Source organism: Ovis canadensis, chromosome X, assembly GCF_042477335.2.
Source record: "Ovis canadensis isolate MfBH-ARS-UI-01 breed Bighorn chromosome X, ARS-UI_OviCan_v2, whole genome shotgun sequence".
Lineage (NCBI taxonomy): Eukaryota > Metazoa > Chordata > Mammalia > Artiodactyla > Bovidae > Ovis > Ovis canadensis.
In genome coordinates, this window is record NC_091727.1 from 49,609,471 (window position 1) to 49,753,649 (window position 144,179).

At 38.1% G+C, this 144,179-nt stretch overlaps 1 protein-coding gene and 1 long non-coding RNA gene across 9 annotated transcripts; one reads left to right on the plus strand and one right to left on the minus strand.

Moving 5' to 3' along the window:
* Positions 1-7,660: 7,660 nt before the first annotated feature.
* VSIG4 (V-set and immunoglobulin domain containing 4) lies at positions 7,661-82,124 on the minus strand. 6 transcript variants are annotated; one of them, XM_070291555.1, is made up of 8 exons: positions 81,851-82,124; positions 76,890-77,246; positions 67,870-67,932; positions 54,566-54,628; positions 53,866-53,943; positions 45,398-45,502; positions 42,641-42,662; positions 7,661-9,782 (listed from the first exon to the last, which is right to left on the minus strand). In XM_070291555.1, the coding sequence occupies exons 1-8, from the start codon at positions 82,044-82,046 to the stop codon at positions 9,752-9,754; spliced, it is 915 nt and encodes a 304-aa protein (XP_070147656.1). In that variant the 5' UTR covers positions 82,047-82,124; the 3' UTR covers positions 7,661-9,751. The 6 variants fall into 6 exon arrangements, with proteins under 6 accessions (XP_070147656.1, XP_070147655.1, XP_070147658.1 ...); XM_070291554.1 differs by lacking the exon at positions 7,661-9,782 and adding an exon at positions 22,479-22,766; XM_070291557.1 differs by lacking the exon at positions 7,661-9,782 and adding an exon at positions 39,854-41,424.
* Positions 34,095-40,369, plus strand: LOC138930994 (uncharacterized). Of its 3 annotated transcripts, XR_011446317.1 has the most exons (5): positions 34,095-34,261; positions 35,213-35,273; positions 35,906-36,039; positions 37,127-37,207; positions 38,736-40,369. It is a non-coding gene; the product is annotated as an uncharacterized lncRNA (long non-coding RNA). The 3 variants fall into 3 exon arrangements; XR_011446318.1 differs by lacking the exon at positions 35,213-35,273 and having other exon boundaries at positions 34,182-34,261; XR_011446316.1 differs by lacking the exons at positions 34,095-34,261; positions 35,213-35,273 and having other exon boundaries at positions 35,586-36,039.
* Positions 82,125-144,179: the final 62,055 nt, after the last annotated feature.

Consider the following 144,179-nt stretch of genomic DNA (forward strand, 5'->3'; position numbering starts at 1 on the left):
TCTTTGGCCCATTTTTTGATTGGGTCGTTTATTTTTCTTGATTTGAGCTGCATAAGTTGCTTGTATATTTTTGAAATTAGTTGTTTGTCAGTTGTTTCATTTGCTATTATTTTCTCCCATTCAGAAAGCTGTCTTTTCACCTTGCTTATATTTTCCTTTGTTGTGCAGAAGCTTTTAATTTTAATTAGATCCCATTTGTTTATTTTTGCTTTTATTTCCAGAATTCTGGGAGGTGGATCATAGAATTCTCTGTACTTTTAAAGTTTTCTATTCTGAGCATATTTTACTTTTATAATAACAAAGAAAAAGTGTTTTACAAAAAAGAAGGTTTGTATATGTATGTTTCCTTGGGAGTGGGGAAAAAGAGCACCAATGGGAGATAAGATAAATGGTACTTTCAGCTAGGAGGACAAGGACCTAGAAGAGAAGGAATGCAGTCAAGGTTAGGATAGCCTATTGAAAGCTGGGTTTCACTATTTAGAAGAATTGGTGCTCCTTTGGTTTTCACAAGGCAATTAGAACCTGAAGTGTCTGTATTGGAAGCAAATGTTCTATGTTAATATGTTCTATAATGGTGGGAGTTGGAGGAGAGGGGTCATGTGCAGAGCAGTAGCAGTGGGAAGTACAGTGAAGGAATCTCAAGTACAAATTCAACTTTACAGCAGGAATTTGGTTTTAGTCCTTCCACTCCCACTCCTCATCCCATGGCCCTGTAATAGGCCTGACACAGAATAAACTGCTCAGTATTTCAATGTTTTTTGACTGGACTTTTGAGTGGCAGAGATCAAGACCTTTCTACCTAAAGATTTCCATCTAGGCTTTTTTTTTACATCACTGACTTCTTTTGTTTTAAGGGAGCCTACATCTTTATAAAGGCAAATTCAGTGGCTATCATACTTTATTTTTTTAGCTTATTTTTTATTATGTAAATATTATATATTTATTATAGACAAATAAAAAATACAGGTAAGCAAATCCACAGAAGATGTAAAATAAAACTACCTAAATTTCCACCACCACCACCACCACCACCACCACCTAAAGATAACCGTGTAAACATCCTTCCAGACATTTTTCTCTGTGTATATTTACCCTTATTATTCAATTATGTGTTTTGTAACCATGTCTTTCACTTAGCAATTTAACACAAACAACTTTTCAGGTTATTCTTTTTATTTTTGGATCTTTTAAATAATTGTTTTTAGCTACTCACATGATATTTTAATGTATTTTTCTTTTAAAAATTTAAGTATATAAAATTTACAGGTAAGATTAAAATCTTCTTTAATCAGCAGTCCCATCTTATCTTAGTCTTGGTCCCCTCCCCCACCCCTCAGAAATAACCACTATTATCATAGTATGTATATGTTCTTACAGGTGGTTCTCTAAAGATTTATATGTAAGGCATTATTTTGGTGATATACATAGTGTTTATTATCTACATAAATTGTGACATACTGTATATATTAGTCTGTTATATATTAGTCTATTATATATATAATAAAATATATTATATTTACTTTCTTCACTCAAAATCATGACTTGAATATCTAAACACATCTCATTTCATTAAGCTGATGTGTGGTATCATGTAGTGGAGATGCACCATTATTTATTTAACTACGTCACTCATCGGTGTAAGTTTAAGTTGTTTTCAATCTTTCATTGTTACAAACAGCACTGAAATAAATATGCTTGTCAAGACTTCTTGTGCACGTGTGTACAAATGTTCATTTAGGATAGATATGAGGAGAGTAATTAGTATGTCATGGGATGCATAGCCCTCAGCTTCAATAATTAACACATGGCCAAACTTGTTTCATTTTTACTCCACTTCCCCATATATATTAGATTATTTTAAAGTGAATTATATAATTTGGATGCCTATTTTAACGTTTAGTATATGCTGAAAAATTCCCTCCAAAATGACTGAACCAATTTAGATTCTCATCAGCAGTGCTTGAGATTATTTTCAACAACTTTGCCAAACTTGAAATTATCAAACTTTAAGTTTTTGTGATTAGAAGTAGTATTTTATTATTGTTTTAATTTGTATTTCCCTGATTAGTAGTAAAATTGCCCAATTTCATATGAAATATATTTTCATATATTTGTTGGTGTATTTAATGTTGTCCTAGAGGACTCTGAATTATCATCATTTCTTAATTTTTTTTTCTTTTTTAAAAATTACTTATTTTTAATTGGTTGATGATTGCTTAACAGTATTGGTTTGATTTCTGTCATACATCAGCATGAATTAACCATCCGTGTACACTCTTTTTTTTAAAAAAATTCTGGTTCAGTTTTGGAAAATTGTACTTTTCTAAGAATTTGTCCATTTCTTCCACGTTGTCCATTTTATTGGCATACAACTGCTGATAGTAGTCTCTTATGATCCTTTGTATTTCTGTGTTGTCTGTTGTGATCTCTCCATTTTCATTTCTAATTTTATTGATTTGATTTTTCTCTCTTTGCTTCTTGATGAGTCTGGCTAATGGTTTGTCAATTTTATTTATCCTTTCAAAGAACCAGCTTTTGGCTTTGTTGATTTTTGCTATGGTCTCTTTTGTTTCTTTTGCATTTATTTCTGCCCTAATTTTTAAGATTTCTTTCCTTCTACTAACTCTGGGGTTCTCCAACTCTTCCTTTTCTAGTTGATTTAGTTGTAGAGTTAGGTTATTTATTTGACTTTTTTCTTGTTTCTTGAGGTATGCCTGTATTGCTATGAACTTTCCTCTTAGCACTGCTTTTATAGTGTCCCACAGGTTTTGGGTTGTTGTGTTTTCATTTTCATTAGTTTCTATGCATATTTTGATTTCTTTTTTGATTTCTTCTGTGATTTGTTGGTTATTCAGAAGTGTGTTGTTCAACCTCCATATGTTGGAATTTTTAATAGTTTTTCTCCTGTAATTGAGATCTAATCTTCTTAGAAAAGTACAATTTTCCAAAACTGAACCAGGAAGAAATAGAAAATCTTAACAGACCCATCACAAGCACGGAAATTGATACTGTAATCAGAAATCTTCCAGCAAACAAAAGCCCAGGTCCAGATGGCTTCACAGCTGAATTCTACCAAAAATTTCGAGAAGAGCTAACACCTATCCTCCTCAAACTCTTCCAGAAAATTGCAGAGGAAGGTAAACTTCCAAACTCATTCTATGAGGCCACCATCACCCTAATACCAAAACCTGATAAAGATGTCACAAAAAAAGAAAACTACAGGCCAATATCTCTGATGAACATAGATGCAAAAATCCTCAACAAAATTCTAGCAATCAGAATCCAACAACACATTAAAAAGATCATACATCATGACCAAGTGGGCTTTATCCCAGGGATGCAAGGATTCTTCAATATCCGCAAATCAATGAATGTAATTCACCACATTAACAAATTGAAAAATAAAAGCCATATGATTATCTCAATAGATGCAGAGAAGGCCTTTGACAAAATTCAACATCCATTTATGATAAAAACTCTCCAGAAAGCAGGAATAGAAGGAACATATCTCAACATAATAAAAGCTATTTATGACAAACCCACAGCAAACATTATCCTCAATGGTGAAAAATTGAAAGCATTTCCCCTAAAGTCAGGAACAAGACAAGGGTGTCCACTTTCACCGCTACTATTCAACATAGTTCTGGAAGTTTTGGCCACAGCAATCAGAGCAGAAAAAGAAATAAAAGGAATCCAAATTGGAAAAGAAGAAGTAAAACTCTCACTGTTTGCAGATGACATGATCCTCTACACGGAAAACCCTAAAGACTCCACCAGAAAATTACTAGAGCTCATCAATGAATATAGTAAAGTTGAAGGATATAAAATCAACACACAGAAATCCCTTGCATTCCTATACACGAATAATGAGAAAGTAGAAAAAGAAATTAAGGAAACAATTCCATTCACCATTGCAACGAAAAGAATAAAATACTTAGGAATATATCTACCTAAAGAAACTAAAGACCTATATATAGAAAACTATAAAACACTGATGAAAGAAATCAAAGAGGACACTAATAGATGGAGAAATATACCATGTTCATGGATTGGAAGAATCAATATAGTGAAAATGAGTAAACTACCCAAAGCAATTTACAAATTCAATGCAATCCCTATCAAGCTACCAGCCACATTTTTCACAGAACTAGAACAAATAATTTCAAGCTTTGTATGGAAATACAAAAAACCTCGAATAGCCAAAGCAATCTTGAGAAAGAAGAATGGAACTGGAGGAATCAACTTGCCTGACTTCAGGCTCTACTACAAAGCCACAGTCATCAAGACAGTATGGTACTGGCACAAAGACAGACATATAGATCAATGGAACAAAATAGAAAGCCCAGAGATAAATCCACACACATATGGACACCTTATCTTTGACAAAGGAGGCAAGAATATACAATGGAGTAAAGACAATCACTTTAACAAGTGGTGCTGGGAAAACTGGTCAACCACTTGTAAAAGAATGAAACTAGATCACTTTCTAACACCTCACACAAAAATAAACTCAAAATGGATTAAAGATCTAAATGTAAGATCAGAAACTATAAAACTCCTAGAGGAGAACATAGGCAAAACACTCTCAGACATAAATCACAGCAGGATCCTCTATGATCCACCTCCCAGAATGCTGGAAATAAAAGCAAAAATAAACAAATGGGATCTAATTAAAATTAAAAGCTTCTGCACAACAAAGGAAAATATAAGCAAGGTGAAAAGACAGCCATCTGAATGGGAGAAAATAATAGCAAATGAAGCAACTGACAAACAACTAATCTCAAAAATATACAAGCAACTTATGCAGCTCAACTCCAGAAAAATAAACGACCCAATCAAAAAATGGGCCAAAGAACTAAATAGACATTTCTCCAAAGAAGACATACGGATGGCTAACAAACACATGAAAAGATGCTCAACATCACTCATTATTAGAGAAATGCAAATCAAAACCACAATGAGGTACCACTTCACACCAGTCAGAATGGCTGCGATCCAAAAATCTGCAAGCAATAAATGCTGGAGAGGGTGTGGAGAAAAGGGAACCCTCCTACACTGTTGGTGGGAATGCAAACTAGTACAGCCACTATGGAGAACAGTGTGGAGATTCCTTAAAAAATTGCAAATAGAACTACCTTATGACCCAGCAATCCCACTTCTGGGCATACACACCGAGGAAACCAGAATTGAAAGAGACACATGTACCCCAATGTTCATTGCAGCACTGTTTATAATAGCCAGGACATGGAAACAACCTAGATGTCCATCAGCAGATGAATGGATAAGAAAGCTGTGGTACATATACACAATGGAGTATTACTCAGCCGTTAAAAAGAATTCATTTGAATCAGTTCTGATGAGATGGATGAAACTGGAGCTGATTATACAGAGTGAAGTAAGCCAGAAAGAAAAACACCAATACAGTATACTAACACATATATATGGAATTTAGGAAGATGGCAATGACGACCCTGTATGCAAGACAGGGAAAGAGACACAGATGTGTATAACGGACTTTTGGACTCAGAGGGAGAGGGAGAGGGTGGGATGATTTGTGAGAATGACATTCTAACATGTATACTATCATGTGAATTGAATCGCCAGTCTATGTCTGACGCAGGATACAGCATGCTTGGGGCTGGTGCATGGGGATGACCCAGAAAGATGTTCTGGGGAGGGAGGTGGGAGGGGGGTTCATGTTTGGGAATGCATGTAAGAATTAAAGATTTTAAAATTTAAAAAATAAAAAACTAAAAATTAAAAAAAAAAAAAAAGCAGCACACATACTAAAGCCCTGCTAATCTACTCTGTTTTGAAGATGTCCTCTGTAACATTTTTTTTAATAAAGAAATGCACCTGTTCAAAAAAAAATAAAATAAAATAAAATAAAATAAAAAAAAAATAAAAAAATTCTGTTCCACTGCAGTGATTTCTCCCATTTTGTCTTCCAGCTTGTTCTTCATTTATTTAGCTATCATTCCTTTTAGGATATTTTTTAATTTTAGTTATTGTATTCTTCAACTCTCTTTGTTTGTTCTTTATGTCTTCTAGCTCTTTGTTAAACATTTATTGTACCTTCTCAGTCTGTGTCTCCATCTTTTTCCAATATCTTGAATCATCTTTACTATAATTACTCTGAATTCTTTTTCAGGTAGATTGCCTATCTCTACTTCACTTAGATATTCTTTTGGGGTTTTATCTTATTCCTTCATCTGTAACATATTCCTCTGCTGTCTCATTTTGTCTAACTTTCTGAGTTTTCAGTCCCAAGCTTCAGGATAATAGTTCGTCTTGCATCTGGTGTCTTCACTCCAGTGGATGAGACTGGTCTAAAGAGGCTTGTGCAGGCTTCCTCGTTGGGAGGGACTGGTGCCTTCCCATTGGTGAGTGGAGCTGGGTCTTGTCGTTCTGGTGGGCAGAGCCATGTCAAGTGGTGTTTGGAGACAGCTGTGGGCTCAGGAAAACTTTAAGCAGCCTGTCTGACGATGAGTGGGGCTATATCCCTGAACTTTTGATTGTTTGGCCTGAGATATCCCAGCACTGAAGCTTAATGTCTAGTGTTAGTTGCTCATTCACGCCTGACTCTTTGTGACCCCAGGGACTGTAGCCTGCCAGGCTTCTCTGTCCATGGGATTCTTCAGGCAAGAATACTGGAGTGGGTTGCCATTTCCTTCTCCAGTGGATCTCCCTGACCCAGAGATTGAACCAGGTCTCCTGCATTGTAAGCAGATTCTTTACCATATGAGCCACAAGGGAAGCCCTCAGCACTGGAACCTATAGGCTACTGGGTGGGACCAGGTGTAGGAATCAAAATGGCAGCCTCCAGGATAGCTCATGGAAGCAAGTACTCTGCAGTATCTCTGCCACCAATGTCGTGGTCCCTTCAGTAAGCCACAGCTACCCCATACTCCCTAGGAAATCCTCCAAGTTCACCATGTAGGTCTGGCCAAGGATTTATGAAGTCACTACTTTTCCCCTGGGTTTCAGTACACATGAGACATTGCGTGCACTCTCCAAGAGTGGAGTTTCTACTTGCCCAGTCCTGTTGAGTTCCTGCTACCAAGCTTCACTGACCTTCAAAGCCAAATGCTCTGGAAGCTCTTCCTTTTGATTTCAGACTCCCAGGTTGGGGAGCCTAATGTGGGGCTTAGAACTAATTCCTGTGTGAGAACTTCTGCAATAAAGTTCTTTTCCAGGTTGTGGGTCACCCACTCGGTGGGTATAGGATGTGATTGTTTCACAAATGCACCTCTCCTACCATCTCATTGTGGCTTCTTCTTTGTCTTTGAAAGTAGAATATCATTTTTGGTAGGTTCAAATATTTTTTGCTGAAGGTTGTTCTGCAGGTAGTTTTGATTTTGATGTTTTTGTGAGAGAAGGTCAGCTCAGGTTTTTCTACTCCACCATCTTGTCCTCAGAAGTGGTGTCCCAACCTAATCTCTCTTACCCAGGACAGCACCACCCTGTTGATCATGGGTCTTCATGGGGTGCAGTCAAGACTGATCTTGATACCAAGGTCACAGCCTTGGAGAGGCACCCATCCCCAGGTCCAAGCCATAGCAGCCCCAGCAGATCTTCTATATATTTAACAAACACTTTTTTCCCCTTTCTGTGAAATATCTATTCAAACCCTTTGTTGATATTTCGGCTTGGATTTTTCTTTCTTTTTCTTTTTTAAATCACATTTAAGGTTTATATATAAAATACCACTGAATAAATAGCTAATGTGTAAACATTTTGAATGTTAAGAGGCAAGTGAAATTTTCTTAGCATCTGTTTATTCTTTTTTTCAACTATTTCAGCTATTTTTTTGAGAGCCTGTTATCTTCCAGTCTCTAGAATATGTCATGTTGAACAAAAGAGGTCATGGGAGCCTGGTCTGCTATAGTCTGTGGAGTTGCAAAGAGTTGAACAAGACTTAGTGACTGAACAGCAACAACAAAAGAGATAATTCCTGCCCTCGTGAAAATTATGATTAGTTAAATGGGATAGATAAAAATCAATTAAATGACCATACATGCACGCATGGTAAGTTGCTTCAGCTGTGTCCAACTTTTTGCAACCCCATGGACAATAGCCTGCCAGGTTCCTCTGTCGATGTGCTTATGTGCTTAGTTGCTCAGTCATGTCTGACTCTTTGAGATCCCATGGACTGTAGCTCACCAGGCTCCTGTGTCCATGGGGATTCTCCAGGCAATAATACTGGAGTGGGTTGCCATTCCCTTCTCCAGGGGATCTTCCCAACCCAGGGATCAAACCCAGGTCTCCTGCATTGCAGGCTGATTCTTTACCATCTGAGCCACCAGGGAAGCTCTGGCTATATATATGGTTGTTGTTCCCTAAGTCATTGTCTGACTGTTTGCAACCCCATGAACTGCAGCATGTCAGGCTTCCCTGTCCTTCACCATCTCCCAGAGTTTGCTCAAATTCATGTCCATCGAGTCAGTGATGCCATCCATCTGTCGTCCCCTTCTCCTCCTGCTTTCAATGTTTCCAAACATCAGGGTCTTTCCTAATGAGTCAGCTCTTAGCATCAGGTGGCCAAAGTATTGGAGCTTCAGCTTCAGCATCTATCCTTTCAGTGAATATTCAGGGTTGATTTCCTTTAGGATTGACTGGTTTGATTTCTTTGCTTTCCAAGGGACTCTCAAAAGTCTTCTCCACCACAATTCAAAAGCATCAGTTCTTTGGCACTCAGCCTTCTTTATGGTCCAACTCTCACGTCCATACATGACTACTGGAAAAACCATAGCTTGACTATATGGACCATTGTAGAAATAGTGACAAATAATTATAAGTGCTCTGAAAGAAAAGCACCTTGATTAAAAGGATTGAGGAATCGAAGCTGGTGGGCCACTGGATAGGCTGCAATAGAGAAATGATGAGTAGTAGTGCTCCCATTCAAGCAGCCAGGACAAATTGGAAAGGATCTCTCATCCCTTAGAGGCTATTTCTCATTACCTTTATGATCACAATCTGCTTGAAAAGTATTGCTTTTCTAAATAAAGTCAACTTTAAAAGCACTGCTGCTGCTGCTAAGTTGTTTCAGTCATGTCCGACTCTGTGCGACCCCATAGATGGCAGCATACCAGGTTCCACCATCCCTGGAATTCTCCAGGCAAGAACACTGGAGTGGGTTGCCATTTCCTTCTCCAACGCATGAAAGTGAAAAGTGAAAGTAAAGTTGCTCAGTCGTGTCCGACTCTTTGCGACCCCATGGACTGCAGTCCACCAGGCTCCTCTGTTCATGGGATTCTCCAGGCAAAAGTACTGGAGTGGGTTGCCATTGCCTTCTCCGATAAAAGCACTGACTGAATAGATAATCTAGCACTTAATTATTAATCTTTGGTTAAAAAATGAGGCAAAGACTATCCTCTGTATCCCCAGGACAAGTCCACTACCAGAATCCTTCTAGGAAAACCAACAGAAATAAATGATGGGTAGATCAAGTATTTTCTAAAGAAACTAGGGAAACTAGGAATTCCTACTTGTGGGAATCCAGTAGGACTGTGCACTCCATTATAGCATTATCAACATGAGCAAAATCAATAACAGTAGCAACATCAAAACTCAGAGCAATAGCAAGAATATCCAGATCCATGAAAACAAGTGCAACAATATCAACAAGAACAACATTAATCACATCGACAGGCAGTGTAAGGACAGAGAATGACAAGAGCACCTCAGACATTTTTGTACTTACTCTTTCAAGAAAACAGTAAGATCATGCTCAAGGATGCTTGCCTCTTCTCTATGCTCTGCAGTAAGAAACCACCTTCAACCTCAAGAAACACGGAATGGAGGATTAAGTGTGTCACCAGAGTGTGATCCATCAAACTCCATGATCCATTGGAGGGACACGGTTATATGAGCAAGTCCAAGAAGTTTGGAAAAGTAGTCAATTTTATCTGGCCTATGTGCCCACATTTCCACCCTTTCCATGGTTTACTGAGAAACCCATCTAGGCTTGGGACCTAGGAAAGTCTTCCTAACACACAAAACAGTTTGTGTCATGGTAGGTGTCAGCAGACTAGTTTCTATTTATGAAGTTTTATAACAAAATAGAATGATCTTTAGTTGAATTGGCTCATGCCTTTAAGACCCAAAAGCTTACGAAGCTGATGAATATAAGACTTCAAATTCTCCAGGACTTATGGCTCTCTGGCTGATGAAAGTTTTATGATATGGCTTGAAGTTAGTCTGTGATCAGGGCTTGGCTATAGTAAGCCTGGAGGTTAGGGATGCTCCAGGGGAATGTTTAAACCCATAGCTACTTCAGGGAAATACTGGGGCCTCAACTGTCTCAGTTAAGGGAAAATATTCAGTGGTCTGAACAGTGTTAAGTAGAACAAGACTGTCACCTCCCTTGTTCTGGACACTGTATTTTTGTAAATACGGCCAACGACAGGTTTAGTTTTTGGCCACCACATTTCACAATTGATGTATATTGAGCTCACTGTCCACTGAAATCTCAAAGCTGTATTACACATGCTGTTTCTAAACCACATCTCCTCAGTGGCCCTTCATGGATAGTGCCAGTAGCACATCAACACATTCATTTGTTTTTATCTCCTCGTTCTCTAGCCTCTAGGGAGACAATTCCCCTCAACCTCCTCTCTGTTGTCACAACACAACAGAAACTTCAGCCAAATTACACATAATTGAATAGGTTATGGTTTTCTATATACCAAATTCCATTCCTGCTGCATCTTCCTCATCACTGGACTTGGAACACAACCTGTTCTCTTGATTGAGACTTGGGACACGTTCAGTTTACTTTCATGCCAGTAGTATGTGTCCAAATTATTTTTTAGGCTCAATTCTTTCTGCAAAAGGCTAAGCTCATATGTTTCTTGCTGATTATATTTGGCTCATTTTCCAAATAGAATCAAGTTTGGTCTAATCTGGCCTCTATATGAACAAGTAGAGGATGTGAAGTTGGAAGGAGGATGTGATCCTTGTGAGATGTGGCACAGCTTCAGGATGACTATCCAAACTTCAACTACTCCAGATTTAAAAATAATCAGCTCTTACATATCATTTCATTTAGTCATTATAAGAGTCCAGGAAGATACATGTTGCCACCTGTTTATTGATGAGAAAGCCAAGGTTTAGAGAGATTAAAGGTTGTGTTTAAGAGTTACATAACTAGTTATGAGCAGAGCTGAACACAGAAACTCTCTTAACTAAAAATGCAGGGATCTTCTGCCTTTCCATTTGGCTTTACGTATAAGTTGATGGGATCTCCAATCTATGCTACTCTTGCCATGACTATCCTGTATCTGACTATTTCTGGGGACCTCACAGATGGGGACAAAATACACCAGTGACGAAATCACTTGGTACCTTGACCAGACTTGAAGAAGAAAATATGGGAAACTGGATTCATTGCTTGGGTGCTGCTGCCTATGAGATGACCTGGTCATAGTGGTTAAAAGAGGAAGTGGCAGACTACTAAGCAGACTACTAAGAAGGACTTCCTTTTCCAGAGACTCATAATGTCATAACAAAGGCATCAGTGGACAGTGGACACACAAAAAAATAAAATAAAATAATCTCTGCAGATTAGTTTTCTAGGGTTGCTATAATAACACAGACTGGGTGACTAAAAAAAAAGTGTTTTCTTACAATTCAGAAAGCTAGAACTTTAGGATGTCAGCAGATTTGTTTTTCCCTGGGGCCTCTCTCTTGGCTTGGAAGTGGCTACCTTCTCACTGTGTCCTCACATGGTCTTTACTCCACATGTACACATTCCTGGTGTCTCTTTTAGTGTCTAAATGTCCTCTTCTTATAAGGACACCAGTCAGATTGGATTAGGGACCATCCTAATGATCAAATTTTAAGTTAATTGCCTCATTAAAGGCCTCATATGCAAATACAATTATCACATTCTGAGGTGCTGTGAGTTCAACATATGAATTTTTGGAGGACGCAACTCAGCCTTTGACATTATACTCTGTTTCTCAGAGCTTGGACTGAATCTAGTTATCCTTTTAGTTTTCAATAAATAGAGAACAGCTGCATAAAGTGACACATAAATAGGATATTCTTGAGAAGAAGGATGTGTGGTGAGAGGAGTCAAGATATTGATTGTCATTTAGTATCTGTATCTATTCTCCCAGGTTCCAACTATTTCACCCCAGGCCAAGAATTTCAAGGTTTCTTGGCAACCCCTCATTGTTCTCTTGCTGGCAGAATCTTATTTTTCTTGCTGAACTCTTTTCCCTTTTTTGGCTAATATTTGATCCTTTGAGAAAGTTTGGGCTCTTGGTTTTCTGGAAACAAGTATACAAAATTAAAATTTGGTCTATATTTATAGACCTTTTATCCAAAAATGGACATTTTAGTGATAATTATAAATGTGGTAGACATATATATCAGATTTTCCAGCATAGTTTAAGATCTAAAACTCTAGTCATTGTTTTCATAATTACATGTTCATTTGTTAAACTGTTTGAATCTGCATTCAGAAAATATACTTCAAAGACTTGCTAAATAAATTTTTGTATTCCCTTCAATAAGTTTCCATTATTTGGGGAAAAGATTCTAAACTCAGCATAACATGCTAAGTACCCAGTGATGTGGACCTGCACATCTATTGAGTTTCATCTCCTGCCATTACTCAACATAAATTCTGTGATAAAACCACACAGAATTTTAATCACTCCAAATTATCTGTTTTATATATATGTCTGCACATGTATTTTAGGATACTTTTCCAGAATGCCTATGATGCTCTTCTTTCTACCACCATCTATAAACTTCCTGCAATCATCTTATTTATCTTTCAAGTCTCATTTAAATTCTTCTCTGTGAAGCTGCTTCTGCCTTCTTCAGAAAGTTGATCACTCATGTTTTGCCATTGTAGTTTATACATACTAAATTACTTATTATATTGTATATACTATAGTATAGCTCATACATATTATATTACATGTAAAAACTTAGCTATATATCATAGTGATGAGCACTTTGGTCTATTTGAGTCAGTTTGTTTATTTGGTTATCTTTCTCACTAGACAAGTACCTGACTCAGAGTAAGTACTCATGTGTTTGTTAAATTAGTGAATAAAAAAATATGAAAAGGACATTGCCAAGGATGTAGGTCTCTGCTTTCCCACCTCCGAAATGATCAATATAATTTTTGTGATTAAGATAATTATATGGGAGTGAGGTAGAACTAGGAATAGCTAAACTTAGGCTTTTAACCTGTTTACCAGTTATGGGATCTGCTCTGATCTAAGCTGAATTACCAGTGTTGGGCCCTAAGAAGACCAATCCAGGTTGTCAAATTAACCTAAACTCCAAAAGGTATAAATAGCTGAGGAGAAAGCAGGATGGCCTGACAGATATGTTCCCTGGCAGACCAGGTGTTATGCTGAGGGGTTCAGAAAACCTGATTCCTCCTACCTCCATCTTCTGAGGTCCCCAAGTCAGGGTCCCTAAGACTCTGAGAAACCAGAATATTGCCACAGTAGTGGGGAAATACTAGCATGGAAATTGCCACACATAGGCTTTGGGGAGGTAGTATAAGGGTTAGGGTGGAGGAAGAATGGTACAGAGGGACTGATGCAAAAGCCAACTGCCATTCTTGAGCAATTGAGGAGGTATGGGTTAGAAGTCCAGACTGTTGTTTCTGGGACTTCCCTTTCACAATGACTCTGCAATGAGTAACCGCTGGGGTGGAGAGGCAGTTACAGAGGCCACCTCAGGCAAAGCCTGGACTAGGGGTGGTGACTGATAAGCCACCCACTTTTGAGTTCCCACCCCATCCTACTTTCCTCCTTCACATCTATTATTACATCAGATCTGACAACAGTCCTGAAATGTAGGCAAGGCAAAGATTATGACCTTTGTTTTACATTTGAGGATATTGCCATTGGTGTTTATTTATACTATATTACTTACTATATTATACATACTCTAATATAGCTTATACATATTGAATTAATGAGGACCAGAGAAGTGGTCCATTAGGTAGCCTCTTTCCCTATTAAACTGCTAAACTACACTCACCTAATGGTTCCTCCATCCAAGAGCTTGAGCTCTGCTCTTGTTGGAGCCTTCTGTCTATCCAGCATAATAGCTCTTTGGAATTTCCGGCCTTCAAAGTCTCCAATTCACCATAACCATAACAATAACCACAGTAATATCAATTTCTCTCATCTTGACTTATGTTGTGTCAGGGACAACAGCCATTTATTCACCAAGTATTATTTGATATCTCCTACCATATGCCAGAAAACACCCTTTTCCAACAACACAAGAGATGGCTCTATACGTCACCAGATGGTCAATAGCAAAATCAGACTGATTATATTCTTTGCAGACAAAGATGGAGAAGTTCTATATGGTCAGCAAAAACAAGACCAGGAGCTGGCTGTGGCTCAGATCATGAACTCCTTATTGCCAAATTCAGACTTAAATTGAAGAAAGTAGAGAAAATCACTAGACCATTTAGGTATGACCAAAATCAAATCCTTTACAATTATACAATGAAAATGACAAATACATCCAAGGGATTAAATATGATAGAGTGCCTGAAGAACTATGGACAGAGATTTGTAACATTGTGCAGGAAAAAGTGATCAAAACCATCCCCAAGAAGAAGAAATGCAAAAAAGCAAAATGGTTGTCTGAGAAAGCCTTACAAATAGCTGAGGAAAGAAGTGAAGTGAAAAACAAAGGCGAAAAGGAAAGATATATCCATCTGAATGCAAATTTTCAAAGAATAGCAAGCAGAGATAAGGAAGCCCTCCTAAGTGATCAATGCAAAGAAATAGAGGAAAACATTAGAATGAGAAAGACTAGAGATCTCTTCAAGAAAATTAGAGATACTAAGGGACTAATTCATGCCATAATGGGCACAATGAAGGGCAGAAATTATATGGACCTAACATAAGCAGAAAATTATAAGAAAGAGTGGCAAGAATAAACAGAAAAACTATACAAAAAAGAGCTTAAATACCCAGATAACCATGATGGTGTGATCACATACCAAGAGCCAGACATCCTGAAGGGTGAAGTCAAGTGGGCCTTAGGAAGCATCACTATGAACAAAGATACTGGATGTGATGGAACTCCAGTTGAGCTATTTCAAATCCTAAAAGATGAGGCTGTTAAAGTGCATCACTTAATATGCCAGGAAATTTGGAAAACTCAGCAGTGGCCACAAGACTGGAAAAAGTCAGTTTTCTTTCCAATCCCAAAGAAAGGCAATGCCAAAGAATGTTCAAACTACCACACAGTTGCCCTCATTTCACATACTAGCAAGATAATGCTTAAAATCCTCCAAATTAGGCTTCAAAAGTATGTGAACCAAGAAATTCCAGATATTCAAGCTGGACTCAGAAAAGGCAGAGGAACTAGAGATCAAATTGCCAACATATACTGGATCATAGAAAAAGCAAGATAATTCCAGAAAAACATCTACTTCTTCACTGACTACATTAAAGCCTTTGACTGTGTGGATCACAACAAACTGTTGGAAATTCTTCAAGAGATGGGAATACCAGACCACCTTACCTGACTCCTGAGAAAAATGTATGCAGGTCAAGAAGTAACAGTTAGAACCGGACGTGGAACAATGGCCTGGTTCCAAATTGGGAAAGGAGTACATCAAGGTTCTATATTGTCACCCTGCTTATTTAACTTATTATATGCAGAGTACATTATAGGAAATACTGGGAAGGATAAAGCACAAGCTGGAGTCAAGACTGCTGGGAGAAATTTCAATAACCTCAGGTATGCAGATTACACCATCCTTATGGCAGAAAGTGAAGAGGAACTAAAGAGCTTCTTCATTAAAGTGAAAGAAGGGAGTGAAAAAGCTGTCTTAAAGTTCAACATTCAAAAAACTAAGATAGTGGCTTCCAGTCTCATCACTTCATGGCAAATAGATGGGGAAACTATGGAAATAGTGACAAACTTTATTTTCTTGCACTCCAAAATCACTGAAGAAGGTGACTGAAGTCATGAAATTAAAAGATGCTTGCTCCTTTTAGAAAAGCTATGACCAACCTAGCCAGGATATTAAAAAGCAGAGACATAACTTATGTGACAAGGTCCATCTAGTCAAAGCTATGATTTTTACAGTAGTCAAGTATGGATGTGAGAGTTGGACCATAAAGAAAGCTGAACGCCAAAGAATTGATGCTTTTGAACTGTGGTGTTGGAGAAGACTCTTGAGAGTCCCTTGGACTGCAAGGAGATGCAACCAGTCCATCCTAAAGGAAATCAGTCCTGAATATTCATTGGAAAGATTGGTGCTGAAGCTGAAGCTCCAGTACTTTGGCCACCTGATGTGAAGAATGGACTCATTTGAAAAGATCCTGATGCTGGGAAAGATTGAAGGTGGGAGAAGGAAACGACAGAGGATGAGATGGTTGGATGGCATTATTGATGAGAAGAACATGAGTTTGAGCAAGCTTTGGGAGTTGGTGATAGACAGGGAAGCCTGACGTTCTTCAGTCTATGGAGTCACAAAGTGTTGGGCACAACTCAGCAACTGAGCTACTGACCATATGCCAGGACTTTTCTGGTCAGTAAAGAATCTGCCTGCAATGCGAGAGACCTGGGTTTGATCCCTATGTTGGGAAGATCCTCTGCAGAAGGGCATGGCAAACCATTCCAGTATTGTTGCCTGGAGAACCCTCACAGAAAAAGGAGCCTGGTAACATGCAGTCTATGTGGTCACAAAGAGTCGGACACAACTGTGTGACTAAGCACACACACCATAAGCCAGGTACTAAGCACTAGTTTATATATTAGTGAATACAACACTGTTTCCTTTTTATCGCAGAGCTTATAGTCACAAAATTCAGTATCCAAAACCAGGGAGATGATCAACAGTAAGCATGTAAATTGACCAAATATTAAATTATTCCAAATGAGTCACCTAGAGCCAGACATGCTGGAGTGTGAAGTCAAGGGGACCTTAGGAAGCATCACTATGAACAAAGCTAGTGGGAGTGATTGAAATCCAGCTGAACTATTTCAAATGCTAAAGATGATGCTGTTAAAGTGCTGCATTCAATATGCCAGCAAATTTGGAAAACACAACAGTGGCCACAGGACGGGAAATGTCAATTTTCATTTTAATTTCAAAGAAGGGCAATGCCAAATAATGTTCAAACTACCGCACAATTTCACTCATTTCACATGCTAACAAAATAATGTTTAAAATACTCCAAACTAGGCTTCAACACTGTGTGAACCAAGAACTGCCAGATGCACCAGCTGGACTTAAAAAAGACGGGGAAACCAGAGATCAAATTTCCAACATCCGTTGGATCATAGAAAAGGCAAGAGAATTCCAGAAAAAAAAAAAAAAAACATCTATTTCTGCTTCATTGACTATGCTAAAACCTTTGACTGTGTGGATCACAACAAACTGTTGAAAATTCTTCAAAAGATGGGAATTACAGACTACCTCACCTGCCTCCTGTGAAACCTATATGCAAGTCAAGAAGCAACAGTTAGAGCTGGATATGAAACACTGGACTGGTTCCAAATTTGGAAAGGGATACGTCAAGTCTTTATATTGTTACCCTGCTTATTAAACTTATATGCAGAGTACACTATGCAAAGTGTTGGGCTGGATGAAGCACAGGCTGGAGTCAACATTGCTGGAAGAAATATCAATAACCTCAGATATGAAGATGACCCTACCCTTATGGTAGAAAGTGAAGGGGAACTAAAAAGCCTTTTGATGAAGATGAAAGAGGAGAGTGAAAAAGGTCGCTTAAGACTCAACATTCAAAAAATGGATATCATGGCTTCCAGTCCCATCACCTCCTGGAAAATAGATGGGAAACAATGGAAACAGTGAAAGACTTTATTTTTGTGGCTCCAAAATCATTTCAGATGGTGATTGCAGTCAGGAAATTAAAAGACACTTGCTTCTTGGAAGAAAAGCTATGACAAACCTAGACAGTGTATTGAAAAGCAAAGAAATTACTTTGCCTAAAAAGGTCCGTATGGTCAAAACTATGGTTTTTCCAATAGTCATGTATGGATGTGTGAGCTGGACCATAAATAAAGTTGAGCACTGAAGAATTGGTGTCTTCAAACTGTGGTGCTGGAGAAGAGTCTTGAGAGTCTCTTGGATGGCAAGAGATCAAACTAATCAATCCTAAAGTCAATCAACTCTGAATATTCATTGGAAGAACTGATGCTGGAGCTGAAGTTCCAATATTTTCCCCACCTCATGTGAAGAGCCCACTCACTGCAAAAGACCCTGATGTTGGGAAAAATTAAAGGCATGAGAAGATGGGGATGACAGAAGATGATATGGTTGGATGGCATCACCCATTCAATGGACATGAATTTGAGCAAACTCAGGGAGATGGTGGTGGACAGAAAAGCCTGGCAGGCTGCAGTCCATGAGGTTGCAAAGAGTTGGACATGACTGATAAACTGAGTAGCAACAGCAACAGCAACAACTGTGAAGGAAGGGTTTCCAAATGGCTCTAGTGTAAAGAATCCTCCTGTCAATGCAGGAGAGACAGGAGATGCCAGTTTGATCCCTGAGTGGGGAAGATCTCCTGGAGAAGGGCATGGTAAAGCACTCCAGTATTCCTGCCTGGAGAATCAAATGGACAGCGGAACCAGGCAGGCTACAGTTCATAGTGTCAGAAAAAAATCAGACAGAAGTGAAGCAATTTAGCATGCATGCAGACACTATGAAGGAAAGCAGTAGGATTTTTAAGGTGTGAAAGCAAAAGTGTAAGGACAGCTACTTTAGCTTGGATTGGAAGGGAAGACATTCCACGAAGAGGATATTTGAAGTTAAGACCTTAGAGCCAAAGGTGTATATAGTCCATCTGACTAGGGTTAATCGCCATCTGGAGGCAAAATAATATGCAGGAATGGCACTGGATGCAACCCAAGGAATCCCTTTTAAATGGCACAGAAAGGAACTGGCATTTGCTAAGTGTCTACTATGCGTCAGACAGGAGCTAATCTCTTTTCCATATGCTTTTTTAAAAAATTTGTTCAGTCTCAGTATTCTCATCTGTATAAAAAGGAAGTGAAGATATTTGTCCTCTAAGGGCTCTTAAAGATTGGAGATATTAACTAGTCCATGATCTCATCTTTTTGTTAGAAAGTGAAGCCTGTGGATATGGACCAGTTTGCCTCAGCTTGTCCGATATATAAGTACATCATTCTTCAACTCTAGGTCTGATCAACTTGGGCTGAGACAGTCTTATATGAACTAAAATCTAAAAGGGCACTTCAGACTCTTGACACTGCCCAGGAAGAATATGTGCATGGGGGAACTCCAACTTGGATGCAGAGGGAGGAGTTCATCTGTGCTCCCATTTACAGTATGGTTTTACCTTTGGATGACAGCAAGGCTTTTTGTAGTGTCAGATATTTCCAGGAAGAGCAGAAACTGAAGTTCAGTGTTTTGTGTAGATAAAACTTATCCTGGTTGTGGCAGATATATTGGAAGAAGGTTAAATATTAAGTCCAAAATCTTTATGCTTTCGTGAAAAGAGATCTGATGAAAATTTCAAATCTATTTTCATCTTTTCTATAGCTCTCTTTTCTTCTTTCTCCTCCTCTGCTTTTGCCTCCTTCTCCTCCTCCCCCTCATCCTTCTTCTTCTCCTTCTTCTCTCCTTCCCCTCCCCCTTTTCTTCTGTCTGGAAGTCAAATATCCAATTATAACCTCAGGCTCCATTTTACATTAGCACTGGTCCTAATATTTATCCCAACTCCCAGGTTGAGGGAGAGGATAGAAGAAGATAAAGGAGAAGAGCGAAGAAAAAATGAAAAAAAAAAAGAAGGATGAGAAGATGGAAGATAAATGAGTAGAAACAAAAAAAAATTATGTAGAGGAGAGGAGTGCAGGGGAAAGAAGGAGAGGATAACTTCTTCTCTTTGACTAGTATGCCCACCAATCCTGTCTCACCATGAAAGTAACTTCAGTGAAGCCTAGGGCTTTCCCCATGAAATAGTATTTCATCTTGATAACAATGGGCTTCCCTGGTGGTAAAGAATCTGCCTGCAATACAGGAGACTTGCAGTAGACATAGGTTCATTCCCTGGGTCGGGAAGATCCCCTGAAGAAGGAAATGGCAATGCACTCCAATATTCTTGCCTGGAAAATCCCATGAATAGAGGAGACTTCCAGGCTACAGTCCATGGGTCCATGGGTTGCAAAAGAGTGAGACATGACTGAGTGACTGAGCAACAAACTTGATAACAATGCAACACTTTGGTTACAAACTTCTCAAATCAATAACTTCAACAGAAATAAAGTACATCTGAAAATTATTTCTTCCAGAGTCCCTTGAACTCACTCCAATTTCTATCATAGGAGAGGGTGTATCACTTTGTGCATAGGAATACGGGCAAAGTGAGATCCTATTCATCTTTCCCTCTGCCCAAAGGGAAGATCTCTGCTCCTCTGAGATTTTGCCCAGTAAAATCAGCATGTAATAGATCACAGTAAAGTCAGCATGTAATAGATTTCACAGAAAAGTCTTTAAGGGAAGAGAGACCCTCACTAATCCATGTAGGAAAGAACAGTGCCTAACAGAAATCAGAAACCTAACTAAGGTGGAATCTTAAGAGGTCAGAAAAGTGAAAGTCGCTCAGTCGTGTCCTACACTTTGTGACCCCATGGACCCCTTTCAGTCCATGGAATTCTACAGACCAGAATGCTAGAGTGGGTAGCCTTTCCTTTCTCCATGGGATCTTCCCAACCCAGGGATCAAACCCAGGTCTCCTGCATTGCAGGTGGATTCTTTATCAGCTGAACTACAAGGGAAGCCCCAAAACTGCTGGAATGGGTAGCCTATCCCTTCTCTAACAGATCTTCCCAACTCAGGAATTGAACAGGGGTCTCTTGCATTGCAAATGGATTCTGTACAAACTGAGCTATCAGGGAAGCCCTAAGAGGTCTGATGGAATATTAAAAGGAGGATCAGGGTTACTCATTTCTTTTCTCTGTCCCTTAGACATTACTATGGATAAAATGACCACTTTCAGCTCTTGGTTCTTGTCCCCCCGCCCCCCCCCCCACCCCGCCAATGTTCATACAGAATCTCCAATTACCTCTCTGGGTTATTTCTACAGATGAGTTAATCTTGTTGATGAGGGGGAAAACCCACTATTTGGGGATTATATTTTCTCTAGAATTAAAAATATAGCAAACAAGCAAACACAACCCCCTTGTTAATACATCCATTCTCTGTGAGTTTGGCTTGCATGAGGTGGTTATAGACTATAGTCAGGTCAACTCCAGATGTTTTCTCGAAAATGGTATTTAGAGGTCAGGCAAAATGGAACCTTGTGCCCCAAGATGAGAGATCTCTGCTTGAGAAGTGTATGTGGCTGTTCTCTTGCTCTGTACATCCGCAGCTTGACCACTGCCTGCTTTACCTACACCCTACTCATATGATTGGCCTTCCTATATACTTGCCCCAGGTCCAAACTAGTGATTATTCTTATCAAAGGGACAGTGAGGGATGTGCCCCTGTTATAGTTTCCGTGGTAAATGATGAGCGAACCTGACATAAATGCCCCCTATAACTGACAGTCTCTCCCCCCCATTAGGAGTGAGCCTGAGACTCTGACCTGCCTACTTTCCACTCCATGTGGTGGGGTGCTGCTCCAGCACCTTACTTCAGACATGTAAGATCCTTCATCTATTAAACCATTGATGTCTCTGTCGTTGACTCTGGGCTCTTTCTTTGGTCTTGAAACCGAACAAGCACAGAGGCTTGTAGACCTGTGGGGTGTAATCTAACAGGAAGAAAGACCTTATCCTTGGAGAGCATTTTTACCTCATTCTATAATGTCAAGAAACCAATTTATTTGTTTTGCAGATAAGGAAAATGGAGCCCAGAGAGGGTAAAAATCTTGCCCAAGTGGGTCAAATACACAGCCAGGATCTAGGCTTAGGTCATAACCTTGTTCTACCTAGGCTCTTGTCCTATAACAGTCTATGTCTGCATTCTGTACCCTATATGCCCATTCTGTACATTCTCTCTCTTACCCTGTAAATAAGAATCAGGAGTTCTGTGAAATCTCAGAAAAGTAATCATTGAATCAATTGAACCTAGTTACTTTTCTATTAAGTGGCCAAGAGAGAGAAGTCTATTTATAGATTTTCTCCTTTTATCTTTATATGATAGATCTTTTCCTTCTCCTCTCCAATAGGGTTTCCCTTTCTTTTGGATTTTAACTTCCTTATCTTCCTTACTTAAGGTGACAGAAATGTAACCCTGATTGAAACTTTGTTCATTTCATTTCAAATATGTCCATAGAAAGAAAGTAGAGATTTGCAAGAAAACCCAATTGCTGTACAATCTTATCTTCACCTTCAGCCAGAATCTGATTCTAGGTCTTTCATTAAGAGCCTACTGTGTGCTAGGTGTGGAGCCTAAGAAAAGAGATAACACTGCTATCTGAAGAGATTTTTGACTGGGGTAGGATTGGAGTTGGCAACTGAACATGTGTGGAAAGGATCTTTCAATAGGTATTTTAATCAGATTTAACAAGAATTTACAGAAGGTCTGCTTCATGCAGACTTACCCTAAGGTTCTGGGAATCTCAAAGCAAATAAATCAAGGTCCCTGCCTGACTTCATCCTAGGTATGTTAATAGATAACTTAAATGAAATGTGATCAGGCAATAATTGCAAGATCAAACCAGTCAATCCTAAAGGAAAACAACCATTAATATTCTTTGGAAGGACTGATGCTGAGGTTGAAGCTCCAATACCATGGCCACAAGATGCAAAGAGATGACTCACTGGAAAAAACAAAAACAAAAACAAAATCAAAAACAAAAACAAAAAACTGATGCTGGGAAAGTTTGAAGGCAAAAGGAGAAGAGGCAGCAGGCAAACTCTGGGAGATAATGAAGGACAGGAGAGTCTGGTGTAATGCAGTTCATGGGGTTGCAAAGAGTCAGACATGACTTAGTGACTGAACAGCAATATGTAGTATAGGACACTTTGTCTATGGAGCTAAGAGTGGTTTCCTAAAGATGATAATTGAGCTGAGCCTGAAGAACAAACACAAAGCCACCTTTCAGGATATATGTGAGGGGGCCAGGAAACTTTCCAGGTCTATAGAGAAACATATAGAAAGGTCAGAGATGTACTACTAGAGTATAGGGGATGTGATGTTGTAGTTGGAATACAGGATAGGTGGATAAGGATGAAGACATAGGTTATGGACACGGTGTGAAGGTTCCTGGCTAAGTGGTTGAGTAATTTTCAACTTTTAGCTTTAGGCAATGGAGAGCCACTGATCCTTTTAAGCACTAGAGTAAAAGACCATCCTGACAATAAATTCCAAACTTTAAGGAGAAACACATCATTGACTGAAAATAAGCATCATATTTATATGTATATTTTCATTTTCATCTTAATCATTAAGAATAAGATTATCCTCCCCCTTAAACAGGCACTATGGGAGCTAACCTCATTACCAGGTAACATTTCCTAAATAGTAACTTATTTTGTGCCTCTAACTGAGGATATAGAAATTATCCAAGAGACTCTTGTCAGTGAGGGAACTCCAGGCTATAATAGGAGAAAGGCAGGGGCATGAAATGTCATGATTAAAAAAGTGCTCTAATGAGTATTAATAAAAATTTACAATTGTAGTCAAAGATGACTGATCTGTCTATCTTGGATTCCCTTTCATAGGGATATGGATTCCCTTCAGGATTATTAAAAGGTTTGAGGTATAGGGTCAGGGATATGAGGACTTTAACATTCAAAGTGATATGTTCAATATTCAATTGAATCTATTAATGTGGAAGTGGGGGAAAAATAGAGTGAGCAAGCTGTAGACACAAGCACATACACACAGAGAAAGATACACCATTCAAGGAAACACTTAACATGTAATAAGGAGCAGGAAAAACAAGGAATTCACAAAGAAAACCAAAAAGAGTGGTCAGGAAGATAAACAAATCAGAGAAAAGTAGGCATGCCAATTCAACTACTCATTGAATACTACTCTGGATTGGGTGCTGTGTTAGGCAGTAGGGAAACAAATGAAGAGGACAGTTCCTGACATAAGTTATGATCTTCTGGCAAAAAGTTGATTTTTATATCTCATCTGAACCGTGCTTGTGTGACTTTGATGACAGAATTCATTTCAAAGAGGTAGGTTAACTTATAAACCACAGGAATTTGAGAAGAAAGGAATGGCTGACAGCATCATCAATTGCAGAGACATTGAAGGAAATGGGAGCTAGTAGGGAGGGTTTTGGCTTTGTCGAGAAAGAATTCATGGTAATTTGGTGACACCAGATAACAGGGTCAGTGCAGAGATGGGGATAGAAAAGAAAAAGCTAGGTTATGGTAAATTAGGAAGATAAACAATGAGACAATTTTTTAAAACTACTTAAAAAAACACTTTGTGTAAAGTGAAGAATGATGAGGTGAGCATTTTTTAAAAGTTGACCGTGATCAACATATAAAACACCAAATAGAATGACATCTGAGAAGAGGCCATTGGGTTGGTAAGCTTTGTGTAAGCAGAGCCAGCGGAGTAATGGAAGCAGGTGAAGTGAGTGTGGCCTTAACCTGAGTTCAGAAACCACTTTGTTTGGCTTACGAGTAAAAGTGGGAGGTTCAAAAGGGCATAAGAATTTGGAGGCTTGCAACACAGGGACAAATATTTGGAGGAGAAGTAGGATAAGAGGAGAGGAAGTTGACTTAAACCACAATAGGCATGGTTCAAATGAGATGAGAGGATCAACTTCCTGCCAGTAGAGCATAGCTCACGGCAAGAGAAGTGAGAGAAACTCTATATTTCCAATCCCCTCCCCAAATTTATAAATAATACTCCCTATACTTTGCAATAAAAATTGTTACTAGCCATCCTGGAGGCAGTGGAAGTTACAGAAGTTACTAAAATGACTCTTCCAAGTGGCATTTGGTATAGAAGAAAGTAAGAGAATTGGTTTGATCTTCAAGTATTCAGCTGCTAATGAATGACTTGACATGAATCATTTTGAGCACTCTGAACTTCATTTTTCTTGTTTGTGGAAAAGGAAGAACAACTCCTACCTCCTAGAATGACTGTGAAGGTGACATGAGAGGATGTGCATAAAGCATCCAGCACAGCGCCTCAGATGTAATAGCCATTAGCCAACTGTTAGCTCCCTTCCCCCACTTCCTTTGTTTCCCTAGTCCTATCAACACAATGCTGGAGTCTCCAGATCCTGCTCCCCCTTTCTTCTCCCTGTTTATACTTAATAGATAATGAAAATGTGAGAAAACTTGTGGATGCTGGGAATCCATGCCACAATGTACAAGAGCTGAGGATGTCTTGGATAAAGTCAAACTATCCAGAGGAGCCCACAGAGTATCCCTCAACCCACCTCTTTACCAAGCACTGAGACAAACGAGGCAGCTTTCCAAGATGTCCAATAGTATCAGTGGGTCAGAGAAGTGGACCTAATTAGTAGTTAGAGACTCTCAGGCTTCTAAATATGTCTTCGCCTATCAGACAGATGGCAGTTGCTTTATACTACTAAAAGTAACAGAAGATGCCCCTACAAGTCTCAGGGAGACTCAGATTCAGACTCAGGCTCAGCCTCAAAGGGTCCTAGAGTAAAGTCCCAAAACAGGTCCAGAGAAATCCCCAGCCACATGAAAAATGTCATCCTTCACATTCATAGTATCATTTTACAGTTTAGAAAACTTATTTCATGTTAGGTTAGGATTTATGTGTTTATGTTTGTGTTTAATATAAATATTGTTTATAATAAAATTGTAAATTATATAATAAATATATAAAGAATACAATATAAACACAAAATAATTAATTTTAATGTATATGTGTATATTAAATAAGAACTTCCCAGGGGGCTCAGTGGTAAAAGAATCCTCCTGTCAATGCAGGAGACACAAGAGATGCCAATTTGATCCCTGGATCAGGAAGATCCCCTAGAGGAGGAAATGGCAATCCATTCCAGTATTCTTGCCTGAAGAATCTCATGGACAGAGGAGTCTGGCAGGCTACAGTCCACAGGGTTGCAAAGAGTCAGATATGATTGAACAGCTAAACACATACACACATATATATTAAATAAACAAAACCCAGAGAACTTTACTTAGTCTGGGTCATCCTCGAGATCTCAGTTTTAGACAGTTTGGAAGGAAGACTTACCTAAACTCATGCAAAATTAGATTTACTATTATTTTCTCTTATAAGGCTCTATATTTATCTTACATAAATCTTAATTTTTTACTGTGAGATTGTTTGGTGAGTGCCTTTTCTCTCACTAGAGCAAGAAATCTGGGAATGTAGTGTCCTGGTCAATTGTATTATCTTTGGTATCTCTATCACTCAGACCATTTCAAAAATTCATAAATGAGAAAAGAGGGTTCTTGAAGACCATCTGTGCTTAGTTGCTCAGTCATGCCAGACGTTTTGCGACCCTGTGGACTGTGGACTGTAGCCCGTCAGGCTCTTCTGTTCATGGGAATTCTCCAAGCAAGAATACTGGAGTGGGTTGTCATGCCCTCCTCCAGGGGATCGTCCCAACCCAGGGATCAAACCCAGGTCTCCAGCATGGCAGGCAGATTCCTAACTGACTGAGCCATCAGGGAAGACCTGAAGATAATCTATAAATTATAAACAAAGCAAAGAATGGAATTCCCCAAGTTCATACTATAAGCCATGGCATAGTTGAGCATGGAACTCAGCTCTCCTGCCACTGTGTCCTGGGCTTTCTTCAGTGAATCTTTAATCTTGATTAATTAAGATCCCAGGTCATTAGGAACCAGGGTCAAGGGATGGTCAAGGCATTCAGTATCTACATGTCATCTCATTTTCAGGCCTGTACAACAAGATTAATTATTTTTCATTAACAAATATTTATTGAACTTTTACTATAAGCAAGGCACTAGAGTTATAGCTGTGAATAAGCTAAAATCACTGCCTTCCTGGAGTTTGGTAGAAGACACATACAATGAAAAAAATATAAAATGTTAGAAGCAAGGTCAAAAGACAAATGCTAAACTATTGACATTTGCAATTCTTACTACTTACAAAAGGAGAAATCTATCTAATATATAAATAACTCTCAATCACAGGAAAAATAAATCAGCAACTTTATAGAAAAGTGGATATTACAGAGATGATTCTTGACCTCATGATACTTGTAATGTAGTGGGAGAACCCCCTTTTCTCAAAGGCTAGGGAGAGTGGCTGGACAACATGGTTTTAAGAGACCAAAGGAGATGGTGAGCTTTGAGTAGTTCTTCTTATGCTTTCTTAGGTGCACCGCTAATACAAGTCTAAATCCCAGCTCTGTCACTCACTAAATATGTGACTCTTAGGGAAATTGCTTAATTTTTTTGAGCTTCTGTGTCCTCATTTTGTGAACAGAGAATAATTCTAATTCTGCAAGTTTATTGAGAGGAATGATAAAATAGATGTGAGAGTATGAAGTATATAATAAGCACTCAATAATACTTTTTTTCCCTTCCGTTTCCCACATCTCATTCTGCCTAGAACTGAGAATAAAGGAGCAGTGCCTTTTCTTCCACGAATATTTAGCTTCCTTTCCTTCTTACCTTGTAATGTCTGGCCTTGAAGGAATTCTCAGCTATGTCATTCTGCTGAGTCCCATGAAGTACCTATTTATTAGTTCCATTTTGAGATAGGGAAATGCATAGTCAGAAACATTAGTAACTTACCTACAGCTGTAAAGTGGCAAACTTCAGTTCAAATTCAGGTCTTTGAACTTCAAATTCAATGCTTTTGTCACTATAGTACAAGGCTTTAGGTGACAATCTTCAATGCCTGCCACCAATCGAGTGCCCACTTTTAGCATCTTTGTTATTTGTCACTTAATCTAACTGTAACACTATTAGCAAGAGACATTTGACCATCTACATTATAACACCTTCTTAGGGGTTAGAAAAGTTCAGGATATTAATTAGAGATTCTGAACTACCTATTATACTAATTGCTGACACTCCTTAGATAAGCCTGTGGAAACTAACATGCCGATACAAGACAGGAACATTAATGAAAAGAGTTCATGGTGATTATTAGCTGTGGTGTAAGCACAAAGGTTTGGCCAAAATTCTTTTTTTGTCCCCATAAATGCACCATTCTTGCCATTTGTTTAGTCAGAGGAAACACTAGGAAGATGAAAATGGGATGAACATGGTTTGCACGCCAAGTCAGTGATACCAGGAGCAACCATCCCAGTCTGAATTTAGAGACTACATATTTTAAAACACCAATACAATATACTAACACATATATATATGGAATTTAGAAAGATGGCAATGATGACCCTGTATGCAAGACAGCAAAAAAGACACAGATGTGTATAGCGGACTTTTGGACTCAGAGGGAGAGGGAGAGGGTGAGATGATTTGGGAGAATGGCATTGAAACATGTATAATATCATACAAGAATCTAATTGCCAGTCTATGTCCGATGCAGGATACAGCATGCTTGGGGCTGGTACACGGGGATGACCCAGAGAGATGTTATGGGGAGGGAGGTGGGAGGGGGTTTCATGTTTGGGAACGCATATACACCTGTGGTGGATTCATGTCAATGTATGGCAAAACCAATACAGAATTGTAAAGTAAAATAAAGTAAAAATAAAAATAAGAAAAGAAATGCAATTTTATTCCTTCCAAATATATGCAATGGGCTATGACAAGTTTTTCCTCCTTCCTTCACTGTCCACAACTGTTGTCTATGGGTTTTTACCTTTAGATGAACCATTGTAGGAGTATTTGACTAGTTTCTTCAGTTAGTTCTGTCATAAATGGAAGCTTCTAAAGAACTCTGACTGGTGGTAAGGTACCATCACAATAATGTAAAATAATTATTGACCAATTAAATAAATTTTAAAAAGAAGTGAAGAGTACAACCAACTTGCTTTTCTAAGTCTTAAACAACTCTCTAGAACTCCTATGTTATTTACTATTTTTTTGACTGCACTGCTTGACTTGTGGAGTCTTAGTTTCCTTTTCAGGCATCAAACCTTCACCCTAGTCAGGGAAAGCATGGAATCCTAACCACCAAACCACCAGGGAATTCCCATTCATACATTTAGTTTTTTCTTTCCAAGAAACTAAGCAAAGGTTAGCTCAGAAATTGTCATAAATTGGAAATTAATTGAGATTTTTCTAGATAAGACTACCCTTGTAGAGTGAGATGATAACTGACTTGAGTTTGCTGTTTGTTAACCAGAGTCACATTAAATATTTTTGTAGATTGCTTTAAAAATCTCACCTTTCATAAATTGTTGCATAGCCTTTGGGCAAATGACATGACCTCCTTGAACTTCAGCTCTTCATATGTCATACGAGGTTAATTTTAGTATCTTCCTCATAAGGTTGTTGTGAGGATATTGCATAAACTAATACATACAAAGGGCTTTAGACAGTGTCTGGCACTTAGTAAATTTTCTTGGTTAAGTACAAGGCCTTTGCCTTGTTTCTCCCAGAACACATTTGATGAGTTAGACAGGCTTTGGGGCTGCTCTTACTCTAGTATATCTATAGATATTTAAAGATATTCTTGGGCTATATTTACCTTGTTATATCAGTGGTCCCTCCATTCATACAAGCTCACCATGTTCTTTTTTACCTCTGCAATTTTACTTGTGTTCTTCTTTCTGCCTGGAATGTCCTTTTCTGACTATTGATCTTAATAATCTTTCAAGGCTCTTTTTAGGATTCATGTTGATGTATGGAAAAACCAATACAATATTGTAAAGTACTTAACCTATTAAAATAAATAAATTTATATTAAAAAATAATAAAATATAATATACTGGTAAGAAAAAATATAAATAAAATAAATGCTGCCTCTTCTGTGAAGTCTCCAAGCAGTTTGAATTAATTTTTTTTCCACACCCTTGCCTCCAGAGTTCCTTGTCTTGAAAGAGTACTGAACCACTGTTCCTTCTCTGGTTTCTCATGTCTCATTGGATAAGTTTCAAACTCTCAACAGTATACAAGGGCTTCTTCAGTTTGATATCCTCTTTACTTCTCTTACATTGCTTTGAGCTATTCTTTCCTTTTCTTACTCTATTTTAGACTACATCAGCCTCCTTATCTTCTTGGAATATGCCCCATATTTTCCCACCTTAGAGATTTTACATAAGCTGTTTCTTCTGTCTAGAATAGCTCTTCACAATTACTTGCTTGGCTCATTCCTTCTTATTCATCAGTCTCACTTCAAAAGTTATTTCCTCTGAGAGGTTTTCTTGACCTATCCAAGCCTTGTGGATTAGGTTCCCTGTGTCCTAATTTTCTGAGATTCCTCCTTTCGTGTCATATTTACTTGTAACTATTTGTTCAACAACTATTTTTCACCACACTGAAAGTGCCAAGAAGGGAGGCATCTTATGCGTCTTGTTCTCTGTATTCCAAGTGCCTCACATCATGCCTGATATTAAAAAAAAAAAATTGTTGAGTGAATGAATCTAGTCCAGCCTCATTTTAGATATGGCTCATAGAGGGAGAGGGTTTTACTCAAGGTCACATAAAGAGTCAGTGGCAGAGAAGACTGTAGTCTACATCTCCTGACTTTAGGTGTAGTGCTCTTTTCCTTATATTCACTCCACTATAGTACTTGTTCTTTGTATTAATCTGGGTTCTAGGATAGGCTGTAAATTCCTTGAGAGCAGGGACTACATCTTGTACTTTTGCTGTCCAATTGTGGTAGCTACTAGCTACATGTGGTGATTGAATATTGTCATGAACTGTAAGTTTAAAATGCACACAACATTTTAGAGTGTAGACTACCTCATTAAAACATGTTTTCATTGCTTACTGGTTTAGAAAACATCTTGGATGCATTGGGTTAAATAAAATATACTATCAAAATTGCTTTCATCTATTTAGTTTTTTTTAAATTTCTAATGTGGCTCTTAGAAACTTTGTGGCTTATGTTATATTTCTATCGGATGTATACTACTGCTTTGTTGTATATATATGTATTTTACCCTTGGTACCAACTATAGAGCTTCACAGCTGATAAGTACTTGGCACACACATGTTGAATAAGCTTGAGCTATAGTTGGTATATTAATTGCTGCCATGTTTCTTGTTACTCTCACTGGGTTTTGGGGAACCTCACAGTGAACCATCTGCCCTCAAGCTTATGAGTACATGAAGTTCTTCGATCTTGGCCTGAGGGTGCCCCATGCATTGCATCAGTCTTTGGGTTTCCTTTCTGAGGAAGCCCCAGTGCAATCATATACACAACAATCACCAAGGTTGAGGTGGAGTGTGTGGACACTGGCTTCTTGCACAGGAAGTGGCCTTAGCATTGCAATTGTCCCTGGGGCCTTTTCTTGGCAGCCTTCCTATAGTGGATGGGGGTGAATGAGCAAGAAGTTGAACTCAGTGTTGAGAGGGGCTTCTCATTTTTTTTATGAGGGTGAGGTAGGCTAAAGAATGTGGGGATCTTGTGCTCCTTCATTTGCTTATGCACTGATGCATTTACTTATTCAACTCACAGTTATAGAGCAACTATTTCATTCTTGGTCCTGTGAAGAAAGGAAGGGATCAGATACAGTCTCTATTTAGCAGTTTTTGGTCTGGCAAAGAGGCAGGCAAAGCCAGGAGCAATTAATTTTGTCAAGAGTGGGTGGTCACAGTAATCATCATTACTTTCTCTAAGCATCTTTAGAAATATAGGTAAAATCCTTCTTTTTCTAACAACCTTAGAACTGCCTTATGACCCAGCAATCCCACTGCTGGGCATACACACTGAGGAAACCAGAATTGAAGGAGACACGTGTACCCCAATGTTCATCGCAGCACTGTTTATAATAGCCAAGACATGGAAATAAACTAGATGTCCATCAGCAGATGAATGGATAAGAAAGCTGTGGTACATATACACAATGGAGTATTACTCAGCCATTAAAAAGAATACATTTGAATCCGTTCTAACGAGGTGGATAAACCTGGAGCCTATTATACAGAGTGAAGTAAGCCAGAAAGAAAAACACCAATACAGTATACTAACACATGTATATGGAATTTAGAAAGATGGTAATGATAACCCTCTATGCAGGACAGCAAAAGAGACACAGATGTATAGAGCAGACTTTTAGACTCTGTGGGAGAGAGAGAGGATGGGGTGATTTGGGAGAATGGCATTGAAACCTGTATACTATCAGGTAAGAAACGAATCGCCAGTTTATGTTCGATACAGGATACAAGATGCTTGGGGCTGGTGCACGGGGATGATCCAGAGGGGTGATATGGGGAGAGAGGTGGGAGGCGGGTTCAGGATTGGGAACTCATGTACACCCGTGGCTGATTCATGTCAATGTATGGAAAAACCAATACAGTATTGTAAAGAAAATAAAGTAAAAATAATTTTTTTTTTTTTAAAAAGAACCTTTCTAATCACCACTGCCTTCTTACTCCCTGCCCTGGAAGAATCATGGCTTTCTCACTCAGTTTTCTGATAGCACTTTGTACCTTCATCAAATCACTTGTCTCACACTATAGAAATATTTATTTCCTTGGATACATGCCTTCATCCTTTTCCTCTTTAGCTTGAGAATTCCTTGATATAATGTGGTGGTTGGTGCTTAAACAAGCTGTGCATGATTTTTCAAAGACATACAATTAATGAGTTTCAGAGTTGGATCTATAACCCAGGGGCTATAACACAGCATTTAAGACATAGGAATTCTGACTCAAAATTCAGTGCTTTTTATTTTTTCATTCCAGCACTGAGTGAATAAATGAATGCATCTACAGTGTGAGACTCCAGCACCGTCTGCCTGCTCCCCTTATCCACCTCTCTTCCCCTATATCTTGTCTCATAAGTACAGTCAAGCCAAAGAATATCCAAAATGAAAGAATTCTGTGTCTTTTGGTTGGACAACAGACCTAAAGGAAAAGTCCCTTTTGTTTATTCTGCAAATTTGGCCCTTCCCAACATACTTTGTGTTTTTGAGGTAAAAAGAGGCTCTGAGGAGCCCCATGATATTTACTGTAATTCACACCTTTTGCACAGTAGGAACGAGTTGTAGATCCTCCTGACTCTGAACACTCTTTTTTCATGGACCTACTTTGAAGCTCAAATTTGCCATCATGCAGAGTATGAAATTCCAGGCTGGATGAATCAAAAGCTGGAATCAAGACTGCTGGGAGAAATATCAACAACCTCAGACATGTAGATGATATCACTGTAATGGCAGAAAGTGAAGAGGACCCAAAGGACTTCTTGATGAGAGTGAAAGAGGAGAGTGAAAAAGTTGGCTTAAAACTCAACATTCAAAAAACTAACATTATGGCATACAGTCCTATCACTTCATGGCAAATATAAAGGATAAAAGTGGAAGCTGTGACAGATTTTATTTTCTTAGCCTCCAAAATTACTGTGGATGGTGACTACAACCAGGAAATTAAAAGACATTTGCTCCTTGGAAAGAAAGCTATGACAAACCTAGACAGCATTAAAAAGCAGACAGCTCTTTGCCAACAAAGGTCTGTGTAGTCAAAGCTCTGGTTTTCCCAGTAGTCATATATGGAAGTGAGAGTTGGACCATAAGGAAGGTTGAGTGCTGAAGAACTAATGTTTTCAAATTGTGGTGCTGGAGAAGACTCTCTAGAGTCCCTTGGGAATCAAGGAGATCAAACCAGTCAATCATAAAGAAAATCAACCCTGAATATTCATTGGAAAGGCTGATGCTGAAGCTTCAGCTCTAATACTTTGACCACCTGATGTGAAGAGCTGACTCATTGGAAAAGTCTCTGATGGGAAAGAATGAAGGCAAAAGAAGGGGGCAGTATAGGATGAAATGGTTAGATAGCATCACCGACTCAATGGACATGAATCTGAGCAAACTACAAGATAGTGAAGGGCAGGAAAGCCTGTCATGCTGCAGTCCATTGGAAAGAAAAGAGTCAAACATGAGTTAGCAACTCAATAACAGCAATTGCTGCTTTAACTGAAGATGTTGTTTCCAGAGGGTCTCTGTTAAAAATCTAGGACAGTACCTTAACTGATAAATGAGATAGAGAAAAAAAAAAAAAAAGAGTGAGTAGCTGAAATTACTCGATCTCTAGGATACAAGTAGAGAGGAAGGGTCCCTCCTTAGGATAGTGCTCAAGGGACAACCCTGACTCCACCCCAAGTTTTAGTAAGAAACAACAACAACAAAAAAAGGAACTAAATCTTTCTAGAAGATAGATCTGGGGAAACTAGTCTCAAGGACTAAGTCAATAAATTATTCTGGTAGAAGAAAGTTTTCTACAGAGCAGTGTAAATGTGAGTGAATCCCTATTCAAGCTATCCCCTAGAGCCTCTAGGCCCTGCATATGCAGAAAAGACCATAGTAAGAGAGGGGCAGCAATGGAAGAGTTATAAAGGAACCAGGGAATGTTTGAGTTGGAGAGGCCACCAAGATCATCTAGTTCAATCTCTTGGTTAAATGGGAAACTAAGATTAAGGGAGGGAACAGAGTTGACAGATCTGGGAGTAGGACACAAAACTCCTGGCTCCCAGGATGTTGTTGTTGTTTTTTTTTTTTTTCTCTTGAACCTGAATTTATACTACTGTATGTGGCTTGGATAGATTATTCACTGAGTCTTGAGTATTGCAAAGAGTCCTATTTCTGCTCTATAGACTAAGGACTGAGACTTGGGCACTGCAATCATTGAGAGTGATCATGCAAATATAGCCTGAAAGCATAGCAGGAATTGTCTCTATGACATGCCATCTGCCATGTCATCAGGTTTCATGATGTATTGTCCTGCATATTGGGAATTCAGTCTTCCTGGCTGTGGATGGGAACTGCCCAAGGATTGCAAACAAGAGGATCTAGGAAATCATTTGCTTTCTTCTCATGACTATCATGTTCCTCATGAATCCTGAAGGTCACAGTTGAATTTAAGGGTCTGACCTTAAATTTTCCTTCTCAAGGTCAATTACTTTCTTTGTAATCAACATGAGAGAGTAGAAAAAGCCTAATATTTGGAATCATAAAGACCTGAATGCAAATTCTGCCTTCTCAATTATTTCCCAGTTTTGTTTCTTTAAGCAAGGCACTTTACTTCTATGTGTCTCAGTTTCCTCACCTATAAATAGGAATAATGATAATACCATACTAAATGGTTGTTGATTAAATAACACATGCAAAACACATAATAAAAGCATCATGCAAAAACATATAATAAATGCTTTGTAAGTGTGAAGTTTCTTTTTTCATTCTGTCTTAAGTTCCCTAGATGCCAAAATGCAACCTGTGAGCAGAACTATGCTGGCAAGGCCAGCTTCAAAGGTATGTGATCTGTAAAGTTTCACAGGGCTTCATGTTTATAAAAGACCCCAAACTTAGCTTAATATTCTGCTGTCACCGTCTTGATTTTCTTTTCTTTTTCTTTTTTTTTTACAAGGAGCTCTTCATTTTGCACCTGCAAATTTACCCCTGTAAATTGTTTTGTGCCAATATAGTTCAAATGAATGTTTCAGGAACAGGAAAAATTTAGACAGGGTGAGAGAACACATGAATGTGGAGTTGACAGAAATAGATTCAAGTTCTATGTATGCCACTAATTTGCTTTTTTATATCAGGCATTTCCTTTTATCCTTCAGAGGATCAGTTTCTAAATTTTGACAATTTTCATTTGACAATGTCTTAGCTTTGACATTTCAGGACTCCTTCAATAATTTTGAGGAAACCTCTCTGGCCATAGGCAGAACCTAGGGCAGCCAGAGCTCTCTACTCCGACATTCTTAAGCTTGGGAAATTAGTACCTGGTGGAGTTCAGTGGCAGTGGGCAAGGACATAGCAGTGGGGGCTGTTGCTGCAGTAGGAGACCCTTTCACAACGGCACTGTTTTGTCATTTTGCACTCAGATTTCCGTTGGCTAACCTCAGCCTTATCTTCCTCATTTCTGTTTCCTCTTGAAGACACCAAAGGCCCTTCAAAACATAGGACCTTCCTGCTCAAAGCATAAAGTCCAGTTCCCTCTGACTTCTGCAGGATGGCTCATCACCAGGGAACCTATGCCTTCTACAAGATGAAGGCACCAATTCAGTAACAGGTATAGTATCCACTTGCCTTCTCTGTTTGGGTTCCCAAACTGGGACAGTGTCCATGGCTACTAAAGGTGGCTTGGATCTACTCATCTCATTCTCTTTGGACACTTGTCATGAATCCTGGATCAAGGGTGGGGAAAAGAAGGGTCCCATTGGTCCCCTTATGTCCTGAAATCTAAAATGGTAATAACAGACAGTTTAGAAGACAGTCAAATGGGAGTGGAAAGTTCTCTGTAACCAGAAGTCAGGATATTTAAATAGCAGTTTTGGTTTTGCTGTTTACCTATTATGTATCTTTGAACAAGTCCTTTCTCTATTCTAGGACACATATTTTTGGCCTCTTCTGCAAAAAAATAGGAGGGGGAGGATTAGATGAATTGTGTCCAGAGACTCTTTTAGTTTTTATATTTCTTATTTTGAAGGTTGTCAGCCCTCTGTTGAGAGGGGATGTAGAAGTGATGCTGAGTAAATATCTTTCAGTGAGGATGAGCAGGGGGTTTAACTATGCCTGAAAAAAAAAAAATTCATACTGCTCCCAGTGTGAGGAGGCCCAACTGGGTCAGTTGCAGGGCAAATCTTACTACTTGGTGTGTTAGACCTCCCAGGGTAGGCAGAGAACAGATGATATTTTATGTAGTGTAACAGACCAAGAGAAAAGTTTTCAGTGTCCCTCAATACCACTCCATATAGATATCCACCTCTTCTTTCTATGGGTTTGGCCAGCTTTTCTCAGCTAAACTTGCTTTCATTATACTCTACGAGAGAGGCATGGACTAGAACATCAAAAGTGGAAATAAAACCAATATAGTTTCAGCTCAACTGCTGACTCTTTCCATTAATACTGGGACAAAATGGTCTACAAGGCTCTTAAGTTTTATGTACTAAAAAAGAATCTTTAACCTCTTCATATCTCTCTTCCTTTTTGATGAAGTCAGAAAATGTGTTCAGAAGGCTGTGGGCATCTCCAGTTTATCCTTGTTGACTACTAGTCAATAAGGATGATAATCGAAGAAAGGCATCAGTACAGTTCTCTCTCTCCAGCCACCCTGAACTCAAACTCTATTAATCAGCTTCCTTGGCTGGTTTCTCCAGGGACTGAGCTAAGCTGTCCGTGAGCTCCCATACAAAAGGCTCTGGAAAGGTCATCAGACACTTTTACAACAATTTTTCCAGGTAAGTTTTCTTGTTACCATTTCCAGGGGAGATAACTGAAGATCAAAGGACAACTGAAACCTAAGGGAAAACTTTCCCAAAGCCAAGGTTGGCTAATTGGTGCCCACAGCAGCATTAGAATCAAAGTTTGTCTGATTCTTTCCACTATGGCATATTTGGTGATCATGATTGTTGCTTTGGCTGAAAAAGCCACACTTCTGGGTCGCTTGGAATGGATTGGGTAGGTAGAGAGGGAAATGATTGGATAGGTAGAGAGGTAGAAGGTGGAAAATACTGTTTAGAGCTTTAAGTTTGAAGTTACCTTCAGATATCAAATTGGAGGAACATGTCACCCCTTTGAGACTTCTTGGTGGTGCTAGTGGTAAAGAACCTGCCTGCCAATGCAGGAGACATGAAATGTGGGTTCGATCCATGGGGTGGCATGATCCCCTGGAGGAGGGTATGGCAACCCGCTCCACTATTCTTGCCTGGAGAATCCCATGGACAGAGGAGCCTGGTGGGTTACAGTCCACAAGGTTGCAAAGAGTCAGACTCAACTGAAGCAACATAGCACGCATGCACACACATCACCCCCTTACCAACATATATTCAATGGAAAGAGTTAAAGTTTATTTATTTATTTATTTACAAAAATACACTCTGCTGTTTCATTGACAGAGAAGTCCCTCTGCCTTTTCTTATCTGTGATAAGACCTTCTCGCCTCATGGGGCATTTTTATATTCCTTGGAATGTTTGCAATTTTTATGCCAGTATTTAATATAAACCAGTTACTTTCTCATAGATCAACTATCACACCTGGGGAGGGGAAGAATTTGACACAGACCACCCGGAACTTTTAACAACAGGATTTGGGCATTGCTAACGAATTCCCTCAGAAGTTCCAAGCATGCATGATCATGCTCCTGGTAGCTTCTTTATTTTTCATATGACTGCATTGAATGATCCCAGTACCTGACTGCCAAGTCCACTGCCAACAATACTTACACCCATTTTGTGGATGTGGAAAACTAGAGTTCAGAGAAATGGAATGATTTATCCAAGATTTCTCAACTACTTAATGGAAGAGCCAGAATTCATGCTCACACTTATCCTAAAAGCCTTTGTTCATAGCCATAACACTGTGAGAACATAACACACTGAGTAGCACACATAGCACACATAGCATAGAACACTGTGCGAAATGTGAGAACACTGAGAATACTGTGAGAACCATAGGAAGGTGAGACATGGACTTTAACTCTGGGACCTAGTCCTTTCCTGCACAGAGAACCTCACTGTAACTAAGGACCCCTAGAAATGCCATAGCTATAGGACTCAGGCCTGAGAAATCCTCAACTGGGCACTGGGACTTCATCTGCATTATCAACTGGGCCTACCACATATACCATAAAGATCCTTCTACTGGTTAAAAGCCTTATTGCCTATTTTGATCATTTTCCTTATTCTGGTGATTCACCTAGTCCCTACAGCCTCTGCAGTTTCCCTGGTGCTCAGGGTGTGACTCCTTTCTCTCTCTTTCCCTCCAAGGTCACATCTTCCAGGAAGATCTCGCCTCCCTACTGAAGCCCCTGGCCCAGCCTTCTGCAGTGCCATGCTCTGTGTATTTGACAAGCTGAGTTGGACACTCCATGTAGTAGTGTCAGTTTGTCAAATACCCCAAGTGCGGCATATGCCTAGCAGCTCCAGGCTGGGACACTTGAGATACAACAGAAGAGAGACAGTTGGATACAAGAACACTCAGCAAATACCAACTAAGTTCTCAGAAGTTATTTTTGGTGACTTTGAGGGAAATAAACCATTATATGTGAAGGTGTGGGGGAAAGATGAAGCAGCTCTGCTACACACAGTGGGAGCCCTAGGGGGACACAGTAGTCTTGAAAAGGCATTTGGGCACTTTCAAGGTATGTAAATGTTCTTTGATTCATACTTTCTTCCTTCACACTCCCTTCCCAGAGTCACCTAGCAAGGACATGAGGACTTAGGCACCCAATTTCTTGACACTTAATCTTGACTTCTAAACACTTTGACCTTACTTATCTCTCTCCTTTTCCTTATGCTCTTTCTCCTCTTGGGAATACCTTCTTTATTTCTCTCGTCTCATCCAGTTCTTTGCCATACTTCCTGAGCCAGCCAAAGTCCAGCATCTCCAAAGACTTTTGAAAGTTAACTTATATTCTTTCCTGCTTCGTTCTTCAACACACTCCTTGCCTGGGTGCTTGTATGTACCCATTTATTTCTTACTGCCCAATGATACCTTTTGAATTGTTAGTGAACTTCTAAGGGAGGTATTTTTTAATTCCCCACTAGATTGTGAACTCCTAGAGAACAGTACTCTTTCCGTGATTGCTCTCTCCCCATTCCATCCCTACCCCAACCTCAGCACAGTACTCTAGTTACACAAAATACTTTAAAAATGCTTATTGATTGAAATACTTTCCACTAGTCCCTTAGCTTTGGGGCTTTGGGTCAAATGCTACCCAGGAACTTTGTGAAAAAGCAATTAAATTTTGGTAACTACAATGCTATAGGGTGTGTGAGGTTATTGCGAACATGGAGGGTTTTATCCCTGAGAAATAGGGTCAAAAGTCAGAGGATCAGGGCAGAAAAGTAGACCCAGAGAGAAAGTAAGTTTTGTAATCACTTGGTAGCAAAAGGTTATATAGATACTTTATTGCAGGATTTTTCAGAGACTTTAATATTGAAATATTGCTTTGGAAGTCTCTAAGAAAGAGCTATGGAGTGAAACATTCCCCATGCCTATTTGATTATGGAATTTTTTTCTGTGGGCCATTTCCTGGGTCTTGTATTTCATGGAACAAAATTTGAGAAACTACCTTAGAGGAGCTTTATATGTTTCCTCTCTTCTGGAGATCTTGTCTTTTTCCCAACCAGCTAGTTGCCTAAGACAGATCCAATGTTATCACATCATCTTTATTTAGTCTATACTGTATATTTGGACTAGGTCTATACCTAAGGCTTTCTTACTGACTTATTTTATATGTAAAAATTTATCAGGTTTTGGACAGAGACGATCTCTGAAAGTTTCCTGCTGTAATATATATATGATCCGGGTCTGTAATTTTATCTTTTGTGTGACATTTAATCAAATTGGCATCCATGTTAACTGGGATCATTAAAATGATTTAGATGTTTGCTTTCAATTTTTTCTACTCTGGAACAATTTATGTAGCAACAACAAAAGGCATACAGGCCTGGGGGATGGAAGTGCTCTTTGATTCATTACTTTCATTCATGTAAAACAAAGGGCTCCTTGTTCACTTTTGTGTATAATTTTGACTTTTGTAATCTGTTTATGGGGGGCAGCTGTTAGTTAAATCTGAAATGACCTTGGGTTGCATTGTAATCAAAAGTGGTGCATGTCAGCTTCCATAGAGGGTTAAGAAGTCGATTTGACATGAATTACCTGAGAAAAGTTGAACTTGCCCAGAACAGGTCTTCACTGAGGAGAATGATTTAAAAAGTACATTGTGTGTGCACATATTCAGAAAGATAAACAAACACACACACACACATACACATGCTCAGGCACTTCCATCCCCAGGACCTAGTGTTTATTCCTGCTTGAGAAGAAAGACTTCCATGCTGTGATCTTCACCCCACATTATAAGAAGGGATCAGGAGATAAAGATGATCTATGAAAATTATAACTTTTCCAAAGATTTCAGAAATCTAGGAAGTAAAAATCCCTGAGGGTGATGCATCCATAGTTTGGAAAGGAGAGCTCTTTATCTGTGCACCCACAGTCCCTAAGACAAAAGAAAGACTCCTTTTTTTATGGTTTCCAGTTAACCTGGGAAGAGTCACCCAGGTGGAGCTGGCAGGATAATTAAGAGGAGAATAGAAGGCAGTTGGGAGAAGGCAATGGCACCCCACTCCAGTACTCTTGCCTGGAAAATCCCATGGATGGAGGAGCCTGGCAGGCTGCAGTCCATGGGGTCGCGAAGAGTCAGACATGAGTGAGCGACTTCCCTTTCACATTTCACTTTCATGCATTGGAGAAGGAAATGGCAACTCACTCCAGTGTTCTTGCCTGGAGAATCCCAGGGATGGGGGAGCCTGGTGTGCTGCCGTCTATGGGGTCGCAAAGAGTTGGACACGACGGAAGCGACTTAGCAGCAGCAGCAGCAGCAGCAGCAGCAGCAGAAGGCAGTTGAGTACTCTTTTACCAAAGATTTATTGTGTTTCAGTGAGCTCACTGCTGAAATGAAGTAAAGATAGCATGGGTGTGAGGGAAGAAAAACCAAAAAAGAAAAGGTTCTATGCATACTCCCAGGACCTCAACCATCTCAACTAATTTCACTTTAATCACTCTTGGTAGATACTTGAGAGAGGACCAAAATTACCAGTGTTGTTATTATGCTTAGATATTTATTGAGCATCAAAAGAATACCAGAGCACTAGGCTCTTAGGACAGGAGCAGATCTGAACCCTGCTCTGTTTCATGATAATCTTGATTCAAAGCTATCTGGCACTAGAGAAAGGGAAGTGACCTGAACCCAACTCATCCTCTGAGCTGGTGGAGCTGAGCCTCCCTCTGGCCGTTCAGTGGTAAGAGGCCAAAGTTGAATGGCATCTGGAGGTATAGTGACCAAGTCCTAGTGCTATGGGCACGTTCTTCTGATGTTTGGAGAAAAGCAATGGAAGCTGTAGGCAGGAATACTAGAAGGGTCTAGGGCATGACCCAGAAGCAGGCTTGCTTGAGGTACGTATGGAAACTTCTTAGGCAAAACCAGTTACTCTTAGCAACCCCATTGTTGGCAAGGAAGACATGTTGGACTAACCAGGAAGAAACAGCAGGGAAAGGGGCCATGTAGAATGGCCCAGTAAGACATTTTTAGCAGACATTCTTGCCCTTGGTCGCTAGAAGCTCATAGTCCAGGGGATCTGTATACAGCAGACGAGCATAGTCACTGTTGATCTGGGTGATGATCTGGTACTCCTGGCCCAGGCAAGGCTCATCAGAGTAGTCATTGCCCAGAGTCTGGGAATCTGGCTCTTCATTGGAGCAGCCACTTGTGAAGAGGGCCACCCTCATTGTTTCACCAGAGTCACTGGCCTCCCTGGCATGAAACCTGTGGTTCAAGAGCCCACCACCCATGAGAAGAAACTTGAATCTGGTACCTTGGTTTCCCACTTTTCTGCCCCAGTTATTGACAACTGACCATCAAGCATCTGCCACCCAAGGATTCTTGGAACAGAGGGATAGTGGACTTGGATTATTTTGTGTATTCACTGGGTTAGGACAGTACCATAGGTGGTGCTTCTGAGAGGGAAGAAAGTTGTGCCCTGACCTTGAAGGCCTCTGGGCTTAATATTGGGCCTGTACCAAACCCACTTGCCTCTATGCCAATAATCAACAAACTTGAGGACAAGGAACAGGTCAGAAGATAGATAATGAGAAGCTATCTTACCTGGCCACTTCATAGACATGATCTAGGAAAAAAAAAAAAAAAAAGAAGAAGAATCAGGTCAGAAGTCTCCATATGGAATGGGTAAGGGCCAAACGCAAGTTCTTGTGAAAAGAAAAGGGAAGAGGAGACAGAAAGGGGGATCTCAATATGTCTCAGCCTTCCAATCATTAGGAGCTGTTAGGAAGGTGGTTTGAAATACAGATTTACCTGTTTTTCAACAGATGCAGATTTATCCGGAAAAGGAAGAGGAAGCACATTGATCTGTCATCTTTGGCACAATCTGACTCTGGACATTGGGCTAGAGCTTGGTGTGATGAGGGGAGGGACACTGGGACTGGATCCACTCTCCACCCAGGAGTCTTGCCAACTATCCTTCAGGGAGTCCTTATGAAAAACTTGGCAGCCATTCAGAGCCCAGACAAAAGGGTCTGAATTATCAGTCTGATGCCTGAGACTAGCTTGAGTCATTCTCAAGTGCATTTCTCCCCATCTTGCATCCAGGGAAGATCTTGGAATAAGTCACCATTGCCCCCTAGTGTCTATGGAGGAGAAATATCTACATTCTGCTGCTGCTACTGCTGCTAAGTCGCTTCAGTCGTGTCCAACACTGTGCGACCCCATAGACGGCAGCCCACCAGGCTCCCCCGTCCCTAGGGTTCTCCAGGCAAGAACACTGGAGTGGGTTGCCATTTCCTTCTCCAATACGTGAAAAGTGAAAGTGAAGTCGTTCAGTCGTGACCGACTCTTCGCGACCCCATGGACTGCAGCCTGCCAGGCTCCTCCGTCCATGGGATTTTCCAGGCAAGAGTACTGGAGTGGGATGCCATTGCCTTCTCCATTCTACATAGGTTTAGAAGTTCTATAAGTAAGTAAGTGAAGTTGCTCAGTCGTGTCCGACTCTTTGCAACCCCATGGACTGTAGCCTACCAGGCTTCTCTGTCCATGAGATACTCCAGGCAAGAATCCTGAAGTGGGTTGCCATTTCCTTCTCCAGGGGATCTTCCCGACCCAGGGATCGAACCTGGGTCTCCTGAATTGCAGGCAGACACTTTAACTTCTGAGCCACCAGGGAAGCTCTATAGCCTGGTACAAAGATGAATGTCTCTTAGTACTGCCCTCTAGGTGCTTGTAATCTTTCAGAGATGCAACTGGGAATGTAAACATTAAACCACAACAAAGCAAAAACAGAATGCTGCAGGTTTTTGTTTTGTGATAAAGACTTACATTTCCATGTCTTACCTCCCTGATTGGCCCTGCAGCTTTCATACTGTATGATATTTTTCATTTTTACATGCCTAGTGCATGGTACATAGTAGGTACTCAGAAGCTACATGTTAAATTGAGAAGATGCCTGAGGCTGTCTCCCTTATAGAGAGATAGAATGCAGGAATTCTGGAAAGGCATTCCAGGGAGGAAAAAGTATAAAGACATGAGGTGTGTCACATATTTTCCTGTTTGACTCCAGTGACTGGGAATGACATTAGGTCCAAGAGAATGGTGGGGGTTGACAAGATAGGCCAGAGCCACATTATAGAGGGCCTTCAATGGTATGCTACATTTTGACCTCTGTCCTCTGAGTCATGGGGAACACTGGACTGTTTTTGAAAGAGAAATATTCTAATATGGTTACAGTTTGTACTCAGTCTTATTGAGACTATGATGAATGTTTTAGTTTTAGTACTCCTAGGATTTGTGGCAACTTAAGATATCTCCACTTCCAAGTTTAGCCTCATGGATCATAGCCATGGTAATTGGCCAAGACAAGAGTTTTTACTTCAAACCCAGGACAAGGAGAAACTCAAGGCTTCCTCCTCTTTTGGGGTTGGAGAGACCTGTGGTAGAAATCAGACTATTAGGGAGTAGGAGCTGCTTCAAAGGAAGAGACACATAAATGCTAGTAATGACTAGTGCAAAAGGAATTGAGGTGTAGTTAGGCTTACTTAGAAGTAAACATTAAGAGTCTCCTTTTCTTCTGTTGGCAAACAGATGTTAAATGACTCTGACAACTACACTGCAATCATGTCACTGCCTGGCTTAAATTTTTTAAGTGATTTTTAATGCAAGACTTAGACAAGAAATTCCAAATTCCTTAACCTGTCATTCAAGACTTTCTAGAATCAGGAATGAACTTATCTTTTCCTTAGTATTTCCCTATTGCTTGGCTACATGAATTTTCTCTATTGATGCCTCCTCTCACATTTATCTTTTACAATTTCACCCCTTTATTCATGTAATTTCTTGTATTTGTAGAATATTGTCCCCTTTCAATGGCTTTCATCCCCCAATGTATGGTCTAAGTCCTGCCTCCTCCTGAAAGCCCTTGATAATTATTCTACCCCTAACTGATTAGCCTATCCTTTGGATCCCTTTAGCACTGATTGTCTTCTCCAAGCTTTGAGTTCATAACCTTTATAGCTATGTATTGTTATTGATAAACTCCATGACTCTACCTTGATTACATTAATTAAACTGTAAATAACTTGAGGCAAGTAATTGTTACTTCTCCTTCTCTTGCATCCTCATTAAAAATCCATTATATAGATGCTGTGCCAGGTTGAGTAAAAAAATTTGTGAATTAAATTTCATATGTTGTACTTTTATTGCATGTCTGTCTCCATGAATTCCCTATCCTCACTTTCAGGATAGGCTGGGGACTCTTTGAAGTGCCTAACATAGTGCTCGATACAGAGTTTATGCTCAACTGTGCTGCTGAATGAACAAATAAGCAAAAGCCACCCATTCATATTCATCACTCACCCTGTTGGGATGTCTTCTGGCAGACCATGATATAAGTCATGGTGATAAACACTATACAGCACAAGGAGATGATGAGAATTATGGCGAAGATAGACAGGCCTTTACCTAGGAGGCAAAACAAGACCAAGTGGTATCTGGTTGAAAACAGTCCAGAAACAGAGACTCCAAGGATCAGTCCAGACTAGTTCACAGTTCTTTCTTTTCCATCTTCTCCTAACTTATTTAGCTAGCCAGAGAGACAAACAAAACCCTGGATCCATGAGAAAGACTTGAGAGAAGCTAGAGACTCAATGTATATGCAAGCTATTTCAGATCCACTCATTGATGGCTGATTGGCCTGGGCATTTGAACTAGTACTCCATGCTTTCCATGGGGCCAAGACAAGAGGTTTTTCACATTTTCTTAGGAGAAAGTGTTTCCTAGCTTCACAGAAATACTAGTGTATTGAGATTATGATCAATTACTTCTAGTCATAATGATTCTTTTATTCAAACACTCTGTCCAAGCATTCAGGTTTCTTAATCCTCAAAACATATTTCCACTGAATCTCCTGGGTTACCTATCTAAATCATGAAGGAAACCCCTGGATTAGGTTTCTGTTCCTGGATCTGTTATTGATTTGCTGCATGACTGTGGTAGGCAGAATAAAGGTCCTCCAAAGATGTTCATATTCATATCCCCAGTATGTTAGTTTACACTGTAGGGAAGAATTAAGATTGCAGATATATTTAAGGTTGTTAATTCATTGACTTTGAAGTGGGGAGATTATCTTGAAATATCTGAGTGGGCTCAATGGAATCTCAAGGGTCTCCCAAAAGTGGAAGAAGGAAACAGAAGAGGGAATGATAGTGAGATATTAGAAGATGCTACATTGCTAGTTTTGAAAATGGTGGAAGGTAACCAGAAGCCAAAGAAAGAAGGTAACCACTAGGAACTGAAAGGAAGACAAAGAAACTGATTGTCCACAGTCTCCAAAAATAACATAGCCCAATTACACCTTAATTTTAGCCCAGTGTGTCAGACTTCTGATGTCCAGAAGTATAGGATAATACATTTGTGTTATTTTAAGATGCTAAGTATGGGGTACTTTTTCAGGAGTCCTAGAAGGCTAAATACATAGAAGTCATAGAAGAATAAATACAGTGACTTTAATCAGATTTCTGACTAATATCTTAGTTTCCCCATAAGTTCAATGAAAAGATTGGATGATGTCTAATGCACTTGTAGCTATAATATTCTGAATCTAGGGAATGAGGTCAGGGGATATGGATGGAGAGGGAAAGGAATCTCAGTGTTCTTAGGATTTACTGCTGCAACTGACTTTGTTTTCTCTAGATCCCAAAATATTATATCTTAGAAAGCTGGTCCTTAAAGCTCTGATTGGAGTTGAGAGAACCCAAGGTATAAAATAATACAGATCAAGGGAAGGTTCCTCATTGGAGAAAGTCAAGTTGTAAAATAATTAATAGAGGATGTAGGGCATAAACTCCAAATCTTAGAGTATCCATTCCTCCAAAAGTTATTTTCTCATCTTCTCAAATCAACTGTCTTAAGAAGTATCTTCTTGCCCCCATTCTTCTATGGATATTGCCATAGGAGAGACATGGGACTATGGAAGTCTTCAAGCCAAAAGTGACAACACAAAATGGAACACAAAACAAGTTTAAGCTGTGACCTGAGACAACCAAGAAACTCTGCAACCAGGAGGGCAGAAGTACAGAGGCATTAAGAAGTCCACCATCAATGACACACAACCAGAGGATAAGACCAGGAGTGATAGTCATCAAACTTTTATGTACCTATCAATTGAAACAGATACCTACTGTAGACCTGGAGTCTTAGAGGTCTCCAGGCATCAATACTTTTGTTGCAGGACCATGGGGGTGGTCTAGAGAGTTCTGAGGGATGGGCCAAGGCAGCCAAGGTGATAATGGGAAACAGTGGTTAAGGGAAACATCTAGCATCAACTGGTATTGTTGATGAAATAAAATAATATAAAATAGAAGTATTTCATTGTTTTAATAATCAATGTAGTCAAACCACTGCATACCAGCTATTAGCTCCAGGTGAAAACCCAAAGAACTTATCTTTGGGGTTTGCATCTCTGAGACTTTGACTTAGGGATTCTTGAAACTTTGAAGGAATCAGAAATCAGCTACAAGCTGCTTGGTGACCTCTGAAGAATAACTCAAGTAATGAAGCCTTGCCACTACCCTTACCTGGTCCAATGCCTGTCTCCCTGGGAGAGCTGGCTGAAGTCATAGTCCCACTCCAATTCTTACACAGAACATTTAGGAAGTACATTATTATGCCAACAGAGAACTAAGAACATGGAGGGCGGTCCTAAGATGGTGGAGGAATAGGAAGGGAAGACCACTTTCACCCTCATAAATTCCTCAAAAGAACATTTCAACGCTGAGCAAACTCCACAAAACAACTTCTGAGTGCTGGCAGAGGACATCAGGCAACCAGAAAAGCAGATCATTGTCTTTGAAAACAGTGAACCTCTCTGGGAGTCCCTCAATGTGGAGAAACTTTTCATCTTTAACCTAGGTGTTTTATCATCAGTGCTGTATAGATGGAGAAATCTAGAGGCTACTGTAAAAATAAAACTGAAACCAGAAGCAGGAGGCTTAAGTTCAAAGCCTGAGAACATCAAAGAACTCCTGAATTCAGGGAACATTAAGCAATAGGAGCTCATCAAACGCCTCCATACCTACACTGAAACCAAGCTCCACCCAAGAGCCAACAAGTTCCAGAGCAAGACACACCATGCAAATTCTCCAGCAACACAGGAACACAGCCCTGAGCTTCAATATACAGGCAGCTCAAAGCTACTCCAAAACCTTTGACGTCTCATAACCCATTACTGGTCACTCCACTGTACTCCAGAGAGAAGAAACCCAGCTCCACCCACCAGAACTCCAACACAAGCCTCCCTAACCAGGAAACCTTGACAAGCCACTGATACAACCCCACCCAAAGTGAGGAAGCTCCATAATAAAGAGAACTCCACAAATTACCAGAATATTAAAAGACCACCCCAAACGCAGCAATATAACCAAGATGAAGAGACAGAGGAATACTCAGCAGGTTAAGGAACAGGAGAAATGCCCACCAAACCAAACAAAAGAGGAAGACATAGGGAATCTACCTGAGAAAGAATTTCGAATATTGATACTGAAAATGATCCAAAATATTGAAATCAAAATGGAATCACAGATACATAGCCTAGAGACAAGGATTGAGAAGATGCAAGAAAGGTTTAACAGGGACCTAGAAGAAATAAAAAAGAGTCAATACATAATGAATAATGCAATAAATGAGATCAGAAACACTCTGGACCCAACAAATAGTAGAATAATGGAGGCAGAAGATAGGATTAGTGAAATAGAAGACAGAATGGTAGAAATACATGAATCAGAGAGGAAAAAAGAAAAAAAAACGAATTAAAAGAAATGAGGACAATCTCAGGGACCTCCAGGACAATATGAAACACTCCAACATTCGGTTTATAGGAGTCCCAGAAGAAGAAGACAAAAAGAAAGACCATGAGAAAATCCTTGAGGAGATAATAGTTGAAAACTTCCCTAAAATGTAGAAGGAAATAATCACCCAAGTCCAAGAAACACAGAGAGTTCCAAATAGGATAAACCCAAGGCGAAACACCCCAAGACACATATTCATCAAATTAACAAAGATCAAACACAAAGAACAAATATTAAAAGCAGCAAGGGAAAAACAACAAATAACACACAAGGGGATTCCCATAAGGATAACAGCTGATCTTTCAATAGAAACTCTTCAGGCCAGGAAGGAATGGCAAGACATACTTAAAGTGATGAAAGACAATAATCTACAGCCCAGATTACTGTACCCAGCAAGGATCTCATTCAAATACGAAGGATAAATCAAAAGCTTTACAGACAAACAAAAGCTGAGAGAATTCAGCACCACCAAACCAGCTCTCCAACAAATTCTAAAAGATATTCTCTAGGCAGGAAACACAAAAAGGGTGTATTAACCCGAACCCAAAACAATAAAGTAAATGGTAATGGGATCATACTTATCAATAATTACCTTAAACATAAATGGGTTGAATGCCCCAACCAAAAGACAATGATTGGCCGAATGGATACAAAAACAAGACCCCTCTATATGCTGCTTACAAGAGACCCACCTCAAAACAAGGGACGCATACGGACTGAAAGTGAAGGGCTGGAAAAAGATATTCCACGCAAATAGAGACGAAAAGAAAGCAGGAGTGGCAATACTCATATCTGATAAAATAGACTTTAAAACGAAGGCTGTGAAAAGAGATAAAGAAGGCCACTACATAATGATCAAAGGATCAATCTAAAAAGAAGATATAACAATTATAAATATATATACACCCAATATAGGAGCACAGCAATATGTAAGACAAATGCTAACAAGTATGAAAGGGGAAATCAACAATAACACAATAATAGCAGGAGACTTTAATACCCCACTCACATGTATGGAGAGATCAACTAAACAGAAAATTAAGAAAGAAACGCAAGCTTTAAATGATACATTAGACCAGTTAGACCTAATTGATATCTATAAGACATTTCACCCCAAAACAATGAATTTCACCTTTTTCTCAAGTGCTCATGGAACCTTCTCCAGGATAGATCACATCCTGCACCATAAATCTAACCTTGATAAATTAAAAAAAAATTAAAATCATTTCAACCATCTTTTCTAACCATAATGCATTAAGATTAGATCTCAATTACAGAAGAAAAATTATTAAAAATTCCAACACATGGAGGCTGAACAACACACTTCTGAATAACCAACAAATCTGAGAAGAAATCAAAAAAGAAATCAAAATATGCATAGAAACAATGAAAATGAAAACACAACAACCCAAAACCTGTGGGACACTATAAAAGCAGTGCTAAGAGGAAAGTTCATAGCACTACAGGCATACCGCAAGAAACAAGAAAAAAGTCAAATAAATAACCTAACTCTACACCTAAAGCAACTAGAAAAGGAAGAATTGGAGAACCCCAGATTTAGTAGAAGGAAAGAAATCTTAAAAATTAGGGCAGAAATAAATGCAAAAGAAACAAAAGAGACCATAGCAAAAATCAACAAAGCCAAAAGCTGGTTCTTTGAAAGGATAAATAAAATTGACAAACCATTAGCCAGACTCATCAAGAAGCAAATAGAGAAAAATCAAATCAATAAAAGTAGAAATGAAAATGGAGAGATCACAACAGACAACACAGAAATACAAAGGATCATAAGAGACTACTATCAGCAATTATATGCCAATAAAATGGACAACGTGGAAGAAATGGACAAATTCTTAGAAAAGTACAATATTCCAAAACTGAACCAGGAAGAAATAGAAAATCTTAACAGACCCATCACAAGCACAGAAATTGAAACTGTAATCAGAAATCTTCCAGCAAACAAAAGCCCAGGTCCAGAAGGCTTCACAGCTGAATTCTACCAAAAATTTTGAGAAGAGCTAACACCCATCCTACTCAACCTCTTCCAGAAAATTGCAGAGGAAAGTAAACTTCCAAACTCATTCTATGAGGCCACCATCACCCTAATACAAAACCTGACAAAGATAATACAAAAAAAGAAAACTACAGGCCAATATCACTGATGAACATAGATGCAAAAATCCTCAATAAAATTGTAGCAATCAGAATCCAACAACACATTAAAAATATCATACACCATGACCAAGTGGGCTTTATCCCAGGGATGCAAGGATTCTTCAATATCCGCAAATCAATGAATGTAATTCACCACATTAACAAATTAAAAAATAAAAGCCATATGATTATCTCAATAGATGCAGAGAAGGCCTTTGACAAAATTCAACATCCATTTATGATAAAAACTCTCCAGAAAGCAGGAATAGAAGGAACATACCTCAACATAATAAAAGCTATATATGACAGACCCACAGCAAACTTTATCCTCAATGGTGAAAAATTGAAAGCATTTCCCCTAAAGTCAGGAACAAGACAAGGGTGCCCACTTTCACCGCTACTATTCAGCATAGTTCTGGAGGCTTTGGCCACAGCAATCAGAGCAGAAAAAGAAATAAAAGGAATCCAAATTGGAAAAGAAGAAGTAAAACTCTCACTGTTTGCAGATGACATGAACCTCTACATAGAAAACCCTAAAGACTCCACAAGAAAATTATCAGAGGTAATCAATAAATATAGTAAAATTGCAGGATATAAAATCAACACACAGAAATCCCTTGCATTCCTATACACTAATAATGAGAAAGTAGAAAAAGAAATTAAGGAAACAATTCCATTCACCATTGCAAGAAAAAGAATAAAATACTTAGGAATATATCTACCTAAAGAAGCTAAAGACCTATATATAGAAAACTATAAAACACTGGTGAAAGAAATCAAAGAGGACACTAATAGATGGAGAAATATACCTTGTTCATGGATCGGAAGAATCAATATAGTGAAAATGAGTATACTACCCAAGGCAATTTACAAATTCAATGCAATCCCTATCAAGCTACCAGCCATATTTTTCACAGAACTAGAACAAATAATTTCAAGATTTGTATGGAAATACAAAAAACCTCGAATAGCCAAAGCAATCTTGAGAGAGAAGAATGGAACAGGAGGAATCAACTTGCCTGACTTCAGGCTCTACTACAAAGCCACAGTCATCAAGACAGTATGGTACTGGCACAGACACAGACATATAGATCAATGGAACAAAATAGAAAGCCCAGAGATAAATCCACACACATATGGACACCTTATCTTTGACAAAGGAGGCAAGAATATACAATGGAGTAAAGACAATCTCTTTAACAAGTGGTGCTGGGAAAACTGGTCAACCACTTGTAAAAGAATGAAACTAGATCACTTTCTAACACTGCACATGAAAATAAACTCGAAATGGATTAAAGGTCTAAATGTAAGACCAGAAATTATAAAACTCCTAGAGGAGAACATAGGCAAAACACTCTCCGACATAAATCACAGCAGGATCCTCTGTGATCCACCTCCCAGAATTCTGGAAATAAGAGAAAAAATAAACAAATGGGATCTAATTAAAATCCAAAGCTTCTGCACAACAAAGGATACTACAAGCAAGGTGAAAAGACAGCCTTCTGAATGGGAGAAAATAAAAGCAAATGGAACAAGTGACAAACAACTAATCTCAAAAATATACAAGCAACTTTAGGCAACTCAAATCCAGAAAAATAAACGACCCAATCAAAAAATGGGCCATAGAACTAAATAGACATTTCTCCCAAGAAGACATATGGATGGCTAACAAACACATGAAAAGATGCTCAACATGACTCATTATTAGAGAAATGCAAATCAAGACCACAATGAGGTACCACTTCACACCAGTCAGAATGTCTGCAATCCAAAAATCCACAAGCAATAAATGCTGGAGCGGGTGTGGAGAAAAGGGAACCCTCTTACACTGTTGGTGGGAATGCAAACTAGTACAACCGCTATGGAAAACAGTGTGGCGATTCCTTAAAAAATTGCAAATAGAACTGCCATATGACCCAGCAATCCCCCTGCTGGGCATACACACTGAGGAAACCAGAATGGAAAGAGACACATGTACCCCAATGTTCATTGTAGCACTGTTTATAATAGCCATGACATGGAAACAACCTAGATGTCCATCAGCAGATGAATGGATAAGAAAGCTGTGGTACATATACACAAAGGAGTATTACTCAGCCGTTAAAAAGAATACATTTGAATCAGTTCTAATGAGGTGGATGAAACTGGAGCCGATTATACAGAGTGAAGCAAGCCAGAAAGAAAAACACCAATACAGTATACTAACACATATATATGGAATTTAGAAAGATGGCAATGATGACCCTGTATGCAAGACAGCAAAAAAGACACAGATGTGTATAGTGGGCTTTTGGACTCAGAGGGAGAGGGAGAGGGTGGGATGATTTGGGAGAATGGTATTGAAACATGTATACTGTCATGTAACAATCGAATCACCAGTCTATGTCCAATGCAGGATACAGCATGCTTGGGGCTGGTGCATGGGGATGACCCAGAGGGACGTTGTGGGGAGGGAGGTGGGAGGGGTTTCATGTTTGAGATTGCAGGTACACCTGTGGTGGATTCATGTCAATGTATGGCAAAACCAATATAGTATTGTAAACTAAAATAAAGTAAAAATAAAAAATTTAAAAAAAGAACTAAGAACACATATATCACTATCCTTAAACCCATTCTGACTTTGAACATCACCATATCTGTATCTTTCCCTCTCCTTTCTCCATTCTATCCATCTTATCTGTCTCTAGGACTTTTGATCATAGCCTGGTACATAGGAGGTAACAGTTTACAGAGTAGAATGACATAGAATAGTGTGTATAGTGGAAAGTTTTTGTTGCAAAGTTAAGAGCCAAAAAGGAAGAACAGAAGTGTTAACATTTCCCTTACCTGGTCCAGCACTTGTCTTTCCAATATCACCATCCACTTCAGTTATTCTGCCCCAGGATGTATTCACTGTGGATATTGCTATAAAAACAGGATTATTAGCGTCAGAAGCCTCTATTCCAGATAGGAACTTTCAAGATGGAAGGTGAAACTTTCAAGATGGAACTTTCAAGATTGCAGTTCTTCTATGGGTATCTGTGCTAAGATTTCCATTTTGGCCATGTCATTGACCACTATTATTGGGTTAGCCAAAAAGTTCATTTGAGTTTTTCCATAGTATCTTACAGAAAAACTTGATTGAACTTTTTGGCCAATTCAATACAATAATGTGATAGCTTTTTTTTTTTTTTTTTACTGTTGGTAGGAAGAAGGCCCATAGAGGAGAGAAAATATACCTGAAGTCCCATAGCAATTCAGACTAGGAGCAGAGCAGAAGTCAGTTTTCTTTTTCCAGTTTTCCTTTAGGATTATTCAAATTCTCTCCTTCTTTTTGCCTCAGACATTTTTACAGATATATATATATAGATGATTCACTTCTTCATGACCCTTAGGCCTTTTTATTTCCATGTCTTTATTACTATGTTCCTTTTGAAGAACCCAGTGACTTCTTATTACCTGTCTAATGGCATTGAGTCTCCTCCCTTGGCTTCCATGACACCATTTCAGACCTTCCCTATTCCCACAAAATCCCAGTAAAACTCACCTTCCAAGGGGGTTTGCATGGTTGGAAGTGACTTAGTCCTGGTCTCAAGTGGCTTTGAGGAATCTGCAAGGAAAAGGGAGTCCACTCAAGGGCCCTGGCACCCCTGAGTGAACAGTTGAATGTTTTAGGAAAAAATGGGAAATAAGTAATGGCCAGTCAGATACTTAATTAATCTGGATGGGGAACATATTTTGTTTTAACTAACTCTCGGTTGATATTTAGCTACTTATTGTCTTGAGAGGGTCTTAGAAGTATTACAAAGAAGGTGGTTGTGGTGAGTTAGTAAAGATAATAGAGTAATAACCTCCAAACACTTACTTCTTCACAAAAGCAGTAAAATGACTGACAAAAATTTTTCATAACTTTTTTTCTTTAAGATTTTGGAAAAATAGCCAAAGATTTGAATCAACCCAGGTAGCATTTATGGAAGAAAAACACTCCAATCTTGTTAAGCACAGCAAGTATTGTTGCATTTTAATTTACCCCAGCTCTATTACCCTGTCCCAAGCCAGTAGTAGCCTTGAAAATAAGCCTTGTTCAAGGTGCTAGACTGAAGAGAACAGATTTAACCCCCCCCCCCAAATTGTCATTATTTGACTTCTGTGGAAGTTCCCTGAAAGACCTGATTCAAAAGGCTTGTCTTCATTGATTATCCAGTGCTAAAACTCTTGCCAGGGAAGGGATGTATTTGTCAGACAGACGCCTGGAGCATTAGACAACAATTTAGATAAGCAAGAGACTTGCAAAGAAGCTTAAAAGAAAAAAAAATAACAACAACAACAAAGTAATTAAATGTTCAGAGACTTTGAAAATCTCTGACACATTCATGAAATCTGGAAAGCCAAGACATGCATAGGATTGTGTGCATGCTCAGGAAAGACATGAGAATGTCATATGTTCTTATCTCTGACTAGTCTTGAGGCTCTGCATTAGCAGGAAATGAAGGCTACAGCACAGTTATAAACTTCCTGGGTAAGCATTGAAAACAATTAAACAGGCAACAGAACCCTTGGAGTTTTATTGATTCCAAGTATTTAAAGAAATATCTGTCCAGTCAATAGTTGACCACTAAATTGATCAGAGACTTCAGTGGCAATCCATGACAAAGAATATAAGAGACTACATAGAATTGGCTCAGACAGTTATTGAACAAACAAATAGCAATTAGTACAGAAAGCAGCAACAAAAGCAAGCCCTGGAGAGAGACAGAGACTCATAATTCTAAATTTGTCACATTATATTATTTAAAAAGTCAAATTTCCAACAAAATATGAGACATACAAAGAAACTAGAAAGTATGGAGCTTCTGGTTAAAGATGGCAGAGTAGAGCACCATCTCCTTCTGAAAGAGAACCAAAATCGAAGCTAGTTGTTGAACAATCATCAACAGGAGGATGCTGGAACCTATCAAAAAAAGACACCCCACATCCAAAGACAAAGAAGCCATAGCAAAATGGGAGGAGGGGTACAATCACAATAAAATCAAATATCTTACCCATCGGGTGGGTGACCCACAATCTGGAAAGAAATTATACCAGAGAAGTTTTCCCACTGTTGTTAAGATTCTGAACCCCATGTCAGGCTCCCCAGCCTGGGGACCCAACAAACAGACTGGGAAAATGCAGGGAATCTGACCTTGAAGGCCAGCAGTATTTGATCATAAGACTTCCACAGGACTGGGAGAAACAGAGACTCCAGTCTTAGAGGGCATAAACAAAAGCTTGTGTGCACTAAGCCTCAGAGGAAGGGAGTAGTGACCCCACAGGAGACTGAATCAAAACTACTTGCTAGTGTTGGAGAGTCTCCTGTGGAGGTGTGGGTCTGCAGGGGATCACCACAGGAATGGGGGCACTTGCAACATCAGTCTGGGAAGGTCCTCCTTGGTGTAAATCCTCCTAGGTTGCCATTAGCCAGACTACTGAGCCTGTAGACCCGAGGGCTGGGTCACCTCTGGACAAAAAACTACCAGGAAGGGAGTGCAACCACACTCATCAGCAGATAATTGGATTAAAATTTTACTGAGCAAGGCTCTGCCCACCAGAGCAAGACCCAGTTTTTCCCACCACCAGTCCCTCCCATCAGGAGGCTTACACAAGCCTCTTATACTCCTCCATCAGAGGGCAAACAGAGAAGAGAGAAGATGCACAGTCTGATGGCTACCAAATTACAGAAAGTTAATCATCATGAAAAAAATAAAAAGTTATGTCTCAGATGAAGGAACAAGAGAAGACCCCAGAAAAACAGCTAAATGAAGTGGAGATAGGCAAACTTCCAGGAAAATAATTCAAAGTAATGATAGTGAAGATGATTCAGGATCTCAGAAAAAGAATGGAGGCAAAGATTGAGAAGATGCAAGAAATGTTTACCAAAGACCTATAAGAACTGAAGAACAAACAGGTGAATAATACACTAGAAGAAATCCATAGCAGACGAACTGAGGCAGAAGAACAGATAACTGACCTGGAGGACAGAAAGGTGAAAATCACTGCAGCAGAACAGAATATAGAGAAAAGAATGAAAAGAAATGAAGATAGATGGACCAAAAAAAAATAATAATAATAACTGCAATTGCAAGCCATAATGGGAACATGATTAGCCTAATAATATAAAACAATTACATACAACTCAGGGGGGAGGATCAAGCAGAGTGATAAGTGGAAGCACATATTTTCATCTACTCAGCTAGTCTATGTCTTTTGTTTGGTGCATTTAACTCATTTGCATTTAAGTGCAAAACTACAGTTTTTGTGTTTTGGGTTCATTTTCTTTTCTTTTCTTTTCTTTTTTTTGTGATGAGAAAAAAGTTTTTTATTGGTTCTGGAAATATTCGAACCCCAGTTATATCTCATCAATGCCCAGAGTCTTTTCATATGGGTTCATTTACTGTAGGTAGATCTTTTCCTTCTCTTGCTTCCTGCTTGGAGAAGTTCTTTTAGCATTTGTTGTAAAGCTGGTTTGGTGGTGCTGAATTCTCTTAACTTTTGCTTGTTTGGAAAGCTTTTGATTTCTCCATCAAATCTTAAGGAGAGAGTCTTGCCGAGTAGAGTATTCAGTTTTTCCCACCACCAGTCCCTCCCATCAGGAGGCTTAGACAACTGTAAATAATATGTATAATATATATATATATATATTTTAGAAAACTTATGAACTTCTGCCTAACTAAAAAAATTTTGTGACAGTTTGATTCCACTTATTTGATTTAGTATGAATAGAATGCTAGATTTATAATTTAAGAAAATAGATAATCAATAAGCAGCAAAGGTTTACTGTGTCGCAGAGGGAAATATAGTCAATATCTTATATTATCCTATAATGGAAAATAATCTCAAAGATAATATATGCATATATGTATAAGGGAATCACACAAAAATTTCTACATTTTGAAATTTAGTATTGTTTACCAGTTTTTCTAAATGTCCTATGGATATCTAATAGCAACATATGAGATAAAATTTTAAATGCATTTTGTAAGATATAAAATTATTGTAAATTTATATAAATAGAAATCAATTGTATTTAAATTATTGACTACATCATCAAGATGCTCCTTTTTTTTATTTTTTCTGCATTTGATAAAATATTCTCAGAGAAATGTTAATATGTCTCACTATGATTACATATTTTTTCTTTTCCCTTATATTTCTTCTGAGGTTTTTGCTTTATGTATTTTTGTTTTTTTGCTGTTAGGTATCTCATGGTTTATGATATCTATTTTTGTGAGTTGTACTTTTTATCTTTAAAAATATTCATCTTTGTTTAATTTAAAAATAAATAAATTTATTAAAATTTAAAAAAAAAGAAACTAGAAAATATAGTCCATAAACATGTTAAAAAAAAAAAAAGCAATGAATAGAAACTTTCTCTGAGGAAGTACAGATACTGGACTCATTAGAAAAAAATACTTTAAATCAACTAAATTTGTTATTTAAAAAAATGAAATAAAGGAAACTATGTCCAAAAAACTAAAATAATGAGGGAAATTCAAACCAAGTTGTTGTTCTGTAACTCAGTTGTGTCTGACTCTTTGTGACCCCATGGGCTGCAGCACACCAGATTTCCCTGTCCTTCACTATCTCCCAGGGTTTGCTCAAATTCATGTCCATTGAGTCAGTGATGCTATCTAACCATCTCATCTGCTGAAATGCTCTTCTTTTCTCTTCAAATTTTCCCCAGCATCAGGGTCTTTTCCAATGACTCTGCTCTTTGTATCAGATAGCCAAAGAACTGGAGCTTCAGCATCAGTCCTTCCAATGAATATTCCCATTACTTTTAGAATTTTCCACACTTTGTGGTGATGCACACAGTCAAAGGCTTTAGTATAGTCAATGAAGCAGAAGTAGATATTTTCATGGAATTCCTTTGCTTTCTCTGTGATCCAACAAATGTTGACAATTTGATCTCTGGTTACTCTGCCTTTTCTAAACCCAGCTTGTACATCTGGATATTATCAATTCAAGTACTGCTGAAGTCAAGCTTGAAGGATTTTGAGCATAACCTTACTAGCATGTGAAATGAGTGCAACTGTATGGTAGTTTGAACATTCTTTGGTATTGCCCTTCTTTGGGATTGGAATGAAAACTGGCCTTTCCTGTCCTGTGGCCACTGCTGAGTTTTCTATATTTGCTGACATATTAAGTGTGAACTTTTACAGAATCATCTTTTAGGATTTTAAACAACTCAGCTAGAATCCCATCATATTCATTAGCTGTGTCTGTTGTAGTCATGTTCTTAAGGAAACTTGACTTCACACTCCAGAATGTCTGGCTCTAGGTGTGTGAACACACCATCATAGTTATCAGGGTCATTAAGACCTCTTTTGCAGAGTTCTGCCACTTCTTAATTTTTTCTGCTTCTGTTAACTCCCTACCGTTTATGTCATCTATCATGCCAAAACTTGCATGAAAATTTCCCTTGATCTCTCTGATTTTCTTGAAGAAACCTCGTCTTTCCCATTCTATTGTCATCTTAAACTTCTTTGCATTGTTCATTTAAGAAGACCTTCTTATCTCTCCTTGCTATTCTCTGGAACTCTGCATTCAGTTGGGTATATCTTTCCCTTTCTCACATGCCTTTCAGTTCTCTTCTTCCCTCAGCTATTTGGAAAGCCTCCTCAGACAAACATTTTGCCTTCTTGCATTTCTTTTTCTTTGGGATAGTTTTGGTCATGTCCTCCTTTGCAATGTTACAAACTTCAAACCAAGTATAAAATGTCATTAAACAAAAATTATAAAACAGGAACAAACTAGAAATCCTGGAGGTGAAAGATACAATAACTGAAAAAATGCATGCATGCTAAGTTGCTTCAGTCATGTATGACTCTTTGCAATCTTATGGACTGTAACCTGTCAGGTTCCTCCCTCCATGAGATTTTCCAGGCAAGAATACTGGAGTGGGTAGGCATGCCCTCCTCCAAGGGCTCTTCCTAATTCAGGAATCAAACTGGCATCTCTTATGTTTCCTGCATTGACAGTTGGGTTCTTTACCACTTCTGACACCTGGGAAGGCCCAACTGAAAGAATAAAACCCACTAAAAAGAAGAATTCACTAAAACAGATTTAAACAGGCAGAAGACAGAATCAGTAAAACTGGTGACAATCGAAATTAGCGGATTAGAGAAACAGAAAGGAAAGTGAATGAAGAAAAATGACCAGCACCTCAGAGAACTGCAGGGCACTATCAAATGTACCAATATACACATAATGGAAGTTACAGAAGAGGATAGAAAAGCATAGACAAAATATTTTAAAATGCTATGTAATGTCAAAAAACTTTTGACATTTTTATTTTTTACTGACATTTTTATTTTTATTACTTTTTTATTCTTGTTCAGCTGTGTCTGACTCTTTGCAACTCCATTGACTGCAGCCCCATCTGACTCTTTGCAACCCCATTGACTGTAGCACACAAGGCTTCCCTGTCCTTCACTATCTCCCTGAGCTTGCTCAAACTCATATCCATTAAGTCCATGATGTCATCCAAACATCTCACCCTCTGTCATCCCTTTCTCCTGCTCTCAACCTTTCTCAGCATAACGGTCTTTTCCAATGAGTCTTTTTGGCCAAAGTATTGGGGCTTCAGCTTCAGCACCAGTCTTTCCAATGAATATTTGGGACGGATTTCCTTTGGGATTGGCTGGTTTGATCTCCTTGCTGTTTAAAGAATTCTCAAGAGCCTTTTACAACACAACCATTCAAAAGCATCAATTCTTTGGTGCTCAGTCTTCTTTATGGTCCAACTCTCACATTTGTACATGACTATTGGAAAAATGATAGCTTTGACTAAAAATACTTTTGTAGGCAAAGTAATCTCTCTGCTTTTTAATACTGTCTAGGTTTGTCAGAGCTTTCCTTCAAAGGAGAGAATGTCTTAATTTCATGACAGCAGTCACCATCCACAGTGATTTTGGAGCCCAAGAAAATAAAATCTGTCACTGTTTCCATTGCTTGCCCATCTATTTGCCATGAAGTAGTGGGACTGGATATCATGATTTTCATTTTTTTTAAATACTGAATTTTACCCTAGCTCTGTCACTTTCCTCTTTCATCTTCATCAAGAGGCTCTTTATTTCCTCTTTGGTTTCTGGCATTAGGGTGATATTGCCTGCATACTTGAGGTTGTTGATATTTCTCCTGGCAATCTTGATTCCAGTTTGTTATTCATCCAGCCCGGCATTTCACATGATGTACTCTGCATAGTAGTTAAATAAATACACATACAATGTGTTAAAATGCAGAGACATCACTATACTTACAAAGATGATACCACTGTAATGGCAGAAAGCAAAGAGAGACTAAAAAGCCTCTTGATGAAGGTTAAAGAGAAGAATAAAAAAGCTGGCTTAATACTCAACATTCAAAAAACAAAGATCATGGCATCTGGTCCCATGCTTCATGGCAATTAGAAGGGAAAAAAAAGAAGAAGCAGTTGCAGATTTTATTTTCTTGGTTTCCAAAATTACTGGTGATGGTGACTGCAGCCATGAAATTAGAAGACACTAGCTCCTTGGAAGGAAAGCTATGAAAAACCTAGAGAGCATATTAAAAAGTAGAGACACAAGTTTGCCGACAAAGTTCTGTACAGTCAAAACTATTGTTTTTCCCATAGTCATGTACAAATATGAAAGTTGAACTATAAAGAATGTTGAGTGCTGAAAAATCGATGCTTTCAAATTGTGGTATTGGAGAAGACTCTTGAGAGTCCCTAGGACTGCACGGTGATCAAACCAGTCAATCTTAAAGGAAATCGGCTCTGAATATTCATTGGAATGCCTGATGCTTAAACTGAAGCTCCAATACTTTGCCCGACCCATGTGAAAAGACGACTCATTGGAAAAGACTCTGACGCTGGGAAAGATTGAAGGCAAAAAGAGAAGAGAGAGGCTGAGGGTGAGATGGTTAGATAGCATCACCGACCAAATGGACATGAGTTTGAGAAAACTCCAGGTGATAGTGAAGAACCGGGGAGATTGGTATTATGCAGTTCATGGGGTCTCATCGCAAAGGTTCAGACATGACTTAGCAACTGAAAAACAACATAGCAGTATTATTTTCCATCTGTCCCCTAAAACAAAAGAAGCAAAAATAAACAAATGGGACCTAATTAATTCCTTTTGTACAGCAAAAAAAAAAATCAAACCATCAATGAAACAAAAGACTGCTTACTGAATGAGATAAAATATTTGTAACTAAGAATGATAAATGGTGAAAATGAGTATACTACCCAAAGCAATCTACAGATTCAATGCAATCCCTATCAAGCTACCAGCAGTATTTTTCACAGAACTAGAACAAATAATTTCAAGATTTGTATGGAAATACAAAAAACCTCGAATAGCCAAAGCAATCTTGAGAGAGAAGAATGGAACAGGAGGAATCAGCTTGCCTGACTTCAGGCTCTACTACAAAGCCACAGTCATCAAGACAGTATGGTACTGGCACAAACACAGACATATAGATCAATGGAACAAAATAGAAAGCCCAGAGATAAATCCACACACATATGGACACCTTATCTTTGATAAAGGAGGCAAGAATATACAATGGAGTAAAGACAATCTCTTTAACAAGTGGTGCTGGGAAAACTGGTCAACCACTTGTAAAAGAATGAAACTAGATCACTTTCTAACAACACACACAAAAATAAACCCAAAATGGATTAAAGATCTAAATGTAAGACCAGAAATTATAAAACTCCTAGAGGAGAACATAGGCAAAACACTCATCGACATAAATCACAGCAGGATCCTCTATGTTCCACCTCCCAGAATACTGGAAATAAAAGCAAAAATAAACAAATGGGATCTAATTAAAATTCAAAGCTTCTGCACAACAAGGGAAACTGTGAGCAAGGTGAAAAGACAGCCTTCTGAATGGGAGAAAATAATAGGAAATGAAGCAACTGACAAAAAACTAATCTCCAAAATACACAAGCAACTTATGAAGCTCAATTCCAGAAAAATAAACGATCCAATCAAAAAATGGGCCAAAGAACTAAATAGACATTTCTCCAAGAAGACATACAGATGGCTAACAAACACATGAAAAGATGCTCAACATCACTCATTATTAGAGAAATGCAAATCAAGACCATAATGAGGTATCACTTCACACCAGTCAGAATGGCTGTGATCCAAAAGTCTGCAAGCAATAAATGCTGGAGAGGGTGTGGAGAAAAGGGAACCCTCCTACACTGTTGGTGGGAATGCAAACTAGTACAGCCACTTTGGAGAACAGTGTGGAGATTCCTTAAAAAATTGCAAATAGAACTGCCTTATGACCCAGCAATCCCACTGCTGGGCATACACACCGAGGAAACCAGAATTGAAAGAGACACATGTACTCCAATGTTCATCGCAGCACTGTTTATAATAGCCAGGACATGGAAACAACCTAGATGTCCATCAGCAGATGAATGGATAAGAAAGCTGTGGTACATATACACAATGGAGTATTACTCAGCCATTAAAAAGAATACATTTGAATCAGTTCTAATGAGATGGATGAAACTGGAGCCGATTATACAGAGTGAAGTAAGCCAGAAAGAAAAACACCAATACAGTATACTAACACATTTATATGGAATTTAGAAAGATGGTAATGATGACCCTGTATGCAAGACAGCAAAAGAGACACAGATGTGTATAGCAGGCTTTTGAAATCTGAGGGAGAGGGAGAGGGTGGGATGATTTTGGAGAATGGCATTGAAACATGTATACTATCATGTAAGGAAAGAATCGCCAGTCTATGTTCGATGCAGGATGCAGGATGCTTGGGGCTGGTGCACAGGGATGATCCGGAGGGATGATGTGGGGTGGGAGGCGGGAGGGGGGTTCATGTTTGGGAGCTCATGTACACCCGTGGCGGGTTCATGTCAATGTATGCCAAAACCAATACAGTATTGTAAAGCAAAATAAAGTAAAAGTAAAAATTAAAAAAAAAAGATAAAGTGTTAATGCCCAACATATAGAGAGCTCATATAATTCAATATAACAACAACAAGAAAGTAACTTGATTGGAAAATGGTCAGTTCAGTTCAGTCGCTCAGTCATGTCCAACTCTGTGCAACCCCATATGCTACAGTAAGCCAGGGCTCCCTGTCCATCACCAATCCCTGGAGTTAACTCAAACTCATCTACTTTGTGTCAGTGATGCCATCCAACCATCTCATCTTCTGTCGTCCCCTTATCCTTCCACTTTCAATCTCTCCCAGCATCAGGGTCTTTTCAAATGAGTCAGTTCTTCAAATAAGGTGGCCAAAGGATTGGAGTTTCAGCTTCAGGATCAGTCCCTCCAATGAATATTCAGGACTGATTTCCTTTAGGAGGGACTGGTTGGAACTCCTTGAAGTCCAGGGATTCTCACGAATCTTCTTCAACACATTTCAAAAGCATCAATTATTTGGTGCTCAGCTTTCTTTGTAGTCAAATTTTCTTATCCATACATGTCTACTGGAAAAACCATACCTTTGACTAGATGGAACTTTGTTGGCAAAGTAATGTCTCTGCTTTTTAATATGCTGTCTAGGTTGGTCATAACTTTTCTTCCAAAGAGCAAGCATCTTTTAATTTCATGACTTCAGTCACCATCTGCAGTGATTTTGGAGCCCACAAAAGTAAAGTCTCTCACAGTTTCCACTGTTTCACAAACTGTTTGCCATGAAGTGATGGGACCAGACGCCATGATCTTTGTTTTCGAATGTTGAGCTTTAAGCCAACTTTTTCACTCTCCTCTTTCACTTTCATAGAGAGGGTCTTTAGTTCTTCTTCACTTTCTGCCATATGGGTGGTTCCATTTACATATCAGAGCTTATTGATATTCTGCAGGCAATCTTGACCCCAGCTTTGCTTCATCCAGCCCAGCATTTCTTATGATGTACTCTGCATATAAGTTAAATGAGCAGGGTGACAATATACAGCCTTGACGTACTCCTTTCCCGATTTGGAATCAGTCTGTCATTCCATGTCCAGTTCTAACTATTGCTTCCCGACCTGCATACAAATTTCTCAAGAGGCAGGACAAGAGGTCTTGTATTCCTATCTCTTTCAGAATTTTCCAGAGTTTGTTGTGATCCATACAGTCAAAGGCTTTGGCATAGTCAATAAAGCAGAAATAGATGTTTTTCTGGAACTCTCTTGCTTTTTTGATGATCCAGCAGATGTTCACAATTTGATCTCTGGTTTCTCTGACTTTTCTAAATCCACCTTGAACATCTGGAGCTTCATGGTTCATGTACTGTTAAAGCCTGGCTTGGAGAATTTTGAGCATTACTTTACTAGGATGTGAAATGAGTGCAATTGTGTGGTAGTTTGAGCATTCATTGGCATTGCCTTTCTTTGGGATTGGAATGAAAACTGACATTTTCCAGTCCTGTGGCCACTGCTGAGTTTTCCAAATTTGCTGGCATATTGAGTGGAAGCACTTTCACAGCATCATATTCCAGGATTTGGAACAGCTCAACTGTTTTTTTTCCATCAACTCCACTAGCTTTGTCCATAGTGATGCTTCTTAAGGCCCACTTGACTTCACATTCCAGGATGTCTGGCTGTAGGTGAGTGATCACATCATCATGATTATCTGGGATGTGAAGATCTTTTTTATATAGTTCTTCTGTGCATACTTGCCACTTCTTCTTAATATCTTCTGCTTCTGTTAGGTCCATACAATTTCTATCTTTTATTGTGCCCATCGTTGTATGAAATGTTCCCTTGAAATTTCTAATTTTCTTGAAAAGATCTCTAGTCTTTCCCATTCTATTCTTTTCCTCTATTTCTTTGCACTGAACTGATCACTGAGGAAGTCTTTCTTATCTTTCCCTGCTATTCTTTGCAACTCTGTATTCAAATGGGTATATGTTCCCTTTTCTCCTTTACCTTTAACTTCTCTTCTTTACATAGCTATTTGTAAGGCCTCCTCAGACAACCGTTTTGCCTTTTTGTATTTCTTTTCCTAGGGGTTGGTCTTGATCATTGCCTCCTGTACAATGTCATGAACCTCCGTCCATAGTTCTTCAGGCACTCCATCTAGTAGATCTAATCCATTGAATCTATTTGTCACTTCCGCTGAATACTCGTAAGGGATTTTATTTAGGTCATACTTGAATAGTCCAATGGCTTTTTCTACTTTCTTCAATATACGTCTGAATTTGCCAATAAAGAGCACATGGTCTTAGCCACAGTAAACTCCTGGTCTTGTTTTTGCTGGCTGTATAGAACTTCTCCATCTTTGGAAGCAAAGAATATAATCAATCTGATTTCGGTATTGACCATCTGGGGATGTCCATGTGTAGAGTCTTCTCTAGTGTTGTTTGAAGAGGGAGTTTGCTATGACCAGTGTGTTCTCTTGGTAAAACTCTATTAGCCTTTGCCTTGCTTCATTCTGTCCTCCAAGGCCAGATTTTCCTATTACTCCAGGTATGTCTTGATTTCCTACTGTTGCATTCCAGTCCCCTATAAAGAAAAGGACATCTTTTTTTGGGTATTAGTTCTAGAATGTCTTGTAAGTCTTCATAGATCCTTTCAACTTCAGCTTCTTCAGCATTACTGGTCAGAGCATAGACTTGGATTACTGTGACATTGAATGAATTGCGTTGGAAATGAAAAGAGATCATTCTGTCATTTTTGAGATTGCTTCCAAGTACTGCATTTCAGACTGTCATGGCTACTCCATTTCTTCTAAGGGATTCTTGCCTGCAGTAGTAGATATAATGGTCATCTGAGTTAAATTCACCCATTCCAGTCCATTTTAGTTCACTGATTCTAGGTGAAAAAACAGTCTTCAGAATGGGAGAAAATAATAGCAAACAGAGCAACGGACAAAGAATTAATCTTAAAACTATACAAGCAACTCCTGCAGCTCAATTCTAGAAAAATGAAAGACCCAAACAAAAAGTGGGTCTAAGAACTAAACAGATATTTCTCCAAAGAAGACATACAGATGGCTAACAAACACGTGAAAAGATGCTCATCACTCATTATCAGAGGAATGCAAATCAAAACCACAATGAGGTACTATTTCAGACCAGTCAGAATGGCTGCTATCTTTGGGTTCAAGTCTATAAGCAATAAATGCTGGAGAGGGTGTGGAGAAAAGGGAACCCTCTTACATTGTTGGTGGGAATGCAAACTAGTACAGCCACTTTGGAGAACAGTGTGGAGATTCCTTAAAAAACTGGAAATAGAACTGTCATATGACCCAGCAATCCCACTGCTGGGTATACACACTGAGGAAACCAGAATCGGAAGAGACACGTGTACCCCAATGTTCATCACAGCACTGTTTATAATAGCCAGGACATGGAAGCAACCTAGATGTCCATCAGCAGATGAATGGATAAGAAAACTGTGGTACATATACACAATAGAATATTACTCAGTCATTAAAGGGAATACATTTGAATCAGTTCTAATGAGGTGGATGAAACTGGAGCCGATTATACAGAGTGAAGTAAACCAGAAAGAAAAACACCAATACAGTATACTAACACATATATATGGAATTTAGAAAGATGGTAATCAGTTCAGTTCAGTTCAGTTCATTTCAGTCGGTCAGTCTATGTCCGACGCAGGATACAGGATGCTGGGGCTGGTACACGGGGATGACCCAGAGAGATGTTATGGAGAGGGAGATGGGAGGGGGGTTCATGTTTGAGAACGCATGTACACCCTTGGAGGATTCATGTCAATGTATGGCAAAACCAATACAGTATTGTAAAGTAAAATAAAGTAAAAATAAAAATTAAAAAAAAAAGTGAAAGGGAAGTCACTCAGTCGTGTCCGACTCTTTGCGATCCCATGGACTGCAGCCTACCAGCCTCCTCTGTCCATGGGATTTTCCAGGCAAGAGTACTGGAGTGGGGTGCCACCGCCTTCTCTGGAAATAAAACACAAATAAAGGTAATTAATCTAAGTAAATGTAGAAAGAGTATAAATGTATTTTTTTTTATTTGTAACCCCTTTATTCTATCTGATTTAAAAGACAAATACAGGAACAATAATTAAAAGCCTATGCTGATATTGTTATAATACATAAATATGTAATTTGTTACAATAACAGCATAAAGAGGGAGAATGGAATTATGTAGAAATGAAGCTGTAGATGCTATTAAAATTAAGTTGGCAAGAATTCAAACTAGATTGTAGTAAATTAAGAATTAATAATAATCCCCATGACAACCACCAAGAAAGTTACAAAATATATATGGGAGAAACAACAAAAGGAATTGCATAGTACACTATATTATATCTATTTAATACCCAAAACAGAAGTAATGAAGGAATAAAGGGATGAGAAAAGACAAGATATATAGCACATTGGCAAACAAAAACCCTATCTTATCAGCACTTACATTAAATGTAAACATTAAATTCTCAAATTTAAAGGCAGAGATTTGAACAATGGATAAGGAACATAATTCAACTACAAGCTATGCATATTTAGGATTCAAAATACACAAGTGATTTGTTATTTTAAAAAAATGCAAAAAAAATATGCCATGTAAACAGCAAACAAAATAGAGCCAGAGTAGCTATACTATTCAGTCAGTTCAATTCAGTTCAGTCGTGTCTGACTCTCTGCGACCCCATGAATCGCAGCACACCAGGCCTCCCTGTCCATCACCAACTCCTGGAGTTCACTCAGACTCACATCCATCAAGTCAGTGATGCCATCCAGCCATCTCATCCTCTGTCGTCCCCTTCTCCTCCTGCCCCCTATCCTTCCCAGCATCAGAGTCTTTTCCAATGAGTCAACTCTTCGCATGAGGTGGCCAAAGTACTGGAGTTTCAGCTTTAGCATCATTCTTTCCAAAGAAATCCCAGGGCTGATCTCCTTCACAATGGACCGGTTGGATCTCCTTGCAGTCCAAGGGACTCTCAATAGTCTTCTCCAACACCACAGTTCAAGGAGTAAGTGTCTTTTAATTTCATGGCTGCAGTCACCATCTGCAGTGATTTTGGAGCCCCCAAAAAATAAAGTCTGACACTGTTTCCACTGTCTCCCCATCTATTTCCCATGAAGTGATGGGACCAGATGCCGTGATCTTCGTTTTCTGAATGTTGAGCTTTAAGCCAACTTTTTCACTCTCTTCTTTCACTTTCATCGAGAGGCTTTTTAGTTCATCTTCACTTTCTGCCATAAGGGTGGTGTCATCTGCATATCTGAAGTTACTGATATTTCTCCCGACAATCCTGATTTCAGCTTGTGCTTCTTGCACTCACTGTGTCATTGATTGACTGATCCTTTAAGGATCAGTCAATCAATGACACCGCAATTATAAACATGTTTGCTCTTAACAACAAAGCCCCCAAACACATGAATCAAACAGTGAGTGCAATTTAAGGAGAAGTAGTTGGTTAAAAGTGACAGCTTGAGATTTGAATACTACATTTTCAGCTATGGATAGAATACCGAGCTAAAAGATCAGCAAGGACATCAAAGACTTGAAAAATACTGTTACCCAACAGACCCAAAGACATTTACAGGACACTCCACCATACAACAGCAGAATACACATCCTGTTTAAGTGCATATGGAACATTATCCAAAATAGACCATATATGTTAAGCCATAAAATAAGTCTCAATAAATTTGAAGCAATTATAATAATGTATCATAATACAATAAAATTAGAAAAGAGAGCAGAAGGAAATTAGGGAGATGTAAACATATGTGCAAGTTAAACACTTCTAAATAATCAATGGATTAAATAAGAAATCATTAGGAAATTAGAAAATACCTGCAAATTATTGAAGATAAAAACACAGCATATCAAAACTTATTGGACACAGTGAAAATAGTATTTTGGTACTATTTAGGTACTATAGCTAATAGTACTTAACCATAAATACCTACACCAAAAATTAAAAAAAAATTCTGATTAATAACTTAATTTTTCACCTTCAAAAGAAAATTAAAAATAGAAGAGAAAACTAAGCAGAAAATAAGCATATTGAAGAAATCAAATATTTAGTAGAGATAAATGAAATAGAAAATTGAAATAAAGAAAACCAACAAAACCAAAGTTTGATTGTTGAAAAAGATCAAAATAATTGGCAAGCCTTTAGCAAGACCAAACTGAAAGGAAAGAAAGAAAGAAGGCTCAAATTATTAAAATGTTTGATGAAAATGGGGACATATCTACTTTGTAGAAGTAAAAAGAATGACAAGAGAATACCATGAATAACTGTATGACAATAGATTAACTAAGATACAAACAGTAAATTCCTAGAAATTCACAATCTACTGAAACTGAATACAGAAGAAATAGGAAATCAAAAAAGCAGATTTTTAATGAGTGAAAAGATTGGATTGCTAATCAAACAACTTCATATAAAGTAAAGATTAAGCCCAGGTGTGGTTTCACTGGTGAATTCTACAAACCATTTTTTTAAAAATAATGCCAACTCTTCACTAATTCTTTCAAAGAATGGGTATGGTAGCACCTCCTAGCTCAGTATATGAGATCATTTTTATCATATCACATGGAATTGCATAATGACATAAAAACAAAAGAAAACTAAGAACAAATATTCCTTATGAATATAGATGCAAAATTCCATAACAAAATACTAGCAAACCAAATCTAGCAGGATATTAAAGGGATTCTGTACCATGATCAATTTATCCAGGAATGCAAGATTGCTTCAACATTTGAAAATGAGTCAAGATAATACACTCTCTTAATAAAATAAAGAAGAAAAGAAATACACAATCATTTCAATAGACACAGAACATGACACGATTCAATACCTTTTGATTATAAAAGCACTCAAAAAGCTATGAATAAGAAAATGTTCTCAACCCAAGCAACATTTACCAAAATAAAGGCATCTGTCATCATATTTAATGTTGAAATAAAGAATATTTTCTTGTAAGATCGCAACGAAGGCAATGATTCCCATTCTTGCCATGCTTTTTTCACCATTAAACTGTAGGTGCTAGCCAGAGAAATTGTGCCAGAATAACAAATGAAAGGCATCCAAATTGGAAAGAAAGGAATAAAATTATTTCTATTTTCAGATGACAAAATCATATAAAGAAAAACCTAAAGAATCCACAAAACAATGATTAGAGTGAATAAATGTTTAGCAAAATTGTAGGATATAAGATCAATATACAAATATCAGTTGTACTTCTGCACCCTAGCAATGAAAACCCCAAAAATAAAATTAAGGAAACAATTTTGAAAACAAAAAGGTACCCAAATTGGAAAGGAAGAAGTAAAATTCTTACTATTTGAAAAGAGACATGATACTGTATAAAGACAATCCTAAAGACCACCAAAAATCTTTTAAAATTAATAAATGTTTCAATGCCATTCTCCCAAATCATCCCACCATCTCCCTTCCCCACAGAGTCCAAGACTGTTCTATACATCTGTGTCTCTTTTGCTGTCTTGCATACAGGTTTATCATTACCATCTTTCTAAATTCCATATATATGCATTAGTATACTGTATTGGTGTACTTCACTCTGTATAACAGGCTCCAGTTTCACCCACCTCATTAGAACCGATTCAAATGTATTCTTTTTAATGGCTGAGTAATACTCCATTGTGTATATGTACCACTGCTTTCTTATCCATTCATCTGCTGATGGACATCTAGGTTGCTTCCATGTCCTGCTATGATGAACACTTGGGTACACGTGTGTCTTTGGTTTCCTCAGTGTGTATGCCCAGCAGTGGTGTAATATCATATATGAAACGAATCACCAGTCCAGATTTGATGCATGATACTGGATGCTTGGGGCTGGTGCACTGAGAAGACCCAGACGGATGGTACGGGGAGGGAGGAAGGAGGGGGGGTTCAGGATGGGGAACACGTGTATACCTGTGGCAGATTCATGTTGATGTATGGCAAAGCATATACAATATTGTAAAGTAATTAACCTCCAATTAAAATGAAAATATTTATATTAAAAAATAAATAAAAATAAAAACATAAAGTCAAAAAAGAAATAAATAAAATTAATAAATGAATTCAGTAAAATAATAAAATACAGAATCAATATACAGAAATTTGTGGCATTTCTATATAACTCTCAGAAAGATAAGTGAAAAAAAAGTCCAATTTATAATTGTATCAAAATTAAAATACTTGGCAATAAATTTAGCCAAGATGTTAAAAGACATGTACAAAGAAAACTGTAAGACACTGACAGAAGAAATTGAAAACACAACTAAATAAGAAGATATCCCATTTTTCTGGATTGGAAAAATTAATATTTTTAAAATATCTATACTACACAAAATAATCTACAGATTAAGTACTATCCTTGCCCAAATTCCAATGGTACATTTCAAAGAATTGAAACAAACAAGTCTAAAATTTATGTGGAACCCCCCAAAAATGCAGAATAACCTAAAACAAACTTGAGAAAGAAGAATAAACCTGGAGGCATCGTGTTCCCTGATTTCAAACTATACTTCAAAACTATAGTAATCAAAGCTGTATGATAATGGCACAAGAACAGACACACAGATCAATGAAACAAAATTGAGAGCCTAAAAATAAGCTCACACTTACATGGACATTTAATTCATGACAAAGGAGCAAAGATGTGAATAGAGAGGAGGAGCAAAGATGTGAAATTGGAGATTTGGAAGTAACTGATGACTCCAGTTTACAAAGTTATATTGGACTAAATAAGGTGGGACAGAATAAAAACTACTTGTTTTAGTAGATTGGTAGTGGCCACGAGTGAGAGATGGGGTGGCAGATGTAAAATTTTATTTAATGACACATATGTTGAAATGAAGGTGTTAGTCACTCAGTCGTGTCCAACTCTTTGTAACCCCGTGGATTATAGCCAGCCAGGCTCCTCTGTCCATGAGATTTTCCAGGCAAGAATACTGGAGTGGGTTGTCATGCCCTCTTTCAGGGGATCTTCCCAACCCAGGGATTGAACCCATGTCTCTCTGTCAGATTCTTCACCATCTGAGCCATTGTGGATGTTATTTACATATATATGTACATTAAGCTCACATAATACACATATACATCTATTATATATATATATGTGTGTGTGTGTATATATGTGTATATATATATATATATATATATATATATATATATATATATATATATATAAAGGTTTAGGTAGAGGATAATGGATGAAGCAGGGAGTTAGAGTACTTGAGGTTAAGAGCTGAGGTAAAGGATTTTTCTGTGGAGAAAAAGATATATCTTACTCTGAGCCAAGAGGGAATGAGCAAGGGAATGTTGAAGCAGAGAGGGTGCTTGAAAGAATTCACATTTGAGGGTGGGGATCTGGATCTTCTCAAGTAAGGAGAAGGTGACCTCATTTTCTGGGAGCAAGGTTAAAATATGAAATAAGGCAGAAATTGTTCTGAATAGCTGCTATAAGGAATGGGACATAGATGAGGAAATTGATTGACAAATAGCACAGGGACAAGCAGTAGATGACAGAGTATGAAACTAAAGTGAGGCCAATGCATCTCTGTACTTTTTCCAGAATTGGGGAACAACACAGAGTGTGAAGTATATGTAGGACAGAGATGAATCAGGTGACCAGGCTTAAGGAACCATGTTGAGGTGGAAGAGAAGGTAGGTAAGGAAGCCAAGAGAAAGTAACTTGGATCAGAGAGCAGGAAAGGATTTAATTTCTCTGGGCCTCAATTTCCTTATCCATCAGTAGAGGTCAGTTGTGAGCACTGCCTAACAGTTTTATTGCCTGTAAACATGGACTGGAAAAGGAATAGACAGGCTGATTGGTTGTGAGCAATGTCATGCCTAAATGGGCTAGAAACATAGAAAGATGAGAATGTTCAACTTGTCTTTTTATGAAGTACACATTTTTTTTTAACTTTCTGGCCATGTCTTTCTCTGCTTGACCAGACTGTCATCTCTCAAATAACTGGACCAGTGTCCAAAAATTTCTCTCAGGATGAGACTGCCTTTATTCCTTCCTAAACTAACAGACCAAAACTTACAGCACACACATTCTCACTACATCTAAACTTTGGCAAACAAATCCCTGCAGGCCAAAGCCAAATAGGAGTCTCAAACCAATATCAGCCACTTAATGGGAAGTAGATGGGGAAACAGTGGAAGCAGTGTCAGACTTTATCTTTTTGGGCTCCAAAATCACTGCAGATGGTGACTGCAGCCAGGAAATTAAAAGACGCTTACTCCTTGGAAGGAAAGTTATGACCAACCTAGATAGCATATTCAAAAGCAGAGACATTACTTTGCCAACAAAGTTCCATCTAGTCAAGGCTATGGTTTTTCCTGTGGTCATGTATGGATGTGAGAATTGGACTGTGAAGAAGGCTGAGAACCTAAGAATTGATGCTTTTGAACTGTGGTGTTGGAGAAGAATCTTGAGAGTTCCTTGGATTGCAAGGAGATCCAACCAGTCCATTCTAAAGGAGATCAGTCCTGGATGTTCATTGGAAGGACTGATGCTAAAGCTGAAACTCCAATATTTTGGCCACCTCATGTGAAGAGTTGACTCATTGGAAAAGACTCTAATGCTGGCGGGGATTGGGGGCAGGAGGAGAAGGGGACGATAGAGGATGAGATGGCTGGATGGCATCACCGACTCGATGAACATGAGTCTGAGTGAACTCCAGGAGTTGGTGATGGACAGGGAGGCCTGGCGTGTTGTGATTCATGGGGTCGCAAAGAGTCGGACACGACTGAGTGACTGAACTGAACTGAACTGAACCCAAATGGAAGGAGACAGTTTCTTACTTTTGTTACACACAGATATCCTCTGAGGATAATAATTTTCAGGAGGCTCTGAGGATAATCTCCTAAAGGAAGTTAGCCCTCAACTTGTTTTGGGAAATAAAAACCATCTTGGAATAAGTATCTTCCCTTCCAAGGAGATTTCTTGAAGGGCAACAAGATTCATTTGGCCATATCAGTGCTGGGCTGTTCATTTAAATTCCAGTCTACAATCTTTATGTACACAATTTGCAGTGTTTCCAAATAATTCTGTAATAAACATTCAGACCTTGATTAGACTTCAACCAGAATTTGCATTTGGCTTTAGGGAAAAAGAGGGGAGATTTAAAGAAACTGTGCAGAGATCTGGGCTTTATTTCATAAAGCAAAACTGAACAATCAAGCAACAAAATAAAAACAACAGCAGCAAACAAACAAACAAACAAAAAACAAAAACAAAGCACAACAAAAACAAACCAATAAAAAGTATCCCAAAAGGTGCCCAGAAACTGGTATAGGTTCAATCACGAGAGGCAATCAGACATAGTGGAAGAACATGAAATCTGAGTATAAATCCTGCCTTGAACTTCCAAGCAGTAAGCCCCTGGACAAGTAGATTTCCCTTTCTGACTTGTAGTTTCTTCTTCTGTAAAATAAGAGTAGTGATAGCTATCTCATGAGATAATTGTGGGATTCATTTAGAAAACATGTGCAAACTTCTTGTGCATTGTATATGGCAAATAAGGGTACTTAGTAACTATTACTTTTCCCTTTACCATTTTCATCTACTTAACCTACAACATGACAGGCAATGTCTCCAGTGTTATTGCACCAGTCTAGAATTTTTCTTTAGTAAATGAACAACCTTCCCTCCCCACTCTGCCCCAATCGATTTTCTCTGGGATAAGGGCATTATGTTGATATATCTCTGGAGCAAGGTAGTCCACTGAGATTCTCACCAAGAAAGAATGTTGCTCACCTTTGATCACAAATTTCACAGTGTGACTGCAGTGCTCAGAGCCTAACCAGCCCTTGACAGTACAGAATAGGAGGGGGGTTCATGTTTGGGAATGCATGTAAGAATTAAAGATTTTAAAATTTAAAAAATAAAAAACTAAAATTAAAAAAAAATAAAAAAAAAAAAAAAGAAATAGAAACCTGAGTATCTACCACTGCAGACTTCAAAAGTAAGATGCTGAAGATTCCTACTTTGATGGGTACTTGGTTGTTAGTCTATTCCTTGTATCAAACATAATTAATGGGGGGAGAACCCCAAGCCTGGCATTGAAGGCTAATCCTCATTCCTTTGGGTACTGTGAAGCCACAGCCACTGTCAGACATCACTGTGTGTTTAGAAACAGGTATTGAAAAGGGAAGACAAAAGAGGAGGCTCTGGGAAGTTGCAAGGATATGAGAACACAAGGCTGTCATCCATGTTGAGTCTAGGGTTATGAATATCTCTGCAAAGGGAACTATAAAGGGCTGCTGATGTGGGGAATAAAAGGGAATAAGACAACTTAAATGAAAAGAATTACCTTGGAAAAAGTTATCATTTTGTATTATTTGGGGATTTCTGCTATCTGTAGTTAAAAAAATAAACTGATTAAAACAAAGCCCAAACAACTTTTTTGTTTTGGGTTCATTTTTCATTTTGCTTTGTTTGCTTGTTTTTGTTCAGAGTTTTTGGTTTATCTGAGGTTTTGGATGACCAGGGGTCAGATTTTTGTAAAATTGTCAAGCTAGCTAAGCTTATCTTGACTAATCCATGCATACCCTTCCCCAGAGTTTCTCTGCGAATATTTATACATTCTCTGATAACCTGATCAGATATACTTATTTTTATGAGTTTTAAGAGAGTCCAAGGATACAATCAGGCTACGGGTGCTGGAATTTCTGGAACACTTGAAGGAGTAGAGATTTGAAGGCCAGAAAACCTTCCCAACATTTATTAAATTCTGCCACTAGAGTGATAACCCTGAAACTATCCTGTTCACTACTTCTGATTAGCACATATAGCTGAAGAGAGACTATGTAGAGGTAAACTAAGGTCTATGGGTTTCTCAGGACTTGCTAGGATTGCAGTCCTTTATTGGGTCTTTGCTTACCAGTACTTTCTTAACACCCATAGTAACTCACGTTTCTGGACTCGGAGTTCAACGATCTTATCTCTCACAACTTGGTTGCCATCAGGGGTCTGCCAAGTGACTTCACATGTGTAGTGGCTCCGGTCATCCATCTCCAGGGTATTCAGTTGGAGGGACACATCTCCTGGAACCTCATGATTTACATGCAGGCGGCCCCGGTACTTTGCTTGCTGAATATGGTCTCCGGAGGGGTCACGTAGAAAAATCATGACTGAGTCAGATCCACGTTCTACCAGCCACTTTACTAAGACTTGTGTATAGCCTTGCAGAGGACCATAGGTACAGGGAATATTTACATCCCCTTTCCAAGGCCCTGTCACACTCTCAGGCACTTCCAGGATGGGATGTCCTGAAGAGGGGGGAACAGAAGAAGGAAGAAGACACAGATGGTACACTCATCTGAGATCAAAGATGGCAGTGGCAGGCTGCAAGAGGGATCTGAGAAACACACCCTTAACTCATAGGTTCGGATTTCCCATGATCTTTTGTTCTCTGCCAGCTCTCTCATCAATCAGAACCAGTCCTTAGAAGGAAAGCCCTAAAGTTTTTTTTGTTTGTTTGTTTGTTTGTTTTTAGCACTTGTGAGTTTCAGGTTCTTTTCCTGTTACTTCCTTGCTTTGAAGTGACCATGTGTAAGTCCATTTACACCATGGTGGACCTATTTATTTCATATATTATATAGAAATTCTGAATGGAATGAACTCTAAGGATCCTACAAAGTCTAATATTCTGCAAATCCATGAAAAAAAAAAAAAACCCTTTCAACACTTTCCAAAAGAAGTATGGGAGCAAACACTGAGCAATCGGGTCTGAGCTATTTTACTGCATGTAATTATGTACTTGGAGAAATGCAGTGGCTTTAGGATTCAGAAAGAAAGGACTATCTACCCTGCTTATTCGTCACTGCTCCCTCAGAAAGGCTCCGTGATTGGGTCCTTGCAGTAAAATTATTTTCTGGAAGGGAAGAAAGAGGCAGGCAAAGGACAATTCTCAGGGTGGAAACTTGTATAAGATGCATTTCTGTTTAGCAAAATCATTAGTTATTGTTAAATGTTGAAAACATGCAATTTGTAAGCTTGATATTTTTTTCTGATTTCTATCCTTTCTTTATCTTCCTTTTGGTTTCTCTGAGTTCTCAGCAAAAGTACATTGGAAAATTTCATCTTGAGGAGGAATGGAGAGGAAAATATCTGGACGAGCAAAGGCTCTGAGTATAATCCTAGAGCTGCCTGGTAGGAATGGTGGTAGGGCCAAAGGGTGATTGTTTCTTGGCTTGCTGAGAAAGGAAACTAAGGGGGAAAAGTTGGGGGTGTTGAGAGAGATACCACCTTCCATTAACAATTTCCATCCATAAGCTTCTATCTTGAGGATTTTGTGTTTTACTTAACTGGAGTCAGGAGCGAAGGATTGTATTTAGATATGTCTTTATATCTCTCTTAGGAGAGGTAGTTTCAAAGTGTAGAAACTAAAAGTGTTAGTCGCTCAGTTATATCTGACTCTTTGCAACTCCATGGACTGTAGCCCACCATGCCCCTCTGTCCATAGAATTCTCCAAATAAGGATCCTGGAGTGGGTAGCCATTCTCTTTTCCAGGGGATGCTCCTGACCCAGGGATCAAACCCAAGTATCCTGCATTGTAGATAGATTCTTTACCAACTGAGCCACCAGGGAAACCCTTATCAAATAAAGATTTTTATATAGCCTAAAATTCCCAGGCTTTAATCAAACAGACAAAAGATAGAGTGGGGGAATGTGTTCTGGCTCCCAGAATGTATTGCCAAATACCGGGGCTTCTATCAATGGGAATGCTAAAGTCTAGCCTTTGGCCTGTGCCCTCAACAGAGACTCTAGTAAAACTCCTTTACAACCAGCTGGGACCTATCGAGTTATGGACAGGTCATAGGTCATCCCTTGGTTGTAGGAAAACTAGAGAGGACACTTTAGCAACAAGGCAGCTTGGCAGTCAATGTGAAATGTAGGTCAAATTAAGAAATACTAATCACTTTCCTGGAAAGTTGGGTAGGGGAAGATCTATTTCAGGAAATTCCCAACTCTTGGGGACACACTTTGCCCATTATGGATCCTTGCAAACCACCAAATGGTGAGGTACTTGGTACAACAGGGTTTGAAGTACCAGGCAGGATGGAATTTGGAGACTTCCAGTATGGCATAGCTAGAAGGGCTTATAGAATCCACTTAGTCACATTCCCTCATGGTACATATGGACAAGCTGAGGCTCAGTGAAAGAAAGATGCCTACTCAAAGTCATACAGAAAGTAGGGGCACAGCCAAGCCTGGAAGACTAGAATGAAGTCTTTCAGATGCCACACTGCCTCCTTACTTTTTAAACTGATTAATCTACCAACTACAACTGAAACAAGCACCTTCTTATCTGGATCTATTTGATATGGCTTAATAGTGCTATCCTAGGACTAGAAAATATCCTCTTGACAGCCTAAAAAGTGATTCTCTCATCTGCCAACTGCTTTCTGAGAAATCTTTCTCACAACTTCAGAGCTTAGCTATCCTCCCTCAGGAGATTGAATATTATTCAACTATTTCATCCCTTCAGAAGAAAGAAAAGGGCTGGGCATTGACTCAAAGGGTTTTGTTGGAAAGTGTTTCGACTTGAGAAAGAAGGGCTAGTACTGGGGCCCACACTAGTCCTGGGACCTGGACTTTAAAAAGTAAAGATAACTGTGGCTTGTGTGATGATCCTAAAGCAAGGAAAGGCCTGGTTTGGGTGGTTATGAGATCTATTATGGGCTCCACTTAAAATTTTCATCCTCATATTATCAAACAGGCAGTGAGATCTTCTGATGACCCTGAACATCTCTGTCTGGCCTCTCTCCCCCTATCATAATGCCCACACAATAGAGAATTAGCGTACATAATAGATATTTGAAAAATGTTGATAGTATTTATAAAATGCAAATATTAGGATTTATTTTTATTATTTCAACATATGTCTTAAATCGAGAGGCTTTTTAGAAGTGAAACCACAGTCCTCCAGAGTTGTCCACCTGGCAGGGTGTTTTGAGATCAGCCAAACTGATCTCTTCACTATATAGATGAGCTGGGGACACTGAGATTAAGGGAGAAGGAAGGTGCTATAGGCCAGTTTTTTCTCAGTCTCAGGTCTGTGGTGTAAGACTCTCCACACAAATGATAGACCTGCTTCTAGGTCTAAATGACCTCCACAGGCTATAGAGGGAACAATACACACACACACACACACACACACACACACACACACATGATTTGAATTTAACATTTACAAAATGGTCCTCTGAGCTCCAGTCCTTTCTCTTTAATTCCAAGCTCAAATCAACTGATTTGGAGAAAGTAGAGAGGTGCACTCTAAAATGTATTAGAGAGTGAAAACATTGTAGTTGTAGAAAGAACACTCATTTTTAGGGAGCATTAACTTTGTTGCTAATGCTCTGTGGCCTGGAACAAATTATTTTCCTTCTTGGGTGACTTAATTCAGTGTCTCTTCTAACTCTGAGGTTGTAGAATTTGATGGATGACAGAGCTCCAGGACAAGGTGACTTGATCTGAGTCAGTTATGGGAAGTTGAATTCTTTCTAACCACCTAAATAGCACCAAGTTAGCACCCATCTAGTCTATCCCTCTAAGGATATGGAATAAGCAGGGATGAATCAAGGATCTTTTTACCCTATAGCGAATTTCACTTAGCTATTGCTCAGGCTTAGTTTCCTAAAGGGAGAAGGAAATGGCAACCCACTGCAGTATTCTTGTCAAGAGAATCCTATGGACAGAGGAGCCTGGAGGGCTGCTGTCCATGGGATTGCAGAGTCAGGCACGACTGAAGTGACTTAGCACACATGCATGTATTGGAGAGGGAAATGACAACCCATTCCATTCTTGCCTGGAGAATACCAGGGACAGAGAAGTCTGGTGGGCTGCCATCTATGGGGTCACACAGAGTCAGACACGACTGAAGTGACTTAGCAGCAGCAGCAGCAGTTTCCTAAAAGGCTATTTCAGTTCTCAAGGATATAAATGAAGATACAGTAGGATTTCAGAAAATAATGCTGCTATGAGATAGTCAATCCTCTTTTGATATATAAGTTCAGCATTAAGTTGGACAAATTACCCCAGACAAACTGTGGCATGTCCACAGGGAAGTGAGTCATCCCAGGAAGTGATAAGAAACCAAGTCTTGTGAAGAACACTTGAAGAAGCTAAAGCTGTTCAACTTAGAGAAGAGATAAATCAAAGGAATATTGTTTCTGTCCACAGCATTCTAAAGACCTGTCAGAACATGGAGAAGATATATTCTTTGTGTCTCCAAGAAACAAGGCTGGGATCCTTTGAAAGAAGACACAAGGGAATTGATTTAGTTCAACACAAGGAAGAATTTTCCAACAGTTGATTGGATAGACTAGATGGTCTGGACAGATAGTGGATTCTCAGCCACTGCAAGTATGTGAACAAATATTCTGAGCACTTGTCCAGAACACTGAATGGTGGATCTAAGTTACTTCTAAGGTCCCATCTAGCTCCTAACAACATTACTTATTCAGAGCCTGTATATCTTAACAAAGATCCAAACCGGGGAGCATAGAGGTAAACATATAGTGGTAGAATTTTAGGTGAAGGGCAATAAGTGGGGAAGGGAATTAAACGATGTTGGGAACATTTTTTAATGTCCCTGAGATATAATAAATACTAGAAAATAATGTGTATGTTTTACAGGGGACGATCCTTTCCAGTTTCTACCCAAACTTATCTCCTGGCTTCCTCAATAACCTTCAACCAATCCCTCCCTTCTGCCCAAAGCTGACAGAATTTGGAGCATTGGCTGAGAACAGTGACCCATTTAGCAGGTGTAGGCTTTCCTCAGTAGGCATTCAATCCCACCTCTCCCCACTCCCCCATTTTTGCCTGTGCCAAAAGTGGCAGCCAGACCCCCTTTTACTACTTTACCATAGATGACCACCAGTAGGTGGCTCAGGAGCAGCAGGCCCAGTAAGAGCCCCATCACAGCCAGAGCCACTTCTGTCCTTTCTTCTTGCCCCCTGATATTAAAAAGATGAATTCCTGATGGCTTCCAGAGTCTGTGCTTGCTTACTTCCTTTTCTTCCTTATATCTCTCACATGGACTCCCAGTCGCATCTAACATTCCCCTTCCTTCCCTATTTCAGTACAAGTCACATGAGCTCCCCCTCCCTACCCTGCCTGGGGTTGGAGTTTTAACTGTGAGTGAAGCAATTCTTCCCGTTGCTAAAATATTGACTTGACTTTCCTTGCAGCCAATAGGAGTTTCTGGTCTTTGATTAAGCTGTGTTTATTGTGTTTCCTCAACAAGATGAGGTTGAGGAATAACGTTTGGGATGAGTGTGCTTCCTCCACTATGGGAGTATTTTCCTTCCTGGTGTGCCCAGGAAGAATAGATCAACTTTGCCGGCCTATGCAATATTCAGCAGTCGTACTGTTAACCCCTGTCTATTCAGTCTATGTAAAAAAACAAAGAGTTGGGAATGGGTGTCTATGGGCCTCAGAATGCAAGAGATTAAGTTTATGAAAGATATTTTTATATATTAGTGCTTAAATAATTTGTAAGCTCATGAATAATGCTGTTATGGGGGGATATACCCCCACATCTCCTATAGGGGAAACTTTCTCTGATACCTCTACCTCTTTGGTGGTAAGGGTAAAGTTTCTGTTACTGCTCACAAGGAATCTTTTATTTATTTCTTTAGTTGGAAAGTTAGGTCTGACATCCAGTGTACTTGGCAATTGATTTGACAGTGGTATGCTCTATCAGATTGACCTTTTAAATGGTTTTACATTGATACATACACCTGACCCATAAGAGTGATATTAGGCCTTATGAGAAGCTTAATTACTTCTCTTCACAGGTCTCAGGGTGACTTTAAGTCCACTAGATGTCTACCTCTAGGTTTGGCACTGCTAACAATTCACTAATCTTTGAAAATATAAACACTTCCAAGAGGGAAAATACACCCAACGAATTCACACTGAAGTGGGTCTCCAAAGAGAGACATTGTCTCCTCCACTCCTGTGTGTAACCACCCCTATTGCCTGTCAAGGAGTGATTACATACAGATGATTTGAGGCTTGACAAGGGCTGAGGAGACTCTAGCATTTCAGATTCTGCCATTATCACATGGGCTTCTGTTAAGCCCCTTTGGTTTCCAAATTCAGTCTCTCCTTGGCTGTCCCTTGCTTTTTGGTCACTTCATTTAGTCTACCTCACTGGAACTTTTAGTGATTATTTCCCATCAGGTCATCACTCAGGGAACGCTGAACTTTGGAAAACCCTGCTTTTGTATTTCCCAACCAACATCCTATTACCATCACCACCATCCACACACACACACACACACACACACACACACACACACACACACACACACACACCTCTTCACCTACACAATCTTTTCCTGATGAAGAGCTAGAACCCCATGCCCCCCTGGACTGGTGTCAATTTCTGTCTTGCCTGGTGATTGCATTATTGAACTGCCTCTTGCCTCTTGTTAGGATCTTCTAGATCTGACAATAAATAAATGTCCTTGAGAGCATGCACAGCATTTCTCTAGGGAAGACTTACAGCCCTGCAGTAGGCTCAGTAACTGCTGAGAAAGAAGAACATTGAAGGGAAAGTTAGAAATTCCATTGAAGGTGAAGTTAGAAATCGTAGAGACAGACCTGACTTTGCATCTTTCTGAGACTTTAGACAAGTTAAATATTTCTGTGCCTCAACTTCCCCAATTGTAACATGAGCATTGCTAAACTTGATATTCATATCTTTTCTGATCTTTAAAAATCAAACTATAATATACTTACAATAACAAGAATAACAATGACAGATACTATTTCTTAATCATTTGCTTTTCCAGGCACTGTACTAAGCACTTAGTGCAGATTATTTCATTTGGTATCTACAATCTCCTAGGTAGGTATTATGGTATTATTGTACTCTTGTGTATCTTTTGTCATTCTATTCTTCCTTATGCTATTATTCTTTTTTCTTTCTAGAACTTGTCACTACTTGGCAGATTGTATATTTACTGGTTTATTTGTTTGTTGTCTGTCCACTCTAGAATGTAAATACTATGAAGACATGTTTGATATGATATCCCCAGTGCCTAGAAAAGTGGCTAACATATGATAGATACTCAATAAAGATTTTTCATGAATGAATTCCACAAGTCACCATTTTAAAAATGAGACAGAAGCCCAGAATACTGAAATCAGTTACCTGTATAGAGCTACCTAGACAAGATTCAAACACATATCTGTATGTCTCCAAAAATGATATTGTTAACCACAGTGTGTACAAGTACCTTTGGTTTTACTGAGCTGGAAGGAAGCAGTGGTGCAAAAAAGAAATCCACACAGGTCCTGCTCAAGAACATGCATACATATAAACCCATAAACCCATAAATATCATATACAAACATAGATGCATATACATAAGGACAAATACATATATGCGTGTGTATATATGTGTGTGTGCTAAGCTGCTTCAGTTGTGACCAACTCTTTGTGGAACTATGGTCTGTAGCCCACCAAGCTCCTCTGTCCATGGGGATTCTCCAGACAAGAATACTGAAGTGGTTTTCCATGCCCTCGTTCAGGTGATCTTCTTCACCCAGGGATCAAACTGGCAACTCTTATGTTTCCTGCATTGGCAGATGGGTTCTTTACCACTAGTACCACATCAATTCACTTCAGTTCAGTCACTCAGTCATGTTCAACTCTTTGAGACCCCATGGATTGCAGCACACCAGGCCACCCTGTCTATCATCAACTCCTGGGGTTTACTCAAACTCATGCCCATGAGTTGGTGATGCCATCCAACCATCTCATCTTCTGTCATCCCCTTCTGCTTTCACCTTCAAACTTTCCCAGCATCAGGGTCTTCTCAAATGAGTCAGTTCCTCACATCAGGTGGCCAAAGTATTGGAGTTTTAGCTTCAGGATCAGTTCTTCCAAGGAATATTCAGGACTGATTTCCTTTAGGATGGACTGGTTGGATCTCCTTACAGTCCAAGGGACTCTCAAGAGTCTTCCCCAACACCACAGTTCAAAAGCATCATCTTCAGCACTCAGCTTTCTTTATAGGCCAACTCTCACATCCATACATCACTACTGAAAAAACCATAGCCTTTACCAGACGGACCTTTGTTGGCAAAGTAATGTCTCTGCTTTTGAACATGCTGTCTAGGTTGATCATAACTTTTCTTTCAAGGAGTAAGCATCTTTTAATTTCATGGCTGCAGTCACCATCTGCAGTGATTTTGGAGCCCAAGGAAATAAAGTCTGACACTGTTTCCACTGTTTCCCCATCTATTTGCCATGTAGAGATGGAACCAGATGACACGATCTTAGTTTTCTGAATTTTGAGTTTTAAGGCAAAATTTTCAGTCTCTTCTTTCACTTTCATCAAGAGGCTCTTTAGTTCTTTGCTTTCTGCCATAAGGGTTGTGTCATCTGCATATCTGAGGTTATTGATATTTCTCCTGGCAATCTTGATTGCAGCTTATGCTTCATCCAGCCCAGCTTTTCTCATGATGTACTCTGCATATAAGTTAAATAAGCAGGGTGACAGTATACAGCCATGACGTACTCCTTTCCTGATTTGAAACCAGTCTGTCGTTCCATGTCCAGTTCTAACTATTGCTTCTTGACATGCATACAGATTTCTCAAGAGGCAGGTCAGGTGGTCGGGCATTCCTATCTCTTTCAGAATTTTCCAGAGTTTGTTGTGGTCCACACAGTCAAAGGCTTTGGCATAGTCAATAAAGCAGAAATAGATGATTTTCTGGAACTCTCTTGCTTTTTCGATGATCCAGTGGATGTTGGCAATTTAATCTCTGGTTCCTCTGACTTTTCTAAATCCACCTTGAACATCTGGAGCTTCATGGTTCATGTACTGTTAAAGCCTGGCTTGGAGAATTTTGAGCATTACTTTACTAGCGTGTGAAATGAGTGCAATTGTGTGCTAGTTTGAGCATTCTTTGGCATTGACTTTCTTTGGGGTTGGACTTAAAACTGACCTTTTCAAGTCCTGTGGATACTGCTGAGCTTTCCAAATTTGCTGGCATATTTTTTTTTTTAATTTTTAGTTTTTTTATTTTTTAAATTTTAAAATCTTTAATTTTTACATGCATTCCCAAACATGAACCCCCCTCCCACCTCCCTCCCCATAACATCTTTCTGGGTCATCCCCATGCACCAGCCCCAAGCATGCTGCATCCTGCGTCAGACATAGACTGGCGATTCAATTCACATGATAGTATACATGTTAGAATGTCATTCTCCCAAATCATCCCACCCTCTCCCTCTCCCTCTGAGTCCAAAAGTCCGTTATACACATCTGTGTCTCTTTCCCTGTCTTGCATACAGGGTCGTCATTGCCATCTTCCTAAATTCCATATATATGTGCTAGCATATTGAGAGCAGCACTTTTATAGCATCATCTTTCAGGATTTGAAATAGCCCAACTGGAATTCCATCACCTCCATTAGCTTCATTCATAGTGATGCTTCCTAAGGCCCATTTGACTTTGCATTCCAGGATGTCTGGCTCTAGGTTGGTGATCACACCATCGTGATTTTCTGGGTCGTGAAAATAGTTTTTCTATAGTTCGTCTGTGTATTCTTGTCACCTTTTCTCAATATCTTCTGCTTCTGTTAGGTCCATGACATTTCTGTCTTTTATTGTGCCCATGTTTGCATGAAATATTCCCTTGATATATCTAATTTTCTTGAAGAGATCTCTGGTCTTTCCCAGTCTATTATTTTCCTCTATTTCATTGCATTGATCGCTGAGGAAGGCTTTTTTGTCTCTGCTATTCTTTGGAACTCTGCATTCAAATAGATATGTTTTTCCTTTTCTCCTTTGCCTTTTGCTTCTCTTCTATTCACAACTATTTGTAAGGCATCTGCAGACAACCACTTGACCTTTTTGCATTTCTTTTCCTTGGGGATGGTCTTGATCCCTGACTCCTGTACAATGTCATGAACCTCCACCCATAGTTCATCAGGCACTCTATCTATCAGATCTAATCCCTTAAATCTATTTGTCACTTCCACTGTATAATCATAAGGGATTTGATTTAGTACATACCTGAATGATCTAGTGGTTTTCCCTACTTTCTTCAATATAAGTCTGAATTTGGCAATAAGGAATTCATGATCTGAGCCACAGTCAGTTCCTGGTCTTCTTTTTGCTGACTGTATAGAACTTCCCCATCTTTGGCTGCAAATAAAATAATCAATCTGATTTTTATACTGAACATCTGGGGATGTCCATGTGTAGAATTGTCTCTTGTGTTGTGGGAAGAGGGTGTGACCAGTGCTTTCTCTTGGCAGAACTCTATTAGCCTTTGCCCTGCTTCATTCTGTCTTCCAAGGCCAAATTTGCCTATTACTTCAGGTATGTCTTGACTTCCTACTTTTGCATTCCAGTCCCTTATAATGAAAAGGACATTTTTCTTTTTTCTTTCTTTCTTTCTTTTTTTTTGGAGTTAGTTCTAGAAGGTCTTGTAGGTATTCATAGAACCATTCAACTTCAATTTCTTCAGCATTACTGGTGAGGGCATAGACTTGGATTACTGTCATGTTGAATGGTTTGCCTTGGAAATGAATAGAGATCATTCTGTCGTTTTTTAGATTTCACCCAAGTACTGCATTTCGGACTGTTTTGTTGACTATCATGGCTACTCCATTTCTTCTAAGGGATTCTTGCCTACAGTAGTAGATATAATGGTCATCTGAGTTAAATTCACCCATTCCAGTCCATTTTAGTTCGCTGATTCCTAAAATGTCAATGCTCACTCTTACCACCTCCTGTTTGACCACTTCCAATTTGCATTGATTCATGGAGCTAACATTCCAGCTTCCTATGCAATATTAGTCTTTACAGTATCAGACTTTACTTCCATCACCAGTCACATCCACAATTGGGTTTTGTTTCTCTTTGTATCTATCTGTTTCATTCTTTCTGGTGTTGTTTCTCCACTCTTCTCCCATAGCATATTGGGCACCTACCAATTCATCTTTCAGTGTCCTATCTTTTTGCCTTTTCCTACTGTGTAAGGGGTTTCTCAAGGCAATAATACTGAAGTGGTTTGCCATTCCCTTCTCCAGTGGACCACATTTTGTCAGAACTCCCCAGCATGACCCGTCCATCTTGGGTGGCCCTACACGGCATGACTCATACTTTCATTGAGTTAGACAAGGCTGTGGTCCATGTGATCAGATTGGTTAGTTACCTGTTATTGTGGCTTTCAATCTGTCTGCCCTTTGATGCAGAAGGGTAAGAGGCTTATGGAAGCTCCCTGATGGGAGAGACTGACTGAGAAGGAAATTGGCTTTTTTTTTTCTGATGGGTAGGGCCATATTCAGTAAATCTTTAATTCAATTTTCTATAGATGGGTGGGGCTGTGTTCCCTCCCTGTTATTTGACCTGCGCCAAACTATGGTGGAGGTAAATGAAGGTAATGGTGACCTCTTTCAAAAGGTCCCATGCATGCATTGCTACACTCAGTGCCCCCAGCCCTGCAGCAGGCCACCACTGACCTACACCTCTGCCAGAGACTCCTGGACATTCTTGGGCAAGTCTGGGTCAGTCTCTTGTGGGGTACTGGTGCACACAAGTTTCTGTTTGTGCCCTCCAAAAGTTTGTTTCCCAGTCCTGTGTAAGTTCTGGTGGCTCTATGATGGGGTTAATGGCAACCTCCTCCAAGAAGGCTTATGCCTCACCCAGGCCTGCTACACTCAGATCCCCTGCCCCTGCAGGAGTCTGCTGCTGACCCGTAGAGTCTCTGTGGGCTCTCTGGGTCTTGGTGCACACAAGGTTTGTTTGAGTTCTCTGAGTGTTTCTGACAGGCATGGGATTTGATTCTAAATATGATTTTGCCCCTCCTACTGTCTTGCTGGGGCTTCTCCTTTGTTCTTGGACATGAAGTATCTCTTCACAGTTGATTGAGCACTGTGCAGCCACCACTCCACACCTACTGTCTTGCTGGGACTTTTCTGCCCTTGGACGTGGGGTATCTCTTCAAAGTCACTCCCACACCATGCATGGAGAAGGCAATGGCACTCCACGTCAGTACTCTTGCCTGGAAAATCCCATGGACAGAGGAGCCTGGTAGGCTGCAGTCCATGGGGTCGCCAAGAGTCAGACACGACTGAGCGACTTCACTTTCACTTTTCACTTTCATACATTGGAGAAGGAAATGGCAGCCCACTCCATTGTTCTTCCTTGGAGAATCCCAGGGACAGGGGAGCCTGGTGGGCTGCCATCTATGGGGTCACACAAAGTCGGACATGACTGAAGTGACTTAGCAGTAGCAGTAGCACACCACGCAGCTAGCACCACATGGGAAGTCCCATATATGTATGCATATGTATGTATACATATGTGTATATAATGACCATAAGCATAAATATTAATTGTCATTGTGTCATTAAGTCACTCAGTCGTGTCCGACTCTTTGCAGCCCCATGGACTGTAGCCTATCAGGTTCCTCCCTCCATGGGATTCTCCAGGCAAGAATACTGGAGTGGTTTGCCATTTCCTTCTTCACAAACAGATGAAATATACATGCAGAAAAAAACAAAATACAGACACATAAAACAGTCTTATAGACACACAAATATACCCAGACATACACATGGACACAAAAACAAGGGTTGAAACACAGAACCATGTGCTGTGCTAACTTTCGTCAGTCATGTCCAACAGTTTGTGACTGTATGGATTGTAGCCTACCAGGCTTCTCTGTCCATGGAGATTCTCCAGGCAAGAATACTGGAGTGGGTTGCCATGTCCTCCTCCAGGGGATCTTTCCCACACAAGGATTGTACCCGTGTCTCCTGCAACTTCTCTGTTGCAGGCATATTCTTTACCACTGAGCTACCAGGGAAGCCATAAACCATAGGACAACCTAAATACTTTCAACCCTTTCAAAAACAAGCGTTGAAACACAGACCCATATATCCAAGCAAAACAGAAGACAACAGTAGAAGCATGTGTATGCATGTGCAAACACTCGCACACACATATAAAACATAACCCAAGCATTAACCAAAGAAACATGAAAAAGAGGGAGATCCATTTAAAAGTAAACTAACAACAGGCCTCACATACTAAATGATAACAGAATGATAGAAATTTATTTGTACAGTGGGTACACAGAGATGGTAAAAATTCCTATGGACTTCACTGGTTTAAGAAGACTTCTGAGAGTAGCTGAAATGTGGACTGGAACCTGAAATTTTGTTAGCACTAGCTAGGCAAAGAGGATGGAGAAGTGACTTAGCGGTAGCAGTAGCACACCACGCAGCTAGCACCACATGGGAAGTCCCATATATGTATGCATATTGACTTCAGTCATAGAAAGAGCTTTGGAACAAAGCAAATTTGAGCTACAATTTCAACTGCGCTTGATTCCAAAGCTCTTTCTATGACTGAACACTTATAATAGAAAGGACAAGGGTATGTAAAAAAATAAGAAGCCAAGCAAAATATTTCTGAAAAGCACAGAAGAATTGTCAGACGTCTTTTGGAGCTAAGTAGGAAAAATCTGAAGTTCAAGAGGGAAAAACAGTTTTGGAGTTGATATATCTGTACCTTAAGTGTGGGGATGTTATAAACACACACACAAGACTAGATTCATTGGTTGCATGTATGTTCAAAGAATGCAAAACAAAAAAACTTAAAAATGAAGCAAGCATTAATATATGCCACCAGGTTTTTTTTTTTTTTTGACTGAGCAATAAAAAGCAAAGTTCCTCTTACTCTGATTCTTATAGTGACAGAAAAAGGGAAGTGAGACATTTGTGCTGGCTAAGTGGGTGGATGTGTGCACACTGTCCACATTTCATTTTACCCACTGACTTGTAGAGTTGAGTAAGAAACCCTGACATCCTATTGTCTAGGAAGATCCCTGACAGTCTGGGCCTGCCAATCTTTCCCTTCAGTTCAGTTCAGTTCAGTCGCTCAGTCATGTCCAACTCTTTGAGACCCCATGAACTGCAGCACACCAGGCCTCCCTGTCTATCACCAGCTCCCAGAGTCCACCCAAATCTATGTCCATTGAGTCAGTGATGTCATCCAACCATCTCATCCTCTGTCATCCCCTTCTCCTACTGCCCTCAATCTTTCTCAGCATCAGGGTCTTTTCAAATGAGTCAACCCTTCTCATCAGGTGGCCAAAGTACTGGAGTTTCATCCCTCTCGTGAATGGACTTTCAATTTAACCCCAATTCATTTCACTAAGATGATTGATTACTGACTTGTGTCAGGTCTGTCTTAGGTTCCTTATATGGATTATGTCCCTTATTTAACACTTAAACCTTAAGGTTATGAGGAAGGTACTAATTTTATTCATATTTTAGAGGTGATCAGGGTAAAATATCTACATTGTGGAATGTAGATGGCTTTCTTGAGGTTTTATAGCTAATTTGAATCAGAGTTGGGAATTGAACCTATGCAGTCTGTAGTCAGGGTCCATATTTTGCGTTACTCCTATCAATACTGTGTCTTGTACTATGAGTTTTTTTTTTTAAGTTTATTTTTAACTGAAAGATAATAGTTTTACAATATTGTATTGATTTCTGCTGTATTTTAACATGAATGAAGCACAGGTGTACATATGTGTCCTCCCTCTTGAATCTATATAATTCTGGACCCAGCCAAGGACCTGGTATGTACCAGATGCTTAGTGTCTGATAGGTTTAACAAAATTGAACTTAGAAGGTGATATAGCTAAGAGTTTAAAATACTACAAAGTCATAGCAGAGTGAATAATTAAATTCCCCAAATATTATGAAAGCTTTTGAACAGAATGTGGTGACATTTGAAATGAACTTTGAAGACGTGATGGATCTTCTATAGGAAGAATTGGGGGGAATGGTGGTTTCTTCAAGCTCAAGTTCAGGGTGGAACAGGGCCTCTTTTGCATGTATGGATGACTTCCTCTTCAGCACTTGACTAATATGCTAGATTTTAGCCTCCAGATATGAGATACTATTTTGCCTTCAGACAGGATTTGACCTGTGACACACCAAAAGCTACATAATTGCACACCATGTGATAACATTTCTACTGTGCCAAGCATAAGTTTACATTCCCCAAGTACATATCATCTGGAGGATTTTAAGAAAATATCTGTACCCATATTCGTAGGTAGAAACAAATAAGTCATTATTAAGTTTTCATTAGCAAATAGGACAATATACAGAGTCAGAAGATAGATTTAGTTGTTGCCTAGGACTGGGAGATAGGGGAAGGGATAAGGAGCAACTGCTAATAGCTAAAGTTTTCTTTTGGGAGTTATGAAATATTCTAAAATTGATTATTATCATGATTATACTACTCTGTGAATATATTAAAATGATTAAATTGTATACTCTGAATAAGTAAACTTTATAGTTTGTGAAATATATATCAATAAAGCTGTAAATTTTGGAGAAATTTTTAAAGGTTTAGGAAAAAACTTATAATCTAATATTAAGCAATGAAGTATAGTATGAAACTATACATGTTATGATCTAATTGATTAAATATATGATGTACATGCCTATAATGTTTCAAAACAACTTTAAAGTTTTTTTTAATTTTCCCATTTTTCTCAATGATCATATATTTTCTTTAATAATTTATATTTTGTAATTATACTAAGTGGAAAATAAGCATCAAATATTAATATTTTCTTTTCGTTGGCAGGCTGAAATGTTTTCTTTTGTACTTGTTACTTTTCATAATTTTCTGAAATTAAAATGCATTATTTTAATAAACAGATTTTTAAAAGCATTTAAAAAACTATAAGATACCCATTGTATATAATAATATATATCAATAAATAAAAATCTTTTGAGTTACAGCAGCTTTAAAGGTGGAGCCACTGTCACTCTGAACTTTAGAGTTTAAGATTCTGCTCATATCATAAGAAGTTAGTACAGTAAGTTTTCACCCATTAGTAAACTTAAGAGCTTCAGGCACTAGCAAACCAATAGAAGCTACAGGCTGCAGGTGAGGCCCTTGGGATTGTGTCATCATTCCCAAGGCCATACCTTTTTTGTTCAGTAACAAACAGATTAACCTTTAACCCTGTGGGTGCTTAAAGCAGGAGCTTGTAAGAGAGCAGCTTGAAGAGTCTTAAAAGCCTTTTGAGTCTTTGGTGACAAAACCAGTTTATCAGTCTTGGCCTGCTGAGTTTCAGTTAGAAGTGTATATAAAAACAAGAGAAGTTCCCCATAATCTGGAATCCAAATGCGGCAATAGACTGTAAAGTCCAAGAATCCTATTAGTAGTCTTGAAGTCATAGGTAGAGGATTATTTAGTATAGGCTTAACTCTAGAAAGCATCCTTCAAATCAATGACTGAAAAATATTTGGTTCATTCAGAAATTTCAGACAGTAAAGTATAAGGATTAGGTACCTATGATTCATATATCTTGAACAAGTCTTCACTTAGCGCTTGACATTTTTACACCCAAAGTAGGAGTGTTGCATGGACTGTTCAGTCAGTTCAGTTCAGTTGCTCTGTAGTATCCAACTCTTTGTGAACCCATGAATCACAGCATGCCAGGCCTCCCTGTCCATCACCAACTCCCGGAGTTCACTGAGACTCACGTCCATCGAGTCAGCGATGTCATCCAGCCATCTCATTCTCTGTCGTCACCTTCTCCTCCTGCTCCCAATCCCTCCCAGCATCAGAGTCTTTTCCAATGAGTCAATTCTTTGCATGAGGTGGCCAAAGTACTGGAGTTTCAGCTTTAGCATCATTCTTTCCAAAGAAATCCCAGGGCTGATCTCCTTCAGAATTGACCGGTTGGATCTCCTTGCAGTCCAAGGGACTCTCAAGAGTCTTCTCCAACACCACAGTTCGAAAACATCTATTCTTAGGCACTCAGCTTTCTTCACAGTCCAACTCTCACATCCATACATGACCACTGGAAAAACCACAGCCTTGACTAGATGGACCTTTGCTGGCAAACTAAATGTCTCTGCTTTTGAATATGGTATCTAGGTTGGTCATAACTTTCCTTCCAAGGAATAAGCACCTTTTAATTTCATGGCTGTAGTCACCATCTCCAGTGATTTTGGAGCCCCCCAAAATAAAGTCTGACACTGTTTCCACAGTTTCCCCTTCTATTTGCCATGAAGTGATGGGACCAGATGCCATGATCTTTGTTTTCTGAATGTTGAGCTTTAAGCCACCTTTTTCACTCTCCACTTTCACTTTCATCAAGAGGCTTTTTAGTTCCTCTTCACTTTCTTCCATAAGGATGGTGTCATCTGCATATCTGAGGTTATTGATATTTCTCCCAACAATCTTGATTCCAGCTTGTGCTTTATCTAGTCTTGTATTTCATATGATGTACTCTGCGTAGAATTTAAATAAGCAGGGTGACAATATACAGCCTTGATGTACTCCTTTTCCTATTTGGAACTAGGACTGTTCAGGGAATTAATAGCCCTTGTTCTTTCAAATTTTCAATGATGAGTTTTAACCCTTCCTAAACCTCAGGCTTTAGTGGATACTGCTTTTGATGTGAAAATAGGTGAGGGTCTTTGAACTTGATAACCACAGGAACAGCATTTTGTGCTCAACCCATAGTTTTCCCATCAGTCTATGCTCTAGGATTTACATTTTGTTCAATTAATGGGAGAAAGGGTAGGCTCCATATTCATGAAAAGAGAGGCCTAAACCTTGCTCAGTGTATCCATCCCCAGAAGGAGTGAGGGAGACTCTGGCAAGATGAGAACCTCGTGAGAAAACAGCACAGAGTCCAAGTTGCAGCTTAGAGGAAAACTGAAATAATAATGCTTGGCCTATCCAAACAGCCACATTATGGTAGTGGGTCAGGAGAAAAGTGGACCAGGCGCTTCACTGATCACAGAAAATGTTGCCTCAGTGTCCAAAAGGAAATCGACTGATTGTTCCTCCCCCCGCAGTTATTAATACACAGGGTTCCTCAGGTGTAATTAGGATGGTAGCTTGTGTCTGGACCCCCAGCCACCTTTAGTCCTGATTTCTTTGAGAGTCTGACCCCTGCGGCCTATGCTCAGCTATTGTTTTTCCAGTAGTTATGTATGGATGTAAGAGCTGGACCATAAAGAAAGCTGAGGGCTGAAGAATTGATGGTTTTGAACTGTGGTGTTGGAGAAGACTCTTGAGAGTCCCTTGGACTGCAAGGAGGTCAAACCAGTCAATCCTAAAGGAAATCAGTTCTGAATATTCATTGGAAAGACTGATGCTAAAGCTGAAGCTCCAATACTTCAGCCACCTGATGTGAAGAACTGACTCCTTGGAAAAGACCCTGATGCTGGGAAAGATTGAAGGCAGGAGGAGAAGGGGATAACAGAGGATGAGATGGTTGAATGACATCACTGATTCGATCAACATGAGTTTAAGCAAACTTCAGGAGCTGGTGATAGACAGAGAAGCTTGGCATGCTGCAGTCCATGAGGTTGCAAAGTGTTGGACATAATTGAGTAATTGAACTGATATGAACCAATGAAAATTTTAGCAATCGTTAGATGACAAATTCACAAGAAGTAATACATTTGATTAGCTAACACAAGGAAATATGCTAAACGTCACCTGTAATAGACAGAAGATAAAAACAGTTGTTATTGCCCATTGTTGGTGGAGGTGTGGGGAAAGAGGCAGTCTCCCATGAGGATGGCCAGAGTGTAGACATGTGCCACCATTTTGGAAGACAATATGGGCAATATCTATCAGTATGAAATAAGCATATTTACTGAGCTATTGAATTTTTAGAATTAATTTTAAGACATCACTAAGACATTAATTTAAGATATTAATTTTAAGGCATTGTACAGAAACATTTAGACATGATACAATGAAATACAAAAAAGATGTTTATTGCATCATTCCTTATAATAGGGAAAATTAGAAGGAGCAAATTAATATAAAAGTGAATATGTCCATTGATACAAACTATAATTTAAAATTATTTAAATAATTTAATATAATTTAAATAAATTGCAGTTTATCACTATAATAAAGAATACATGAGCATATATAAAGAAAGGGGGAGATAAAGTTATCTCCACATAGCAGTGTTTAATATTTAATAATGGACACAATGCTTATTTGCTCATATTTACATTTCGAAAGCAAATATCTAGGGATCTAAATTTCAAACAACAAAAACATACTATTCACACAGTCTGCTGAACACAGGGTAGGTAAGGCTCAAGCTAAGAGGCTGGAAGACAAAGCAAGGAACCGTAGGAAATGCAGAGACATTTATTCACTCTTGGCTGGCATGGCAGCCATAACACAGCCTCTTTCCTTGCTGATGAAGTAGCTGTAGCAGCAATCATAACATAACCATAATGTAGCCATTGCATAACCTCACATAACATAACCATGGTGTCACTCTAATGTAGCCCCAATGCAGCAGCAAAACCTTCCCAGATGGTGCCCATATAAGTGTACCACACAAAGTAGCCCATATATAAGTGTACTGTACAAAGAAGCCCACGACCAAGTGAGTATCTTGTGATGTACATGTGCAGTGCTATATGTGATCTCACCTGTTGCAAAGTCATTGTTTACAGAACACGGAGCTAGAGGGTGTGAGAATGTGGGGAAAGAGAGCCTGACTGATGCCATCTTATTAAGTTCCCCCCACCTAATAACTAAAAAAATAATAAAATGAAAGGGGTCAACCTATATTCATAGATACAGAAAGAAGTCTACAATATATTTTTAACTGAATAAAGAGCACATTTTAAAAGAGAATGCATGAGTTCTTTGATATATTACATATATGTATATACATGGGGGGCAAATTTTAAACTGTAATCTATAGGGTGGATTTACAGGAGACTTTCACTTTGTACAAAGGAGGAGGATTGATTTTTAATCCTAGATATGCTACTTACTAAGGCCTAGGACCTTATGTAAATCACTTCATCTCTCTAAGCTAAGTTTTCGCATATGTAATAGAGAGCTAAACTTTGTGCATATTTCATAAGGCTGTGTTGAAGGTAAAATGGAAAATGAATATAAATGCTCAATAAATATCAGCTATTTCTGCTTTGTATTATTCTGATTTTTCACAATTTCATGCATTTTTCTGATATCAGAGAAAACGGTGAAGAAAAAAAATAGACAACCTACATTCATATAATGGTTTGGTGGCTTTATCAGAGTAGCCAGTAAAGTCAGTAGAAATTAAAAAACCTCCCTATGAGGAAGAGTATCTGGTGACCTACAAAAGTGCACACTAGATGGAAAAGCCTTAGATCTCTATTCTTAAGGATTATTTGAAACTGAAATATTTTTACATCATTATCCAAACTCTATCTGTTGTTATTATCACTTTATATGATACAGAGGCTCTTAACTTTAGTAACTTGGTCAGGGTCAAACATAGTGGAACCAGGAATCTAAACCTGTTCTTTGTGCTTCCAGGTTTGTGCTTTTTCGTATCATATGACATTCTCCAGATTAGTTCAAGTGGAGAGCAAGTAAACTTTCCCCGGTGTATCGCACAGCCATTAACTTTCACACACCAAGAATATTTCTTCACTTTAGGGACTAGAAGGTGGAAGTAGAACTCCCTATGTTCTGTTTGGGGATATTTCTGAACTGAGCCAAGAGTGTGTCCTACTAGGTCATGGGCTTTCACTGACCACAAAAGTTGAGAACTCTTGAGCAAATCAGTTTCTTCTGTCTCACTGGTTTGAAAGCAAAGCAGAAATGGCAAAAGCTGACAAAGCTCAGCTGGAGCACGGATGTTGAAATGGACAAAAATAACATGCCCTCATGAACATGATCAACAGAAATGTTCTAAACAATTATTTTCCAATACTTATACTTAGTATTTTATCCTTAATCTTAGAGGTAGTATGTACTCTTCCTTTTTCTTTCCTCTCCTTTTCCAGGTGCCTCATTGTGCTGTTCTCACCCTTTTATCCTTATGATCAAATTTCTTATTGAGGTTCTGTGTAGCTCACTGTTGGTCTCTTAACAGTTTCTCCTCATGGACATAGCAATCTCAAATTTATCTTTAAATCTACAAGAAAAAACTTTTTTCTATCTTTTCTCAGTCTTCAAAGCTCCTCACCAATTTCTCCTCCTCATCTGGCTTTTTATTATCCATGTCCTTAAGTCTAAATTTAATTATCCCACATATTTGAGCAGAAGGCAGGTGTTAGACACTCAGTCATGTCGACTCTTTGCAACCCCATGGACTATAGTCTGCCAAGCTCCTAGGTCTATAGAATTCACCAGGAAAGAATACTGGAGTGTGTTGCCATTCCCTTTTCTAGGGTATCTTCCTGACCCAGGGACTGAATCAGGATCTCTTGTGTCTCCTGCATTGATGGGTAGATTCTAAATTTTATTTTCTGCTAGAATGTGAACTCCCTGAGGCAGGTATATTGTGTATTATGTTTACTGATGTCATGAGTTCCTAGAACAGAAACACTCAGGGTTAATAAATATCTGTTGAGTGAGTAAATGTATGAATATTCTAAGATCTTGTTCCATTCTCTTCCTGGCTCAAACATCAATCAAACCTGTATCTAAAGCATTTGTTGTTGTTTAGTCACTAAGTCATGTCTGACTCTTTTGTGACCCCATGGACTGTAGCCTGCCAAGTTCTTCTGTTCATGGGATCTCCCAGACAAGAATACTGGAGTGGCTTGCCATTTCTTTCTCGAGTTGATCTTTCTGACCCAGGGACTGAAACTGGGTCTCTTGCATCTCCTGCATTGGCAAGTGGATTCTTTAGCACTGAGCCACCAGGGAAGCCCACAGAGGCTATATAGTCTAAGGAATAAGACTCTATATTTTTCTCAAAAACTACTCACTGCTGGATTTTGTTCTTCTGTCCATGTACTCATTCAGTTCTTGAGTACTTACCATGTGCCTGAAACTAAGCTGGTGACAGAATTGCAAAAGTGAGTAAAAAGTATTCATGTTTTCAGGAAACAGAGAATATAAAATGAGCCATAGACACAAAGACCAACTGGAAGTCTAGTTCAGTTCAGTTGCTCAGTCATGTCCAACTCTTTGGGACCCCATGAATTGCAGCACACCAGGCTTCCCTGTCCATCACCAACTCCCAGGACTTGCTCAAACTCATGTCCATCAAATCAGTGATGATATCTAACCATCTCATCCTCCATCATCCCCTTATTCTCTTGCCTTCAATCTTTCCCAGCACCAGGGCCTTTTCAAATTAGTCAGTTCTTCACATCAGGTGGATGTGAAGCTCCAAAATATTGGAGCTTCAGATTCAGTATGAGTCCTTCCAATGAATATTCAGGATTGATTTCCTTTAGGATTGACTGATTGGATCTCCTTGCAGTCCAAGGGACTCCCAACAGTCTTCTCCAACACTACAGTTCAAAAAAATAAATTCTTTGGTGCTCAGCTTTCTTTATGGTCCAACTCTTACATCTGTACATGACTACCAGAAAAACCATAGCTTTGACTATATGGACTATCGTCAATAAAGTAATGTCTCTGCTTTTTAATATGCTGTCTAGGTTTGTAATAGCTTTTCTTCCATGCAGCAAGTGTATTTTAATTTTATGGCTGCAGTCACCATCTGCAGTAATTTTGGAGCCCAAGAAAATAAAGGCTGTCACTATTTCCATTGTTTCCCCATCTATTTGCCATGAGGTGATGGAATATCAAGATCTTAGTTTTCTGAATGTTTGGTTTTAATGCAGCTTTTTCACTTTCCTCTTTCAGTTTCATCAAGAGGCTCTTTAGTTCCTCTTCACTCTCTGACATAAGGATGGTGTTATCTGCATATCTGAGGTTATTGCTATTTCTCTCGGCAATCTTGATCCCATCTTATGCTTCATTGGACCCATATTTTGCATAATGTACTTTGTATATAAGTTAAATTAGCAGGGTGACAATATACAGCCTTGATATAATCTTTTCCCAATTTGTAACCAGTCCGTTGCTCCATGTCCGGTTCTAACTGTTGCTTCTTGACCTGCATACAGATTTCTCAGGAGGCAGGTAAGGTGTTCCGGTATTTCCATGTCATGAAGAATTTTCCACAGTTTGTTGTGATCCACACAGTCAAAGGCTTTAGCATAGTTAAAGAAGAAATAGATGTTTTTTCCGGAATTCACTTGCTTTTTCTATGTTGCAATGGATGTTGGTAATTTGAGCTCTGGTTCTTCTACTTTTTCTAAATCCAGCTTGAACATCTGGAAATTCTCAGTTCATGTAATGTTGAAACCTACCTTGGAGAATATTGAGCATTACTTTGCTGGCATGTGAGATGAATGGAATAGTGAAGTAGTCTGTACATTCTTTGGCTTTGCCTTTCTTTGGAATTGAAATGAAAATTGACCTTTTCCAGTCCTGTGGCCACTGCTGAGTTTTCCAAATTTGTTGGCATAATGAGTACAGCACTTTTACACCATCATCTTTTAGGATGTGAAATAGCTCAACTGGAATCCTATCACTTCCACTAGCTTTGTTTGTAATGATGCTTCCTAAGGCCTACTTGACTTTGCACTCCAGGATGTTTGGCTCTAGGTGAGTGATCACACCATGGTAGTTATCTGGGTCATTAAGATCTTTTTTGTATAGTTCTTCTGTGTATTACCACCTTTTCTTAATATCTTCTGCTTCTGTTAGGTCCATACAGTTTCTGTCCTTTACTGTGCACGTTTTTGCCTGAAATGTTCCCTTGGTATCTCTAATTTTCTTGAAGATATTGCCAGTCTTTCCCATTTTATTCCCCCCCCCTCTGTTTCTTTGCATTGATCACTTAGGAAGGCTTTCTTAACTCTCCTTGCTATTCTTTGAAACTCTGCATTCAGATGGATCTATCTTTCCTTTTCTTCTTTGCCTTTCGCTTTTCTTATTTTCTCAGCTATTTGTAAGCCCTCCTCAAACAACCATTTTACCTTTCTGCATTTCGTTTTCTTGGGGATGGCTTTCATCAAAACCTCCTGTACAATGTTATGAACCTCCATCCATAATTCTTCAGGCATTGTATCAGATATAATCCCCTGAATTTATTTGTCACTTCCAGTGTATAATCATAAGGGATTTAACTTAGATTGTACCTGTATGATCTAGTGGTTTTCCCTACTTTCTTCAATTTAAGTCTGAATTTGGTAATAAGGAGTTCATGATCTGTGCCAAAGAACTAAATAGACATTTCCCTGAAGAAGACATACAGATGGCTAACAAACACTAGAAAAGATGTTCAACATCACTCATTATCAAAGAAATGCAAATCAAAACCACAGTGAGGTACCATTTCATGCCAGTCAGAATGGCTGCGATCCAAAAGTCTACAAGCAATAAATGCTGGAGAGGGTGTGGAGAAAAGGGAACCCTCTTACACTGTTGGTGGTAATGCAAACTAGTACAGCCACTATGGAGAACAGTGTGGACATTCCTTAGAAAACTGGAAATAGAACTGCCTTATGACCCAGCAGTCCCACTGCTGGGCATGCACACCGAGGAAATCAGAATTGAAAGATACACATGTACCCCAATGTTCATTGCAGCACTGTTTATAATAGCCAGGACATGGAAGCAACCTAGATGTCCATCAGCAGATGAATGGATAAGAAAGCTGTGGTACATATACACAATGGAGTATTACTCCGCCATTAAAAAGAATGCATTTGAGTCAGTTCTAATGAGGTGGATGAAACTGGAGCCTATTATACAGAGTGAAGTAAGCCAGAAAGAAAAACACCAATACAGTATACTAATGCATATATATGGAATTTAGAAAGATGGTAACGATAACCCTGTATGCAAGACAGCAAAAGAGACACAGATGTATAGAACAGTCTTTTGGACTCTGTGGGAGAGAGCGAGGGTGGGATGATTTGGAAGAATGGCATTGAAACATGTAAAATATCATAAGTGAAATGAATCACCAATCCAGGTTCGATACATGATACTGGATGCTTGGGGCTTGTGCACTGGGACAACCCAGAGGGATGGTATGGGGAGGGAGGAGGGAGGGTGGTTCAGGATGGGGAACACATGTATACCTGTGGTGGATTCATGTTGATGTATGGCAAAACCAATACAATATTGTAAAGTAATTAACCTCCAATTAAAATAAATAAATTTATATTAAAAAAAGATGCTCAACATCACTAATCATTACAGAAATGAAAATCAAAAACAGAATGAGATGCCATCTTACATCTGTCAGAAAGGCTATCATCAAAAAGTGTACAAATAATAAATATTGGTAAGGATGGAGAGAAAAAGAAACTTATATACTGTTAGTGACAGTGTAAATTGGTGCATTTACTTAGCAAAACCATATGGAAGTTTCTTTTAAAAAGCTGAAAATAGAAATACCATATTATCCAGCAATTCCACTCCTGGGTATACATCAGGAAAAAAAAAACATTAATTCAGAAAGATACAATGTTTATAGCAGCATTATTTACAATGGCGAAGATACAGAAGCAATCTAACTGAACATCAAGAGATGAATGAGCAAAGAAAATTTTATATATATATATATGTGTGTGTGTGTGTGTGTGTGTATGTGTGTGTGTGTGTGTGTGTATAAAACCCAGTCACATATATTATCCAGTCATATGTGTGATTAGTGTGACTGCCCTAATGGACTAGGCTCCAAGAGGGCTGGGGTTCTGTCTTGTTCACCACTATATCCCCAGGACTTGGTACAGAGTAAGCATTCAATAAAAATTTTTTAAATGAAAAGACTCATAGCAATAGGAAAGAAAGTAGTGGTTAACAGCTTTTAATCAGTGAGCTTTACTACTTTGTTCATTCTACTCTGTTTTTAATCAATATTTCCATCTTTTAATAATATTTTTTAAAATCGTGCTCACAAAAATAGTTCTAATTGCCCCAGGAAACCCTGGAATGACACAATTCATTTGCTATAAATAAGATAAAACTACATAGATTTGTTAGTTATTTAGAAAATTGCCATACTTTGTGTTATTTAAAGTTTCTATTCTAGAAAATAATAAGATGTTTGGAAGAATGTTTGGAATCTAAAAAATAAATTTTGTTATCAGTTCCCCTCTGACTTTGATGTAGTCTGTATCTTTTCTGTGTGGTCTGAATATCTTTCTAGATGTTAAATCTTGAGAACCCCAAGAATAGTATGAAAAGGCAAAAATATATGACACTGAAAGATGAAGCCCCAGATGAATATGTGTCCAATAAGTTACCAGGAAAGAACAGAAAACGAGTTACACAAGGAATGAAGAAGCTGAGTCAAAGTGGAAACAGCATTCAGTTGTGGGTGTGTCTGGTGGTAAGACTAAAGTCCAATGCTATAAAAAAAAAAATATATATTGCATAGGAACCTGGAATGTTAGGTCCATGACTCAAGGTAAATTGGAAGTGTTCAAACAGGAGATGACAAGAGTGAACCAGTGAACTAAAATGGAAGGGAATGGGCAAATTTAATTTACATGACCATCATATTTACTACTGTGGCCAAGAATCCCTTAAAAGAAATGGAGTAGTTCTCATAATCAACAAGAGTTTGAAATGCAGTACCTGGGTGCAATCTCAAAAATGACAGAATGATTTCAGCTCGTTTCCAAGACAAACATTAACATCACACTAATCCAAGTCTTGGCCCCAACCACTAATGCTGAAGAAGATGAAGCTAAACAGTTATTTGAATACCTACAAGACCTTCTAGAACTAACACTCCCCCCCTAAGAAAAAATGTGCTCTTTTCATCACAGGGAACTGAAACACAAAAGTAGGAAGTCGAGAGATACATGGAGTAACAGGCAAGTTTGGCCTTGGTGCACAAAATGAAGCAGGGCAAAGGCTAACAGAGTTTGGCCAAGAAAATTCACTGGTCATAGCAAAAACCCTCTTCCAACAACACAAGAGATGGCTCTACACTTGGACATCACCAGATAGTCAATACATAAATCAGATTGATTATATTATTTGCAGCCAAAGATGGAGAAGTTCTATACAGTCAGCAAAAAGAAGACCGGGAACTGACTGTGGCTCAGATCATGAATTCCCGAAGATGGAGAAGATCTATCCAGTTAGCAAAAACAAGACTGGGAGCTGACTGTGGCTCATATCATGAGCTTCGTGTTGCAAAGTCCAGGCTTAAATTGAAAACAGTAGGGAAAACCACCAAGCCATTCAGGTATAACCTAAATCAAATCCCTTATGATTATACAATGGAAGTGACAAATAAAGGGATTAGATATGATAGTGTGCCTGAAGAACTATGGATAGAAGTTCATAACATTGTACAGGATGTGGTGACCAAAACCATCCCCAAGAAAACTAAATGCAAGAAGGCAAAATGGTTGTCTGAGGGGGCCTTACAAATAGCTGAGGAAAGAAGAGAAGCAAAAGGCAAAGGAGAAAAGGAAAGATATATCCATCTGAATGCAGAGTTCCAAAAAATAGCAAGGAGAGATAAGAAAGCCTTCCTAGGTGATCACTGGAAAGAAATAGAGGAAAGCAATAGAATGGGAAAGCCTAAAGTTCTCTTCAAGAGAGAGATACAAAGGAAACACTTCATGCAAACATGGGCACAATAAAGGATAGAAAAATTAAGGGTATAACAGAAGCAGAAGATATTAAAAAGAGGTGGCAAGAATACACAAAAGAACTATACAAAAAAATTCTCAATGACCCAGATAACCTCAGTCGTGTAATCACTCACCTAGAGCCAGACGTACTGGAGTGTGAATTCAAATGGGCCTTAGGAAGCATTACTATGAACAAAGCTAGTAGAGGTGATGGGATTCCAGCTGAGCTATTTATAACCCTTAAAGATGATACTGTTAAAGTGCTGCACTCAATATGCCAGCAAATTTGGAAAATTCAGCAGTGGCCACAGGACTGGAAAAGGTCAATTTTCATTCCAATCCCAAAGAAGGGCAATGACAAAGACTGTTCAAAGTACCATATAACTGTGCTCATTTCACTTGCTAGCAAGGTGATGCTCAAACCCTCTGAGCTATTCTTCAATAATACATGAATCAATAATTTCCAGATGCACAAACTTGGTTTGGAAAACGCAAAGACACAAGAGACTAAGTTGCCAATATCCATTGGATCATAGGAAAAGCAAGGAAATTCCAGAAAAAAAAATACTTCTGCTTCATTGACTACACTATAACCTTTGACTCTGTAGATCACAACAAAGTTTGGAAAATACTTAAAGAACTGGGAATGCCAGAATACCTAACCTGCCTCCTGAGAAACCTTTGTGCAGGTCAAGAAGCAATAGTTAGAACTGGACAAAGAACAACAGACTGGTTCAAAATTGGAAAAGGAGTACTTCAAGGGTGCATAATGTCACCCTGCTTCTTTAACTTCTGTGCAGAGTACATCATGTGAAGTGCTGGGCTAGATGAACCACCAGCTGGAGTCAAGACTGCTGGGAGAAATATCAATAATCTCAGATATACAGAGGACACTACTCTCATTGCAGAAAGTGAAGAGGAACTAAAGATCCTCTTGATGACAGTGAAAGAGGAGAGTTAAAAAGCTAGCTTAAAACAGAACAGTCAAAAAACTAAGATCATGACATTTGGTCCCATCACTTCATGGCAAATAGATGGGGGAAAAAATGGAAACAGTGACAGACTTTATTTTCTTGGGCTCAAAGATCACTGCGGACTGTAACTGCAGCCGTGAAATTAAAAGACGCTTGCTCTTTGGAAGAAAAGCTATGACAAGCCTAGATGGCATGTTAAAAAGCAGAGATATCACTTTTCTAACCAAGTTTCTTATAGTCAAAGCTATGGTTTTTCCAGTAGTCTTGTATGGATGTGAGAGTTGGACCATAAAGAAAGCTGAGTGTTGAAGAATTGATGCTTTTGAACTGTGGTGTTGAAGAAGGCTCTTGAGAGTCTCTTGAACAGCAAGGATATAAAACCAGTAAATCCTAATATTCATTGGAAGTACTGATGCTGCAACTGAAGCTCCAATAGTTTGGCTACATGATGTGAAGAGCTGACTCATTGGAAGAGACTCCAATACTGGGAAATATTGAGAACAGGAGAAGAGGGCAACAGAGAATGAGATGGTTGGATGGAATCATCAACACAGTGGACATGAGTTTGCAAACTCGGGGAGTAAATGAAGGACAGAGATGACTGGAATGTTGCAGTCCATGGAGTCATAAAGAACCAGACATGACTGAACGACTGAACAACAGTGAAGTACCAAGAGATAACAATTTTAACTACATTTTATAATTACTGTAGTTAAGAGATAATAAAACAAACATTAGATAGCCAAAGATAAAGGGATTCTTGTCTAATTTCCAGCATTATTTCTACAAAAGAATTTCTTGGAAATCATGCAAAGTAATAGTGCATCCCTTTGATAATATTGTTTTCATTGCTTTGCTGTCAGATCAGAAACATCATAATATATTTTCTGTTAAGTTCATAAAGCAGTTCTTTCATATTGATTTTTCATTTGATATTCACAAGAACTTATGAAGCAAGAAATGTAAGTTATTAACTTTTCTTTACACAAGAGTAAACTCAAATTCAAAGAATTAAGCGATTTTCCCGGAGTCATCTAAACAGTCTTAAGACCAAAATATAAGTTTTCTAATCCTTCTACAAACATGATTTCATTTTCTTTTTTCAATTAACTCCATGTGGACTTATCCTTCCTTAATTTTTCATTAAACCTAATCTCTAGATAGAAAGAAAAAGCACTGGCATATTTAACAACCAGTCTTTAGAAATGATGTTAATACATTGACAGATTAACAAAACTGAGGCAAAGATGTTTCCATTTATTTTGTAAAGATTATAGTTTTCTTCACTAACTGTTCTTTAGATAGAAGGGAGAAAATAAATTGATGGTGCAGTAAGAGTCAACTGCATGATGTAGGCCCAAGTCTTTGAACTAATATTGACCCATATTTATCTGCCAAGACAGAAATTAATATAGAAAATATCAAATTTGAACCTGAATTTTTGAACCCGAATAATAAGGCTCATCAAATATATCTAGTCTGTCTGGCAGAAAGAAAATTTCTTTCAAGTCATCTTGGCTAAATAATATAGCAAGAACCATTGGATATCAGGGTTTATTTAGTTTCATTAATTTTTGGTCAATGACCAAAAAAAATAGTTTGCATCTAGAGATCTTCCCATGCTTCCCTGGTCGCTCAGATGGTAACGAATCTGCCGGCAATGCAGGAGACCAGGGTTCAATCCCTGTGTTGGGAATATCCCCTGGAGACGGAAATGACTACCCTCTTCAGTATTCTTGTCTGGAGCATTCCATGGACAGAGGAGCCTCGTGGGCTATAGTCCATGGGGTCACAAAGAGTCAGACACAACTGACTCTCACACACACACACACACACACACACACACACACACACACACACACATACAATCTTTCTTAGCTGAAGAAATACTATTGTGGGGAAAGCAAGTTTTTTTTTTTTAATAACAGCAACAATAAGACCTTCTTAAACTAAAAAAGGAAACCTGTAAGAGCAGCATTAAAGGCAATTATCTGCCAGGAATTAAGTTTCCTTGCTATTCCTAGGAAGTTGAGGAAGAACTAACAAAGGTAATTTTCAGTTATAATTATGACCTTTCATTACTTAACTCTGTCTGGTTGAAATGGATTTTTTTTGTATAGCTTAAATTTGGTTACTTATTCAATATTGGTGCAGTAATGTATTTAACATTTAGATATTTAACCATGACACAGTCTAAAATGCACAGATTTACCCTTTATCATACATTCTTATTAAAATATTACAAAATTATAAAAGATGAAGTAAGTAGCCTTGGACATGAGGCAATGTTAAAAAATAAAGCAAGTTAATAATGTGGCAATATTAGCAATTAAGCTGTATTTATTTGTGTGTGTGTGTGTCGGTATATACATATACACATATATATTATTTTTTCTGACTGACAAAATACTTTTAAAAATACTTCCTTAATTATGCTCCACAATCTCCTTAGCTACACGTGGCAAATACTTAAGAAATTTCTGTTATTTAACATTTTATTAGAATAAAAGTCCATTGAATTAGACATATTTCCAGGTTTTGATCATAAAGGCAGAGACAGAATAAAATTCCTCTTTGTATAATTCATAAAGTAAACAATTAATAAAAGCAATGGTTTACTTAGGAAAAATTGTCAATTAACTTGATCAATAGCCATTTGTAAAGAATTTCTACTTCACTACCTATCTCTTATGTATCTTGTGTGTGCATAAAAGTAACAAAATACTTTAAAAAAACTAATTTAAATTGGACTTTTTGGTAATTAGTCAATATATTAAGGCAGAAGAGAAAAAGTATGTGTAAGGCAGTGGGAGGATATATATGGTGTGCTTTAAGTCATCCTGTTTTATTTAATTAACTGAAAAGCTTTCTTGCTAATAACCAGCTATCATGGTGTTCTTCAGTATGGGTACAATTCAGGTTCTTGCAGCTGGGTGGTATATAAAAATCAATTTAAAAAAAGAGGAATGAATCTTAGTTATTTCTGCCTTTACATCCCTATTGAATAAAGTTTCAGTTTCATTAATCATCAAAGTGGGAAGTTCAGGACTGACTGACTGAAGAAAAAAAAAAAACATTATAAACAAGATTTTCTAAATACAGTAACTCTGGGAGTTGGTGATGGACAGGGAGGCCTGGCATGCTTCGATACATGGAGTCGCAGACTCGGACATGACTGAGTGACTGAACTGAACTGAAGTTTCAAAACTTTAGTTATGGGGAAAAGTAACTTACACAATAGCAAAGAATAATATGACAAGAAGAGGACTTTACATAAATGAAAAGCTGTTATTAAATAATCACAATTCTGCACAATGGCTACCTTCATTATTTTGTTATATATGTTATATATATATATATATATATATATATATATATATATATATATAATATGTTATTGAAGAAAGTATAAACACCACATAATATCAAATAAGTTTTGTTAATAGTATTGGAGAAGAGAGACTATAATAGCTTTTTTTTATTTTCCAGTTTAGAAAATAAAGACACAAAAATCATATACAATAAATCACTGAAAAAGCCAAGATAAGAATTACAATATTCTTGAATCTCAGGCCTAATATTATCCTTAGTGTCAATTTTCGTATTTCATTATCTATTTTTGTTAAAGCACCTTCATAATGCAATAAAATATTAAAAATTAATTCATATGCTTACCTCATTGATACAATCAAGCTCAAAATTCATTTTCTTTCTGATAGCAAAGACTTTTTCTTCACTGCTTTAGATCCAATACATTACATGAGCATCTCATCCCTTAAATGACAATGGAGGAGTGAGGAGTCAATAAGTTCTGTTAGCAAGAAAAATGGAAAAAAAATAATAATTTAACAGCCAGGAGACACATAACCTCAAGATGAATATGAGATTTCGTCTTTGATAAACTACCCCAAATGTAATACATTTAACAGATGATGTCATCCTTAATCAAGAAACCACAAACCATATGGCATTTTCTAGTTACATATATTTTACTTCCTGACAATAAAGCCTAGTGTTATTCATAAGATTTTAGTGCATAATTCATTGGTTATAATTCAGGCAGAGTAAGCCTCTTTCAAGTCTCTAACCATTGTTTGTAGTCTGAAGAATCCTAGAAAAGAAGGATTGAAGGGGAAAGAAAAAAAAAAACAAAACAAAACATAGTCTGGATTAGATCCTATGAATCCTATATGAATTACTCTTCAACCCAGGGAAGCTTTCAGCACAAAGGATGTGCTTTTGTTCATGTGGTGTCAGGCGAGAAAATAAAATCATTCCAAAATATCTCTTATCAGAACACATTGAGGTACAAGGGACTGCAACATTGTAGCTGGCTAATCCAAACAACTTCTAGGGTCTTCCTCTCTATAAGAATCTACACACACGCAATTTTGGATTTAAAATGACTATTCCTCCCATGGAATGACATTCAGTCTTAATCTCATCACTAGATAGGAATGTCAAGTTTTGCAGGAAGAAGACATATATCAGGTGTCAGTAAACAAAAAAAAGTTGCATATTTTGACTTTACCCTATGGAACAGCTATTGACTTTAATTTATGGTTCCATTCATTAGGAAAAATCAGGTGCTTTGAAAGTCATTTATGGTATTACTGACAACTACTACTATTGATCCTTATTTCAAGAGGCTCAGATGCCAGTAGATTTTTATAGCCCAGTAACAAAGGAAGCCTTTGGCCTTCCCCATAGCATTTTCAATCTAACAGAATGTGAAATCAGCTTTGGTGGGTATCCAACTCTGGCATTTAATGTTAAAATTATTCAGGATAATCATAACTGACGGTTGCTATGATCATTTAAGGTTCTGAGAAGCTTCAGTTCCCTGAAGTATAAAGATTATTTCATTAACTATATTAGTGCATTTTGATATAGATCCAAGGTCATGGTCTGCAGTGAAGTTTGGGACCAGGTTGAGACAGTTCACAGGGCTCCTTTTTGGATGTGTTTCTCAGGAAGATGTTTATGTGAAAAGATCTATCAAGACTCAAATCTGACATTTGTATCTTTGGGAGTGGGCAAGAAAAACAAGGAATAGTATAAATATAAAATGATAAAGCATGTAAACAGACAAATGTAAACACTGCTGATGTAGGTGAAACTAAGGCAAACTCCCTTCCTCCTCGTGCCACTCAGGGTTTTCATGGGTACAGATTTGCTGAAGATAGTGCCTTTGTGGCTCTAATTTAGTAATATTTCTGCTGAAGCACACAAACCCTCCTAGTTTCAGGAAATGAAGGCATTTCTCTCTCTCTCTTTTTTCTCCCTGCAGTTCTGTGCCAACAGGAGGTTTCACCCTACTTAAAGAGCTTACTTTTGGCTCTCATTTTCAGAAGACCACAGAGGGAGAATAAAGGCAAGTATTTGTGGTCTATGAGAATGATAACGTTTGGGAGTGAAGGTGTAAGGAAAATATTTCCTTAATCAGGTCTTGCTTTCCTCTCTATAATATTACCCTCTGGGTTAACTGGTAATTTTCTAATCCCAGAGGAATAAGCATCTGAAAATCATCATCCAAATTTCCTCAGAAACACAAGTTATACATCAGAGCTAATTCCTGGTTTAAGACACTAAGCATAATTTAGTTTTTTTTTTCTCTAAAAAGTTTTATTGGAAAGGTTTCAAAGAGAGTGTAAGGTCAATATTCAACTTAACAACAATAAGTATAGCATAAAATTATGCTACATTCAGCTAGATTTTAAGGTCACTAGCTATAGATTTGGATTTCCAAGTCCCCATCACTATTCTAAGTAATGTCCCTGGGCTTCTCAGAAAGAAAAAGGAAATAATGGGTGGAGGGACTCCTCAAGGACTCTGTAAGCTACTGTTGATATATCCTACCTTTTGCCTATCCAAAATAATTTCAAGGCCATAAAAATACTTAAAAGGTACACATTTTTCTCAAAAACAAGTGGAGAACCCTCTAGATTAGAGAAGGAACAGATTATATGTCTGTCCATTGTAGTGTTACACTGAGTGTCTGATTTGTCTTCTATCAAAATGTGGGAGAAGACAAGGGTGGGATGATTTGGGAGAATAGCATTGAAACAAGTATATTATCATATGTGGAATAGATCACCAGTCCAGGTTCGATGCATGAGACAGGGTGCTCAGGGCTGGTGCACTGGGATGACCCCGAGGGATGGGATGGGGAGGGAGGTGGGAGGGGGGTTCAGGATGGGGAACACATGTACACCCATGGCTGATTTATGTCAATATATGGCAAAACCCACTACAATATTGTAAAGTAATTAGCCTCCAATTATAATAAATAAATTTTTTTTAAAAAAAACATTGGATCATTGTCCTGAGAAGGAGATGACACTAACGCCAAAGAAATATATTTAATTTACTGTCCAAAGAATTCTTTTGTCATTAGTTCTTGGAAATCTGGCATGATCAAATACTAGCCAATGGCCAGGGAATCTTCGCTTATAAGTATTTCCTGAATTGACATTTCAGTCTTTTCTTTTTTTTTTTTTTTAAAACAAATACTTTTATTGTGTATATATCAAGCTCTAAGGCAGGCTTATTTTTAACTCTCAATCTGATCTATCCATTACTCTCATTTAATAGGTTTGAAAAAACAGAGATTTAGGCAGACTGTTGGGTTCATCTGGACCACAAAATTAGTTTGTATTTTAACAGGTTTGTCTGATATACACATACACACAGGGTTAAGAAAAAAAACAGACGAGTAGTAAAAAACAGCAATTCTCCACTTTTTCTCTGCCCATCCCTGATTTTCGTTCACCAGACTACCAATTTTAACTCTTCAGCTATTTGTTACTGTACTTCTAAGTGACAAGCTATACTGCTTTTTTAAAAACCGACATTTCTGTATCAGATCTTGATGTATTCTCCATTACATATACACTTCTTTCCAATTCTTCTAGTTACCTAATAATTTGTTATTATTTGTATTCAGTGTTTACATAAATATGCCTGACTTTATATGATGACTAACATTATTCACAGTTGAGTTAATGCAGTGTAATTTCTGAAAACTTTTATTTTTCCTGCGGCTCATAACTGCCTCAATTTTGCTTCCTGAATTAGAAAAAAAATATGCAGACCACTAATTCGTCTCCAGACTCTCTAGAACCTAAAAACCTCTTGACCCTATATTTATAAACACATGATAATGTATCCGTTTTTCTTTCTGAGACATTCCACCTAACTATTACCTTTAGGCATTTCTTGTTGACCTCATGCTGTTCTCCCTTCTTCTCTCTTTTATATGGTTATATTTTAGCAACTTTATCATTACTTTTTAAGTAAAATAAAATGACCTCTTCCCCCATCACAACAGACTCTGTCAACTTCCCACATTAAGACACCATTACTTTTCCAGGCACCCGCCCTGCCATCCTACCTTGTAAATTGCACTTTTACGCCATCAAGGCTGATAATATTGGCACTCAACTCTGTAATCGTAATTAAGCATTCTCTTAAAAAGATGAAAACCATAAACAGCATTTACATTATGATTATTTAAACGTTATTCAATAAACCACCAAGCTTTGTGCTATGATTGGATTTCCTTTTCTTTGGCTCCAAGATTCTGAACCACATGCTAATTAGAGCGACACTGAAATTGAGTCCACCTTCTTATACTCCAACCCTTAGTCAAAACCCTGCAGAATTTTACAGTTTGGTTATCTGAAGAATGTGTTCCTCTTACAACTTTTTTTTTCACTTAAAGTTTCTGATCGTCATAGTTTTCTCTTGTAGAATGAAGAGATGTTTGCCTTCCACTGCATATCCTTAAGATCTTCAACTTCTGAGTCATTCTGTTTATAATCCAGTCTTATCTTCCCGAAATTTACTATTTATGAACACGGACCATGAGCTTGTACATTTCTGTCCTGAAAGTTTTGATTGCCTTCCCTTGTTATAATACATCCTGTTCGTCTCGTTTTTAAGGATGCACAGCTTCTTAAATATTGTCGTGCGTCTTATCTTAAGTTCTCGGTTCCCGGAATCGCATATTTCCTCTTCCTACACTCAGGCGGTCTCGGTGCCAGTTCAGGGGATCGGAGGAGAGCAGACGGCCTCAGTCTTTTCTAAGAAGTATCAACACAGGAAAATATTAATTCAAAATGTTTCCCACAGTTCAAATTATATAGGCTGTTGCATACTTAGCAGTCAAATAGCATAAGAAGATTTAAAACACTTAGATCAAATAACCTAAATATGCCAACAACCTCTTCCTTCACTTTATTTACATATTATATAATACAATATTTAAACATTCTGCCCATTTTTTCTCCTTAATTTAATGAAAAAAAATCAAACCTCAAATGGTTGTAATAAAAAAGACGGACAATAACAAATATTGACAATGAATGTGGAAAGGAAAGCTCTCACATATTTCTGGTAGAAATAAATGTGAAATGATATATATAACTGCTTTGGAAAACAATTTGGTGCTTTCTAAAAGTTGAACATAATTTGCCATATGATTTAGCAATTCCACTCTTATGTGTTTACCCAAAGATTTGCATGTGAATGTTCTTTGAAGTGCTATTCATATTAGCAAAAAACTGGAAAACAACTTATCTCCATCAACTGATGAATGGGTGAATAGATAGTGGTATATCCACACAATGCAATATTACTTGAAAATAAAAATAGTAGAAGTATTGATCCACACATGAAATATCTAATAATATGGATGACTGGATCATGTTGGAGTTCTATTTTTAATTTTTTGAGGAATTACCACACTGTTTTCTGTAGTTGCTATACCAGTTTATAGTCCCACCAACAGTGTAGAAGGATTCACTTTTCTTCACATCCTTTCCAATCCTTGTTATTTGTTGTCTTTTTTATAACAGTCACTCTGACAGGTGTGATGTGATAGCTCATTATGGTTTTGACTTGCATTTCTCTGATGGTTAGTGATGCTGAGCACTTTTTCATGTGACTATTGGCCATATGTCCGTGTTCTTTTGGAAAAATGTCTATTCAGATCTCCAGTACGTTTTAAAATTTTATTTATTTAACTAAAGGATAATTGCTTTACAGAATTTTGTTGTTTTCTGTCAAACATCAACATGAATCAGCATAGGTATACATATGTTCCCTCCTTCCCATCTCCCTCTGCATCCCATCCCTCTACATTGAAACAGCCCCTGTTTGAGTTCCCTGAGTCCTACAGCAAATTTCCATTGGCTATCTATTTTGCATACAGTAATGTAAGTTTCCATGTTACTCTCTCCATAAATCTTACCATCTCCTCCCCTCAACCCCCATGTCCATAAGACAGTTCTATATGTCTATTTCTCCATTCAGTAGGTCAATTCAGCTGTTCAGTTGTGTCTAATTGTAACCCCATGAACTATAGAATGCCAGGCTTTCCCGTCCTTCACTAGCTCTCTGAGTTTGCTCAAACTCATGCCCATTGAGTCTTTTTTGTATAGTCTTCTTTGTATTCTTGCCACTTCTTCTTAATATCTTCTGTTTCTGTTAGGTTCATATTGTTCCCATCCTTTATTGTGCACATTTGTCCATGAAATGTTCCCTTGGTATCTCTAATTTTCTTGAAGAGCTCTCTAGTCATTCCCATTCTATTGTTTTCCTCTGTTTCTTTGCGCTGATCACTTAGGAAGGCTTTCTTATCTCTCCTTGCTATTCTTCAGAACTCGGCATTCAGATGGATATATCGTTCTTTTTCTCCTTTGTCTTTGGCTTCTCTTCTTTTCTTATCTATTTGTAAGACCTCCTCAGACAATCGTTTTGCTGTTTTGCATTTCTTCTTGGGGATTATTTGATCACCACTTCCTGTACAAAGTTACAAACCTCCATCCATAGCTCTTCAGGCACTCTATCAGATCTAATCCCTTGAATCTATTGTCACTTCCACTGTATAATCATAAGGGATTTGATTTATGTTATATCTGAATGGTGTAGTGGTTTCTCCATGGCTGCCCTGCAAATAAAGTAGCTTGCACCATCTTTCTAGATTCCATATGTATGTGTTTGTATATGATATTTAACTTTCTCCTTCTGACTTGCTTCACTCTGTATAATAGGCTCTGGGTTCATGCACCTCATTAGAACTGACCCAAACGCATTCCTTTTTATGTCTGAGTAATATTCCATAGTGAATACACACATAAAATGGAATATTACTCAGCAATAAAAAGGAACACACACACACACACACACACACACACACACCCCACAGCTTATTTATCCATTCATCTGTCAATGGACATCTAGGTTACTTCCATGATCTACCTGTTGTAAATAGTGCTATAATGAACATTGGGATATATATATATATATATATATATATATATATATATATATATATATATATATATATTTCAGCTTTGGTTTCCTTAGGGTATAAGTCTAGGAATGAGATTGCTGGGCCATAGGTTGGTTTTCTTCCTAGCTTTATTTTTTTTAAGGAATCTCCATACCATCTTCCACTGTGGCTGTGTCAATTTCAATCCCACCAACAGTGTAACAGGATTCCCTTTACTCCACACCCTCTCCAGCATTTATTGTTTGTAAACTTTTTGATGATGGCCATTCTGTCCAGTGTGATGTGGTTTGTGGTTTTGTATCTCACTGTTGTTTTGATTTGCATTTCTCTACTAATAAGCAATGTTGAGCATCTTTTCATGTGTTTGCTAGCCATTTGTATGTCTTCTTTGGAGAAATGTCTGTTTAGGTCTTTTCCTTACTTTTTGATTGAGTTGTTTGCTTTCTGATATTGAGTTGTATGAGCTGCTTGTATATTTTGGAAATTAATCCTTTGTCAGTTGTTTCATTTGCTATTATTTTCTCCCATTCTGAGGGTTGTCTTTTACTTGGTTTACAGTTTACTTTGCTGTTAAAAAGCTTTTAAGTTTAATAGGTCCCACTTGTTTATTTATTTTTTCATTTCCATTGCTCTAAGAGGTAGATCATAGAGGAAATCCCCTGGACAGTTTTAATTGAGTTATTCGATATTTTGATGCTGAGTTGTGTGACTTATTTATAATCTGTATACTTATTCATATATCTGTGTACTTATTTATATCTGACTTATTTATATATCTTTATATGTTGGGTATTAATCCCTTATCAAATATATTGCATACAAATATCCTCTCCCATTCATCAAATGGTCTTTTACTTTTGTTGGTAGTATTTTTGCTGTCCAAGTGCTTTTTAATTTGATGTAGTCCCCTTTGTTTATTTTTTCTGTGATTATTACTTTTTTATTTTTTATAACATTTTTGCTAATTTTTTTAAATTTATTTTTTAGTTGGGGGAAAATTGCTTTACAATGTCATGTTGTTTTCTATCATACAACAATGCAATTCAGTCATAATTATATATAAACACCCTCTCTCTTGAGTGGAAATTTGCTTTATAACACAAGGAGCCCAGCCTGGTGCTTTGTGATGCCCCTTTGTTTATGTTTGTTTCTTTTGCCTTGAAACCAAGAAGGACCCTGTGGGACCTTCCCAGGGTCAGACACTCTATGTCCCCTGCCAGTCATTTGTAGAAAAGCTTTAGCCTCCTAGGCCTTGCCTGAGTTTCAAACAGAAAATTTATTCATAAAAGTGAGAAACTGCAAAAACTAAGGAAAGTGGTGAATCATGACAAAATAATGATAGTTCAGCTATAAAACAAAATCAAGTACCTTTAGTTCCTCTTCTAGGGCTATAGATAATATCCTGAGCCATATTTTTGAGTTGTTTTGAATGTGCTACAATCCCAACTGATGGAAGAAATTAACTGCATACTGACCGCAAGCTTGTAGATCCCATACCAGTTGGAACCAGAAGGTTGGTGATTAAGATTCTGATACATCATGGTTTGCCTCACTGCCTACCAATGAGATGAAATTCCATGAGCTGATCATACGCTCTGCAAGCCCCACTCCTAATGTTGCCTTAAAATACCTTCTATAAGCCATGGGCGATTTAAGATCTTTTGAACATTAGATTCCTATACTCCTTGCTTTGGTGCCTTGCAATAAACTTTGTACTTTTCTTTACCACAACCTGGTATCAGTAGATTGAGTGCATTGGGCAAGTGGCCCCAAGTTTGGTTTGGTAACAGATTGAGGAGGTATCTCAAAATATATTGATAAGACTGTTGTCAAAGAATGTACGCCTGTTTTCTTCTAGAAGTTTTGTGGTTTCAGGTCTTATAATAGTCTTTAATCTATTTTTAAATTATTTTGTTTCATGATCTAAGTGTATAGTATAGTTTGATTCTTTTACATTTAACTGTCCAGTTTTCTTACATCACTTATCAAAGAAGCTGCCTTTTCCCTATTGTATATTCTTGCCTCTTCTGACATGGAATAACTACCCCTATAAATGTGGGCTTATTTGTGAGCTCTCTATTCTCTTCTATTGATCTGTGTTTGTTTTGTGTCAATGAGATACTGTTTTTCTTTTCCAGTTATTTCAAGAAAGATTCTTTTTTTACTCTTGTTTTGAGATATAATTAATGCGCAATATAATATGTTACAAGTGTATGATATAGTACTTAACAACTTTTAAAGGTTATATTCCATGTATAGTTATTATAAAATATTGACTATATTCCCTGTGTTGACTATATTTAAATTCTTTAAAATTTACTTTTGTATGCTTTTTACATTTTGATTTATGCATTGTGCCATTTCTAGATCTTAACTTTGTTCCCTCAGTATGTATTATATTAATAGAATTTTCCAAATTACAAAGAATTATAACTGCATCCCTTCTGACTGATACTTTTATTTTTAGTTTATAGCTTAGTTGATGTCACAGGTCCTTTCCCTGCAGGGATTATGCGAGAAGACATGCTGGCCTGCTTAGCCCTGTGTTACTTTACATATACATAGAAAAAAAGGAGAAAAGACAGCTGGAAAGTGATTATATTGATATTCTGAGTAAGGGCAGTACTTCCAATTTTGTATGTCTAATATGCCACAGTTCTTCAAGAATTGATGGAAATGTCATCAATGTCAGTTACAATGTCAGCTTACAATGTCAGTTTCTCATCTTCACAAAAAATGCTATTTTATGGCATGAAAATTGAAAAAAATACCTTATGATCACAATAGAGAGCTTTCAGATTAGACAAAGATCACTGTGTTTTAATGAACAGTGCCATTAATTAATGAGAAAACAATAAGAAAATTAGCTGTTAGGCTTGTGAATTTATAAAATATATTTTTGTAGCTTATTTATTTTATACATAATAGTTTGCCTTTCTTAATTCTCTACCACTATCTTCCTCCTCCTCCCTCTCCTCTCCCCACTGGTAACTATTTTCTTCTCTATATCTGTGAATCTGTTTCATTTTTGTTATATTCATGCCTTTACTTTTTTTTTTTCTTTCCATATGTTCAGTTCAGTTCAGTCACTCAGTCGTGTCCGACTCTTTGTGACCCCATGAATTGCAGCACTCCAGGACTCCCTGTCCATCACCAGCTCCCAGAGTTCACTCAGACTCACGTCCATGGAGTCAGTGATGCCATCCAGCAATCTCATCCTCTGTTGTCCTCTTCTCCTCCTGTCCCCCAATACTTCCTAGCATCAGAGTCTTTTCCAATGAGTTAACTCTTCGCATGAGTTGGCCAAAGTATTGGAGTTTCAGCTTTAGCATCATTCCTTCCAAAGTAATCCCAGGGCTGATCTCCTTCAGAATGGACTGGTTGGATCTCCTTGCAGTCCAAGGGACTCTCAAGAGTCTTCTCCAACACCACAGTTCAAAAGCATCAATTCTTTGGCACTCAGCCTTCTTCACAGTCCATCTCTCACATCCATACATGACCACAGGAGAAACCATAGCCTTGACCAGATGGATCTTAGTCAGCAAAGTAATGTCTTTGCTTTTGAATAAAGGGATATCATATAGCATTTTTCTTTCTCTGTCTTCTGTCGGAATTTTCACTTAGCATAATAACCCCCAAGTGTATCCATGTTGTTGAAAACAGCAAAATTTTATTCAATTTTGCTGGCTGAGTATTGTTCCCTGGTGTATATGTATATGCTTCTTAATCCATTCATTGGTTAATGGACACTTAGATTTTCTCCTTATCTTGGCAATTGTAAATGGTGCTGCTATGGACATTGCGGTACCTGTATTTTCTTTCTTTCTTTTATTTTTGAACTAGCATTTTTATTTCTTTCAAGTATATACCTAAGAGTGGAATTACTGAGTCATATGATATTTGGGGAGCTTCCCTGGTGGCTCAATAGGTAAAGAATCCACCTGCAGTGCAGGAGACCGAGGTTCAGCACCTGGGAGGGAAGATCTCATGGAGAAGGAAATGGCAACTGATTCCACTATTTCTTGCATGGAAATCCCATGGACAGAGGACAAAGGAACCTGACAGGCTACAGTCCATGGTGTTGCAAGAGTCATACGAAATTTAGTGACCCAACCACGTGATATTTTGAGTTTTTGAGAAACATCCATATGTTTTCCACCGTGGCTCCACCAATTTACATTCCCACCAATGATATATAAAGTTCTCCTTTTCTCCACATTTCTGCTAATATTTGTTATTTATCTTCTTTTGATAATAGCTATTCTGACAAATGTGATATCATTGTGGTTTTAATTTGCATTTCCTGAATAATTAGCAATATTGAGCACGTTTTCATGTGCCTATTAGTCAACAGTGTGTCTTTGGACAAATGTCTATTCAGGTCTGACTTTGTGTGTGTGTGTGTGTTTTCCCACTTTTTAAAATTTTTTATAATTAAAATTATTTTTAATGAAAGGTAATTGCTTTACAACATCATGTTTCTTTCTGCCAGACATCAACATGAATCAGCCATAAGTATACCTATACCCCTCTTTCTTGAATCTCCCCATCCCACTCCTCTAAGTTGTTACAGGGCCCTGGTTTGAATTCCCTAAATCATACAGAAAATTTCCATTGGCTATCTTTTTTACATATGTTGATGTATCCATGTTACTCTCTCCTTACATCCAACACCCTCCTTTCTCCCCTACCCTCACGTCCCCAAGTCTGATTTCTATGTCTGCATCTCCATTGCTGTTCTGCAATATGTTCATCAGTACCATCTTTCTAGGTTTCACATATGTGCATTAGTATATGACATTTGTTTTTCTCTTTCTGACTTACTTCACTCTGTATAATAGACTCTATGTTCATCTAACTCAGCAGTGACTCAAACATGTTCCTTTTTATGGCTGAGTAATATTCCATTGTATATATGCACCACAGCTTCTTTATCCATTCATCTATCAATGGATATCTAGGTTGTTTCCATGTTCTAGTGATTGTAAATAGTACTGCAATGAATACTGGGGTACATATGTCTTTTTCAATTTTGGTTTCCTTAGGGTATATGCCTACTTGTGGAATTGCTGGATCACATGGTGGCTTTATTCCTAGTTTTTTTTTTTTTTTTAAGGAATCTTCATAATGACTTCCCTAATGGCTGCATCAATTCACATTTCCACCAACAGTGAAATAGGATTCACTTTTCTCTACACCCTTTCCAGCATTTGCTGTTTGTAGATTTCTTGATGATGGACATTCTAACAGGTGAGGTGATATCTCATTGTAGTTTTGATTTGCATTTCTCTAATAATGAGCAACATTGAATGTATTTTCATGTGCTTATTCATCATCTATATGTCTTCTTTGAGAAATGTCTGTTTAGGACTTTTTCGCACTTTTTGATTAGGTTGTTTTTCTGGTATTGACTTGCATAAGCTGCTTGTATATTTTGGAAATTATCAGTTGTTTCTTTGCTATTATTTTGTCCCATTCTGAGGGTTGTATTTTCACCTTGTTTATAGTTTCCTTTGCTGTGCAAAATCTTTTAAGTTTAATTAAGTCCCACCTGTTTATTTTTGTTTTTATTTTCATTACTTGAAGAGGTGAATCATAGAGAATCTTGCTGTGATTTATGTCATTGAGTGTTCTGCCTATGTTTTCCTCTAAGAGTTTTATCGTTTTTGATGTTACATTTAGGTCTTTAATCCATTTTGAGTTTATCTTTGTGTATGGTGTTAGGAAGTGTTCTAAATTCATTCTTTTACATGTGGTTGTCCATTTATCCCAGCAGCATTTATTGAAGAGACTATCTTTCCCATTGTATATTCTTGCCTCCTTTGTCAAAAATAGTGTACCCATAGGTACAAGGGTTTATTTCTGTGCTATCTTGCTCCCTTCGTCTATATTTCTGTTTTTGTGCCAGTACCATAATGCCTTTATTACTGTAGCTTTGTACAGTAACTTGAAGTCAGAAAGGCTGATTCCTCCAGCTTCATTCTTCTTTCTCAACATTGCTTTGGCTATTCAGGGTCTTTTGTTTTTCCATATGAATTATGTTTTTTTTTTTTATTCTAAATCTGTGAAAATTACCTTTGGTAATTTGATAGGGATCACATTGAATTTGTAGATTCCATTTGGTAGCATAGTCATTTTTCACAATATTGATTCTTCCAACCCAGAATCATGGAATATCTCTTCACCTGTTTATGTTGTCTTTGATTTCTTTCATCATGTTCTTACAGTTTTCTAATATGGCTCTTTTGTCTCTTTAGGTAGGTTTATTTGTAGGTAATTTATTCTTTTTGCTGCAATGGTAAATGGGATTGATTTCTCTTTCTGGTTTTTCATTGCTAGTGTATAAGAATGCAAGTGATTTCTGTGTATTGGTTTTGCATCCTGCAACTTTACTAAATTCACTGATTATGTCTAATAATTTTCTCATAGTATCTTTATGGTTTTCTATGCATAGCATCATGTCATCTGCAAACAGTGAGAGGTTTATTTCTTATTTTACAATATGGATTCTTTTTCTTTCTTTTTCTTCTCTGATTACCATAGCTAGGATATCCAAAACTGTTGAACGATAGTGGTGAGAGTTGACACCCTTGTCTCGTTCCTGATATTAAAGGGAATGATTTCAATTTTTCTACACTGAGAATAATGTTTCCTGTGGGTTTATCATATATGGCCTTTCATTTGTTAAGGTGGGCTCCTTCTATGCCCATTTTTGAAAGTTTTTTTTTTTTTTTGATCATTAATGGTGCTGAATTCTTCGGAAAGATTTTTCTGCATCTATTGAGATTATCATACGGTTTCTGTTTTTCAATTTGTTAATATGGTGTATCACAGTGACTGATCTGTATATATTGAAGAATTCTTACATCCCTGGGATAAACCCAATGTGACCATGGTGTATGATATTTATAATGTGATGTTGAATTTTGTTTGCTAGAATTTTGCTGAAAAATTTTGCATCTGTATTCTTCAGTGATATCAGCCTGCAATTTTGACTTTTTGTGTGTGTGTGCAATCTTCATCTGGTTCTGGTATCAGAGTGATGGTGGCCTCATAGAATGAGTTTGGGAGTGTTCCTTCCTTTGTAAATTTTTGTAGAGTTTTCAGAGGATAGGCATTAGTTTTTCTCTAAATGTTTGGTAGAATTGACCTATGAAGCTATCTGACCCTAGACTTTTGTGTTTTGGGAGATTTTTGATCACAGTTTCAATTTCAATGCTTGTGATTGGTTTGTTTATAATTTGTATTCTTTCTTGGTTCAGTCTTATAATAGTGCATTTTTCTAAGAATCCTTTCATTTCTCTCCAGCTTGTTCATTTTATTGGCATATAGTTGCTTGTAATATATATCTCTAACGATCTTATATATTTCAAATGTCTGTTGTTACCTTTCCTTTATTATTTATCAGTTTAGTTGATGTGATTCTTCTCTCTTTTGTTCTTGATGAACAGATTTTAGTTTTATTAATACTTCCTATAGTTTCCTTCATTTCTTTTTCATTTATTTCTGCCTAGATATTTATGAGTTCTTTCCTTCTATTAACATTTGTTGTACTTTTTATCGGAGAAGGCAATGGCACCCCACTCCAGTACTCTTGCCTGGAAAATCCCATGGACGTAGGAGCCTGATGTGCTGCAGTCTATGGGGTCGCTAAGAGTCAGACATGACTGGGCGACTTCACTTTCACTTTTCACTTTCATGCATTGGAGAAAGAAATGGCAACCCACTCCAGTGTTCTTACCTAGAGAATCCCACAGATGGGGGAACCTGTTAGGCTGCCGCCTATGGGGTCACACAGAGTCGTACACAACTGAAGTGACTTAGCAGCAGCAGCAGCAGTACTTTTTATAGTTGTTTTAGGTGTAAAGTCATGTTGTCTATTCTATGTTTTTCTTGTTTCTTGAGGTATGATTGTATTGCTGTAAACTTCCCTCTTAAAACCGATTTTGCTACATCCTATACGTTTGTGTGATCGTGCTTTTATTGTCATTTGTTTCTAAGAATTCTTTGGTTTCCCTTTTGATTTCTTCAGTAACCAGTTTGTTACTCAGAAACGTATTGTTTAATCCCCTCTTTGTGTTTTTTTTTTTTTACATTTTTTTCCTGTAATTGATATATAGTCTCAGCATTGTGGTCAGAAAAAATGCCAAATACTATTTCAATTTTTAAATATTTACTGATGCTTGATTTGTGACCCAAGATGTGGTCTCTCCTGAAGAATTTTCCATGTGCACTTGTGAAGAAAGTGCATTCTTCTGTATTTGGATGGAATGTCCTGAAGATATCATTTAGATCCATTAAATATCCAATGTGTCATTTAAGTCACATTTCCTTAATTTTCTGTTTTGATGACCTACCCATTGGTGTAAGTGGAGTGTCAAAGTCCTCTACTATTATTGTATTACTGTCAGTTTCTCTTTTTATGTCCGTTAGTTTTTGTCTTATGTGTTAAGGTGCTCTTATGTTGGGTGCCTAAATATTTACAATTGTTATGTCTTACTCTTGGATTGATCCCTTCATCATTATGCAGTGTCCTTCCTTATCTCTTGCAATATTCTCTATTCTAAACTCTGTTTTGTTCGGTATGAGTATTGTTACTCTGGTTTTCTTTTGATTTCCATTTTCATGGAATATCTTTTTCTATACTCCTACTTTCAGTCTGTATGTGTCTCTAGGTCTGAAGTGGGTCTCTTGTAGACATTATATATATGGATCTTGTTTTTGTACCCATTCATCCTGTTTGTGTCTTTTGGTTAGAATGTTTATTCCATTTGCATTTAGAGTAATCATTGATACATATGTTCCTATTGCCATTTTCTTAATTATTTGGGATCTGTTTTGCAGGTCTTTTCCTTCTCTTGTGCTTCCTGTCTATACAAGATCCTTTAACATTTGTTGTGAAGTTAATTTAGTGGTACTAAATTCTCTTAACTTTTATTTCTCTGTAAAGCTTTTGATTTTTCCATCAATTTTGAATGAGATCCTTGGCTGGTAGAAAAGTCTTGATTGTAGATTTTCCCTTTCAGTGCTTTAAATATATCTTGACATTCCCTTCTGGCCTGAAGAATTTCTTCTGAATGATCGGCTGTTAATCATATCTGGTTTCCCTTGTATGTTACTTGTTGTTTTTCCCTTGCTGCCTTTAATACTTTCTTTGTATTTAATCTTTGTTAGTTTTATTAGTATGTGTCTAACTGTGTTTCTCTCTGGGATTTTCCTGTATGGGACTCTGTACCTTGTGGACTTGACTGCCTGTTTCCTTTCCCATGGTGGGGAAATCTTCAACTATACTGTCTTCAAAAATTTTCTCAGGCCCTTTCTTTTTCTCGTCTTCTTCTGGGATCCCTACAATTCAAATGTTGGTGTGTTTACTATTGTCCCAGAGGTCTCTGAGACTATCTTCATTTCTTTTCATTCTTTTTCCTTTATTCTACTCTTTGGCAGTTATTTTCATCATTGTATCCTCCAGCTAACTTATATGTTCTTCTGCTATTGATCCCTTCTGGAGTATTTTTAATTTCAGCAATTGTGTTGTTCATCTTTATTTGTTTATCCTTTATTTCTTCTAGGTCTTGTCAAATGTATTAATTGATTCTTGAATTTTCTCCATTCTATTTTTGAGGTTTTTGATCATCTTTACTATCATTCCCCTGAATTCTCTTTCAGATATTTTGCCTATTTCCTCTTCGTTTATTTTACCTTGTGTGTTTCTAGGTGTTCCTTCATTTTTTTGCAATATTTCTCTGCATTTTCTTTTTTTTTAACTTATTGTGTTTGAGGTCTCCTTTCTCCAGGCTTCAGGGTTGAATTCCTTCTTCCTTTTGGTTTCTGTTCTCAGTAGGTAAAATTGGTCCAATGTTTGTGTGGACTTCATGCTGTGTGTGTCTTGTGTTTGTGTTCTGGTGGAAGAAGGGCAGTTTCCCCCACCCCCCTCTGAAAGGCAGGGCTGTGTGAGGTGGTAATCGTGTCTGCTGATGATTGGGCTTCTGTCTTTGGGTTTGTTGTTTTGATAAGGTGTCTCACTGTGTGCTGCTGGCAGTTGTGTGATCCATGGTCTTATATACAGGTGGAGGCCTTTGTGTGTGTTCTCACTAATCAACACCCCCGTGAAGTCGCTCAGTCATGTCTGACTCTTTACAACCCCATGGACTGTAGCCTACTAGGCTCCTCCATCCATGGGATTTTCCAGGCAAGAATACTGGACTGGGTTGCCATTTCCTTCTCCAGGAGATCTTCACAACGCAGGGATTGAATCTAGGTCTCCCACATTGTAGGCAGACGCTTTACTATCTGAGCCACCAGGAAAGTCCCAGGAAATACCCCCTGAGGTTAGGAATTCTCTGGAAGTCTGTGGTCTTGGAATCAGTGGTCCCACTCCAAAGGCTAAGAGCTAAATCTCTGATCAGAGAACTGAGATTCTACAGGTGGTTTGTTGTGGCATTAGATGCAATTAAAACAGACACACATTCACACACACACAAACAAAAAGCAAGAGATGAACCCCAGATAAGTGGCAACCAAAAAATCAGCCAAATAATAATAAAAGTAATGAAATATACCCACACATATACACACATTAACAAAACCAAGCGTTCCTGTATATATAAGGTCCAAGAGATTGACCTGGCGAGCAGAGGAACCTGAAAATTTTATCAACCAGTTAAAAACAAAACTAACTAAAGCACAAACTGGAAAACAAAACAACAACAAGATGCCAACTAGGGAATAAAGCAACAAAATCAAAACAAACTAACAAACTTGGTAAGAAAAGAAAAAAAAAGAAAGGAAAGAACAAAAAGAAAAGGAAAGTTACATAGAGGTAGATAAAAAAGATTTTTATATATTAAAAAATAACTACAACAGGAAAAGAACAGTATGAAAAGCAAACAAAATAATATATGTAGAAAAATAATAATAAATTTTAAGAATTTAAAAATTAAAAGAAAAGAGGCCCTACAGAATTGCAAAAGGCCAAATTAGAGACAGAGGCATATAAAGAAAATAAAAAGTGTGAATAAAAATTCTCAAAAGCTTAAATAGATTTAATATTAGTAATAAAATCAACTGCTACAGCAACAGATTGGGAGGAAAGTAAAAATAAAAATAAATAAATAAAATAAATACAGAAGCAACTACAGAACAAGTGAAAATATAAGAATAATAAATGTTTTCCTTCTTTTTGGATCTCATCTGTTAGTGTCCTTTCTCTCACTGCAAGTTACAGTCCACCTTGTCTCCCTAGGATGCCTTTCAATACTGGACTGGTCTCTGGACATGCTGAGGGGGCAGCTCAGACTCTAATCTGATTCTACTCCTGGATTTGCCTCCAATATCCACAGCTTCCTGAGCTAGTGCATTTTCTTTTGTGGAAACTCTTATTGCCCTTTTATATAGTTCATAGACATAGACTATGCCTGGGAATCATGTAGATTTCAGTTAGTTCAGTTCAGTCGCTCAGTCGTGTCTGACTCTTTGTGACCCCATGAGTCACAGCACGCCAGGCCTCTGTGTCCATCACCAACTCCCAGAGTTCACTCAGACTCATGTCCATCGAGTCAGTGATGCCATCCAGCCATCTCATCCTCTGTCATCCCCTTCTCCTCCTGCCCACAATCCCTCCCAGCATCAGAGTCTTTTCCAATGAGTCAACTCTTTGCATGAGGTGGCCAAAGTACTAGAGTTTCAGCTTTAGCATCATTCCTTCCAAAGAAATCCCAGGGCTGATCTTCTTCAGAATGGACTGGTTGGATCTCCTTGCAGTCCAAGGGACTCTCAAGAGTCTTCTTCAACACCACAGTTCAAAAGCATCAATTCTTCGGTGCTCAGCTTTCTTCACAATCCAACTCTCACATCCATACATGACCACAGGAAAAACCATAGCCTTGACTAGACGGACCTTAGTCGGCAAAGTAATGTCTCTGCTTTTGAATATGCTATCTAGGCTAGTCATAAGTTTTCTTCCAAGGAGTAAGCGTCTTTTAATTTCATGGCTGCAGTCACCATCTGCAGTGATTTTGGAGCCCAGAAAAATAAAGTCTGACACTGTTTCCACTGTTTCCCCATCTATTTCCCATGAAGTGATGGGACTGGATGCCAGGATCTTCATTTTCTGAATGTTGAGCTTTAAGCCAACTTTTTCACTCTCCACTTTCACTTTCATCAAGAGGCTTTTTCGTTCCTCTTCACTTTCTGCCGTAAGGGTGGTGTCATCTGCATATCTGAAGTTATTGATATTTCTCTTGGCAATCTTGATTCCAGCTTGTGTTTCTTCCAGCCCAGCGTTTCTCATGTGGATTTAATCTGCAGCTAATATAGCTGGTGGGAAGATTTTGGGTACTCTTTCTTAGCCACGCTGCCCTTGGGTTCCAGTTGTGGTTCTATCTCCTCCTTTACATGTGAATCATCAACAGGGGTTTGCTCCTGAAGCTGCCCTGAAGGTTACTTGGGTCTGCCCCAGGGAGTACTGGATGTGGAGATGGCACAGATGTTTGGACTGTAGGAGCCTTGGCAGAACCAGATACTCAGGGGAGCCAGTGGCTAGGTCAGCAGGGAATGTGGTGCTCTATAGGGTTTTTTCTAGCCTCTGGCAGCTCTGTCCCAGTGGGGATCAAGCTTGGAAGTGGCACAGTTGCTTGGATCAGGGGAACTCTGGCAATGCCAGTATCCAGGGGCACTGGCAGCTATTTTCACAGGAGATATGGCTCTATTAGGGTTTATTCTAGCCTCTGACAGCTCTGCCACTGTGAGAATTGAACATAGAGGTGGCACAGCTGCTTGGATCATGGGGACTTTGGTGGCAAAATATGTTCAGGGTCACAGACTGTCTCAGCTGCAGGAGCTATGGCCCTATCAGAGTCTTTTTCTAGCCACTGGTACCTGGTGATCAGAGAGCCTCTTTGGCTGGCTCTTCTCTGTTGCTAGGCCCATTTAGGCACTTAAAGGGACCCCGGCTGAGGTCTTTCTCTTGTTGCTTAGTGTATCAGGCACTTAAAGGGCCAGCCTCTCTGGGGTCTTTCTCTGTTGTTCCGCTGCTGATGCCAGCATGTGGGGAGAAAGAGACCAGAGTGATGTCTCCACCACCTGTGTGTGACTCAACAGTATTGCCTTGCCTCCATGACTGCCTGGTTTTCCTTACAGGCATTTCCCATTGCGATCTCATTCCTTATGCCCCCCTAAGTTGTCTCCCCACAGTCAAAAGGACCTCACCCTGGGATTACTTTCCAATCCCTATGCTCCAGCTCCCAGTCACTGTGCTTTCTAGGGGACTTGCATCCTTGTCCTGTGCATGTATGATTACAAGGATTACCTGTGTGAGTCTCATTCCATTCAGACTGTCACAGATCAGCTGCTTCACTCTCCAACAGCCTCAAATGCTTTTCCTCTGTCCCAAACAATTTCCCGGATGTGGGAGTCTGACCCCTGCTTCAGTTTCCCCACAGAATCAGTCCTTCTCACTCTCCTCTTTCCCCCCCTCTTTCCTTTGTCCTACCGAGTTGTGTGGTTCCATATATTCTTTTCCAGTGGTCAGGTACTCAGCTGGGGTTCTGCAAGATCTTTTCTGTTTAAAGGTGTATTCCTGATGTATATGTGAAGAGAGAAGGTACTCCACACCCATCTACTCCTCCACCATCTCTCTCTTTCTTTCTGATCTTTTTTTTTAATTGCATTTTTAAAAATGATGGTTTGTATATACTGTTTATATATTTTGTATATTGACACCTTATTGATCATATCATTTGCAAACTTTTTTTCTCATTCAGTTGGTTGTCCCTTTGTTCTGTCAATAGTTTTATTTGCTATGCTAAAGCTTTTGAGTTTAATTAGGTCCCATTTGTTTATTCTTTTTTATTTCCTTTGCTTTAGGAGATAGATCCAAAAATATATTGTTACAATTTATGTCAAAGAGTGTCTGCCCTTGCTTCTTCTAGGAATTTTATGGTTTCCAGTCATATATTTACATCTTTAATCCACTTTGAGTTTATTTTTGTGTATGGTGTTATAAAAGGTTCTAATTTCATTCTTTTGCATGAAGCTGTCCAGTTTTCCCAGTACTACTTATGAAAGAAACTGTTTTCAATTGTATATTCTTCCCTTCTTTCACATTGTCTAATTGACCATAAGAGCCTGAGTTTATTTCTGGGCTGTTTATTCTGATCTAGCTCTGTTTTTCATTCTCAAGTTTTCTCTCTCTCTCTTTTTTTTTTTTTTTTCTTTTTGGCTATTCAGGTGTCTCTTTTTTCATGTATATTAAAAAAATTTTTTTTCCAGTTCTGTAAAAATGCTCTGGTTAGTTTGATAGGATAACTTTTACTCTGTATATTGTCGGGTAATATGGTCATTTTAACAATATTAGTTTTTTTTTTAATTAATAAGCATTGTATAATTTTCTATTTGTGTCTTCAGTTTCTTTCATCAGTGTCTTATAGTTTTCTAAATACAAGTCTTTTACCTTTTATGTAGGTCTATTTCTAAGTATTTTATTCATCTGATGCCATTGTAAATGGGGTTGTTTCCTTAATTTCTCTTTCTGGCAGTTTGTTTTTAGTGTACAAAAATGTGAGAGATTGCTGTATATTAATACTGCATATTACAATATCACCAAATTAATTGACAAATTTTAGTAGTTTTTATTTACTTTGCTTGAATATTCTTTTTTTTTTAATCTGATTTCTTTGGTTAGGACTTCCAATCCTATGCTGAGTAAAAGTGCTGAGAGTGGGTATACTTGTCTTTTTACTAATCATAAAGGAAATACTTTCAGCTTTTTATGTTTGAATATTATGTTAGTTGTCTGCTTGCCATATACTGCTTTTACTACGTGGAGGTGTATTCCATTTATAACCCCCTTGTGGAGAGTTTTTATGAAAAACAGATGTTGCACTTTGTCAGAAGATTTTTCTGCATCAGTTGAGATGATTATATGATTTTTGTTATTCAATTTGTTGATGGGGTGTATAAATTTGATTTATTTTCTGACATTGAATCATTTTTGAGTTTCTGGGATACATCTTTTATTTTTTCATTTGAACTATATATTTTATTGCAGGATAATTGCTTTTGGTGGTCTCTGCTGTACATCAGTAATAATTATATATATATATATATATATATATATATATATATATATACCTCCTCTCTTGAGACGTCCCCTCATTTCACACCTCTAGGTTGTCACAGAGTGCCAGGCTGGGCTCCCTGTGTTATACAGCAGCTTCCTGCTAGTTATTTATTTTGCACATGATAGTGTATATATATATATCAATCCTGCTTTCTCAATTTGTCCTACCCTTTCCTTCCCTCACTATGTTCACCATTCCATTCTCTACATTCTGTGTCTCCATTTCATCTCTGTAAATAAGTTCATCAGTAATTTTTCTAGATTCCATATATGTGTGTTAATACACAATATTTTTTTTTCTTTCTGACTTACTTCACTCTGTACAATAGACTCTAGGTTCATCTGCCTGACGACTCTGACAATTGACTCAGCTACAACTGACTCAAATTTGTTTCTTCTTATGGCATAGTAATATTCCATTGTCAAGAAATATCCATACTGTTTTCCATAGTATCTATGCCAATTTACATTCCCACCGACAGTGCAGTAGAGTTCCCTTTTCCTCACAGTCTCTCCAGCATTTATTGTCTGTAGTATTTTTGATGATGGCCATTCATCATCAAAAGTGATGTGTGAAGTGATGCTTCATGGTAGTTTTGATTTGCATTTCTCTAATAATGAGCAAAGTAGAGCAGCTTTTCATGAGTTTATTAGATATCTGTGTGTCCTCTATCGAGAAATGTCTGTTTAGGTCTTCTGTTTATTTATTTATTTTTATTGAACTGTTTGTTTTTCTTATATTGAGCTGTATGAGCTGCTTATATATTTTGGAGATTAATCCATTGCCAGTTGTTTCCTTTGCAATTATTTTCTCCCATTCTGAGGGTTATTTTAAATTGTATTTATCATTTCCTTGGCTGTGCAAGAGCTTTTAAGTTTAATTAGGTCCCATTTGTTTATTTTCATTACTCTAGGAGGTGATTCAATGCAAATCTTGCTGTGATTATGTTAGAGTGTCCTGCCTATATTTTCTTCTAAGAGCTCATTGTGTAGATCCTTTTAATGCATTATTGAATTCCGTTTTCTGATATTTAATTGAGACATTTGACACCTATGTCCATCAATGATATTGGCCTATAATTTTCACTTTTTTATTATTATTATATCTTTGTCTGGTTTTGGTATCAGGGTGATGATGGCCTCATGGAATGAGTTTAGAGTGTTCTTTTCTCTGTAATATTTTGGAATGTTTTAAGAAGTACAGATGTTAACTCTTCTCTAAATATTTGGTAGAACTCATTTTTAATCCACCTGGTCCTTGCTTGTTGTTTATTGTGCTTTTAAAAAATTACTATTTCAATTTAATCACTGGTAATTGACCTGTTAATATTTTCTACTTGTTCTTGGTTTAGTCTTGGAAGATTGTACATTTCTATGAACTTCCTAATTTTTTTCCAGGTTGTCCTTATTGACATATAGTTGTTCATAATAGTTCTTCTAACCCTTCTATTTCTATGGTATCTGCTGTAAGTTTTCCTTCTTCATTTCTGATTTTATTAGTTTTGGCTATCTCTGTTATTTTTTGATGAATCTGGCTAAGAGTTTATCTGCTTTGTTTATCTTTTCAAAGAACCAATGTTTAGCCTCATTGGTGTTTTACTTTTTTTTAATTTTACACTTCCTATTTTATTTATTTTTGCTCTGATCTTTGTGATTATATGCCTTACATTAGCTTTCAGTTTTACTTGTTCTTTTTCTAGTTCATTTAGGTGAAAGGTCACTTTGTAAATATGAGATTTCTTTGGTTCCCTGAGATAGTTGTGTATTACTATAAATTTGCCTCTTAGAACAGCTTTTGTTGAGTCCTATAGATTTGGGATCATTGAGTTCTTGTTCAATCTCTCTTGAAGTTCTTTTAAAGTTCCTTCTTGATTTCTTCAGTCATCCATTGGTGGTGGTTGTTGTTTTTTCCCATGTAGTTGATTTCTAGTCTCATAGCTTCATGGTTGGAAAAGATTCTTGATATCATCTTAATTGTCATACATTATCTGAGACTTGTTTTGTGGCTTAGCACATGCTATATACTGAAGAATGTTCCATGCGTACATGGAAAAAATGTGCATCTTGCTGCTTTTGAATGAATTTTTCTATTCATAGCTCTTAAGTTCATTTGCTCTGATGTAACATTTAAGGCCAAGGTTTCCTTATTGACCCAGACAAGGTTTTCCTTGTTGATCTGTCTGGATGATCTATTGAGGTTAGTGGGCTGTTAAAGTCCCCTACTATTACTGTAACTGTCAATATGTGCATTTATGTTTCTTAATATTTGGTTTATTTATCCTGTGCTGGGTGCATGTATGTTTACAGTTCTTATATCTTCTTTTAAGATTGATGTTTTTGTCATTATGAAATGTCATTTTTTGTTTCTTGTTGCAACCTTGGTTTTAAGTTCTACTTTGTCTGAAGTAAGAATTGCTACCCTGTCTTTCTTTTCATTTTCATATGCACAGAGTAGCTTTTTGCATATCCTGTATTCAATCTGTGTTAATTTAGTAAGTAGTATATATATTTCTCTTGGATTTATATCCATTTACACAGTCCCAATCATCTAATCCTCTGACTCCCCCTCCTCCTCTTGCCCACAATCTTTCCCAGTGTTGGGGTATTTTCCAATGAGTCAGCTCTTCACACCAGGTGGCCAAAGCATTGGAGCTTCAGCTTCAGCATCAGTCCTTCCAATGAATACTCAGAGTTGATTACCTTTAGGACAGACTGGTTTGATCTCCTTGCTGTCCAAAGGACTCTCAACAGTCTTCTCCAGCACCACAGTTCAAAAACATCATTTCTTCAGTATTCAGCCTTTTTTATGGTCCACCTCTCACATCCATATATGACTACTGTAAAAACCATAACTTTGAGTATATAGATCTTTGTCAGCAAAGTGATGTCTCTGCTTTTTAATACACTGTCTAAGTTTGTCATAGTTATTCTTCCAAAGAACAAGTATCTTTTAATTTTGTGGCCACAGCCACCATCTGCAGTGATTTTGGAGCCCAAGAAAATGAAATTTCACAGTTTTCCACTTTTCCCCATCTGTTTTGCCATGAAGTGATAAGACCAGATGCCATGATCTTTGTTTTTTGAATGTTGAGTTTTAAGCCAGCTTTTTTACTTTTCTGTTTCATCTTCACCAAGAAACTCTTTAGTTCCTCTTCACTTTCTGCCATTAAAGTGGTATTGTCTGCATATCTGAGATTGTTGATATTTCTCCCAGCAATCTTGATTTCAGCTTGTGAGTTATGCAGCCCAGCATTTTGTATGATGTACTCTGCATAGAAGTTAAATAAGCAGAGTGTCAATATACAACCTTGAAATACTCCATTCCCAATTTTGAACCCACCTGTTGTTCCATGTTCAGCTCTAACTATTGCTTCTTGTCCTGCATACAGGTTTCTAAAGAGTCACGTAAGGTGGTCTGTTAGTCCCACCTCTTAAAGAATATTCCAGTTTATTGTGATCCACACAAAGGCTTTAGCATTTCTTTAATAATTAGTGATGTTAATCAACTTTTTATGTGTTTTTTGGACATCTGTATGTCTTCTTTGGAGAAATATTTTTTAAATCTTCCACTCATTTTTTTATTAGATTGTTTCTTTCTTTCTTTCTGTTTATATTGAGCTTCATGAGCTCTTTGGATATTTTGGTGATTAACCCTTTGTCACTTCAATTTAATATGTTTTCTCCTAATCTGTGAGCTGTCTTCTTATTTTGCTGTTGGCTTCCTTTTGTGTGCAGAATATTTTAAGTTTATTCTATGCTATGCTAAGTCACTTCAGTCGTGTCCGACTCTGTGGGACCCCATAGACGGCAATTAGGTTCAATTTGTTTATATTTGTTTTTCTCCCCATTACTTTAGGAGGAAGATCAGAAAAGATCTTGCTACCATTTATGTCAGAGAGTATTCTGCCTATGTTTTCCTCTAATAATTTTATATTTTGTTCTTATATGTAAGTCTTTAACTTATTTTAATTTGTTTTTTACAGAGTATTCTGATTTTATTCTTTTCCATTTAGCCATCCAATTTTCTGAGCAACACTTATTGAAGAAGCTCTCTTTCTCCATTGTATGTTCTTATCTCCTTTATCATAGATTAGATGACTAGCAGTGCTTGGGTTTATATCTTGACTTTCTATACTGTTTCATTGATCCATATTTCTGTTTTTCTCCAAGTACCTTACTGTTTTGATGACTGTAGCTTTTTAGTACAATCTGAATTCAAGGAGCCTGACTCCTCCAGTTCTGTTTTTGTTTCTCAGGAATAGTTTGGTTATTCAAGGCCTTTGTATCTCCGTATAAATTAGAAAACGTTTTGTTCTAATTCTGTATTAAAAATACCATTGGTAATTTAACAAAGAGTGCATTGAATCTGTAGCTTGCTTTGTGTAGCATTGTTATTTTGAAAACACTTATTTCTTCCAATCCAACAACATGGCATATTTCTCCCGTGACATGCATCTTTGATTTCTTTTATCATTGTCTCATATTTTTCTGAGTATAAGTATAGGCCTCCTTAGGTAGGTTTATTCCTAGGTATTTTATTCTTTGATGCAATTGTGAATGGGGTTATTTCTTTAATTTCTCCATCTGATCTTTCATAGTAAATGGGAATGAAAGTGACTTCTGTGTATTAACTTTCATTGATAAGCTCTAATAGTTTTCTGATCGGATCTTTAGGATTTTCTATGTATAGTACCATGTCACTAGCAAATAGTGACGGTTTTACTTCTTTTCCTGATTATATTCTTTTTGCTTTCTTGGTGGTTCAGCCAGTAAAGAATCCACCCACAATGCATGAGACCTGAGTTCAATCCTTGGGTTGGGAAAATCACCTGGAGAAGGGAATGGCTACCCTGAAGTACTCTGGCCTGGAGAATTCCATGGTCTGTATAGTCCATGGGGTCACAAAGAGTCGGAAACAACTGACTTTCTCACTTTCACTTTCTTTCTGATTGCCACGGCAAGGACTTCCAAAACCATGTTGAATTATAATGAGGAGGGTGGATATCCTTGTCTTGTTCCTGATCTTAAAAGAAATGCTTTCAGTTTCTTATCACCTTCACTATGCTGAGATACATTCCCTCTATGCCCATTTTATGGAGAAATTTTATCATTAATTGGTGTTGAATTTTGTCAAAAGCTATTTCTGAATTATTAAGATGATCATATGGTTTTTATAGTTTGGTTTGTTAATGTGGTGCATGTGTGCTAATTTGCTTTAGTCATGTCTAACTCTATGAGACCTTATGTGCTCCAGCCAACTAGGCTCTTCTGTCCATGGAATTCTCCAAGAATATTGGAGTGGGTTGCCATGCCTTCCTTCTGGGGATCTTCCCAACCTAAGGATTGAACCCATGTCTCTTATGTCTCCTACATTGGCAGGCAGGCTCTTGACCACTAGCATCACCTGGGAACTCCAATGTGGTGCATAACATTGATTAATTTATGTATACTGAAGAAACCTTACATCACTGGGATAAATCCCACTTGATCATGGTGTGTGATACTCTTAATTGCTGTTGGATTTTGTTTGGTAGTATTTTGTAAAGATTTTTTATGTCTGTGTTTATCAGTGATATTGGCCTGTAATTTATTTCTAATATTGTAGTCTGGTTATGGTATCAGTGTGATGGTGGCATCATAGAATATACTTGGAGTGTTCCCTCTTTGGCAATATTTTGAGAGTATCAGCAGGATATGTGTTAATTCTTCCTAAACTGTTTGATAGAATTTGCCTCTGAAGCCATCTAGTTCTGGACTTCTGTTAGTTAAGAGTTTTTACATCATAGTTTCAATTTCAGTACTTGTGATTGGCCTGTTCATATCTTCTATTAATATTTCTTCCTTTTGTAGTCTTGAAAGTTTGTATCTCTAAGATTTTGCTCATTTCTTATAGTTGTTCATTTTATTGGTATAGGGTGGCTTGTAGTAATCTTTTATGATGCTTTGCAATTCTGTGGTGCCCATGGTTACTTCTTCTCATATCTAATTTTTATTGATTTGATTTCTCATTTTTTGTTCTGATGAGTCTGGCTAAATGTTTGCCAATTTTTGTTTATTTTTTCTAAAACCAGCTTTTAGACTCATTGATATTTGATATTGTTTTCTTCATTTTATTTCATTTATTTCTGCTCTGATTTTTATAATCTCTTTCCATCTACTAGATTAGGGTTTTGTTTGTTCTTCTTTCTCTAGTTGCTTTAGGTATAAGGTTAGGTTATTTATTTATTTATTATTATTTTTTTTTTGAGATTGTTTTGTTCCCTGACGTAAGATTGTGTTGCTATAAAATTTCCTGTTAAAACTGCTTTTGCTGTATCCCATAGGTTCTGATTTGTCATATTTTCATTGTCATTTGCCTTTAGTATTTTTTATTTCCTTTTGGTTTCTTCAGTGATCCATTGGTTGTTCTGTAACATATTGTTTAGCCTCCATATGCTTGTGCTTTTTACATACTTCCCCTGTAATTATTTCTAATCTCATATCATTTTTGGAAAAGATGCTTGATATCCTATCAGTTTTCTTAAATTTACTGAGACTTGATTTATGACCTAAGATATGATCTTTTCTGGAGAATGTTCCCTGTGCAGTTGAGAAGGAAGTTTATCTTGCTATTTACTGTTGGAATGTCCAATAAATAATAGTTAAGTTATTCTGGTCTAATGTTATAATTTAAAGCTTATATTTCCTTATCAATTTTGTGTCTGGATGATCTGTCCATTGGTGTAAGAAGGGTGTTAATATCTCTCACTATTATAGTGTTACTGTCAATTTCCCATTATATACCTGTTAGCATTTGACTTATACATTGAGATTCTGTTATGCTTGGTACATATATATTTGCAATTGTTATATCTTCTTCAAGGTTTGATCCCTTGATCACCATGTAGTATTCTTCCTTGTCTCTTATAATAATTTTTATTTTAAATTGCACTTTGTCTGATATGAGTGTTGCCATTTCAGCTTTTTTTTAAATTACTATTGGCATGGAAGACCTTTTTCCATCCCTTCACTTTCAGTGTGTATGTGTCCCTAGGTCTGAAGTGAGTCCTTTATTGATAGCATTATATATATATATACATATCTATATATATATATATTGTTTTTATATCAATTCAGCCAGTCTGTGTCTTTTGGTTGGAGAATTTAATCCATTTACATTTAAGATAATTATTGATATCTATTTTCCTAATGCCATTTTCTTAATTATTTTCAATTTGTTTTTGTAGTTTTTTTTTTTTTTTTGCTTCCTCTTTTTTCATCTTCTCTTGTGGTTAAAAATCATTTTTGGTGCTGTGTTCGGCTTTCCCTTTCTTTTGTATGTTTGTTCATATTGTAGTTGTGTGTTTCCTGTTACCATGAGGTTTGTATAGTAGTAGAGTGCTAATTTGCTTCAGTTGTGGCAGACACTTTGCAACCCTATGGGCTGTAGCCCTCCAGGCTCTTCTGTCTGGGATTCTCCATGGGTTTTTTCATGGGATTCTCCAGGTAAGAATACTGGAATGGGTTGCTGTGCCCTCCTCAATAGTATATATATTATATATATGATAGTTTTAAGTTTCTGGTCTCTTAATTTCAGGTGCAGTTACTATTTGCTCCATTTGTATTCCTCATGGTTGTGAGTTTTGATATCATATTTATTATTGGATTGTTTCCTATTTTTTCTGTTTATTTGCTTTTACCAGTGAGCTTCTCATTTGAGGCTTTCTTGTTTTCTAGTTGTCACCTACTTTTCTCCTGCCAAGAGAAGCTCCTTTACCATTTGTTTTAAAGCTGGTTTGGTGGTGCTAAATTTTATTAGCATTTGCTTGTCTGTAAAACTTTCTATTTCTCCATCAAATCTAAATGAGAATCTTGCTGAATAAGCTCTTCCTTTGTAGATCTTTTTTTTTCTTTCATCCCTTTAAATATATCCTGCCACTCCCTTCTGTCCTGCAGAGTTTTTGCTGAAACACCAACTGATTACTCTATGGGGATTCCCTTGTATGTTACTTTTCTTTACTTAGTGCTTTTACTATTTTTACATTTTATTTATTTATTAGTTTGATTAATATGTTTCTTGATAGGTTCTTCCTTGTCTCTTTCCTGTATGATATCTGCACTTCCTGGATGTGGGTGAATATTTCCTTTCCTATATTAGGAAAGCTTTTCACTATAATCTCTTAATGTATCTTCTCAAACCCTTTCTCTTCTTCATTAAGAACTATTTTAATTTGAATCTTGGTCCCTTTATTGTTCCCCTCAGTTCATTCCATTCTTTCTTCATTCTGTTCTGTGTCTGTGATTTCCAACAGTCTATCATCTAGTTCACTTATCGATTTTTCTGCCTCACTTATTCTGCTACTGATTCCTTCTAGCATATTTTTCATTTCAGGTATTGTGCTGTTTATTACTGTTTGTTTTTTAGTTCTTCAGGTTTTTGTTAAACATTTCTTGTATCTTCTTAATCTGTCCCTCCAATATTTTTTCCAAAATCTTAAATTACCTTTACTATCATTATTCTAAATTATTTTTCAATTAAAGAGCCTATCTCCTCTTATTATTGTTATTCTTGTAGGCTTTTATTTTGCTCCCTCATCTGCCACATTTATCTGTCATTTCATTGGGTTTAAGTTACTGTGTTTGCAGTCTCCTTTTCACAGGTTGTTATTGTTGTTCAGCTGCCAAGTCATGTCCAATTCTTTGAGACCGCATGGAATACAGCATGCCAGACTTCTCTGTCTTTCACTGTCACCATGAGTTTGCTAATATTCATGTCCATTTAGTTGGTGATCCTGAGAGAGTCAATTCCTAGACTGGTTGGTAAGAAATGCAGGGGTCTGTAAGGATAGAAGGGTCTGGGGTTCTCAAGGAAGAGATACTACTACTACTACTACTACTACTACTACTACTACTACTAAGTCGTGTCAGTCGTGTCCGACTCTGTGTGACCACATAGACGGCAGCCCACCAGGCTTCCCCATCCCTAGGATTCTCCAGGCAAGTACACTGGATTGGGTTGCCATTTTCTTCTCCAATTCAGGAAAGTGAAAAGTGAAAGTGAAGTTGTTCAGTTGTGTCCGACTCTTAGTGATCCCACGGACTGCAGCCTACCAGGGTCCTCCATCCATGGGGTTTTCCAGGTAGAGTACTGGAGTGGGGTGCCATTGCCTTCACAAGGAAGAGATAGGAGATTGGAATTCTCAGGGAGGAGGAAAGGACAAACGTCTTTTTCTTTTTTTTTCTTCTACATTTCTTAGTCTTAGTCAAATAAAACTTTATTTTATGTTTTTTACTGTAATCCCAGAACTGATGATTACACAGCAAAGAACTTAGTTGAAACTCTGTACTAAGGATGACCAGAGGAACCAGAGATCAAATTGCCAACATCCACTGGATCATGGAAAAAGCAAGAGAGTTCCAGAAAAACATTTATTTCTGCTTTATTGACTATGCCAAAGCCTTTGACTGTGTGAATCACAAGAAACTATTGAAAATTCTAAAAGAGATGGGAATACCAGACCACCTAACCTGCCTCTTGAGAAACCTATATGCAGGTCAGGAAGCAACAGTTAGAACTGGACATGGAACAACAGACTGGTTCCAAATCGGAAAAGGAGTGTGTCAAGGCTGTATATTGTCACCCTGCTTATTTAACTTATATGCAGAGTACATCATGAGAAACGCTGGGCTGAAAGAAACACAAGCTGGAATCAAGATTGCCGGGAGAAATGTCAATCACCACAGATATGCAGATGACACCACCGTTATGGCAGAAAGTGAAGAGGAACTAAAAAGCCTCTTGATGAAAGTGAAAGAGGAGAGTGAAAAAGTTGGCTTAAAGCTCAACATTCAGAAAACGAAGATCATGGCATCCGGTCCCATCACATCATGGGAAATAGATGGAGAAACAGTGGAAACAGTGTCAGACTTTATTTTTCTGGGCTCCAAAATCACTGCAGATGGTGACTGCAGCCATGAAATTAAAAGACGCTTACTCCTTGGAAGAAAACTTATGACTAGCCTAGATAGCATATTCAAAAGCAGAGACATTACTTTGCCGACTAAGGTCCGTCTAGTCAAGGCTATGGTTTTTCCAGTAGTCATGTATGGATGTGACAGTTGGACTGTGAAGAAGGCTAAGTGCCAAAGAATTGATGCATTTGAACTGTGGTGTTGGAGAAGACTCTTGAGAGTCCCTTGGACTGCAAGGAGATCCAACCAGTCCATTCTGAAAGATCAGCCCTGGGATTTCTTTGGAAGGAATGATGCTAAAGCTGAAACTCCAGTACTTTGGCCACCTCATGCGAAGAGTTGACTTATTGGAAAAGATGCTGATGCTGGGAGGGATTGGGGGCAGGAGGAGAAGGGGAATACAGAGGATGAGATGATTGGATGGCATCACTGACTCGAGTGATGTGAATCTGAGTGAACTCAGGGAGTTGGTGATGGACAGGGAGGCCTGGTGTGCTGCGATTCATGGGGTCACAAAGAGTCAGACACGACTGAGCAACTGAAATGAAGGATTACATAACAACAATGTATCCTGCTTGAGGACAGTTTCTCCTTTCTGACTTACTAATCCTGTCATCTTAAAATGTATATTATGGGAGTGGGTCTGGTAAGATCTTTCTATTGTTAAGTTCTAAACCTGTTACCTTAAAATGTAAATTTCTGGGACTGGGTCTGCTAAAACTTTTACAATCTTGAGACCTTCGTTTGATTTACTGTAATAACTAATTGGAGCTTCAGTATCATTACTTCCAAAGAACACCCAGGACTGATCTCCTTTAGAATGGACTGGTTGGATCTCTTTGCAGTCCAAGGGACTCTCAAGAGTCTTCTCCAATACCACAGTTCAAAAGCATCAATTCTCCAGCGCTCAGCATTCTCACAGTCTAACTCTCACATCCATACATGACTACTGGAAAAACCATAGCCTTGACTAGGCGGACCTTAGTCGGCAAAGTAATGTCTCTGCTTTTGAATATGCTATCTAGGTTGCTCATAACTTTTCTTCCAAGGAGTAAGCGTCTTTTAATTTCATGGCTGCAGTCACCATCTCCAGTGATTTTGGAGCCCCCCCAAAATAAAGTCTGACACTGTTTCCACAGTTTCCCCATCTATTTCCCATGAAGTGATGGCACTGGATACCATGATCTTCGTTTTCTGAATGTTGAGCTTTAAGCCAATTTTTTCACTCTCCTCTTTCACTTTCATCAAGAGGCTTTTTAGTTCCTCTTCACTTTCTGCCATAAGGGTGATGTCATCTGCATATTTGAGGTTATTGATATTTCTCCCGGCAATCTTGATTCCAGCTTGTGTTTCTTTCAGCCCAGCGTTTCTCATGATGTACTCTGCATATAAGTTAAATAGGCAGGGTGACAATATACAGCCTTGACATACTCCTTTTCCTATTTGGAACTAGTCTGTTTTTCCATGTCCAGTTCTTTTCTTTTAAATATAAATTTATTTATTTTATTATTATTTTTAAAGTACCTGACCCTTTTTATTTTAGTTATTATTTACTTTTAATATAAATTTATTTATTTTAATTGGCAGTTAATTACTTTACAATATTGTATTGGTTTTGCCATACATCAACATGAATCCACCATAGGTATACACGTTCCCCATCCTGAACTCCACTCCCACCTCCATCCCCATACCATCCCTTTGGGACATCCCAGTGCACCAGCCCAAAGCATCCTGTATCATGCATTGAACCTGGACTGGTGATGTGTTTCACATATGATATTATACATGTTTCAATGCCATTCTCTCAAATCATCCTTTCCTCGCCCTCTCCCACAGAGTCCAAAAGACTGTTCTATACATCTGTGTCTCTTTTGCTGTCTTGCATACAGGGTTATTGTTGCCATCTTTCTAAATTCCATGTATATGCGGAAGGAGATCAACCCTGGGATTTCTTTGGAAGGAATGATGCTAAACCTGAAGCTCCAGTACTTTGGCCACCTCATGTGAAGAGTTGACTCCTTGGAGAAGACTCTGATGCTGGGAGGGATTGGGGGCAGGAGGAGAAGGGGACGACAGAGGATGAGATGGCTGGATGGCATCACGGACTCGATGGACGTGAGTCTGTGAACTCCGGGAGATGGTGATGGACAGGGAGGCCTGGCATGCTGCAATTCATGGGGTCGCAAAGAGTCAGACACGACTGAGCGACTGACCTGAACTGAACTGAACTGAACTGAAGGCAATTCTATTTCCAGTTTTTTAAGGAATCTCCACACTGTTCTCCATAGTGGCTGTACTAGTTGGCATTCCCACCAACAGTGTAAGGGGGTTCCCTTTTCTCCACACCGTCTCTAGCATTTATTGTTTGTAGACTTTTGGTTAGCGGCCATTCTGACTGGCGTGAAGTGGTACCTCATTGTGATTTTGATTTGCATTTCTCTGATAATGAGTGATGTTGAGCATCTTTTCACGGGTTTGTTCGCCATCTCTATGTCTTCTTTGGAGAAATGTCTGGTTAGTTCTTTGGCCCATTTTTTGATAGGGTCATTTATTTTTCTGGAATTGAGCTGCAGGAGTTGCTTGTATATTTTTGAGATTAGTTCTTTGACAGTTGCTTCATTTGCTATTATTTTCTACCTTTCTGAAGGTTGTCTTTTCACCTTGCTTAGAGTTTCCTTTGTTGTGCAGAAGTTTTTTACATTTAATTAGGTCTCATTTGTTTATTTTTGCTTTTATTTCCAATGTTTTTGGAGGTGGGTCATAGAGGATCCTGCTGTGATTTATGTCGGAGAGTGTTTTGCCTATGTTCTCCTCTAGGAGTTTTATAGTTTCTGGTCTTACGTTTAGATCTTTAATCCATTTTGAGTTTATTTTTGTGTGTGGTGTTAGAAAGTGATCTAGTTTCATTCTTTTACAAGTGGTTGACCAGTTTTCCCAGCACCACTTGTTAAAGAGATTGTCGTTAATCCGTTGTATATTCTTGCCTCCTTTGTCAAAGATAAGGTTCCATAGGTGTGTGGATTTATCTCTGGGCTTTCTATTTTGTTCCATTGATCTATATTTCTGTGTTATGTGCCAGTATGTCAGTACCATACTGTCTTGATGACTGTGGCTTTGTAGTAGAGCCTGAAGTCAGGCAGGTTGATTCCTCCAGTTCCATTCTTCTTTCTCAAGATTGCTTTGGCTATTAGAGTTTTTTTTTTTTTTTTTTTTGTATTTCCATGAAAATTGTGAAATTATTTGTTCTTACTCTGTGAAAAGCACCTTTGGATGTTTCATAGGGATTGCATTGAATATAGGTTGCTTTGGGTAGTATACTCATTTTCACTATATTGATCCTTCCAGTCCACGAACACGATACATTTCTCCATCTATTAGT

Coding starts and splice junctions, on each gene's coding strand:
- VSIG4 (XM_070291552.1), bottom strand. CDS start 82,046: ATGTTAGATGCGACTGGGAGTCCATGTGAGAGATATAAGGAAGAAAAG. Junction 45,503..53,865: donor AAAGACAAGTGCTGGACCAG/GTAAGGGAAATG, acceptor TTTGCCTCCTAG/GTAAAGGCCTGTCTATCTTC. Junction 42,663..45,397: donor CCAGAAGACATCCCAACAGG/GTGAGTGATGAA, acceptor TTTTTTTCCTAG/ATCATGTCTATGAAGTGGCC.